This window comes from Podarcis cretensis, assembly GCF_951804945.1.
Source record: "Podarcis cretensis genome assembly, chromosome: 16".
Taxonomy (NCBI): domain Eukaryota; kingdom Metazoa; phylum Chordata; class Lepidosauria; order Squamata; family Lacertidae; genus Podarcis; species Podarcis cretensis.
The window spans coordinates 10,745,923-10,855,923 of record NC_137186.1 but is presented as its reverse complement, the minus strand read 5'-3'; the positions used below and the strand labels follow the sequence as shown (position 1 = coordinate 10,855,923).

Sequence of the window (110,001 nt, the reverse complement as noted above, 5' to 3'; positions counted from 1 at the left end):
ATATCTCTCTGCCACTTCCGGAAGCACTCCGTCTTGTCCACAATCTGCAATGTTTGAAACAAAAACAACATTTTTGGCAATACATTCATCTTGATAGCAGCAATTCGGCCTAACAAAGAAAGTTTCAATTTTGTCCAACTATCTAAGTCTCTCTTAATTTCTGACCAACATTTTTCATAATTATCCTTAAAAAGACTCAGATTTTTTGCAGTTATGTTTACCCCTAGGTACTTTACTTTTTTGACCACAGTTAGTTCTGTCTCTCTCTGAAACCGTTCTGACTCTGTATCTGTCAATTTTTTTCCCAACACCTTAGTTTTCTGTTTGTTTAATTTGAATCCCGCCACCCGACCAAATTCTTGAATCAGTTGTAACACTCTTTTCGTACTAGATTCTGGCTCCTGCAGGGTCAAAACTAGGTCATCTGCAAAAGCTTTAAGTTTGTATTGTTTCGCTCCGACCTGAATTCCTTCCACCAACCGGTCCCCTCTAATCATGTTCAAGAGCACCTCCAGAACCGAAATAAATAGCAGAGGGGAAATGGGGCAGCCTTGTCGTGTTCCTTTTTCAATTTTAAACTCTTCTGTGACCACATTGTTAACTATCAATTTAGCTTTTTGTTCTGAATATATAGCATCAATCCCATTCTCAAAACCCCGTCCCACTCCCATCTCTTTTAAATTTCCCTTCATAAATTTCCAAGAGATATTGTCAAAGGCCTTCTCCGCATCTATAAAAATTAACACTGCTTTTGTATTTATGTCTGTTTGCAAAAGTTCCAAAATATCAATAATATTCCTTGTATTAGCAAACAAATGTCTACCTGGGAGAAAGCCTGCCTGGTCTTTATGAATTACTTCATTTAATACTTTTTTGAGTCTACTTGCCAAAACGTCTGCAAATATTTTGTAATCCACATTTAAAAGGGAGATGGGACGATAGTTCTTAAGTTGTGTCTTTTCAGCTTCCAATTTTGGTATCAATGTGATAAAAGCTTCTTTCCACGATTCCGGCGCCTTCTTCCCCTCCATAATTTCATTGCTGACCTCCATCAGTGGTTGTATCAGATAGTCTTTTAGTGTCTTGTAGTACTTGGAGGTTAGCCCACCTGGCCCTGGAGATTTGCCCAATTTCATGTTTTGAATGGCTTGTTCTCTCTGAGACCTTTTGTCTCCTTCGTCATACACTGTGCAAGCAGAAAATGACGCTGTGGAAACAGGTGCCAAAATAACTTTGTACCACCCCACGATCTCGGGACCGGAAGATGTGTAAAGGTCACAGCCCCAAATGTATCTGCCTGGTGTGCATGTTTGTCTCAATAAAAGGAGACTCCACAGGGCTGGCCGGCAGCTTGCATGCAGCTCACCTGTGCGCAGCGCACCTGCATTATCGACTTCTGCCTCATGTCCATCACTTCACAGCTCTCTTAGTCTCAATTCCCCTCGTTTACTGACACACACACACACCAAACCCAAAAGTCAGTTGCCCTGTTGATATCTTTTCATTCAGCAGCCTAATAGCCCACGGATAGAAGCTGTGAGGCCACCGTGTGCGAGCGGCGGCCTGTACGGAGTGCGCATGTGTAGCATCCCGTATGGTCGCCAAGTGTGCGCACTCCGTATGGGATGCCACACATGTGCAGTCCGTATGGACGTCGCATGTGCGTCACTGGGCAGTTCGCCCTGCCCCTTGGCGTCCCGGCCCGGGTACTGGAGAGGGTTTCTCCGCCACTGACTAGGTGGCACTGGGAATTAGTTGTGTCTGGGCAGAGTGAAGAGTTTTGGGTGCTTCCAGAATAAGGAGTTTGATATTGCAAGCCCGTGTTTGGAGCTCTCTATTTCCCCCCCGTGTGCACAGGTGATGCATCAGCTTCTGCACCTCTTTTCTATGTTGTGGTCAGTGATGGGTTTATGTATAAGCTAAAGAAGCTATAGCTTAGGGCCCCACTCTCTTGGGGTCCCCAAAAAATTTAAAGGAAAAAAAAACCTGGATGCCCATTTCCAAAATATAAGATAAAAAGCAAATAAAATAAAACCTACATACAGCAACAGTGTTTTGTGTTGTGTAGGCTTCTGTGATGTAAGTAATGGCCCCTGCCTGCTAGCCTGCTCCCTAAAATATCACTGGTTTGCTCCTTTCTATATATAGGGTGCCTGCATTCTGCATGGACTTGTTGCAGGACAACATGTGCAAATGGCTTTAGATACCTATTAGTTCCATAAATTACCATACAGTGGTACCTCAGGTTAAGTACTTAATTCGTTCTGGAGGTCCATTCTTAACCTGAAACTGTTCTTAACCTGAAGCACCACTTTAGCTAATGGGGCCTCTTGCTGCCGCTGTGCCGCCAGAGCACGATTTCTGTTCTCATCCTGAAGCAAAGTTCTTAACCTGAGGTATTATTTCTGGGTTAGCGGAGTCTGTAACCTGAAGCGTATGTAACCCGAGGTACCACTGTATAGCATATTCAACACAAAAAAGCGACTATTTGTTGTTGACAAAGGACAGCTGGACATAGAAAGGGCCCCATTACCTTCAGTAGCCAAGGGCTTCATTAAATCTAAATCCAGCCCTGGTTGTGGTGGATATTGGTTCCCACCACTTGCCATCCGCATCAGCGGGGCTGAGTTTCCACCACTCATTTAAAGCCCCACAATCACCAGCTGCTTGCCTGGTTAGAGTGCAGTGCTGATAACGCCCAGGTTGCATGTTTGGCCCCTGTATGGGGCAGCTGCATATTCCTGCATTGCAGGGGACTGGAAAATGATCTACAGGATCCCTTCCAACAGATTCTATGATTCCCTCTTTAAGCAGTCATGGCTTCCCGCAAAGGATTCTGGAACCTGGGAAGAGCTATTAGGAGACCTAACATTCCCATAGTGCTTCAATAATCAATCCCTCTTCCCAGGGAACTCTGGGAGCAGTGGCGTAGCGTGGGTTGTCAGCACCCGGGGCAAGGCAAGTAATTTGCACCCCCTAACCCGTGGATTTGCGTCCCCTAACCCTAACCCCCAGATGTTGCGCCCGGTGCAGCCGGGCCCCCCCCCCCCACACCTCCCACGCTACGCCACTGTCTGGGAGCATGGAAATCTGCATTGCTTGTTGCAATTAGGGTTATAATTCGGGTTGCAATGCACCCCTAATTATTATTCCTGGATAATTATAAGATGATCACGAAGGTGTAATAATAATAATACATAATAATTTATTATTTATACCCCGCCTATCTGCCTGGGTTTCCCCAGCCACTCTGGGCGGCTCCCAACAGAATATTAAAAATACAGTGGTGCCTGTAGATGCGAATGAGATCTGTTCCGGAGCCCTGTTTGCATCCTGAAGTGAACGCACCCTGCGTCTGCGCGTCTGCACATGCGCAGGTCACGATTCGTCACTTCTGCGCATGCACATGACCACATTTTGAGCGTATTTATGACCTTGTAAAAGTAGCTTAGGCTGAGGGATACCAACTCTGTGTGTGTGTGTGAAACACAGGTCATCCCCTCTCCAATCAAAAATGGATTGCAGGGGGGTGGGAAGGAGCAGAATGGCAGCCTGTTATCTTTCAGTATACAGTGGTACCTCGGGTTAAGAACTTAATTTGGTCCGGAGGTCTGTTCTTAACCTGAAACTGTTCTTAACCTGAAGCACCACTTTAGCTAATGGGACCTCCTGCTGCCGCCGCATGATTTCTGTTCTCATCCTGAAGCAAAGTTCTTAACCCGAGGTACTATTTCTGGTTTAGCAGAGTTTGTAACCTGAAGCATATGTAACCTGAAGCGTATGTAACCCGAGGTACCAGTGTAAATACAAAAATGATAAGTTCTCATAATGAGCCCAAAAGACAATTGGTGAGCACTAGGGGTGTGTTTGTGTGTGGCCACATACACACCATATATTTAAAGCACTGTGATAATACTGCTTTAAACAGTCATGGCTTCCCCCAGAGAATTCTGGGAGCTGTAGTTTACTAAGGGTACGGACCCCGTTCCCCTCCCTGCAGGAGTGGTTTAACAACCCATCTCTGTTTACTAAGAACTCTGAGAAATGTAGCTCCATGGGGGAATGGCTAAAGGTAAAGGACCCCTGACAGCTCAGTCCAGTCACGAATGACTCTGGGGTTGCGGCGCTCATTTCGCTTTACTGGCTGAGGGAGCTGACATTTATCCGCAGACAGTTTTTCCGGGTCATGTGGCCAGCATGACTAAGCCACTTCTGGCAAAACCAGAGCAGCGCACGGAAACGCCATTTACCTTCCCGCCGGAGTGGTACCTATTTATCTACTTGCACTTTGACGTGCTTTCGAACTGCTATGTTGGCAGGAGCTGGGACCAAGCAACGGGAACTCGCCCCATCACGGGGATTCGAACTGCCGACCTTCCGATCGGCAAGCCCAAGAGGCTCAGTTTCTTAACAGGGGGTCTTGGCACCCATAACAAACTACAGCTCCCAGAATTCTTTGGGGGAAGCCATGACCTTTCGAAGTGGTATCAGATCATATGAATGGTGGGCGGGGCCACAAAGATGCTTTCTTCACCAGAAACACAATGACTATTACATCTCTTGACCGCGCACAATTATTTGCTTGCAGGCATCCTCTACAGGTCAGTGAAGTGTATATAGTGCAATGAAAGCCAAGGCTGTGTACAAGCCTCTTCTGCACACAAATGAAAATGGATCTAAAGCTCATAGCTGAAATACATGAGGAAAAGAAGGGAGGAATAAATAACTCCTCCCGGTTTCTCCTCTCAAGTCCCAAGAGCCTCCTCCCAGCTCCCTCACTGGCGATTTTTAACTGCCGGAGATGTCACAAACTTGGAGGTGCTTCTTGTTATTCCTGCCGGCCTGCCGGAACACCTCTCTTGATTTACATCTTCCCATTTATCTTATAAATCAGGTTATTCTTCATTAAGCAACATTTCCAGTGAGAGAGCATCCCAACCTCCCTTTAAATAGGGTGGGAATTCCCAGGATGCTAGATCATAAAGGATGCTAGATCATAAATAACTGCCTACCACTGAATTAGATCTGATTTTGACGATAAGTGAGATTAAGGAAAATATAATTTTTTAATTTTTTTTGGGAGAATTACTAGATTTTATTTAAACGAGCGGAGATAAGATTCTAAACAAGTGGGTAATTTGCTTGGAAAAAAGTTTTTTTTTTTTTTTTGTAACGATGTAAGTGGGAGCGGGAGATGCGAGGGAGTCCAAAGAAGCGACGAAATTATGTTATGATATAAGTAATGTTGTTTAATATCTACGCATTTGTATTCAAAAAACCTTAATAAATATGCATTAAAAATAAAAAAATAAAAATAAATAGGGTGGGAATTCCCACAGTGGTTTAACCATTCCTCTTCCCAGGGAATTATGGGAAGAAGAAAAAGCATATCTCAATAATTCTTGGCACCTTTAAGCTAGAGCTGCCAGCATTCTTTGAGAGAATGGTGAGGAGGAATGGAAGTTCCCCCAGAATGTCTGCTTTATATACATTATTTACACAATGGGCCCCACATGATTGGCTAATTCCGGGATTCTCCTGTAGCCCAATCAAGTCGTGGATTCACTTCCACCTGGAGCTGGACTGGGCGGCTCCTGTGGACCAATCAGACTGCTGCATTTTGGATCCTATTCAACTCAGTACATAACAGGAAGCTATGGTATCTTTAGTATTTTACATGGATGGTGTCAATGTAGCTCATGTTTGCTGGGGCTGATGGGAGTTGGAGCCCAACAACATCCAGAATTTAGCCGCCCCTTGATCCCCTCACAGAGCTACAATTCCCAGAGTGGTTTAACAATCAACCCATCTTCCCAGGGAACTCTGGGAATTGTAGCTCTGTGAGGGGATCATAGGGTCTTCTAACAACTCTCAGCGCCCTTTAACAAACTACAGATCCCAGAACTCTTTTGGCAGTTTAAAGTGGTACCGTAATGCTTTCAGTGTATGCTATTAATGTGCCCTCTGTAATTATATATTTCCCCATGCAATTTTCTGCCATCAACATGCTTGCTTTTATGCCACCTTACTTTATCATGTTATTTCAAACCTAATTTACTTTTTTAAAAAATTAAATATATAAACATTCAGCGGGATAACTCACTCTCTTTACCGAATCCAAACAGAAGATTGTCCGTCTGGAAACGATGAGAAGAATTAAGTATCCGCTGTAATTACTTAATCAATTGATTAATTTCAATGGTTAATTATTAGCTTTATTAGACTTTACCATTCAGCTTCTAAGCAGGTAGCAAGACGGACCCTGAGCGTCCAATTTAAAGGAATTTCATCAGAAACAACAATGTTTATTTACCCCAAGGGAGATCTGTCTCAGAGATATTAAGGCAGATGTGAGGAATCTGTGGCCTGCCAGATGTTGCTGGACTACAACTCCCATTATCCCTGCCCATTGGCCATGCTGGCTAGGTCTGATGGGAGCTGGAGTCTGAAGTATCTGGAGAGGGTGAACTTCAAGTGGTCTCTGTGTTTTCCAGTGCCTTTTGCCAGCTGCAACTGTACTTGGAGGGGTTCGAAGATCCATGTCCCGCTAACCTAGACTGCTGCAATGTGCTGCACATGGGGCTGCCCATGGAAACGGTCTGGGAACTTCTGCTGGTGCAGAGTAAAGCTGCAAGGTTGCTAAATGGAACCGGATGCTAGGAACATATTAAAAAGGTAAAGGGACCCCTGAACAATAGGTCCAGTCATGACCGACTCTGGGGTTGCGCTTTACTGGCTGAGGGAGCCGGCGTACAGCTTCCAGGTCGTGGCCAGCATGACTAAGCCACTTCTGGCAAACCAGAGCAGCGCACGGAAATGCCGTTTACCTTCCCGCCAGAGCGGTACCTATTTATCTACTTGCACTGATGTGCTTTCGAACTGCTAGGTGGGCAGGAGCTGGGACCAAACAACAGGAGCTCACCCCGTCGCGGGGATTTAAACCGCCGACCTTCCGATCACAAATACCTTCCCTGGCTGCTAATCTGTTTCCAGGGAACTGGTGGTTTTGACCTTGGAGCCCACACTCACACCTTGGGACCTTGCTATCATCCCTTCCAGAGTGTCCCGAGATCATATAGAGTCGAGTCCTTGCAAGGAGCACCCACAACGATGGGAGAGAAGGGAAGCAGGGCTCAGTTTGACTGTTTTCTTAAGGCTCGGCTCCATCAGGCACCTCCCGCCCCTGAACTAGGCTTGATGGTCATTATAAGAGTAATTGTTTCAGAGGCCTGAGTTTGATGACACAACCGTGATTGGGCTCATCTCTGAAAGGGAGGGTGAAACGGACTATAGAGATGAGGTGGAGCGGCTGACAGAGTGGTGCAGAGCTAACAACTTGCTCATAAATACAAGGAAGACAAAGGAGCTTGTGGTGGACTTCAGGAGACAAAAGAGCAATGTCCAGCCACTTTTGATTGGTGGGGTCTGTGTGGAGAGGGTAACAACGTTCAGATTTTTGGGTATTGAATTACAAGAGGATCTGTCCTGGAGTGTCAACACAAGGGGGCTTGTGAAGAAGGCGCAGCAGAGACTGTACTTTTTGAGAATCCTAAGGAAAAACCATCTTCCGCAGCAACTGCTGCTTGCCTTCTATCACTGTGCCATTGAGAGCGTGCTCACTTATGGCTTATGTGTGTGGTACGGAAGCTGTACTACCCAGGACAGGATGGGGTTGTGCAGAGTTGTTAAGGCAGCAGAGAGCATTGTTGGCTGCCCACTCTCCACCTTAGAGCAGATTTATGCCACAAGGTGCCATAGGAAGGCACTGGACATAGTAAAAGATCCATCGCATCCTGGTCACTGTCTCTTCGAGCTTCTGCCGTCGGGACGGAGATACAGGACGATGAAGACAAGAACGAGCCGTCTCAAGAACAGCTTCTTCTCCAGAGCGATCTCGGCCCTGAATGGGAAACCTGGACTTTGAAAGTCATCTAATCTTCCTTGCTGTATTATATTGTATTGTTTTAATTAGTGTTTTTATAGTTGTTCTGATTTTGTGTGGAGTGCCCTACCTGGGTGGATGGAGCAGCCAAGTAATTTTCGTTGTCCCTGAGAGGGGGCAATGACAATAAAGATATTATTATTATTATTATTATTATTATTATTATTATTATTATTATTGATCTTTTCCATCCTTGTGTGTTATGTGATCCCACCCTACCCTGAGCCAAGGAGATAAGTAACTCTAAACCTTTAGAAGACATCTGAAGGCTATCTACAGAGAAGTTTTTCATGTTTTACTATGTTTTTCCTTTATGTTGGAAGCCACCCAGAGTGGCTGAGCCAATGCAGTCAGATGGGTGGAGTATAAATAATAAAATTATTATTATTATTATGGAATAAAAGGACCGTCAGAGCGACAACTTCCGGGTTAGCGCGATCGGCTAATGGCGGATTCCCTCCGAGCTCCGGAGGGAATCGGCTCTGCTGAAGACGGGTCCTACCGCGCCAGCGACGCGGGGACCCTCAGAAACCGCAGGCGCGGAAGCCTGCGGACTTGGTGACTCGGTGGGCACCTTTAAGTGCCCTCCCTGACCCACAAAGAGCCTTTTTAAAGGCTACGGAGAGGGTATGGGGAGCGGCGTGGTGCTGAGAGTAGACCGCTACTTCAGTGGAGCGAAGCCGCGTGCCATGGCCGGACAGTGCTGACTTTTTTCCCAAAATTGGGACTGGAAACAAATAACCCGTGAGTAGAATGGAATTTGGACTTTAAAATCTATATCTTTGAATTCGGTACAACCGGGGGATGTGCTAAAGGGAAGTCCGCACCCCCCTATCTACAAACGATCTAAAGCAAGGATCGGTGGACTAAGGTGGAGAGTACTGTTTTTGGTGTTAGATAAAAAATATTTCCATGAGTTTGACAGAAGAAGTCTTTGTGCTGGAGAGAAAGTGAGGAGTTTTGGAAGCTTTTGTGTAACCCCCCCCCCGAACCCGGGAGCGTCCTGTGTGTGAGCCGGAAGAAAAAGAACAAGGAGTTTGACAGCTGTCAAAGGAGCTGTCAAACGGGCGGCTAAAATTTAAGAACTTTGTTATTTAATAACTTTCTGAACTAAAAGTGTTCCTTTTGAACTGAGGTGGCTGGAAACAACGTAGTCATAAACAACAAAGTAACGGGCTGTTGGAAAAGGACTATCAAGCAACTGTAATCCCCCTAGGGGGAACTAGAGACATTACAATGGCTGCAGAGGGAAAATTACTGGTAGAGATAGAAAGAATGTTTTTTCTCGTGGGAATCCTGCAAGAGCAGAGTACGGCTATGAACAAAGAACTTATGACCTTGAATTCCAAAACAAACGACTCTGCTGAATGCATAAAGGATTTGCCTGATAAGGAATCTGCAGCTGAACCAGAAAAAACTTTTTTGGAACCGGTGGAGAGAAAAGAAGGAATGGAAAAAGTGCAGGAAAATATCAATCAGAAGCCCATATTGTCAGGAAATAAAGAAGAAGATCTTTGGATTACAAATCTGCGAAAGATGAGAAAGATGAAGGAGGAAGTCCCGGGAGCACTTGGAATATTGGAATTCAAAAGAGTAAAGAAATATGATTGGGACTTCCTCCTTGAGTATGGGAGATCAACTGACTTTTTGCAGCAACTGCTATTAAGTATCTTGGATGGAAGAAAATATGATGTGACTGAGATAGAATTCCTTCAAGACCTGAGGACCAACAAAAAGGGCTACCAACAAAATCGGCAGAGAGAGACTGACAGAGACTTGAAGGCCTCTGATGTGAGGAATCCGGGCTAGGATAATTGCTTGGGAAGGGATGGAAACTGGGGTAGGGAGGGAGGGGAGAACAGAATTTCAAAATTTTATGATTTTTGTATTTGGCCATTATGACATATAATTAACAAAAATACAAAGGGAGAAATTCGTGGAAGGGTAATTAGGTCAACCTTAGGAAAAAAAAGATTTAATGTTTAAAAGAGAATTGGATAAATTAAATTTGGATAAGTAAAAAGGATTAAGTTTAAAAATAACAATAATATGTTAAAGATGGGAGATAAGAACTTGCTGAACTAATTTTTGGAATTGGGATGTATGAAGAGGGGGTGGGGGGAAGTCAGGGAAAGGGGGTAATGAAAATAAGAGTTTAAAAATATATATGTTTTGTTTTTGTTTTTGTTTTTGTTTTATAAAATGTGAAAACCTAATAAAAATTTTATAAAAAATAATAATAAAAGGACCGTCAGAGCTGTCTGACAGTGGAACAGTCTCCCTTGGGAGGTGGCGGACTCTCCTACCTTGGAGGTTTTTAAGCAGAGGTTAGATGGCCATCTGTCATATGTGCTTTAGCTGAGATTCCTGCATGGTTGGGGGTCAGACTAGATGCCTCTGGGGCTCCCTTCCAACTCTATGATTCTATTATTCTTTTTTCATTGGAGAAATGTTGGGATTACATGGATCTGAGCACAAGAGAGAGAACATGAAAGAAAGAAAGAAAGAAAGAAAGAAAGAAAGAAAGAAAGAAAGAAAGAAAGAAAGAAAGAAAGAAAGAAAAACTGGCTCAAGGTCACGGACTTCTTAACCAAAACAAATACCCAAATGTTCAGGACCACCCGTCACGTCAGCGGCTGAATGTATGGCTCAGAAGAACCTTCAAAAAGCAGAAACAATTCCTCACCACAAGGACTTTGGTTTCCAGAAATTCATGTTTGAGGCAGGGAGGAGGGAAAAGAAAAGGGGGTCCGGGAACAGCGCTGCCAAGATAAATGGGTCAACCGCAACGCCAAAGGCCGACGGACAAGAGACGTCCAGCCAGCATGGGGCAAAGAGGCTTCAGGCCCGTTTCCAGACCTCCTTGCGGATACAGAAGCAGGCGGCTGTGGAACTTGGCAGGCGATGGAGAGCAGACGTCACCCTGTCTGGATCAACAAGCCAGGCAGGAGCTTCTGTCTGGCAAAGGCTGCCAGGAAATCGATCCCCTGGCCAAAGCTGTGGGTGCCTAGGCCTCAAAGCCTCACCAAACAGAGCGGATCCAGCTGTGCGCACGAGGTTGTGGGATTACGCACGGAACTGGGGTTTATGTAAGGCGAAACAAGGGAGGCTGTCTATATAAGATCAGGGTGTGGTGTGGAGAAGGTGGAGGGTTTTTCCTTCCTCTCCTTTCTAAAGCTATAGCTCAGGGAGAAACCCAGTAAAACTGAGGGGTTCTGCAGACTGAGGGGAGAAGGAAGTTCCTTGCTTTATTGTAAGGAACTCATTGCCACAAGGAATAGCCACAAGTGTGAGCAATTTGAAGCAGGGCTATTCCAGCCATTTGGCTGAGTAAAAGGTAAAGGGATCCCTGACCATTAGGTCCAGTCGTGACCGACTCTGGGGTTGCGGCGCTCATCTCGCTTTACTGGCCGAGGGAGCCGGCGTACAGCTTCCGGGTCATGTGGCCAATATGACTAAGCCGCTTCTGGTGAACCAGAGCAGCGCACGGAAACAGCGTTTACCTTCCCGCCGGAGCGGTACCTATTTATCTACTTGCACTTTGTGCTTTCGAACTGCTAGGTTGGCAGGAGCAGGGACCGAGCAATGGGAGCTCACCCCGTCGCGGGGATTCGAACAGCCAACCTTCTGATCGGCAAGCCCTAGGCTCTGTGGTTTAACCCACAGCGCCACCCGCGTCCCTATTTGGCTGAGTAGCTGCCATCAATTGCTTATGTATGTTGCTCCCGGAGCTTTTTCTGCTGAAGATCATTTATGACCCACTTATGGAGTCCCAGTCAGAACCATTAACCGGGAGGTTAGGCTGTCATTTGGACAGCCCATGTTGCGAGTGCCAGTCAGCCGGTCATGCCCTTTTCCTGGGAATACCATTCCATTCCCCACCACCCTTGCTGTTCAGTGTTCCGTGCCCAGTGATTAGGATCAAGTCCCTAGGGGGCTGTTTTGATTCCCCACCCACATTTATTTCCCTCAGGATTGCTGAAAATAATTTGAGGCACTAGCCCTGTTGCATCACAGCCCTGCTCACAGGTTGCCCAGAGGCATCAAAACAACCACTAAGGGAAACAGGATTCTGGGCTTTTCTGTGATCCAGTGGATCTTTTGAGGAAGGCAGCTTCCGCTGTTTGTCCAGCCTTGTCCAAAGACAGATCACATCCCCAAAATGAGATTTCTGAAATCATGGCTTCAGAGTTTGAATAAATGGACAAGTTATAGGAATTGGATAGCACGGAGGGAAGCCAACCCAGGCATCCAAATTAGAATGAATAACCTGTGCACATGGTTAAAGATTTGAAGAGAGAACAATTTTTGGGGGGGTGGGGTTAAAGGGGAGGGAGGAAGGGGGGAAATTAGGATAAATGAGTAGGGACAAAAGTATATATTGTTATGCATAACTAATAGGAGGATGATTTTGATTCATGTTATTGTTAGATTTTCGACTGAATGATTTATTTTGTAAGTTACTGACGTCCCTGGATGAAAGTGTGATTATAAAGAATGGAAAAAATATAAAAATAAAAAATTAGATTAAGAGTCTCTATTCTGCCTTGGTCAGACCACACACCTGGAATACTGTGTCCAATTCTGGGCACCACAGTTTAGGAAGGACGTTGACAAGCTGGAAGGTGTGAGGGCAACCAAGATGGCTGAGGGTCTTACGAGGAGCAGTTGATGGAGTTGGGTATGTTCAGCCTGGGAAAGAGGAGGCGGAAAGGAGACAGGCTAGTCTCCTCTTCAAATATCTCAAGGGCTGCCACATGGAAAATGGAGCAAGCTTGTTTTCTTCAGCTTCAAGTTACAGCAAAGGAGATTTTGACCAAGCATCAGAAAAAACTTCCCGACAGTAAAAGCTGTTTGAGCTTCCAACTCTGTGATTTTATGCTTTACCGACTTGGTGGGCCTTTGGCCTGATCCAGCAGAACTCTTATGTTTTTATGCTGGTGGAATCACCCAGTGAAAATCGATGGTGTCCCCTGATTGAAGGCCAACCTAAGAAAGCTCTTGTCCTGCACTACGGATGCAGAATCCGTCCGTCCCATTCAATGTGGCCAACCACTAGGGATAATGACAGTAGCAACATATAGAGCAGTGGTCCCCAAATTTCTCCTCCCCTCACTTGAAAATCACAGGTGGTCTTAGCAGTTGGGCTTTTTTTTTTTTTTGCCTCCTGTAGATGTGCTAAAAGGGACATGGGTGGCACTGTGGGTTAAACCACAGAGCCTAGGACTTGCCGATCAGAAGGTCGGCGGTTTGAATCCCCGCGAAGGGGTGAGCTCCTGTTGCTCGGCCCCTGCTCCTGCCAACCGAGCAGTTTGAAAGCACATCAGTGCAAGTAAATAAATAGGTATCGCTCCGGCGGGAAGGTAAACGGTGTTTCCGTGAGCTGCTCTGGTTTGCCAGAAGTGCTGGCCACGACCCGGAAGCTGTACGCCGGCTCCCTCGGCCAGTAAAGCGCAACCCCAGAGTTGGTCACAACTGGACCTATTGTTCAGGGGTCCCTTTACCTTTACCTTTAAATGTGCTAAACGTTGCATTTCAAAATTGTATTTTATTGCTTTTCTATTTCTTACACTGATATTCTATTGCATTACCATTCACATTCCACGGAACTCAAACTGCAATGCAATATAAAAATGCAGTCTAAGAAAGAAAAGAAGCAACAATTCTTATTTTTATTGTTTTAAAAAACCCTCAGTAAGGATATTTAATGCCACGGACTACCTCAGCAAAGCTTTAAAGGCCGCTGAGGGTCGATGGACCACAGAACTTCCTGGATCTCAAATTTCCTGGGGAGGGAAGGCCGGTCTGGACCCTTTCGACAGCCGTCTCCCCCCTAAACAACAGGTTTTGATCCGGCTTAGCGGTTTGTGACGGAGAGCGAAAGCAAGTCGTCTGGCAGAGGTTGGTTCACAGAGGTTTATTGGGCCCGGCTGGGCGCCCACCCCCATGATTCTGGAATGAACAAGAGGGTAGAGTCTGAGGGGGCGACAGGGACGGTCTGGGTCCAGCGAGGTACAAAAACAACAGTCCGTTTGGAGAACGCAGAGCAGGTCCCCGGAGCTCATTCCTCTTCCTCCTCTTCTTCCTCCTCGAGGGCGATGGCGCGAGGGCCGCCAGGCCGGGGCTGCTGCTTCTGGACCGAGACAATGCCGGTGAGGAGAGCGTAGCCGACCATCGCCACCAGGCCGACCAGCACCGACAGGACCTGGTTGCGACGCTTGTATGGCTCCTCCTCAGCGTCGCTCCCGTCCCCGGCGGCTGCCTTGGGGACGCTGGGCGGCGGGTCGCCTGAGGGAGAGAACCGGCGCGGCCGTCAGGGGGAAGAATCGCAATGTGACATAGACAAGATGGCGGAGGCGTGGCGGCTGAGGCGACTCATCGGTCAGAGCAGGGCTGGGGAAGCTGGCGCTGTCCAGACGCGACTAGACTCCAGCTCCCTTCATTCCTGGCTGCTGGGAGGCAGAGAACGTTCTGGTACTACAACCCCCATCATCGCTGGCCAGGGCTGATGGGAGTTGGAGTCCAAAAGCGACTGGAGGTTCTCCCTAGCTATGGGAAGAAGGGGGTGAAATCCCATTTCCCAGGGGCTTCCCTTCCCAGCAAGTTACCAACATGCCATACTGGTTTCGGTGCTGGATTAAAACATTTTTGCTTAGGCAAGTTATCCAGACATGCAAAATCATTTTATTTCTTTTTAAGCTACCGTTGGTTTTAAAACCACCGTTTGGAATATTTTCAATACCTGCTTTTAGCTTGTCTTTTCTTGATAATAATTTAATTTAATTTATTATTATTATTATTATTATTCTTTATGTGACACCCTTCTGATTGGGGCGCTGCAAACCACTTTGAGGGAGGTTGTTGTTGTTGCTTTTCAAAAAAAGAAATATTGGTATATAAATGTTGTTAAATAAAAATAAGCCCCCCTGCTGGTCGCTCTCAAAATCAGACCTGCTGAAGGTAATGAGCATGACTAATTTAAGGGCCATTCATTTCAATGGGTCTCCTTCTGAGTGGAAACTAAGAAACAAGCCTAAATTGCTAAAATAATGCATTACATAAGAAATCAGTCAATGGAATTAAGATGCCTGATTTGCCAGCGTCATGGTTAGAGTGTCAGACTAGGAGTAGGGAGAAACCAGGGTTCAAATCCCCACCCTGTCTGTGAAAAGTCACTGGGAGCTTCCCAGCGTAACCTACCTCACCGGGTTGCTGTGGGGATTAAATAAGAAATGGGGCAGAGAACCATGTACGCCACCTTGAGCTCACTGGAGACGGTAAGATATAAATGCAATAGATATCCCTCGCTGCAAGAAATGAAGTTGACAGGGAACCAGGCAGAGGGCCTTCTCAGTAGTGGCGTCCACCCTGTAGAACGCCCTCCCATCAGATATCAAGTAAATAAACAACTATTGGACTTTTAGAAGACACTTGAAGGCAGCCCTGTATAGGGAAGTTTTTAATGTTCGAGGTTTTATTATGCTTTTATATTTTTTGGAAGCTGCCCAGAGTGTCTGGGCCAACCTAGCCAGATGAGCTGGGTACAAATAATAAAATTATTCTTAAAATTATCGTATTATTGGCTCTTATAAATAATGAATTTTCCAGTGCCATCTTGGTCTTGTGCCAATTTTTTTTCAGACGCTTGGGGTTTGTTGTGGTTCCTTCCTCCTCTCCTACCCTGGGTCCCTTTCTCGCTCCCCCCTCTCAGGCAACAGAACCGAGCACCCACCTTCATCCCAGGGGAAGTAGAGACTTAAGATGGACGTGCAATAATTGCAGAGGTTCGGGAGGGACTTGAGATGCTGCTGGAACTTCCCGTTGGGCAGTTTGGCTTTCAGGAGCGGGGCCAAGTGGCTGAAGACGATGGCGTCCAGGGAGGCAGGCCTGAAAAGAGAGGGAGGGAGGAAAGAAGGAAAGAACAGAAGAGGTGAGGGAATCCCCAGTAGGGCAAGAGGCAAAGCTAACCCTCTCCTGTCAGCAGTGTGGTGGACTTGGGAGTCTAGGGTTCAAATCCTGTGGCCGACACACTGGTCTGTCTGCAGGTTTACAAACCACTTCACAACCCAAATTTACCCAAATGCTACACAATGAAAAGATTAAATGGACATTAAATGAGGAGGGAAAGAGAACCATATGCCGTATTTTTCGCTCCACAAGATGCACCTGAGCATAAGACACACCTAGTTTTTAGAGGAGGAAAACAAGAAAAATATATATTCTGAACGTAACAGTGGATGTATGGTTTTTGTGGTTCATGCTGTGGCAACAGACATGATATGTGATTTGACAGTGAGTTTGGGGTAGCCCAGTGCAAAAATCCATGTGGATCTGTGCTTTGTAACAACGTTTCTGCGCCATTGCGGCCCCACGAAACAGTGGATGCGTGGTTTTTTTGGTGCAGGCTGTAGCAATGGACATGCTATGTGATCTGCTGGTGAATTTAGGTGACCCAATGCAACAATCCTGAGGATCCATGTGCTTTTACCTCCCCGCTCTCAGGCAGCCTCCTTTATCGCTAGCCTCCCTTATCTCTCTCCTGATCCCTTGCTGATCAGCGGCTTTGTTTCAACACCCCCTTCCCTCTTATTTGCCTTAGTGTCTTTTCCTTAGCTGGAGCAGTTTTTTGCTCCTCCTTTTCTTCTAATTTCTCTCCTCATTGCTTTAATCTTCCTGTCTCCTCTCTGTCTTTACCTCCCTCCTCCCAGGCCTCCTTTATTGCTAGTGTCCCTTATCTCGCTTGTGATCAGCGGCTTTGTTTCAACACTCACTTCCCTCTTTTTTTTAAAAAAAACAAAACATGATCTGCTTTATGCCCTTGGGCAATTCGGCTCCAGGGACCACGCATTCGCTTCATAAGACACACAGACATTTCCCCTTACTTTTTAGGAGGAAAAAAATGCGTCTTATGGAGCGAAAAATACGGAAAGTAATAAATTATTATTATTATTATTATTGGTCGTACCTTGGATCCCAAGCACCTTGCAAGTCAAACGTTTTGGCTCCCGAACGCCGCAAACCCAGAAGCGAGTGTTCCAGTTCTTTGGAACCTGAATGTCCGGCAGGGCTTCCGTGGTTTCCGATTGGCTGCCGGAGCTTCCTGCAGCCAATCAGAAGCCACGCTATGGTTTCCAAACATTTTGGAAGTCGAACGAACTTCCGGAACGGATTCCGTTCGACTTTTAAGATACAAACGTATAATTAATTATTATTATTATTATTATTATTATTATTATTATTATTATTATTATTACCACATGTGCCACCTTGAGCTCCTTGGAGGAAAAGGTTGTCTATAAACACATTAAATAAATGGCAAGCGTCGCCAGCGTTTGGCTAAATTAATGTGAAAGAAGACAGTGCCTCTGAGCATGGGCAGAGTGTGTTCCCACTCACAGCAGAGTAAGGAGACATTAAAGAACTGCAGGGATTCCAATTCCTAAGGGACTTCGCACGCCCTCACAGGAGCCTATACTTCCGCTCACAAACAGCGAACTTACGAATCTCCAAAAAAGAACTTCTGCCTGCCAAGGCGTTGGGACAGCAGCGTCAGGCACTCCCGGGCTTCCCGGTACAGCTGTGGGGCACAGGGAGAGAAAAACGCTGTCAGGCTGCGACCCTTGCCATTCTCAAGCACTGCCCCTTGACACAAAGTGGCTCCTTCACCTCCGAGACACCATACCCCCATAAGAACCGCCTGCTTCTTTGCATAGCTGTCAACTTACAGATTTGAAAATAAGGGACCAGCAGCCTCGAAAATAAGGGATCAGCAGCCAAAGTAAGGGATTTTCCGGGCACAGGTATGTTCAACTTCTGAGCCCCTCCGAGCCAAAGGCAGAAAGCCCAGCCAGCAGCCAAACGAAGCCTCAAGCCTCAAGGAAAACCACTGTCACCTCTCCGCTGGGAAGCGCTGAGCAAAGGCAAGTCCCCAGGCAATGCAGCCAATTTGATCAGCACAAGGCATGCAAGCTCCACCCCTCAATCGTTCTTAGACTCCTTATTTGGTGAGCAACGCGGCCAAGCAACAGAGTTGGAGCCTCCCTCCTCCCTGGCTGTCAGGGAGGGAGGGAGAGGAGCTGCTTGCTTTGAAACCCGGGAAATTTAAGGGACATCATCAATAAGGGACAGCAGCGAGACACAGCGCTGGGATAAGGGACTGTCCCACCAAATAAGGGACGCTTGACAGCTCTGCTTCTTTGGGCTGCGGAAAAGACCCTCTGTCCAGGCAAGCAAGAGGCAAAGATCAGAGTTCAAGGGAGGGCGAATCAGGGCCAGCAGAGGGCGTGGCCCTGAGGAAAGGAGGCGGGGCCTCGGAAGAGTTCCGAGGGCCAGGGGGAGAGGGCTGGAGGGCCGCCTCTGAAGTTCTCCACCACCCTGCCATCGCTGCCCCTGCTTGTTGCGGCCTCATCCTGCTCCCACTGACCTCCTTCTCCAGCTCCTCTTCGTTGTCCAGGCAGTTTTCCCCGCAGACCATCTGCAGCCGCTCCAGCTGCCGCTTCTGCATGCGGCCCGGGAGGAAGAAGTTCAGCGGGAAAGGGATGGCCTCCCCATACCACTTCCGGGTGTGCTCCACGTAGTTCTTGGCGTCCACCCAGAACGTGTGGATCTGTCAGAGAAAGAGAAGCCTGATGGGACAACAGATCCCTTTCTTTGTTGTTTTCTGCATTTACCGTATTTTTCGCTCCATTAGACGCACTTTTTTCCTCCTAAAAAGTAAGGGGAAATGTGAGCGCATCTTATGGAGCGAATGGCGCTGCGCAGAGAGGTAGAGCTGCGCAGCGCCCCTTCAGCGAAGCGGGAGGAGGAACGGAGCCCCTTCTGTTCCTCCTCCCGCTTCGCTGAAGGGGCGCTGCGCAGCTCTCCCTCTCTGCGCAGCGCCTGTCCTTTGAAGACGGAGGAGGAACAGAAGGGTCTCCTTCTGTTCCTTCTCCAGCTTCGCTGAAGGGGCGCTGCACCTTTTCCCTCTCTGCACAGCACCTCTCCCGTGAAGGAGAGGCGCTGCGCAGAGAGAGAGAACTGCGCAGCGCCCCTTCAGCGATGCGCCGTCCTGGCTTCTGCCTTAGCTGTGCGCAGACTCTTTGGGCCGGGGGAGCCTTCATCCCGCTGCCCTGAAGAGGCTTGGTGCGGTTAACCCAGAAGCCAGAACAGCCACACGGTATCCCAGAAGGCAGATCCCTCTTGCTGTTCTGGCATCTGGGATTCAGATTTTTTTTTTCGTATTTTCCTCTTCCCAAAACTAGGTGCGCCTTATGGTCTAGTGCATCTTTTGGAGTGAAAAATATGGTATATCCCTCCTTTCTCTCCCCACCCCTCAGTTCTCTCCCCACAACAACTCTGTGAGGTAGGTTAGGCTGAGGGGCAGAGGCTGGCCCAAGGTCACCCAGTGAGTTTCATGTCTGGATTTGAACCCAGGTCTCTCCCGGGTCCTAGTCTAACCCTCTAACCAGGGCCGTCTTTACCTGGGGGTGCGAGGGGTGTGAGGCATCTGGGTGCCGGATTCTGGGGGGCACCAGGCGCAGGGAGAGCTCTCTGGAAAGTCTCACTCACCAAAGCCGGGAGGAGGGGGAGTGACAGGAAAGCATTTGATGTTGGAGTGAGACTGAGTTGAGAAATAAGACTAAGAGCACATACTGATATAGTACATTCATATGTAAAAAAGGAATATACAACGGGAAAGACGGGAAGTCTAGTGTGTTGGTATGTATATTATTTTGTGGGGGGAATTGTTTTTTTCTTCTCTTTATTCTTTTTTTGTTTGTTTGTTTCATTTTCTTTCTAGGTATATAAAATTTGTATATAATTTTTGTATACATGTTGGAAATTATAGTAAGTCCTGTAATGTAATATGACAATGTTTACCGATGTAATATAAGAATGTTAACCAATAAATAAAAAGCAAATTCAAGAAAAAGAAAGAATGAAAGAGGGAGAGACAGACAGAAGGAGAACGCGCTTATCTAGTGACGGAGCGCGCACAGGCTCCGGAACCTTCCCAAGAAGAAGTCATATATGTGCGCTCGCAATGGCCCTTCCAGCTCCTCTAGAAATTGCTAGCCACACAAAGGATTTTGGGTACAATATTCAATTTGAAGATTGGGAAAAACTGTGGAAAGAGCATTTAAAATTTACGGCATGTACAACACTGAGGGAGAATGTGATGAAAATGTTTTACAGATGGTATATGGCACCTGTAAAATTAGCAAAGATGTATAAGGTTGATAACAAATGTTGGAAGTGCAAAGACAAGGAAGGGACATTCTTTCATCAGTGGTGGGAATGTAAGAAAGTGAAAAGTTATTGGGAAATGATATATAATGAGTTGAAAAAAATGTTAAGATATACTTTTGTGAAAAAACCCGAAGCTTTTCTTTTAGGTATTGTAGGAAAGGACATTAGAAGAAAGGACTGTAAGCTTTTCCAGTATGCGGTAACGGCAGCCAGAATCCTGTTGGCCCAGAAGTGGAAACAAGATGAAATACCGACAATAGAAGAATGGAGACTAAAAATGACAGACTATGCAGAACTGGATAAAGTAACTGGGAAAATCAGATATACTAAAGACCAAAAGTTCATCGAAGACTGGGGGAAATTTGTGGATTATCTGAAAAATATATGTGGTGTGAATACAACGCTAGTGGGATTTAAAGAGGCACTGTAAAAAAGAAAATAAGTATTGTTTATTAGAAATAATGGGAGTAAGGAGGAAAAATGGCAATACGAAAGAAGGGAATGTGTACTAAAGGTATAACTATGGATGATTGTCAGAGACGCTGAAGGAAGTCAAAAAATAATTACAATTTGTTGTATGCGGGATTAAATGAATAATCGGATGGAAATTTATAAAATGTATAACAATAAAAATTACTAAAAAAAAAATAAAAATAGAAATTACTAGCCACAATGTTCCCACAATGAAAGGCTACCTGAGATGGCTCTCCCTCTCCTGTCTCATCTTTCAGACACCTCCCTACAACCGTAAGCGCATGCGTGGAGTCTTTACACCGACTCCCAATGTGCTCTTTGTCTTCTTTAGAAAAGCTGGCTTTAAACAAAAAAACACAAAAAAAAAACCTCCTTTTGGAGCCGTGCAGGCATGAGCGCTGTTTATCAAATGATAATAGTCACATAAGCATAATAATAGTTAATTTGGGGGGGCTAAAGTAAATTTGGGGGCACTGGGCGGATCTTTGTACTCCGGCGGTGCATAGGCTAAAGCAGGGGTAGGCAAACCAAGGCCCGGGGGCCGGATCCAGCCCAATCGCCTTCTAAATCAGGCCCGCAGACGGTCCGGGAATCAGCGTGTTTTTACATGAGTAGAATGTGTCCTTTTATTTAAAATGCATCTCTGGGTTATTTGTGGGGCATAGGAATTTGTTCATTTTTTCCCCTCTTCAAAATATAGTCCGGCCCCCCACAAGGTCTGAGGGACGGTGGACCAGACCACAACTGAAAAAGGTTGCTGACCCCTGTGCTAAAGACAGCCCTGCCTCTAACCACTACACAACACTAGAATCATAGAATCATAGAATCATAGAGTTGGAAGAGACCACAAGGGCCATCGAGTCCAACCCCCTGCCAAGCAGGAAACACCATCAGAGCACTCCTGACATATGGTTGTCAAGCCTCTGCTTAAAGACCTCCAAAGAAGGAGACTCCACCACACTCCTTGGCAGCAAATTCCACTGTCAAACAGCTCTTACTGTCAGGAAGTTCTTCCTAATGTTTAGGTGGAATCTTCTTTCTTGTAGTTTGGATCCATTGCTCCGTGTCCGCTTCTCTGGAGCAGCAGAAAACAACCTTTCTCCCTCCTCTATGTGACATCCTTTTATATATTTGAACATGGCTATATATTTGAACACTAGCTGTATCTAACCTTGCTACCCTGACCCAGAGGCTGAACGCAACATCTAACCATGTCCCTGATGCCAAGTTTGGGCACAACAGCAGCTTTGATACTCTTTTAAGTTTCTAGTCCTCATGGTTAAGAACACAAGAAACTTTTCTTTGGGGAATTATAGGGACAGAACCACCTAAATTGTATAGAAATTTATTTATGTATGCTGCTACAGCAGCAGCAAGAATGCTACTTGCCCCAAGGTGGGGAAAAGCAGAAGTCCCAACAGAGGAAGACGAAATGGCAAAACTTACTGGAAGAATAACGAATCAAGATAACAAACTTTTTTTCATATAAAGGAATGGAAATGGTTTATTGAATATTTACAGATAAACTGCAAACAGAATAAAAACAATATCGGGATTATTGTAATAACCTGGAGCTCCATAAGAGTATATACTTAAAGCGGATAATTAAATGAGCCAATTAAATGAATTTGGATATGCAGAAGATAGTAAAAAATAAATTTAAGGAACTGCAGAAAGAGGGGGAAGGAAGTCAAACTTCACTCTCCCAGCTTGTGGCTTCCAGCAACTTGTATTCAGAACTATTACTGCCTCCAGCTATTCAGGCAATGCATAGCCATTACAGCTAGCAGCCACTGGCAGTCTTGTCCTCTGTGAATCTCTGCAATCCTCTTTCGGGCCATCACTGCTTCCTGTGGCAGTGAGTTCCACAGTTTAACTATGTGCTGCTGCGAGAAGAAGAAGCAGTTTTTGTGTGTGCGGCTTTATTTATTATTGTTTTTATTCATTCAAACTCGGCTTCCCTTTCCTGCATGAAAGGGAAAGTCAGACCCATTGGTCACAAACACAATGGGGTTAGCCTGTTTGGGCCCCGACCCTATAAATCTGGAATGTAGGGTGGGTGAGGGCCCCCCATCGACGCAGCAACTTCTCCCACCTGCCCCAACTCACCAGCACAGGGAGGAGCTTCTCCTGCAACAGGGACACGAAGGCGAGCGTGTCAGCCCCTTGCCGAGCCGAGAGGTCGTAGTCTGCGTTGAATTTCTGCAGGGGGGTGGGAAAGAGAGGATCAGGGCAAGGACGGAGGTCCCCCACAGCTCCCTCAGGATCTGGCATGGTGAGGGGGTCTGCTGGCACATTTGGGCCTATGTGGTGGGTTTTTATTATTATTTATTTTTAATTACCATCAAATTATTATCAGATTGTTGTTGTCGTTATACCACCCTTTATCCAAAGATCACAGGGCAGTGTTTGTTTGTTTAATTAAATTTGTATAAAGGGTAAAGGGACCCCTGACCATTAGGTCCAGTCGTGGCAGACTCTGGGGTTGTGGCGCTTCCGGTGGACCAGAGCAGCACACGGAAACGCCGTTTACCTTCCCGCCAGAGCGGTACCTATTTATCTACTTGCACTTTGAGGTGCTTTCGAACTGCTAGGTTGGCAGGAGCTGGGACCGAGCAACGGGAGCTCACCCCGTCGTGGGGATTCGAACTGCCAACCTTCTGATCGGCAAGTCCTGGGCTCTGTGGTTTAACCCACAGCGCCACCCGCGTCCCTCTATATAAATTTGTATACTGCCCTATATATCCACAGGTCTCAGTGCGATTACAAGAAAATTTCACAAAATAAAAACTCAAATAAAAACAAAAAGAACCCAATAACCGACCCCCCCCAAACACATTTTAAAAGGGCCTTGGGTGTCCATCAGTGCTAGAGAGGTTCCGCAACTGTGATTTCAGAATCAGGGGGGACTCCCTACCTTTGCCCCCACCCGACCGCGATTGCCCCAGAGGTGATCTCAACAGTGGCGTAGCGTGGGGGGTGCAGGGGGGGCCGGCCGCACCGGGTGCAACATCTGGGGATTAGGGTTAGGGGGCGCAAATCCATGGGCTAGGGGGCGCAAATTACTTGCCTTGCCCCGGGTGCTGACAACCCACGCTACGCCACTGGATCTCAAGGAGGCTGTAAGGGAGATACCTGTTTCCTGAGGTGGGTGATGATCTGCTGAGTGTCTGAGATGATGCCTTCATCTTTTGTCCTCAGTGCCGGGAGGGTCCCTGCAAACAGACGACAACAGAGACAGGTGACTGGGTTGTTTCCCAGGCACAGTTAGGAGAGCTGGGTTTCAGCCCTGAAGCCCTTCACAAGTGACCCACTGAATCAGGGAGTGTCCCAAAAAAGGAAAAGTTATGGGGAAATGATACCTTTGATCACAAGACACACAAAGTTCCCATGGCTAGTTCTCCTTAATATGCATATGTTGCAAATCATTTTTTTTTAATATAATATTTATTCAAATTTTGAAAGTTACAAAAAGGAACAATAAAAAAGAAAAATAACAAAAATATAAAAAATACACACAAACAATAAAAAAACAGATCAGACCTTTACATAGCTTTCTTTCCTTTACTTATTTCCTTGACCTCCTCACACCTCCCTTTTTTGTATTCTAGTTCAATTAGATGTTTCAGCAAATCCTTTCCATCTTTGTTTTTATCCTAATAATTTATCTTAATATACTGTAATTCTCGTCTTTCACCAATTAATAAATCAATTTTAACCTCTTGGAATAATTAGCTTGACGTTGCTAATTGCTTTACAAACCCAATTAGCCCCAGCTGCTTACTGTGATCTTGGTCCGGCACGTTTCCCTCTCAGCTGCGCCGATCTTTGCTTTTGCTACTAAGTGCAGAGTAAAACACAGCGGAAAGCTGTTGCTTCTCGGTGTATAAGATGCAAACACACCCAGTCGTTAGTGTGTTTATTCAGTCCTTTATTGCAGTAATAAAATAACAAATCAGCATTTCTCTAATTCTCCTGGGCTGCTAGCAGCCATGGCCACCGTCTCTCTCAAAGACAGAAAGACTGAGAGGAAAACTCCTCCCACCTTCCACATCACACGTCAGAATGGACAGACGTCACACAGAACTCCTTAACCCTCTGAGTTCTGAAAACCATAACACCCCCTCTTCTGTCCATTCCTGAGGTGACTTGGGTGTTTACCTTGACAGACCTTTTTGTGCCCCTTCCTGGCATTCTTGTCAGGCACCTGTGAAACCTCCTCACAACTCTCAGGTTCACACTTTGCGAAACCAACCCACACACCTGTGGCCTGATACCTCTCAGGTGGAATGCCCTTCGTTGTGCGACTGGACCGCCTGGGCACAAACTCAGGCACTTCCTCTGACTCACTGCGATCAGCAGGTGTGTCCTCTGCGTCACGGGATTCCCCCTCTGACTTAAAGCGTTTTCGAATTCTCTGCATTACGCTAACAGGAGACGTAGGCTCACTCTTGGGCTCTCTTTTAACAACCTGTGGAGACGCCCCATCCTGTTCTTGACCTTGGTCAGTGACCTGGTCTTCACCAACAGGTACAGCACCTAGCTCTCCTTCCTCATCAGAAACTTCCTGCTCTGAACCCCCCTCTGAATCAGACAGGCATTCTGAGAGAACGTCATGCCTTGCAGGAGTCTTTGACCAACCATCCTGCTCATAGAACTCAGCATGTTTGCTGATCACAAGCTTGCTCTGATCACCTACTGGATACGCAAACCTCCATGCTTTAGAAGACGGTTCATACCCACAGAAGATCACTTTCTGGAACTTGGGTCCACCTGGCCTTTGCAAAGCCTTTGGCACCGGCACAGATGCGGCTGACCCGAAAGAACGGAGAAAATGAATCTGAGGTTTCCTGCTGTGAAGCATGAAAAACGGCGTGTCTCCTACCACTGAATTGTAGGACCTATTCCAGGTGAAATTCACATTCTTAATTGCCTCCATCCAAAAACTTGGAGGTAACCCAGAATCTGACAGCATCACCTGTGTAGCCTTAACCAGAGCCTCACTCCTGAGCTCTGCCACCCCCCTCTGTTGAGGAGAAGTCACCTTGTGACGTATCCCTTTCTGGTGAAAGAACTTCTGCAGAGCAGACCCAGTAAACTCTGCACCTCGGTCACTAGTGACTGCTTGCACCTTGGTGGAAAACCTTAGTTCCACCTCCTCAACCCAATTTTTAATCAGTTGAGCTGCATCTCCCTTGGATTTCAGAGCATGGGTCCAGGAATTCTGGCTAAAATCATCCTGCATCGTTAGCAGAAACCTGGCCCCTCCCAGACTGGGCTCTTTCATGGGACCCAACAGATCTATGTGAACAAGTTCAAAAGGTTTTGTGGTTACCCTGTCAACCCTAGGGTAACTGCACCCTTTTACTTTTGCCTGTCTGCAAGCCTTACAATTTATGGCTCTTCCACATTCCTGAATTTTACAGCCTTTGGTACACTCCTGTACCACCTGGAGTTCTTCAAGAGAACTATGAGCTGTCTTCTTGTGCCAAACACATGCACATGAAACATGAGTGGGAACTGTAGCACGCATAGCTTGTGTCCCCTCACCCTTCAGAGGCGTTTTAAGAACAAAGAGATCATTCTGCCCCTTTTCAACTTTGACTAGCTGCTTCCCTGCTTTGGAAATTGTGCACACATCATGTTCAAAGCAAACTTTAAACCCCTTCTACAACAAATAAGGGACAGATAAAAGACAGTGACGCATCCCCGGTACAGTGCAAACCTCCACCTGCTCCTGCAAAACAGAAAGAAAGACATTTGCAACATTAGTTACATTTTTCCTTTCCCCACTTGCAAACTGAACAGTTTTTCCAGCTGGAATTGCCTTGCAATTCCACATTTCGACAGCAGGGGTCTCTGGAATCAGGTTGCGATTAGTTCCTGAATCGATGATAAAGCTGAGTTCATTGTCTCTCTTAGAGCTGTCCTCAAACATTGCCATACTGGCTGTCAGCTGATAAGCGTCCTCATCGTCCCTAGCACGTCCGCCTTGCGCATTCCCACGCCTGGCCCCCTTTCCGGGCTGGTTACCACGGAAACCTGGCTGGTTCCCATGAGAAGCGACCTTGACAACATCCTGCCTCGTCTCTCTGCTTCGGTGGGGGCAAAAGCGACGCAGATGTTCAGTAGAATTACAAATAAAACAACGACGATGATCACCAGTGGAAAAAGCCTGAACCGTGCATTCCGCTGGCTTAGCTCCCCCCTTACAGCCAGAGCTCCCGGTGCCAGCTCTGCCTCAGAACGCAGACCTCCGCTCTCGGTAGCGTCTTCCCAGCTGACTTCAAAGCACACCGGCACACTTCGCAACAGCTTTTATAGCGGTAATTAGTCCCATAACCTCTTGGAATAATTAGCTTGACGTGGCTAATTGCTTTACGAACCCAATTAGCCCCAGCTGCTTACTGTGATCTTGGTCCGGCACGTTTCCCTCTCAGCTGCGCAGATCTTTGCTTTCGCTACTAAGTGCAGAGTAAAACACAGCGGAAAGCTGTTGCTTCTCGGTGTATAAGATGCAAACACACCCAGTCGTTAGTGTGTTTATTCAGTCCTTTATTGCAGTAATAAAATAACAAATCAGCATTTCTCTAATTCTCCTGGGCTGCTAGCAGCCATGGCCACCGTCTCTCTCAAAGACAGAAAGACTGAGAGGAAAACTCCTCCCACCTTCCACATCACACGTCAGAATGGACAGATGTCACACAGAACTCCTTAACCCTCTGAGTTCTGAAAACCATAACAGTCCTTTATATCATTTCTGCTAAAACCACATTACTTCATTCCAACAACCTTCTAACATTCCTTAATTTTACAATGTTTCTGTAAATAAACTTTGAATTTTGTCCAATCTTCTTCCACCAACTCTTCATCATATGTTGCAAATCAGAAATAAAAGAACTCATAACACATCTGTTAACCGCTGCAAGAACAACCATTGCCAGAACATGGAAATCATTGCAATTATTCAATATGGACCAATGTCATAATGCAATTGAGCGAACAGCATTATTGGAAAAACCAACAGAGAAATTAAAAGGAGCAAGAGACCAAAAGAAACACAACAATTTTTATGCAGTCTGGGGTGACTTCAATTGCACAAATAGTGAGGCATGTGGGAGAGCAGTACCCATCGTCTACCGCACAGTTTGGTGTGCACTAAGCACATATTTTAATTATTATTTTCTGCTCCTTCCTCCCGCCTTCATATAAACTCCTGTAGATCATAATTGCTGTTGATACAAAATCTCTCTCTTTGTAGTCAACAATCCAAGCCAACATATGTTGTGATGCATCGTTTTGTGTCTGTTGAAACTGTGATGGTTTTGGTATATACACTCTGACATAACTTTGTTAGTGCATTTGAAGACGTTTCTCTGAGTGTTTGCAATTGTTTTATTTTTGATTTTAATTTTGTGTAATCGTTGTGTGTTGTATGCTCTAATAAAAAGTAAAACGAAGAATAAGGTTTGGCTAATGGCCCATTGAGTCCAGGTGCCTCTCAGAAAACACACAAGCAGAACCCCAGTACAAGACCCCTCTCCCCTGCTGTGATTTCCAAATACTGGTGTTCTGAAACACTGCTACCAGAGTATTGTTAGCCCAGAAATGGAAGCAAGAAGAAATTCCGACAGAAGAATGGCAGACAAAATTAATGGACTACACAGAATTAGATAAAATGACAGGAAGGATTCAAAACTTGCGGGATCAGAGAATCACAGAAGATTGGAAGAAATATACGAACTATTCGAAGAGCAACTGTAATCAACAAATTACGCTATACGTTTTGTAAGGAGAAATGTATGAAACATTGCAAAGTAGAGAAAGAACAGAGATATTAGTTATGAGATAAATGTAATAGTGAAGTAAGAAATGTTTATTAAGTGGATAGACTGGAAAATTTTCAGATGTGATTGATGGAAGTCAAAAAAATGGTATAAGATATGATTTAATTACTGTTGAGAATGATATGTTGGAAAACTAATTTAAAAATTATAAAAAAAGAAACAAACATTACTACCAACCACTTGTGCAGAAAGAAGGAGGCAGACGTCCCTCAATTTCCCTGCTTCCCACGAAAATCTTACCTGAGGGGCTTCGCCAAGGATTTGTGATTTTGTGAACCTTGAGGGGTGCACCTGTGAAACGGGCGTAAGTCTGGAAAGGAGGGGGGAAACAAACTGAGCTTCGTGTAGTGTATTTATTTTTTACATTCCCTTAAGGAGCTCAGAGTGGCTTATAAAAACCCCTCTCCCACCTACAACAATCTTGTGAGGTAGGCAAGGCTGTGAAACAGTAAGTGACCAAGTACGCACACAGTGAGCTCCTTGGCTGAATGCCAGTCTTCCCAACCCTAATTCACACAACACATTTAAAGTGCTATGATACCCCTTTACACAGTCATGGCTTCCCCCTGCACCAAAGAACTCTGAGAGCTGTAGTTTGTTAAGGGATTGTGTAGGGATGAAGAGAATTGTTTGGAGGAGACACCTATTCTGGAACTACAATTCCCAGAGTGGTTTAACAATCAATCCCTCTCTCTGGGGAACTCTGGAAATTATAGCTCCATGAAGGGGTCTCCTAACAACTCTGAGCACCCTTAACAAACTACAGCTCCCAGAATTCTTTGGGGGAACCCATGACCAATCAACCCAATGGCCCATCTAGCTCTCCTAAGGGCAACCGATTGCCCCAATGGAAAGCCCACAAGCTGGACCCGGGTGCAACAGCAGCTGTCTCTCCACTTGTGATTTCCAATAACTGTTATGTCTAATGCGGTAGGCCTAACAGGTTTGGCAGTAGCCCCTGATAAGTCTTAGCCTCCGTGAATCTGTCAAATCGGCAGATTAAAAAGAAACCTTTAAAAATATGATTGCAAGGGGGAGGCTATAAACAAGCCTAAGTGGCGTAGCGTGGGGGGTGCAGGGGGGGCCGGCCGCACCGGGCACAACATCTGGGGGTTAGGGAAATCCACGGGTTAGGGGGCGCAAATCCACGGGTTAGGGGGTGCAAATCCATGGGTTAGGGGGCGCAAATTACTTGCCTTGCCCCGGGTGCTGATAACCCACGCTACGCCACTGGCCTAAGAGCCACCCCAGGGGAAAAATAAACCCAGTGACCAAATCACAGCTATAAACACAGCACTGGCCCATAATTAGCTAAAAGACCTTTTGCCATATGGTAGAAGGTCATGGAGGAAAGGGAGAAAGTTTAAAGGTTACATATTCCTTTAAAATGTTAACAACCCCCTGGGAATCGCAGGTCTGCTTGCCAACCTTTTCGATTTTCTTAAACTGGCCCTGCTCCTTAGTTTTTAAAAGGCGGGGAGGGGGGAAACCGTCATCCTGGGCGCTTTGCTTCTTATAATAACCTGCTTTGCTTAAGGGCTTCGAAAGCTCCAACGCTGCCAGTTTTCTGCCTGCTAAAAAGCACCGGAGCAGCGCTGGGGACTGAAGTTGGCCCAGGGAAAGGGCGAAGAGCAGCCAGGAGGTAAAGACGTGGCCACTCGTCTTTCCCAAAGTCCTCCCCACCGTGCCAGGGAAGAGGCAGAGGCTGCGTCCCAAAGGGCAAAGCTTTTGGGGAGAGCCTGCGGCGCCCGCGTTTGGAGAGGGGGTCCCCCGCTCCACGCCACTCGCTCTCCAAGGCTCACCAAAACGGCCAGGCAATCGGGATCCACCGACGGTAACCCCCAGCCGCCAGCCCAGCAGTACAGCTCCATGGGCGCCGCCATGATGCAGCCCTTCCGACCCGGAACAACACGCTCCGAGGGAAAGAGGGGGGTAGAGAAGAGAAGTCACTCCGATTCCGTCCAGTCCCCGCGCGTAAAAGCGTGCGCTCTGCGCTTAGGGCGCAGCGGAAAAACGGCCCCGATCGCAGCGCGGGAATTCAACCCTGTTCTGCGTTCGATGGCGAAGGGGGAGCTTTCCCCTCGATTTTCTCTTGAACCCGAGCCCTGGGGGTGGGTTTGACTCGGGAGTATCCGCACGAAGGCTTCAAACAGCGCGCTCTTCCTAGCCACGGTCTACCCAGGTGTAAGCCCCACTGAGTTTGGAGAGGCTTGCTTTCTCGGGGAAGGGGAACTAGGATCGCAGACTTCTTCCACCAAAGTGGCGTGCTTGTAGGGAAAAAGGTAAAAGGCGGATCTAGACGGATCCTCGTGAATTCATATGATTTTTTCATTCAAATTAAATAAAACCACCATGATACTGTAGACTATGTCTTACTCTGTAGACAGCATCAAAAAAATCACGCATCCACTATTTCGTGGGGCCGTAGGGGCGCAAAAACATGTTTAAAAAACACGGATCCTCATGGATCCTCATGATTTTTGCACAAGACCAGCCCAAAGTCACCATCAGTTCAAACATCATGGCCAGGGGCACAGCATCCACCACAAAAATCACGGATCCACGCCTGCCTGGCCATGCCGTGGCCCAAAAACGTGGTTCTGAAGCATGGATCCTCATGATTTTTGCACAAGACCAGCCCAAAGTCACCATCAGATCAAACATCATGTCCAGGGGCACAGCCTGCACCACAAAAAAACTCGGATCCATGGCTTCCTGGCCACTCCATGGTCCAAAAACGTGGTTTTGAATCACGGATCCTCACGGATCCTCACGCTTTTTGCATTGGGCCAACACATACTCACCGTCAAATTACCGTACACATCATGTCCAGGGGCACAGCCTGCACCACAAAAATCACGGATCCACGGCTTCCTGGCCATACCGTGGCCCAAAAACGTGGTTTCGAAGCATGGATCCTCATGGATCCTCACGCATTTTCCATTGGGCCAACCCAAACTCACCGTCAAATCACACATCATGGCCAGGGGCACAGCATCCACCACAAAAATCACAGATCCATGGCTTCCTGGTCATACCGTGGCCCAAAAACGTGGTTTTGAAGCATGGATCCTCATGGATCCTTACGCTTTTCACATTGGGCCAGCCCAAACTCACCGTCAAATCACACACCATGTCCAGGGATACAACTTGCACCACAAAAACCTAGGATCCACAGCTTCCTGGTCATACCGTGGCCCCAAAACGTGGTTTTGAAGCACGGATCCTCATGGATCCTCACACTTTTCACATTGGGCCAACCCAAACGCCCCGTTAAATCGCACATCACGTGCAGGGGCACAGCCTGCACCACGAAAATCACGGATCCATGGCTTCCTGGCCACTCCGTGGTCCAAAAACGTGGTTTTGAATCACGGATCCTCATGGATCCTCACAATTTTCGCATTGGGCCAACCCAAATTCACCGTCAGATCACACGTCATAGCCAGGGGCACAGCCTGCACCACAAAAAACTCGGCTCCACGGCTTCCTGGCAACACCGTGGCCCAAAAACGTGGTTTTGAAGCACAGATCCTCCTGGATCCTCACACTTTTGCACTGGGCCACCCCTAAATCACTGTCAAATCACACTTAATGCCATGGGGCACAGCTTGCACCGCAAAAAAACTCGGATCCATGGGTTCCTGGCCATACCGTGGCCCAAAAACGTGGTTTCGAAGCATGGATCCTCATGGATCCTCACGCATTTTCCATTGGGCCAACCCAAACTCACCGTCATATCACACATCATGTCCAGGGGCACAGCCTGGTAAAAGAAAATTAAATATGCTCAGAGTCCTGTAGTGATTTCATGCTCTTTATTGCAGCTTGTAAAACAGTGACTGAATTTCCCCCAAAACCTGAGGCTTTTATATACATTATTTACACAATGAGTTCCGTCTGACTGGCTGATTCTGCTTCCCTCCTGGAGCCTGATTGGTCTTTTCCTGCAAGCCAATCAGTTCTTGCATTCTAGGATCCTACTTGCCTATTGTTCTATGATCCAAGCTTAGTACATAACAGGGAAGGAGCTAGACAAAGAATGATCCAAGAAGTCCTCAACGGCAGAACAGGCAGGTGATAACAAGCAGTGTGTTACAACGGCTCTGAAGGCGGATGAAGGCTGCAGCAGATAGGATCCACCAGTTCGTCGTGACTACTCATGCCATCAGAACAGAGCCCTAATGCGAAGGCTGTGCGTTGGTCAGCGTGCACTGATCTACACACATAAAACAAATTCACGCACAGGCATCTTCCAAAAACCCAACCCAACCCCCCCAAACCGTCCCCCCATGGCGATCACTAAATGGCCACGGGGGCAGGAATGTGAAGCCCCTAGTCATGAACTGACACATGGGTGGTGGATACAGATTCAGTCATTCTGACTCAAGGAATGAGGCAGTTGAGCAGCTCAGCAGCTGTATCCATGACTGAGCAGCCCCTTTTAGGATCCACTATGCTCACCCCGAAAAGGGGAAGGGGCTGGAAACGGTGCCCTAAACATAGTATGCCTCCCTTTTCCCTTGACTGGATTACCGCGCCCAGGTGGAATCTCTTTTCCCATAGTTTGAATCCATTATCCTGCATCCTAGTCTCTAGAACAGCAGAAAACAAGCTTGCTCCCTCTTCAACATGACATCCCTTCAAATATTTAAACATGGCTATCATGTCACTCCTTAATCTTCTCTTCTCTAGATTAAACAAATCCAGCTCCCTAAGTCTCTCCTCATAGGGCTTGGATTCCAGACCTTTTACATTTTGGTCACCCTCCTCTGGACATGCTCCAACTTGACAATATCCTTCTTCAACTGGACACAGTATTTCAGGTGTGGTCTGACCAACCAGAATAGTGTGGTGGCATTCCTTCACTTGATCTAGACACTATACTCCTATTGATGCAGCCCAGAATTGCATTGGTGTTCTTAGCTGCCACATCACACTGTTGACTCATATTCAGCTTGTGGTCGACCAAGACTCCCAGATCCCTTTCACTGGTACTGTTGTCAAGCCAAGTGTCCCCCACCTGTGCATTTCATTTTTTCTATCCAGGTGTAGTACCTTATATTTCTCCCTATGGAACTCCATATAGTTGGTTTTGGCCCAGCTCTCTAGGCTATTCAGGTCATTTTGAATTCTGACCCTGTCCGCTGGTGTATTAGCAACCCCTCCCAGTTTGCAGTCATTTGCAAATTTGATTAGCACGCCCTCTATTCCATCATCCAAATCATTTATAAAAATATTGAATAGCACCAGGCCCAGGACAGAACCTTGTGGATCCCCAATAGTCATTTTTTTCCAGGATGAAGGTGAGCCACTGATGAGCACTCTTTGGGTTCAGCCCGTCGACCAATTACAAATCCACCTAACAGTAGCTTTGTCTAGCCCACATATTACTAGTTTTTTTGCAATAATATCATGGGGGTCCTTTTCAAAGGCCTTACTGAAGTCAAGGTAAGCTGGTACAAGGGAAAGCAGGATTGTAATTACCGTAAAAATTACTGATCATAGAATAGAATCATAGAATCATAGAGTTGGGAGAGACCACAAGGGCCATCGAGTCCAACCCCCTGCCAAGCAGGAAACACCATCAGAGCACTCCTGACATATGGTTGTCAAGCCTCTGCTTAAAGACCTCCAAAGAAGGAGACTCCACCACACTCCTTGGCAGCAAATTCCACTGTCGAACAGCTCTTACTGTCAGGAAGTTCTTTCTAATGTTTAGGTGGAATCTTTTTTCTTGTAGTTTGGAACCATTGCTCCGTGTCCGCTTCTCTGGAGCAGCAGAAAACAACCTTTCTCCCTCCTCTATGTGACATCCTTTCATATATTTGAACATGGCTATCATATCACCCCTTAACCTCCTCTTCTCCAGGCTAAACATGCCCAGCTCCCTTAGCCGTTCCTCATAAGGCATCGTTTCCAGGCCTTTGACCATTTTGGTTGCCCTCCTCTGGACACGTTCCAGTTTGTCAGTGTCCTTCTTGAACTGTGGTGCCCAGAACTGGACACAGTACTCCAGGTGAGGTCTGACCAGAGCAGAATACAGTGGCACTATTACTTCCCTTGATCTAGATGCTATACTCCTATTGATGCAGCCCAGAATTGCATTGGCTTTTTTAGCTGCCGCGTCACACTGTTGGCTCATGTCAAGTTTGTGGTCAACCAAGACTCCTAGATCCTTTTCACATGTACTGCTCTCAAGCCAGGTGTCACCCATCTTGTATTTGTGCCTCTCATTTTTTTTGCCCAAGTGCAATACTTTACATTTCTCCCTGTTAAAATTCATCTTGTTTGTTTTGGCCCAGTTCTCTAATCTGTCCAGGTCATTTTGAAGTGTGATCCTGTCCTCTGGGGTGTTAGCCACCCCTCCCAGTTTGGTGTCATCTGCAAATTTGATCAGGATGCCCTTGAGTCCATCATCCAAGTCGTTGATAAAGATGTTGAATAAGACGGGGCCCAAAACAGGCACCCCACTAGTCACTCTTCTCCAGGATGAAGAGGAACCATTGATGAGCACCCTTTGGGTTCGGTCAGTCAGCCAGTTACAAATCCACTGAGTGGTAGCATAGTCAAGTCCACTTTTCTGTTTTTCCATCAAGCCCCCAGACAAGAATGCTACAGCATCAGCCCCAAACACTCAGTCTCATAACAAAAAATACTCAACAGGGTTAGGGCTGAGGGTAGGGGAAGTACAATCATGATCTTTCCAGTCCTCTAGAAGCTGACCCTTTTGGTCATTTTGGTCATGGAGCCAAATATCTGTTCCCAAGTTTAAAGAATCTAAACAAGTAAAGAACAAGCTTGCCCTTTACATGCAAAAGCCCTGAAATTCAGCCCATTGGGCAACTGATCATGGGGCTGGGAGGAGGGAGGTAAGGACTAGCACCTTCTCTGCCCTCCACCTCCAACAGCTACACCTGAAAGTTTCATGATGGGGTTCGATTTGAGAAGCTGAATGTTTATAAAGGCACTTAGCCAATTTCTGCCACAGAAATTCTGAACAGAAACACTCTGCAGGTTCAGCCCCCAAAAGAAACTGCTCTATGGTCTCTGTGTTGGGAAATGGGAACAGATCTTGCTCATCACCAACCTTCCCTCCACAAATCAGTATCACTATGAGGCTGAACTGAACAGCTTGCTCCAGAGTTTTAAGAGATACGTTTGTGTGGTGGAGTGGTTAAGAGCGGTGGACTCTAATCTGGTGAGCTGGGTTCGCTTCCCCGCTCCTCCACATGCAGCTGCTGGCTGACCTTGGGCCAGTCACACTTCTCTCTGAAGTCTCTCAGCCCCACTCACCTCACAAGGTGTCTGTTGTGGGGGTGGAAGGGAAAGGAGATTTTTAGCCACTTTGAGACTCCTTCAAGTAGAGAAAAGCAGGATATAAAAACTAACTCCATAAATAAGAATTCTATGGAAAAGGACCATCCCTGCCATGATGATGAAAACTATATGTTTGGATTTTGCTGTATTATACCAACCTGTGGAATATGACAGTTCGCAGTTTCAAAATCTATTTGGCCACAGTGGATTGACAGTCTGGACACACGAAAACCTCTGGAAGATCTTTTGAATCAATGTCTATGCGAAAGCAGTGGTACCAGTCCTTGCAGTTTCCTTCACAGTAAACCATAGTAAGGTCACCACTGGCCTCCTGCACCCTTCCTTCAAGAAACATAGTGACCAGCAGCCTTCAAACAAGGAAGGTAAAATATCTGAGCAATAGGTTAGTGTATCCTTCCATCCCTCTGGGCATGATCGAGACACAGTAATGTAACTCTCGTTCAAGATTTGTCTCTTCTTGGGAGGAACAGCATCAATTTCCACTTGAAAATATTTGTCTTGTGCTTCAAAATAGGTTTTCCCACAGTACTGTATTATTTCTTTTGCAATCCAGGGTCTAATGGCAGCCATATCCTTTTGTATGAACTTTAATTGGGCAGCAGAAGCAATCAGATGGGCAATGGTACATGTGAAAGGACCGTAGTCACTAGAATTACCTTGCCTGGGTATATCAGTTGGTGCAAAAAATGACCAGCTGCAAAACTATAGGGATATTTTGAATCCATCTCATACAGACATGCTAAGAAGCAGGTTATTGCATCAATCACAGAGTGGTTCAATCCATGTTTGGAATCTAGATAGAGCATGGTTTTCTTTTTAAAAATGATTACTATCAGTATCCAGTGGACTTTGTCATTTACTGGAATAATCAAAACATCTTTCCTTAGCACTCCAAATCTCAAACAGTTCTTCAGAACTTGCACTGGCAATCTTTGACATATCTGCATGAAGTGGCAAGTACGGTAAGTGGGAAAATGGTTCCATCGTGACCTAGCTCTTTGGCCATGATCACCCTGGAGGCAAGAAAGGCATCTATTATGCAATCATTTATCCAGTTTGATCCTTTCAGTGTGTTTATGTCATAGTCATACACACAGATGTTGCCAACTGAACCCACAAGTCCCATGGTTTGTAGACTGAGTGTGGGGAAGGTACAGTTGTGCCATGGGGGAACTGATGTACAAATCAGTGATTTGTCCAAACACTTCTCACTTTGTGTTGAGAATATGGGGCTGCTATCAAAAGAATCAATATTGGTCACTGTTAAATCCTCTTTCCCACTTTTTGGAGTGGAGGTCATCTGAGGCTGAGTGCTTTCCAGGTGTCTCATAGTCAGTTGGTGATCTTAAGGAGTCAAACCCCTCAGCAGCCTGCACTGAATCAGATGCTGGAGCTACTGTTATCTTTTCCTGCAGTCTAGGGAACTTTCTTCCCGATCTACTCTTCTGTCTTTTATTTCACTTCAACTGTGTGAGCTGCAACTGGCAAGGCTTCCCTGGTTCTGGTGGCATGCCGATAGATTTTGTGGCAGCTATAATATGGTAATATGGATGATGGGTGAGCACACAATGTCCTGTACGGACTGTGCATGCATGGCAGCCCGTATGGAGGCCGCGTGTGCGGCAGCCCGTATGGTCGCCAGGAAAGCGGCTGCCCATACAGCCTGTACGGCCGCTGTGAGAGGGGCTGCCTGTGCGGACGCTACGCGAGCAGCAGCCTGTACAGTCGCTACGTGAGCAGCAGCCTGTACAGTCGCCGCGAGAGCAGCTGCCTGTATGGCCCATACGGTCGCTGCGAGAGCGGCAGCCCACACGGATGCTGCACAAGCGGCAGCTAGTACAGTGACCGTACTGTCACTCTCCCCCCAGCATGGCACCCCGGGGCACCATCACCCCGCTGCCCCTTCGTATGCCCCTGCAGTCAATCAAATGTACTATGAACAATCTGAAGTCATGCTGGGCACAATTCATCACTAATCCTGTTCTTTTTCTAAAAACACATGGTGGACTCCAGGAAAGCTGTCAGCAGGCACCATGATGCCCATGGGCACCACGTTGGAAACCCCCTATTTCAAAGTTTGCACTGACAAAATCTGTTGGCAAGAAAACTTGCAGTTAAACCTCCATTTATAATTGTTGTTGTTGTTTAGTCGTTTAGTGGTGTCCGACTCTTCGTGACCCCATGGACCAGAGAACGCCAGGCACTCCTGTCCTCCACTGCCCCCCGCAGCTTGGTCAGACTCATGCTGGTAACCTCGAAAACACTATCCAACCATCTTGTCCTCTGTCGCCCCCTTCTCCTTGTGCCCTCCATCTTTCCCAACATCAGGGTCTTCTCCAGGGAGTCCTCTTCTCATGAGGTGGCCAAAGTACTGGAGCCTCAGCTTCAAGATCTGTCCTTCCAGTGAGCACTCAGGGCTGATTTCCTTCAGAATGGAGAGGTTTGATCTTCTTGCAGTCCATGGGACTCTCAAGAGTCTCCTCCAGCACCATAATTCAAAAGCATCAATTCTTCGGCGATCAGCCTTCTTTATGGTCCAGCTCTCACTTCCATACATCACTACTGGGAAAACCATAGCTTTAACTATACGGACCTTTGTTGGCAAGGTGATGTCTCTACATTTATAATTACCACCCCTGCAAAGCAACCAACTTTTGTCCCAAAACCATTTGTAGCTGAATTGACGCAAGACAGGTGATTGTTTTTCATGGTTACTTTGGTGGTCTCCATCTAGTTGGTTTGATAATTTACATTCACAGGTAAGATCATCACAATCTCTGCCTTGGATATTCTTGAGGTTTAGCAGCGTCAAAAATTTCCAGGTGCTGTTCTTCACTGTGAAGGGGCGCTGCGCAGAGAGGAAAAACTGTGCAGCGCCTCTCCAGCGAAGCAAAGCCTGGAGAGCAAGAGGGATCGGTGTACACCAACCCCTCTCGTTCTCCAGGCTTCAGGCAGCTATCCGCAAGCCTTCGGAGCGCAGCGGGAACTTGTGCTGCGCTCCAAAGGCTTCAGGCGGCTATCCCTGAAGCCTGGAGAGTGAGAGTGGTCGGTGCGCACCGACCCCTCTCGCTCTCCAGGCTTCAGCGAAAGCAACGCGTAGCCTCTGGAGTGCGGAGGGAGCGCTCTCTTTGCGCTTTGGAGGCTTTGTGTTGCTATCGCTGAGGCCAAGGAGCCTGCATTTGCTCCATAGGACGCACACACATTTCCCCTTAATTTTTTGAGGGTAAAAAGTGTGTCCGATAGAGCGAAAAATACGGTAATCATATATTCTTCTATCGGCTCTAATAATAATATTGCAGTGGTGAAATTAACAGTGCATTTTTGTGATTTTTGTAGTGCAACTCGTGATTTTTGTGGTGCAGGCTGTGCCCCTGGCTATGATGTGTGATTTGACAGTGAGTTTGTGGTGGCCCAATGCAAAAAGCGTGAGGATCCATGAAGATCCGTGCTTCAAAACCACGTTTTGGGGCCATGGTGTTGCCAGGAAGCCGTGGATCCTAGTTTTTTGTGGTGCACGCTGTGCCCCTGGCCATGATGTGTGATTTGATGGTGAGTTTGGGCTGATCTAGTGCAAACAGTGTCAGGATCCATGAGGATCCGTGCTTCAAAACCACGTTTTTTGGCCATGGAGTGGCCAGGAAGCCGTGGATCCAATTTTTTTGTTGTGCAGGCTGTGCCCCTGACCATGATGTTTGATCTGATGGTGACTTTGGGCTGATCTTGTGCAAAAATCATGAGGATCCATGAGGATCCATGCTTCAAAACCACGTTTTTGGGCCACTGTATGGCCAGGAAGCCACGGATCCATGATTTCTGTGGTGGATGCTGTGCCCCTGGCCATGATGTGTAATTTGACAGTGAGTTTGGGATGATCTAGTGCAAAAATCATTAGGATTCATGAGGATCCGTGTTTTTTAACCATGTTTTTGCGCCATTGCGGCACCACGAAACAGTGGGTGCGTGATTTTTTTGGTTCCTCCTACAGACTAAGATGTGGTCTACAGTAGCATGGTGTTTTTATTTTTTTTCAATATAAAAATCATATGAATTCATGAGGATCCATGCCTCGGATCCATGTTTTTGTGGTGCTGCAGCGCGGAAAAAGTGTTGGATCCACGTTTTTTTATAGTTCAGTTTGTAGGCGTGCCTTTTAGGTGTGATTTGACATTGCATTTGTTGGAATTATTCTTTAAAAAGTGGAGGATCCATGAGGATCCGTGTAGATCCGCCTTTTACGCAGACCCTGCTTGTAGCAACACGCATCATTAAAAGCTCATGGCTTCCCCCAAAGGTGTCAGTTCTCACCGTGAAATAGTTACAGTAAGTGCCACACTTTTAACATATGGGTTCTGCGTACCCTTGAGTACCCCCAGAAAAAGCACTTATTATTATTAGTGTTTAGTGTTTAAAATGTGTCGCAGAAGGGGAGATTATTGGGTTGTCTTTGTTTTTGTTTTTATTATGTATCTTGTGCTTTTTATATTGTGATTTTATGTTGTGAACCGCCCTGAGATCTACAGGTATAGGGTGGTATACAAATTCAATTAAAAAATAGATAGAGAAAAGCTATAATTACAACAAATCAGAAAGCATTGGCAATAAAAATGCAGTGTGATCTTGACAGTGGCCTTAATTTTCAAGGGCTGGTCTGTACAGGAAGGTTTTATCCTACCTACGCTGTGGGTTGTTAAACCACAAAGCCTAGGACTTGCTGATCAGAAGGTCGGCGGTTTGAATCCCCGCGACGGGGGGGGGGGGGAGGGGGGGAGCTCCCATTGCTCAGTCCCTGCTCCTGCCAACCTAGCAGTTCAAAAGCACGTCAAAGTGCAAGTAGATAAAGAGGTACTGCTCTGGCGGGAAGATAAACGGCGTTTCCGTGCGCTGCTCTGGTTTGCCAGAAGCGGCTTAGTCATGCTGGCCACATGACCCGGAAGCTGTATGCCGGCTCCCTCGGCCAATAAAGCGAGATGAGCGCCGCAACCCCAGAGTCGGTCATGACTGGACCTAATGGTCAGGGGGCTCTTTACCTTTACCTTTACAGAAGGGATAACAAGGAGGTGGGGCAGTCTGGCCTCTCTGGAGGGAATTCCATAACATGGGAGCAGCCACTAACCATTGATGGATAAGCACAGAAGGCTTTTGCCTTACTTCTGAATAACTGCTACTCAACCCCCACACAAATGGGGACCAGACGTCCAGTGCATGAGAAGATTTTCACTCTGGGTTACCATTAAAGGAGGGGACGCGGGTGGCGCTGTGGGTAAAAGCCTCAGTGCCTAGGACTTGCCGATCGAAAGGTCGGTGGTTTGAATCCCCGCAGCGGGGTGCACTCCCGTCGCTCGGTCCCAGCTCCTGCCCACCTAGCAGTTCGAAAGCACCCCTGGGTGCAAGTAGATAAATAGGGACCGCTTACTAGCGGGAAGGTAAACAGCGTTTCCGTGTGCTGTGCTGGTGCTGGCTTGCCAGATGCAGCTTGTCACGCTGGCCACGTGACCCCGAAGTGTCTGCGGACAGCGCTGGCTCCCGGCCTCTAGAGTGAGATGAGCGTACAACCCTAGAGTCTGTCAAGACTGGCCCGTACGGGGAGGGGTACCTTTACTTTTAACCATTAATGGAAATGTTTCTCTGAGCATGCCTTACCTTTACCATAATACAGGGGTGTGGAACTTAAAGCCCGGGGGGGGGGCAAATGCAGCCCTTCAGTCCTCTCTATCCGGCCCTTGAAACACTCCCCAGTCCACACCCCTCCTACCAAGGCCACACCCCTCCCCAGTCCTCTTTTGCACCCTGACTAAAATTTGCATTCATTTTGCCTCTGGGCCAACCCCTATTCCTTTCAAAGAGCTACAATTTCAGCGTCGCCTGGGAACAGGGATGGGTCATTAAACCATTTTGGGAAGTGTAGCTCTGGGAGAGGAGCAGGGCGCCTCCTAACAGCTCTCAGCACCCTTAACGAACTATAGTTCCCAGGATATGTGGGGAAGCCAGGAGTGTTTGAAGTGATATGTTGATGCTTTAAATGTACAGAGCAGAGAGGGCCTTGGTGTGTCACAGTCAACATTCTTAGCTTCTACCTGCTTTTTTGTGTATTCTCAAAAGAGGAAGTATCTCTCTTTGAACAACTCCTCCCCCCCCCCTTGCACAACACAACACACACATGCAGAGGCCATTGGATAGCTCAGTTGGTTAGAGCATGATGCTGATAATACCAAGGTTGTAGGTTCGATCCCCATAAGGAACTCACATTTTCCTGCATTGACGGGGTTTGGACTAGATCATGGGTAGGCAAACTAAGGCCCGGGGGCCGGATCCGGCCCAATTGCCTTCTAAATCCGGCCCGCGGATGGTCCAGGAATCAGCGTCTTTTTACGTGAGTAGAATGCGTGCTTTTATTTAAAATGCATCTCTGGGTTATTTGTGGGGCATAGGAATTCATTCATTATTATTTTTCAAAATATAGTCCGGCCCCCCACAAGGTCTGAGGGACAGTGGACCGGCCCCCTGCTGAAAAAGTTTGCTGACCCCTAGACTAGGGTCCCTTCCAACTCTACAATTCTATGATTCTACATTATGGACATTGGTTTGGATTTAACCTTTATTTTCATTCATTTATTGATTACATTTATATCACAACTTTCCTCCAAGGATCTCAGGGTGGCACAGATGGTTCCTCTTCCTCCCCATTTCATCCACACAACAACCCTGTGAGGTAGGCTAGGCTGAGAGTAAGTGACTTCTCCAAGGTCACCCAGGGAACATCATGGGTAGGGTGGCCATATTCCCCAAGGTGAAAATCTGGACAAAGTTGCTGAGGTTTTGGGGGGGCTTTTTTTGGGATTTTTAAAGCATTTTTTAAAAAAAGCCCAACTTTCCATATGTCTGGACATTTTGCCAATTCAGTGAAAACCCACCCGGATGCCGTTTTGAGAGCCCAATTCCTGGAAATGTTCAGAAAAACCCAGACATATGGCAGCCCTAATCATGCGTCTAGTAGGGAATTTGAACCCTGGACTCCCAGGTCTTAGTCCAACACTCTGACCACTCCACCACACTCTCTGACTGTCCAGCTACGGTCTACTCAAGACACAACCTATTGCTGTTAATGGACCCAAGTGAGTCATGTTCCTTCGTTTCTCCCTCCAAGTAGGGCTAACATTGGACACAACCCCTCCATTTTAACAATAACCATTCATTTTTGCCCCCTGTTCAGCCAAGCACAAGTCAAAAGACAGACACTGACGTCAAGGAGGCTCTCTTGTGTTTGCAGAGGAGTGAAGGATCCAAACCAGAGGAAACAAGAAGAGATTGATTTGGTTGGGGGGAGAGGGAGAGACACGCATCCTGTCCCTTTTTGCCAAGGGAGGTGAGATCCAGCTCTGAGGCTGCAGCAGATGGGCCTCTGTTCCTGTTTGAGGCAGAGAACTCAATCTCGGGGGCACCCTTGGCTCAGAAAAGAGGCGGATTTGCCCAGGCAGCCAGCCAGCACATTCCTCTGTGGCTATTGCCTCATTATATTTCCCTTGCAAAAAATAGTGCCTCCGCAATGATCTCATTCGAAGGGGACACCAGAACACGATTCCATCACATTCTGGGCAGGAGTCTGTGTGTGCACACACACACACACAGGAGGAAGGGAGGGAGAAAGCCTCTTTTACAACACTGTTGCTCTAATCTGCCGCTGCAGAGGGAGCCAGAGTGGGTGGACTACAGCTCTCCAGAAGCTCTCAAACCCTCCGAAAGGATATTGTAGAGTTGGGAAAGGTTCGTAAAAGGGCAACCCAAGTGATCCAGGGGACAGAGCAGCTCCACAATGAAGAAAGGAGGCAGCGTTTGGGGCTTTTTTTGCAGCTGGATAGCTCAGTTGGTTCGAAAGCACATCAAAGTGCAAGTAGATAAATAGGTACCACTCCAGCGGGAAGGTAAACAGCGTTTCCGTGCGCTGCTCTGGTTCGCCAGAAGCGGCTTAGTCATGCTGGCCACATGACCCGGAAGCTGTATGCTGGCTCCCTCAGCCAATAAAGCGAGATGAGTGCTGCAACCCCAGAGTCCGTCACAACTGGACCAAATGGTCAGGGGTCCCTTTACCTTTACCTTTAGCTCAGTTGGTTAGAGTAGGGTTGCCGTCTTTCAAACAGTGAAAAGTTTGAAATATGGCAACCCTATGAAATATGGCAACCCAGGCAGAAAAGTTGTTCAGCTTTTTTTTTTTAGTTCTGCCCAACGTTGTTGAACTTTCTTGGCAAAATCCCCCCAAAAAATGCTGTTTTCCAGCAATTTTTTGTGGAAGGTCAGGAAAAACGCCACTGCCGACATTGGACATTTTTACCTAGTTCCACCCGGACACTGCTGCCGACTGCAGTATTCCAGACTGCAGAAATCCCAGACATAACGGTAACCCTAGGTTAGAGCGTGGTGTTGCTAACACCAAGGCTTCAGGTTCGAGCCCCATAAGAGACAAGATGCATTGCAGTGGGGTGGACTAGAATTCAGTGTTTCCCAACCTTGTGCCTCCAGCTGTTTTTGGACTACAATTCCCATCATCCCTTGCCACTGGTCTTGATAGTCAGGGATGATGGGAGTTGTAGTTCAAAAACAGCTGGAGGCACAAGGTTGGGAAACACTGGACTAGATGATCCTCAAGCTGCCTTCCAGCTCAATGATTCTTTGATTCAGGGACTGAATCCGCAACAACCGCTGCTGGCAAACATCTTGCTGGAAGAGAAAAGGCAAGAAGCTTATAGGAAGATAGAGAAAGTAGAGAAAAGTTTGTCTCCCTCTCTCTTCCAATGAAGCTGAATGTTGGAAGATTTAGGACAGATAAAATCCTTTGCACAGCGCACACTCGTATCGTACTGTAAAACCTTTTATTGGCATCACATACAACATCCAAAACAAATCAATACAGAATTACCACTTCCCCAGTGGCACAAAACATTTGCTAAAAGAAAGGAGGCAGAGACCCTAGCATTCAAGGATACGAGTCAATGAGCACACTCGTGTCTCTTTTCCAAAGTTTGGTGAATTCTGACCGTGTGATCCGTTTGTTCTCAACAGAGAAAGGTGATCTTTCCCCTGTTGTTGGAGTCACTCGGTTTGACAAATTTATCAACATTTAATAACTGAACTGTCCCACTAGCACTCGCATAGGTCACCTAAGAAGAGGGGGATTGGCGATTGGACTGACAAAGAAACCATAGCAATTAAAACCGAGGTTAGGAGAATCTATAGAGAGTTCAGAGAGATGGACAGCCTAATATCTACTTCTCCAGATCCCGACAACTCAGGGAAACTATCCAGCTCAGTCGGACAAGATATAATCAGCGCATACTCGAACCATAGCTGTCAACCTTCCCTTTTTTTGCGGGAAATTCAATAATTCCAGCACCGTTTCCTGCTGCTATCCCTGATTTTTAGATATCCCGTAGACTGTCCCCGGGATAGGTGAGGCTGCTGATCCCTTATTTTCAAATCTGAAAGTTGACAGCTATGACTCAAACTACGGAACTCCCTGCCACAGGAGGCAGTGCTGGCCACCAACTTGGAAGGCTTTCAAAGAGGATTGGGCAAATTCATGGCTACTAGCCATGATGGCTACGCTCTGCTTCCACAGCGGAGGCAGCGATGCTTCTGAAAGACAGGGCTTTTCATGCGAATGTGCAAAGACCCTCTGTCTTCTCAGCAGCCTTGCTCATCCCATCTCAACCTGCAGTCCTTGCCAGAAGCCGACTGGTTTTTTGGGGGAGGTGGCGTGAGGCTTGGGTCCAAAACCCAGCCCGCGCCATACTCTCCGAAATGGGTTGCCATGGAAAGACAACAAGGCTTCTGGAGGCAGGGGAGGGGGGGAACCCTCGCTCTGTAATTTAGAGGGAATCCAGAAAGGAATATTCCTCCAATTCCCGTTTCATGAGGAAATATTTGGATCGGGGCCCTGTCTGGCCACAAAAGCCTGGCTCGAGTTTGTCTCTGCGGCCTGATGAGGCTCCCCTAGGCAAGAGAAGAAGCGGAGGGAAGGCCCACCTGGACGCAACTAGGCCCCGTTGTTATGGCGGCAGGGGAAACAAAGCGTAAACACAGCTTGGCCTGTCGCGGCCCCGGCTGAGGGATTGGCCTCCGCTCAGGGGACAACCGTCTTGGCCAACTTTCTGGAGAGGGGAGGCTTCTTGCAGGTCCTGCCCCAGCCACCGACAGCTGCGTCTCCCTATTTCACAAAGGGCTGAAACACATTTGTGTGTGTGTGTCAAGGGCGAAATCAACGGGCACGACTAACTTTATTCATTTCCATGGGTCTGCTCTGAGTAGGCTGGCCATCGCACACGGAGAACACCGAAACCGGAGTTCACATTAAATTGAATTAATCAGCAGCAGAACCGGAAATTTGAAAGGCAAAAGCTGCCCTGAGTAGCTGGGGCAACCTAGCTGGATGGGCAGGGTACAAATAAATATATGATTATGATTTGGACAGAATGCAAACAGAGAGGAAGATAGCCTAATTTCTTGGGGCAGGGAGTTCCACAGGTGGCTTGTGCTTTTTGCCAACCCACAAGCCACTGGGAAGTCTTCCCATTCAGTAATAGAGCATCTCAAGACCCCTGATTTTCATGGGATGGGTGCTGGAGAACCCTCTGTTCCTATTTCAACCAACCCTTTATTTGGGACCATGAGGACTGGAATCTTGATTTATTTTTAGCGGAAGGGCTTGTAGCTCAACGGTAGAGCTACAATCCCCTACATCTCCAGGTAGGGCTCGGAGAAACCCACCGCCTGAAAGCCTGGACAGCTGCTGTCAGTCAGTGTTGCGAACACTGAGCTAGATGGACCAAATGGACTGACTTCCTGTGTTCCTATGTTCCTAAGATAACTGTGCCCCATACTGATGGCTGTGTATGTGGGCAGGAATAACATCTGGGCTTCCCGCTTCCATTGGATCCTGCAAGGGATGCACTCGTTTTCAGCCACAGAAAAACGCGCCTTGCAGGGAGACTTCTCAGAATATGTATTCCCTGCCCACCCCCTGCTACCTCTGAAAAATGGGAAGGGGATTCCCTTCATCCCTAGGGCATGCCACGTGCCCGCAATCCTGCTGCTTGCTGGGTGGAGAGAGGGATCTGGGCCAAACCTCAACAGCAGTAAAAAACAAAAAAGCACCCCTCTCCAGCTCCTGGGAGCCGCCCCAAGTCTTGGAAGAAAAACAATGAGGTCATCTTGGAAGCTCTGTGCAAGACAAGATGACACCTTCAAGGATCCATCGGAGGAGAGAGAGGGTGGTGGGGCAAAGGGGGAGCAGAGATGGGCCAGTCCTGTCTACACAAGCTAAGGAGGAGGAGAAAGATTTATTTCATTTAGGAACTGCTTCCCACGAGGCATCCCATTACAAAGAATATGCTGGGAGCATCAGGCCGGAAACAATATGAGCAGCTGGAATGGTGTGTGTGTGTGTGTGTATGTTTGTGAAGTAGACACTGAATTGGTGCCAAAGTGTCCTTTCTGTATTGACTCATCTGCCATAAAACCCAAGAGCATCAACACTGGCAATTCGGAATATATTCTAGGCGAATCTGTTCATTCGGGTTTTCCCCAGTCTCTCATTTTTCTGATCTATTCAGTTTTCCACATCAGTTTGCAGTTTGTTTATTTATTTATAATGCATTTTAGCTGGATAGCTCAGTTGGTTACAGCGTATTGCTGACAACACTGAGGTTGCAGGTTCGATCCCAGACAGCTGCAAATTCCTGCATTGCAAGGACTTGGACTAGAATGGTCCCCAGGGTCCCTTCCAGCTCTAGGTTTCTATGAGATAACAGCACGTAAGTGTGAATTTCTCCCAACGGACACATTCTTGTATGCAATTTTGCCTGATAGACACGTTGTTATTATTATTTTGCAAAGCCATTTCCCCTAATATGATGCAATGCCTTATTGTGTGTTATTTTCACTCACATAGGGTTTCAACACACGCTTTACCAAAACATGCATTTTTGTAACCATGACTTGGCTGGGGACCCACGTTGCAGAAATTTGGAGAAGTGAGAATTCGGAAAGATGGCTTCGTTTTGGTTTGTGCATTCTTTCTGAAAGGGCTAATTAGGTAGGTTTGCTTTTAAATGCAAACTGGATCCAATTTTTCTTCCATCTCCAGCTGTGCATCCCCAGTTCAGGCCGGCCTTCACAGATCTTGCCATTGCCCTCGTAAGCCAAGCACAACTATGTACTCTCCTGCAAGTCATGCATTGCTGGGCTGTTTCTGAGGGAAGGTTGCCAGCTGGTAGTGATGTCCTCCCCAAGCTTTCAAGGGATCTTGCCCCATATTTCTTCCTGTTAATGGGAAGGAGAGCACATCCTAGGCACAGGCCAGTTTCTCATTCGATCCCTGATATCCACTGGACATCCATTCAGGACAGATAAGAGAAAGGACTTATTTATTCAAGTTATAATTAAATGATGGAATTCACTGCCACAGTGAGGCACAGCTTTGAAAGAGGGCTAGAGCATGGGTAGGGAAACTAAGGCCCAGGGGCCGGATGCGGCCCAGTCGCCTTCTAAATCCGGCCCGCGGACATTCTGGGAATCACGTGTTTTTACACAAGTAGAATGTGTCCTTTTATTTAAAATGCATCTCTGGGTTATTTGTGGGGCCTGTCTGGTGTTTCTACATGAGTAGAATGCGTGCTTCTATTTAAAATGCATTTCTAGGTTGTTTGTGGGGCATAGGAATTCGTTTATTTCCCCCCCAAAATATAGTCCGGCCCCCCACCAAGGTCTAAGGGACAGTGGACCGGCCCCCTGCTGAAAAAGTTTGCTCACCCCTGGGCTAGAGGAATTCATGGAGAATATAACCTCAATGGCTGTGTTCCAGCTCTACTCTTGGTGGGGTACTAAGGTGCCTCTGAATATCAGTGGCTGGGAACCACAAGTACAGAGGGGATTATTGCACCCAGGTCTTCCTAGCTGTGGTGTTCCCATAGACACCAAGCTGGCCCCTGAGAGAACAGGATGCTGGGCAAGTCAGGCCTTTGATCTGGTCCAGGAGGACTCTTTACGTTCATGGGTGGCGCTGTGGGTTAAACCACAGAGCCTAGGACTTGCTGATCAGAAGGTCGGCGGTTCGAATCCCTGTGACGGGGTGAGCTCCCGTTGCTCGGTCCCTGCTCCTGCCAACCTAGCAGTTCGAAAGCACAAAGTGCAAGTAGATAAATAGGTACCGCTCTGGCGGGAAGGTAAATGGCGTTTCCGTGCGCTGCTCTGGTTCGCCAGAAGCGGCTTAGTCATGCTGGCCACATGACCCGGAAGCTGTACGCTGGTTCCCTCGGCCAATAAAGTGAGATGAGCGCCGCAAGCCCAGAGTCAACCATGACTGGACCTAATGGTCAGGGGCCCCTTTACCTTTATTCTTAATAAATTCAAGAGTCAACACGCCATCTTCAGAGGCAGCCTATCTGTGAACATCAAACCCTGCAGAACCAATAGCTTGAGTGGGGGGGGGCACCCATCTACCCCCCCCCTTCAGTGGGTGCATCTGTCTGGACACCTTTTGAAACCAGAAGCCCAGGACTTTCCTGTTTGGTGCTTCTTCTGCAGTCTGCCAGTGTCCTTCTGATAAAGAATCACCAGGGACTCGCTCACACTTTGCTCGTCTTGTGTCTCTAAAGCACAGGTCCGAGTGCTTTCCCATTTCCCCCGGGGACAAGCGGAAGTGTAGATGAGTCCCAAGACATGTTCCGTTGTTTGGCTAGCAGCCGCTATTTGCCCTGAGGACCCTGGCAGACAGCAGTCCTGAACACCCTTCAGAAACTGGGTTTTGCCCCTCAAGCCCTTCCAAGTCTGGGGTTGGGCCAGGCAAATGCTACGGTCAAGAATCATAGACACCGAGAGACAACAGGACTGCTCAGAGTGCCCCGACTATAAAATTGGAGAAATCAAGAGATATATAGCCACACTGGCAGCATATCTCTTCTTTCTCGTATCGAAAAATGCAAGAAGGGCTTTTACACTCGCCAGAAGCTTGGCTCTGCCCTCGCAGGTCCTGGAAGGATCCTTTAAAAAAGTCCCATATGCTCAGAGACTTTGCGCCTGTTCATTGGGGGAGATAGGAAGCCCAGAGCACTTGTTCTTTAGATGTCCCTTTTATGAAGAAGCACGTAGTGAGACCATTGATCCCCTGCTGGTGAGGCTCGCTGACCTCCCAGAAAAGCAAAAATTCGACCTTTTCCTGTTAGGCAAAGATCATAAGACGACCCGGATGGTCGCCAGATTCTGCGTACACATCTGTGGGGGCAGACCATCCCCCGACTCAAATTAAGAAAATTCCCAAACTCGGTTCCATGGGTGACTCTGGGCCATCTCTCTGCAGTAAAAGGTAAAGGTAAAGGTACCCCTGCCCGTACGGGCCAGTCTTGACAGACTCTGGGGTTGTGCGCCCATCTCACTTAAGAGGCCGGGGGCCAGCGCTGTCCGGAGACACTTCCGGGTCACGTGGCCAGCGTGACATCGCTGCTCTGGCCAGAGCCAAAGCCAGAGCCAGAGCCGCACACGGAAACGCCGTTTACCTTCCCGCTTGTAAGCGGTCCCTATTTATCTACTTGCACCCGGGGGTGCTTTCGAACTGCTAGGTTGGCAGGCGCTGGGACCGAACGACGGGAGCGCACCCCGCCGCAGGGATTCGAACCGCCGACCTTTCGATCGGCAAGCCCTAGGCACTGAGGCTTTTACCCACAGCGCCACCTGCGTCCCCTCTCTCTGCAGTAGCTTATCTTAAAGTTTTAAGTGTCTATATGCTTATCGCATTTATAAATTTTAAATTTATTGTTGTACATTGTTTTAATTGTTTGTTTTCTTTCTGTGACTGTACCCCCAAGTGCGTTTTATAAGCTGGTCTCCGACCATAATAAATTATCTATCTGTCCATCTATCTATCTATCTGCCCTGAGGACCAAGAACAGAGCCTCCAGGATCAGGGGCAGTCTACCTCATTACCAGTTACCCGGCACAACACAGCCGAGGGGCATATTCTGCTGCCCCTGTCGCAGGATTATGCTGTTTATTTGGCTTGGCCACCGGATGGAAAGCCCACGCTGGACTGGAGGGAGCCCCCTCTTTCGATCCGGTCCAGCAGAGCATCCTGCAGCTTTAAGAGCGATCCCGGGACGGAAAATTCCACCCCGTGCAGCTTTCTCCCCTCCTTGCATCTTTTTGATGTGTCTTAGTGGGCGGGGGGAGCGCGCGCGAGAGAAGCCACATCAGATGGAAACCCGCGACGGCAAGCGACTCCTTAAAGGGACAGGAGCCCGGACGCCGCGCCTTGGTCCGCGTGGAGGACAGGCGAGGTCCTGTAGTCGAGCTCCCTTTTCCTTTTTTTCGGGGAGGGCGAGCAGAGCATCCCCACCCCGCCCTGCTCCCCCCGATCCGTGCCCCCCACCCCGCCCGGAAACCTGCTCCGATCCGCGGGCGCAGAGGCAGGGAGGGCTCGGCTCGGATCGCGGAAGGGGAGCGAGGGACGCCGGAGGAGGCAGCGCTTCTTCGGCCGCGCCGTTGCAAGCGAGCCTCGGCTGCCGCCGCTGCCCTTTGTCCCTGCGGCTGCGGCGCCGCCCCTTCCTCGGAGCGCCCCCATCCGCCGCCCCCGCCCGCCCGCCCGCCCGTCCACGCCCCGCTCCTCCTCCTGCGCCTGGAAGCTGCGAGGATGGAGCGGCTCCTGCGAAGACCCCCGGCCGCCCTCCGCCGCCTCCCGCTCCTCCTTCTCCTCCTCCTGGGCGCAGCGGGCGCAGCCAGGCAGGGGCTGCAAGGTAAGCGGGCGGCGGGGACGGCGCGCTGGGTCCAAGCCCAGCCAAAGTCCCGGGTTCGGTCCCCGAAGGGCTCGCTCGTCCGGAAGCGCTGCCCGAGTTCTGGTTTAGGGGCAGAAGGTGCCGGGTTCGACCACGGGGAGGGATTGCTGGAGAGATGCTGTCGGTCAGTGTCGAGCAGGCGGACCCAGTGGTCGGATTGCTGCCGGTCAGTGTCGACCAGGTGTACCCAGTGGTCAGATTGCTGCCGGTCAGTGTCGACCAGGTGGACCCAGTGCTCTGATTGCTGCCGGTCAGTGTCGACCAGGTGGACCCAGTGGTCAGATTGCTGCCGGTCAGTGTCGACCAGGTGTACCCAGTGGTCAGATTGCTGCCGGTCAGTGTCGACCAGGTGGACCCAGTGCTCTGATTGCTGCCGGTCAGTGTTGGCAGCGCGGAGCTAGATGGATGGAGTGAGTGTTGGTGACGCCAAGCTAGGGGGACCCGATGGTCCGATTGCTGCCCAGTGCTATGATTGCTGCCGGTGAGTGTCAGCAATCCTGAGCTAGACAGACTCAGTGGTCTTTTTTGCTGCTGGTCAGTGTTGGCAGCATGAGGCTAGTCAGTGTTGGTCATGCCAAGCTAGGTGGACCCAATGGTCCAATTGCTGCCAGTCAGTGTCGACAGTCCTGAGTTTGATGGACCAAGTGGTCTGACTTGTATATGAGACAATCTGTTTAAATCAGCCGAATGCAAAAAAGGTCCTTTTCTAAACGTAGAGTCAGCTTCTTAGTCCTCATGGCTGCTTTAAATCACAAGAGAGGGCACTGATCAATAGCCAGACCACTGGTCCAACTGGCTCAATACTGTCGACCTTCTATCCAAAACCAGGAGGTCTGGATTCTTGCTTCACATTTCTGCGAAGAACACCACCGAACAGCAGAGCATGTGGTTTGAATTCAGAATGTCCCAGGTTCCGTCTCATGTTGGGAAGCCGATTTAAACAGCAGGATCAGACCCTGCTCCACCTAGCAGATCTCTTTTCCTGCCTCACTTGGAAATGCCATCAGGGACTGAACCCTCTGCATGCAAAGAAGATGCTCTGTTTCTGAGCTATAGTCCTTCCCTTAAATCTAAACTAAGATTCCAGTCCTCATGACTCTGGATTAAGGGCTGATTTCAGCAAGACGTTTCCTTGCAGCCACACTCTTAGTCCAGCTAGCTTGGACAGGGAGTCCCCAGGGTTTGGGAGGCGGGACGACGGCATTCTCAGCCCTGCCAGGGATTGAACGCGAGACCTTTCGCCTGCAAAGCAGATGGTGCAACTCTGAGTAAGAGAAGGAAGGGGAAATGGCAAGGAGGACAGCAATTTAACCCTCCCTCTCCCCAAGTCACTATGGCCATCTCTAATCTCATGACACACACGTTCGGATCTGCTTTTTAAATCATCTTTCTATCCCCTCTCTTGCCAACCTAGCAGTCTGAAAGCACGTCAAAGTGCAAGTAGATAAATAGGTACCACTCCGGCAGGAAGGTAAACAGCATTTCTGTGCACTGCTCTGGTTCGCCAGAAGCGGCTTAGTCATGCTGGCCACATGACCCGGAAGCTGTACGCCGGCTCCCTCGGCCAATAAAGAGAGATGAGCGCCGCAACCCCAGAGTCGGTCACGACTGGACCTAATGGTCAGGGGTCCCTTTACCTTTACCTTTTATCCCCCCTCTCTCTCCTCTGAGAAGCTCAAGGTAGTTTACATCTTCCTCCTTCACCCTTTATGCTCACAACAACCGTCTAAAGTAGGCTGGGCCAAGAGACGCTGAGCTTCTGAACCCAACTCTCTCGAGTTAGACATTCTAAACATTTAAGGTTCCCTGGCTGTCAATGTAAAGAAATAGTTTAGTATCAATAAATAAAGCAATATATTGGTGCTGGTGTTCTTAGTTCTGCAAATCTAACAAGTGATCAAAATATGAAGAGTGGTGGTGGTGAAGTAGAGGGGGACTGAGATAAAATTGTAAGTTTAAGAGTTCAGCGCTTCAAATGTTGTGGGGGGGATGCCACATTTTTGAATGCTGCCCTGCATTAACACCATCTTTCCCCTGCATGGGGAAAGCCAGCTCCAAAGGCAAAGCATTGGTCTCCTAGGACACATCTACCTGATGAGCTATGTTTCTGCTTGCGGGGATTTGTTGTCATCTTAATGTGGAGGAGCATTCGGAAGTGGTGCTTCCCACCTATAGCCTAAAGCGGTACAGACCATTCGATCAGGGTCTACAGATAACCAAAATAAAGCAATAGAATGGACTGTATCACTCCAGGAAGCTTCTCTTCACATACAAAAAACAATTGAGCTCTCTGCAAGGAGAAATGTAGCACTTCAGGGAGAGCAGTGGGCAGGGAGCTTTTTACAGAGAGGAGCATTTGCGTGTGTTGCGGAGGGGTGGAATAAAACCTCCCCTTCACTTGGAGTCCAAGTGGCACAGTCCATTCCGATGCTTTGTCCCCCACCATCTCCAGGTAGGACTGGGAGAAAGACACCGTCTGAACTCCTGGAAAGCTGCTGCCAGTTAGTGTAGGCAACACTAGCCAATAATAATAATATAAATAATAATAATAATATAAATAATAATAATAATAATAATAATAATAATAATAATAATAATATATTATTTATACCCTGTCCATCTGGCTGGGCTTCCCCAGCCACTCTGGGCGGCTTCCAAAAAAATATTAAAATACCGTAATACATCAAACATTAAAATCTTCCCTAAACGGGGCTGCCTTCAGATGTCTTCTAAAAGTCTGGTAGTTGTTGTTCTCTTTAACATCTGGTGGGAAGGTGTTCCACAGGGCGGGTGCCACTACCGAGAAGGCCCTCTGCCTGGTTCCCTGTAACTTGGCTTCTCACAATGAGGGAACCGCCTGAAGGCCCTCGGCACTGGACCTCAGTGTCCGGGCAGAAGGATGGGGGTGGAGACGTTCCTTCAGGTATACTGGACCAAGGCCGTTTAGGGCTTTAAAGGTCAGCACCAACACTCTGAATTGTGCTCAGAAACGTACTAGGAGCCAATGTAGGTCTTTCAAGACCGGTGTTATATGGTCTCGGCGGCCACTCCCAGTCACCAGTCTGGCTGTCGCGTTCTGGATTAGTTGTAGATGGACCAGTAGTCTGATTCAGTGTAAGGCATCTTCCTGTGGTCTTTTCCTCTTATGCTTAACTCTGTGACAAGGTTCTTTGCTGCTCAGACTGGCAGCCAACCCCCCCCCCCCAAAAAAAAACCAGGCAAGCTGTTAATCCATCCAGGGGCCAAATCGTCGCCAACGGCTGTAACATTCCTTTCCATAGCAGCTGTCCAAATTAAGTGCTAACGGTATTCCTGGTTTTAGATATATATAGTTAATCTGTTTGTACTCAAAGTTCTGCGCAGTATCTGCCCCGACTTCTGTGCCAGGGAGTGGAATCCAAAGATGTTCCAGGTGGACTCTTTATCAGACACCGCACACACCTTTGGGAGGTCTGGTCTGGGGCGGGTGGCGAGGCTGTGAATATGGACCCTCTCCTGCTGCCCAGAAGGAGACCACAGAACCCCCAGTAGATGCAAAGGCTTCTGTGTGCTTGAACGGAGACAGTGTGCTCAATCCATTCTTGTAAATAAATATCGGGCTGGAAGGCTGCAAGCTGGAGGCCCCCTTTCCCCAGGATTTGCAGTGCCTTCCATAAGCACACAAGGACAGCCTGCTGGACCAGGCCAAGGGCCCATCTACTCCATCTAGGACCAGGCCGACCACGACCAGAGCACTCTGCCCACTTGCGACTCCCTGCAACGGGCACCTGGAGGCAGAATGCATCTGACAGTAGAGGTAGAATGTAGCCGTCATGGCTAGTAGCCTTTTCCTCCAAGAATTTGTCCTCTTAAAGCCATCCAAGGGATGCGGGTGGCGCTGTGGGTTAAACCACAGAGCCTAGGACTTGCCGATCAGAAGGTCGGCGGTTCGAATCCCCGCGACGGGGTGAGCTCCCGTTGCTCGGTCCCTGCTCCTGCCAACCTAGCAGTTCGAAAGCACGTCAAAGTGCAAGTAGAGAAATAGGTACTGCTCCGGCGGGAAGGTAAACGGCGTTTCCATGCGCTGCTCTGGTTCGCCAGAAGCGGCTTAGTCATGCTGGCCACATGACCCGGAAGCTGTACGCTGGCTCCCTCGGACAATAAAGCGAGATGAGCACCGCAACCCCAGAGTTGGTCACGACTGGACCTAATGGTCAGGGGTCCCTTTACCTTTTTTAAAGCCATCCAAGCTGGTGGCCATTGATGCCTCTTGTGGGAGTGAGTTCCACAGTTTAACAAAGAAAAAGTTCCTTTTATCTGTTCCAACATTAAGCTTCATTGGATGCTGTGGTGTAGCATGGGTTTCTAGTGCCCGGGGCAGCGTGTGTGGGAGGGAGGGAAACGGAGGCATTCAATGGCCCCGAAGCTGCAGAGATAAGAAAAGAAGAGTTGTTCCATTGTCTGGAGAGGTCAGTTCCTGGTTTGCACAGAGAAGCCGTTTTGAACGGAGCTCAGCGATGCAAGCATGCAGCTATGTTGAAGCAGCACCGGGTGTCAAAATTTTGCGCCCCTAAGAATTTTTCACCTGGGGAAGCTGTCCCTCTAGCCCCCAAGCTACGCCCCACCACTGATCCATGAGTTCTACCGTTATAAGAGAGGGAGAAAAACTTTTCCCTATCCAATTTCTCCATGCATAATTTTTATAAACTTCTGTCATGTCACCTCTGACACACCTTTTCTCTAAACTAAGAAGTCCCAAACACTGCAACCTTTCAGTCCATCGCCTTGGTAATTTTAATTTCGCTTCCCTGAACCTTTCCCAGCTAAACAATATCCTTTCTGGAGTGAGGCAGCAGGCAGCATACTGAGTTGGAGAGAGGCAGGGCTCAGCAGCAGCAAAGTTGACCCAGTGCAAACTCACCAGCAGAACTAGACTCCCTGCCAATACATTCCCACTGCGCTGACCTCCCTGCTACACCCATCTCCATCCTGGTATTATTCTGCAGTGACTCAGTTACATGGAGGTTGGGTGAGTGGGCCAGTCCTGCCACATTGTCTGCTGCGGCTGCAAATGAAAGAGACATTCAGCTAGACACTCTCAAGGCAACATACCCTGCCTTTAAATTATAATAATTCCAATCATAAAAACAACACACACACACACACACACACACACACACACGAGATTGCATTGCAGTGGATAATGTTTTGACGCAGGAACAAGCTGGATGGTTGCATTTTGTTCTGGAAATGCAGTAAATTATCCTGATGTGAAAGGAGGGTAGAGAAATCAAGGTAGATGGGAAGAACAGACCCTCCAAATGTCCCTATTTTCCAGGGACATCCCTGATTTAGAGAAGCCTTCCCGTTTTTTTTATTTGATCCTGGAATGTCCCTCTTTTCCTTAGGACATCCCTATTTTAAGTGGAGAAATGTTGGAGGGTATGGAGGCAATCCTGTACAGTGGTACCTCAGGTTACATACACTTCAGGTTACATACGCTTCAGGTTACAGACTCCGCTAACCCAGAAATAGTACCTCGGGATAAGAACTTTGCTTCAGAATGAGAACAGAAATCGTGCTCTGCGGGACAGCGGCAGCAGGAGGCCCCATTAGCTAAAGTGGTGCTTCAGGTTAAGAGCAGTTTCAGGTTAAGAACAGACCTCCGGAAAGAATTAAGTACTTAACCCGAGGTACCACTGTACAGGGAAGGATTTTTTAAATGTTTAATGTTTTATTATGTTTTTATATATGTTGGAAGCTGCCTAGAGTGGCTGGGGCAACTCAGGAAGATATGTGGGGTATAAATAGTAAAATCATCATTATCGAATGGGACGTCCCTATTTTTATAGGAGAAATGTTGGAGGGTGTGGAATAAAATCCTAAAGTCAAGAAGACCTTACGTTTAGGTGGAGGGTTGGGAAAGGTTGAAACTCATCTAGCCTGCCACCTTGTGTGGAGATCAGGAGTTGCGCTTGGCCCTAAAAGCCTAGCATCTTTTCCTGAGCCAAACTTGCCCGCTGCCCTGCAGAACATTTGGAAATTGTCTGTGGCCTTCTTGGCTCGCATAGACAGCTGCCTCTTACCATTGGTTGGTACTGACTGCACTGACTGGCAGCAGCTCTCCAGGGTATTAGAAAGGGAGTCTCTTCCAGCCCTACCTAGAGATACCGGGACTCAAACCCAGGATCTTGTTCACACAGAGCAGAGATCTCACCACCGAGCTATGGCTCTTACCTTAAAACAGGCATAGGCAAATTCGGCCCTCCAGATGTTTTGAGACTACAATTCCCATCACCCCTGACCACTGGTCCTGTTAGCTAGGGATGATGGGAGATGCAGTCCCAAAACATCTGGGTTTGCCTATGCCTGCCTTAAATAGACCAGTAAGGTTCCAGTCCTCATGGTTCTCAGTTGGTTGGAGCATGGTGCTGATAACGTCAAGGTTGCAGGTTCAAGTCCAAATGGGACAGCTGCATATTCCTGCATTTCGGGGGTGTTGAACGAGATGATCCCAACTCTACAAAGCCACTTCCGCCCTGCCAAAGGTGGTGGTGTTGCAAGCTTCACGCCCACACCACACACGTGGTGCCTGGCACTCAGACTCTGCATGATTGAGGGAATCCCCGGCCGCGTCACCCGCTGGACAGCCAATCGGCTGGCTCGGGGGGCATGGCCTGCCCTATTTATCGCTGGCGCAGCCGGGGATCTCCCTCTTTTGCCGCCTGCCAGCTGTTCCTGCTTTTCCCACCCTCCCGCCTTTTAAGGTTTTTGTTCCTTGACCTTGCTCTGGACCTTGGTTGGTCGCCGTTGAGGAGCCTGGTAGGAATTTTTCCACGTGGCAAATTGGCACCAGCCACTTGGTTTTTCGCCTGCCTCGTAGCAAATCATCACAACTTTCTTGGTATTGGCGGTTAGGCATTGGTATGGTATTGTTATGTAGATGGGAAGAGGGGAGGAAGAGCCATCACCTGCCCCACATATTGAAGGGTAGTCCAATAAAGGATTCCAGGGGGCATGGCCCTGTCCTAAGCCTAGGGAGCTGAGGACCTAAGGCACGCCCCCTGTCACTGACCCCAGGGGAGTTCCTAGTTGATGTGCATCAGCAGGGCTCCCCCTACTGGTGGTTAACTCTTCTCGGTCTTCAAGCGGACGGGCTGAAGTCGGATATACAGTGGTACCTCGGGTTAAGTACAGTGGTGCCTCGCAAGACGAAAAGAATCCGTTCCGCGAGTCTCTTCGTCTTGTGGTTTTTTCGTCTTGCGAAGCAAGCCCATTAGCGGCTTAGCGGATTAGCACTATTAGCGGTTTAGGGGCTTAGCGGATCAGCTGATAAGCGGCTTAGCGGATCAGCTGTTAAGCGGCTTAGCGGATCAGCTGTTAAGCGGCTTAGCGGATCAGCTGATAAGCGGCTTAGTGGATCAGCTGTTAAGCGGCTTAGCGGATCAGCTGTTAAGCGGCTTAGCGGCTTAGCGGATCAGCTTATAAGCGGCTTAGCGGCTTAGAAAAAGGGGGGGGGAGGGAAAAAAACCAGCAGGAACTTGCAAGACATTTTCGTCTTGCGAAGCAAGCCCATAGGAAATTCGTTTTGCGAAGCACCTCCAAAACGGAAAACCCTTTCGTCTAGCGGGTTTTCTGTCTTGCGAGGCATTCGTCTTGCGGGGCACCACTGTACTTAATTCATTCTGGAGGTCCGTTCTTAACCTGAAACTGTTCTTTACCTGAAGCACCACTTTAGCAAATGGGGCCTCCTGCTGCTTCCGTGCCCCCGGAGCACGATTTCTGTTCTCATCCTGAAGCAAAGTTCTTAACCTGAAGTACTATTTCTGGGTGAGTGGAGTCTGTAACCTGAAGCGTATGTAACCCAAGCTACCACTGTAGTCAGTTAGGACCAGTGCCTAAGCCAATACCATTCATCACCTGTAACCAACAAAGTTGTGGCCTTATTTAGCCCATTAACCTTAATAATTGTGTCATGTGTCTTTATTTCCACTGGGGGGGGGGGACGAGAACTCGCCACGCAATTCTATGATTCTATGAATCAGGCCTTTGGTCCATCTAGGTCAGTATTGTCTACACTGACTGGCAGCAGCTCTCTCCAGGGTTTCAAGCAGCCCTGTGTGAAACTGCCACCGGGGACTGAACCTCGGACGTTCTGGATACAAAGCAGATGTTCCCCCCACTGAGCTACAAACGCGCATCAGACAGGCAGAGGGAGAAAGTGCCACAACTCTTTTTCTTCTGTGACGGACAGCCAGTTCTGCCAATGCTTGACCTTTGCTCTCCCGCTGCTCCTCCCCTAGTACTTGACCTCCTGTCGGTGACAGAGCCCAGGCATATGGCCAATGTGGCCGAGAAGATCCGCACGGAGCTGCTGACCGTCCGTGACCTCTACCTGCTCTCCACCTTCCGCCTGCCCCCCAAGCAAGGCGGCGTGTTGTTTGGGCTCTACTACAAGAAAGACAACAGCCGCTGGCTTGAAGCCACGGTGGTGGGCAAAACCAACAAAGGTGAGTGAGAGCGAGGAGACCTAGGATCTGAACCCGCCACCCTGTCCAGGTGCCAGGGGGAAAGAAAAGGGCCCGGAATGTCTCAGGCCCCACCTGCACCGAGCATTTAAAGCAGCATTTGCCACTTTAAACAGCCACGGCTCCCCTCCTGCAAAGACCTCTGGGAACTGTAGTTTGTTAAAGGCGCTGGGAATCCCCCTGTTCCCCTCTGATTCCTGGAGTTGCCTGGGAAGAGAGATTGAGCGATAAGCCGCTCTGAGAATTGTAGGAGGGGGGTCTCCTAAAAACTCTTAGCACCTATAACAAACTACAATTCCCAGGTTGGTTGGGTTTTTTAAAGAAAATTGCAAGCTGATTCCTAACTGTTGCTCCAGCTGGGGGGGGGGGGGAAGTCCTGAGTTTAAGTACAGTGGTACCTCGTTTTACGAACAGTCCTGTTAACGAACTACAGTGGTACCTCGGGTTAAGAACTTAATTCATTCCGGATGTCCGTTCTTAACCTGAAACTGTTCTTAACCTGAAGCACCACTTTAGCTAATGGGGCCTCCTGCTGCTGCCGTGCCGCCAGAGCACGATTTCTGTTCTCATCCTGAAGCAAAATTCTTAACCCGAGGTAATATTTCTGGGTTAGCGGAGTCTGTAACCTGAAGCGTCTGTAACCCGAGGTACCACTGTATTTGCTTTACGAACTCTGAAAAAACAGAAGTAGTGTTCCAGTTTAAGAACTTTACCTCGGTCTAAGAACGGAAGCCGAAAAGTGGAAGGGCACCGGCAGCAGGAGGCCTCATTAGGGAAAATGCGCCTCAGTTTCAGAACGGATTTGGTTTAAGAACGGACTTCAGGAACGGATTAAGTTCGTAAACCGAGGTACCACTGTAATAAGTTAACTTCGACCTGAAAGAAATGCATCTCCTGACCCAACTTTGTTTTACCAACCTTTTTTCTCAGTAAATAAAACTTTTATTGTTCGATCAACCCCTGCCTGAGACTCCCGGGAATGAAGTCCCACCCCCCACGAGACCCCCTAAAAGATAGCCTGCGGTAAATTGTAGAAATTTGTTTAATCGGTGTGCCACGAGTCCACTATATTTAATTGGGGACAGTTATCGGGGTGAGTCCATTTACATGTCTAAGGAGCTGGCCATCACAACTATAGCATTTGCAGTTGTACCTTGGAAGTGGAACGGAATCCGTGTGTGGAAGTCCGTTTGACTTCCAAAATGTTCGGAACCGAAGCGCGGCTTCTGATTGGCTGCAGGAAACTCCTGCAGCCAATCGGAAGCCCCGTCGGACGTTCGGCTTCCAAAAATAGTTTGCAAACTGGAACAGTCACTTCTGGGTTTGCGGCGTTCGGGAGCCAAAACATTCGAGAACTAAGCTGTTTGAAAACCAAGGTGTGACCATACACAGCTTTGAACATCATGCCCATCCCTTCTCTCTCTCTTTCTCTCCCCCCAGTCCACCTCCGATACCTGCGGGCCGACGGGAAGGTGCATTCGGTGAACCTGCAGAACACCAACTTGGTCGATGGGCGCAGCCACACCGCCCTCTTGCGGATGAGTGGCCTGCAAGGTGGCCGCCTCTCGATGGAGCTTTACGTGGACTGCAAGCTAGTGGACTCCAGCGCCGGGCAGCCCGAGATGGCGCCCCTCGACCCGGAGCAGGTGGAGGCAGTGGAGGTTCGGACGGGACAGAAAGGCTACCTCCGCTCGCAGGTAAGGGAGGAAAAGAAAAGCCCAGCTGCCGCTGACATTCTGTCACCCTTTAGTGTCACCAAGGGAGTGATTGAGTGATTTGATTGATTGGGTGGTTCACAGAAAAGATCACAATATACAAAATTAATATTAAAAACAATAACCCAATAACACACACCCATTATTATTAATTTTTACATAAATGGTGTTCGTTGTTGTACTGCTATAATATGCTGTTTGGGTAAGGTGACTAAAGCTCCAATTAAGGCTTAGAATAAAACCAAACACTTTTTACTTTAGATGTCATCAATACAGTGGCACCTCAGGTTACATATGCTTCAAGTTACATACGCTTAGGTTACAGACTCTGCTAACCCAGAAATAGTGCTTCAGGTTAAGAACTTTGCTTCAGGATGAGAACAGAAATCGTGCTCTAGCGGCGCGGCAGCAGCAGGAGGCCCCATTAGCTAAAATAGTGCTTCAGGTTAAGAACAGTTTCAGGTTAAGTACGGACCTCCAGAACGAATTAAGTACTTAACCTGAGGTATTATGATAGTTTGCCTTTTATATAATACACTGATTTCTCTGATACTTTTCAATGTACAAATGGGATGGGAAGTGAAGGGTGGGGCTATGCAAATGAAAGGGAGGGGCAATACAGAAAGGGGCCATCTTGGTTTGCAAGATCTCTAGGGAGAGTGTGATGATCAGGGCTGACAACTTGGATTATAAAGAACCACTTGGGGAAATCTCTGTGTCGTCTGCTTTGTCAACCCACTACTTAATTGGGGGGGCAGCTAAGCCCCTCACACATAATCACATGACATGATGCACCATTAGAATGGTAATGTCCAACGGCTTGGGGGGCCCCAGCCCCCTCAAATATTTTATTAGGCGTTGGCTCCTGTGGTGCCGATTTAATTCTCACCATGCCCATAGGATCTTTAAGAGCTGACCTTTCTGTTTCCTCCATAAGACAATGGCTGAAGCTTCTTATTACGTCATGAAGCTGATTTATGTTAACAAAGAAAATTTCAGCCTTCCTCTCTTACAGCACTCCCTCATTTTATTATTAGATTATTATTTTTTATTAAATTAGTATACCACCCTATACCTGTATATCTCAGGTCGGTTCACAGCATAAAATTACAATATAAAAACCACAAAGCACATAATAAAAACTAGAACAAAGCACATAATAAAAACTAGAACAAAGCACATAATAAAAACTAGAACAAAAACCAAGCCAATAATCCACCCCTCCCTTTCCACAACACATTTAAAAATGCATCTGATATCTATCAGCCAAAGGCCTTGTTGTAGAGGAACATTTTCTCCTAATGATGTATAATGAAGGCTCTAGGTGAGCCTCCCTGGAGAGATAATTCCACAAACGAGGAGCCACCACAGAAAAGACCCAATCTTGTGTTGCAACGTTCCGTATCTCACATGGAGGAAACACACAAAGAAGGACCTCAGAGGAAGATCTCAGGGTCCAGGTTGGTTCATTTGGAGACAGTCCTTGAGGTATTGAGGTCCTGAGCCATTTATCTGTACAGCAACCTTGTGAGGTAGGGTTGGGTGAGATAAGTTGACTGGGAAAAGCCAGGCTTCCTCAACCTCGGCCCTCCAGATGTTTTGGGCCTACAAATCCCATGATCCCTAGCTAGTAGGACCAGTGGTCAGGGAGGATGGGAATTGTAGTCTCAAAACATCTGGAGGGCCGAGGTTGAGGAAGCCTGGGGCAAATCAGTATCTGGCCCTCATAAGTCTTTCCCAAGCCACACCCCTGCACCCTCCTCTAATGTTTTTGCCAGGCTGGAATGTGTCCTTGAATTCCTCATGATGCCTCTAGCCTGCCCGGAAGAAGAATTTGAGAGGGGTGTTTGCAATAACCAGCCTACTATACAAAGGGAGGGGCATTGCATTCATTGCTCCTCCCACTTTTGCTTCTGGCTCCACCCACCACCTGCATGTGGCCCCTGGAAGGCGAATGTGGCCCTTGAACTTTACTAGTCTCACTTGCCCCCATTTAGGGGATTGCAACCTAGGCGTACTGACACTGCTCCTCACCCCCATTTCCATCTTAGGGTTTCTTGGAATCCCTGAAGCTGATCCTGGGAGGCTCAATGAGCCGCGTGGGAGCCTTAAGCGAATGCCCCTTCCAGGGGGATGAATCCATGCAGAACACAGGTAAGGATTTCTTCGGCTTTTTATTTGCTCGGCCAGAGCGGGATATTCCATTCACGTTCAGGATCTGGGCTCAGGGTCCTGTGGAGCAGGACTATGGCCGCATTCTCACAACACGTTTAAAGCCATGTCAGACCGCTTTAACCCCAAAGGATTCTGGGAGCTGCCGTTTGTTCAGGGTGCTAAGAGTTGTAAAGAAACCCACCCCGAGCTACAATTCCCAGAGTGGTTTAACAGTCAATCAAATCTCACAGAGAACTCTGGGAGTTGTAGTTCGGGGCTGGGAGGGATAGGAGGGGTTTCCTAACAACTTTTGGGATCTTTGACACACTACAGGTCCCATAATATTTTTGGGGAAGCCAGGACTGCTTAAATTGGGATGAGAGCTTTTTAAATAGATGCTGTGAATGTGGCCTCTGAGTTACAGTGGAACCTCGGTTGTCAAACGCTTCGGAAGCCAAACACTTCAGAAGCCAAATGCCGACGACCCAGAAGTGAATGCTTCCATTTTCGAACATGCCTCAAAAGTCGAACGGCTTCTGAGGCGCGTTTCTCCATTTTTTGGAAAGGAATTTGCTGACTGGCAATTGCGCCTCGGTTGTTGAACATTTCGGAAGTTGAACAGTCTTCCAAAATGGATTACATTCGACAGCGGAGAATCCACTGTATTCTGATAGCAGAGGTCCACATCCCCGTTTTGAGTCCACCGGCAACTGACAGTGCCTTATTGAACTTCTTCAAGTCCTTACATAGCATCTTATTTCTGTTTTCTTTTCCTTTTCAGTATCCAACGTGATCAATTCCCTCTTTGGTGAGTCTGATGACTGCTCCTTTCTTACATCCCCCTCATTCATGTGTGTCTCAGAACAAATCTTGTCATCTTAAGCGCAGGCTTTTTCCTCAGTTGCAGAGCTTGTTGGGTGGTGAGGGCAATGATGTTCTTGGTTCAAGCATCTTAAGTCTTAAGGCATGGGTAGGCAAACTAAGGCCCAGGGGCCGGATCCAGCCCAATCGCCTTCTCAATCCGGCCCGTGGACAGTCCGAGAATCAGCGTGTTTTTACATGAGTAGAATGTGTCCTTTTATTTAAAATGCATCTCTGGGTTATTTGTGGGGCATAGGAAATCGTTCTCCCCCCCTCCCACAAAAAAATATAGTCCGGCCCCCCACAAGGTCTGAGGGACAGTGGACCGGCCCCCTGCTGAAAAAGCTTGCTGACCCCTGTGAGTTGTTACTAGCAGTACATAAAGCCCTTAACAGCTTGGGACCAGTTTACCTGCGAGAGATAGCTTTCCACCAAATGTTCCCATTTGACAACTTTGATCTGTGGAACTGGTTCTGTTACACGTGCCACATAATACTCATTCTGCATTTGTAAGAGGTCAATCTTTTAGCTTGGCAACACCTGAACTTTGGCAGCACCTGAACTGTTGACATCAGGCAGACACCTTTCCAATACACTTTTCGGTGCCTGCTAAAAATACCATTTTTTAGGCAAGCCAACCTAGACCTGTAGAACATCGGCATATGTTTTGACCTGGCTTTTTAGCTTATCGACGATCTTAATTATTTTTCAAATGTTTTAAACGGTTGCTTTCTCACTGATAATTTCAGCGTTTCTTTCAGCATTTGTAAAACACCTTCTGAGGTGGTTTTTCTTGTACATAAATAAATTTTCCATAAAAATAAATAAGTCGAGGCACTTGACTTTCCCCCATTGTTGTGACAGGGGAGCAAACCAGGGCCCTCGTGAAACAACTCACCCTTTTCAACCAGATCTTGATGGAACTTCAGGAGGATATGAGAGACCAGGTGAGAGGGGGACAATAAGTCCAGGTAAGGTCAACCTGGGGAGGGGTATACAACTTTGCAAAAAAATAATAATATCTCAACCACTTTCATGTCTGTATTTTCACCTTTTGAAATATGGCAACCCTACACTGAAAACTTTTTATATTCGGTCAGAGTCAAAGAATACATCTTTTCAAAATAGCTACTGTTATGTACTGAAGTTCTCACCCTGGGCCAGCAGGGGGATACTGTAGATAGTTTTCACTCAGGTCCGTATATGCAAATAAGGAATTGAAAGTGACGTTCAGTGATTGGATAGTTACAGAAAGTTGTTACTGTTGCTTTGTAGTTGAGCTCTATATAAGCAGGTTGGCTGAACCCTTCAGTTCAGTTCTGTTCTGGCCTGTGAATAAACAAGAACTGTCTGAAGAATCTCTGTGTTGTCTGATATGTTCACCTACAACTTAACAGCTACCCAATTTCTTATTTTTAACTTTTTAAATATATTTTTTTGTATTGTTTGGTTTGCTGCGCAATTGTTGCAAACTACTCTGCTGCCCCATTTCCTTGTCCATCGCTCCAGCGCCCCATCTGCGGTGCACTCCATTGCACACACAGTGATGTGTCTCTGTTCTTCCCAGGTGAAGGAGATGTCTTTGATCCGCAACACCATCATGGAATGTCAGGTGTGCGGTGAGTGCCGAGGGAGGGGACTGGGTGGGAAAGACGGAATAACGTGAAATTGGGTGCTTTCCTGGACTGTGAGGCAAGCACCGTTCATGATTATATGTTGGGCTTTAAGTTATGTGAAATTCCCAGCACTAAATACTTAAAGAGACCCCTTGAGTCGATTGCCACATTTAGCAACATCGATAAAATCTATTACCTGCTGTCTGGCTTGGACAAACTGGTTATATTTAACACAGTGAAGTTTGTGCTAAAAGCTCTCAGCTCAGGAAAGCCCTAAAATCCTGTCTTGCACACAGAGTTGTCTGTCATTTGTGTATATCTATGAAGTGTTTTATAATGTTTTAAACATATGTGCTATAATCAGTGCTTCTTTTCCTAACAAAAATGTTTAGAGGTGCAGTGGTGCCTGGCAAGACGAAATTAATCCGTTCCGCGAGTCTCTTCGTCTTGCGGTTTTTTCGTCTTGCGAAGCACGGCTATTAGCGGCTTAGCGGATTAGAAAAAGGGGGGGGGGGAAAGGAAAAGAACTCGCAAGAACTCGCAAGACCATAGGGAAATTCGTCTTGCGAAGCACCTCAAAAGACGGAAAACTCTTTCGTCTAGCGAGTTTTTCGTCTTGCAAGGCATTCGTCTTGCGGGGCACCACAGTACTCTCATTTTGACTCAAGGAAATCACCATTTTATAGTTCAAATCCCTAAATGTTAATTATTGGGGACACGCTAACAATTAATTTTAATTTTTATATTTAGAGCCTTGTTATATTCATATTGTCCTTTGTATTTCTGATATTTTTATGATCTGTGATATTGTGTGTGTGATGCTGGTCTGTGACCGTATTAATAAATTAACAATTAACAATAACAATAGTTCAAATCGGGGGAAATGAATACAGTAAATGGACAAAAGTACAAAGATTCACAAAATGGTTAGAGGTATGCGTCCCCCCAGGAAAAAAAGAAGCACTGGCTATAATATGTTTTTGAGATGTGTCTGTTTTTGTTTGGTCTTGGCTATAACCTGTAATTTGGTTGACCAATAAAATCTGATGATGATGATACGCACTCAAGCTTGATTTCGTCAGTCATCCTAGCACAGCCTTCTGGGGTGGGTGGGTCACTTGCCCTATTATTATTATTATTATTATTATTATTATTACCACCATGCCCATCTGCCTGGGTTGCCCCAGCCACTGTGGGCAGCTTCCAACATATATAAAAACATAATGAAACATCAAACATAAAAAAAATCCCTATACAGGGCTGCCTTCAGATATTTTCTAAAGGTTGTTTATTTACTTATTTCCTTGGCTCGGGGGGTTGAATAACACCATACCCTCCAACAATTCTCTGATGAAAATAGGGACGTCCTAGGGGAAAGTGGGACATTCTGGGATCAAATCAGAAACCGGGACGGCTTCTGTAAATCCCGGACTGTCCCTGGAAAATAGGGGCACTTGGAGGGTCTCCAATAGGACTGGAATTCAGGCCCTGAGCAAATGCCCAACCCTTGATGCAGGTTCTGGTTGTCAGCATCCTTCCCCTTATTATTCCTTTGCTCCAGTATTCAGTGACTTGACCCCTCGCTGCCATCATTTCCCTTCCTCCCCACGGCAGGCTTTCACGAACACCGCTCCCGCTGCAACCCAAATCCTTGCTTCAGCGGCGTCGACTGCATGGAGACCTACGAGTACCCGGGCTACCGTTGCGGACCTTGTCCGCCAGGCTTTGAAGGCAACGGCACCCACTGCGCCGACATCAACGAGGTAAGCACAGTGGTTTTAGCGTCATTCAGCTAGGAATTTGGCCGTCCTGAGGCTGAGGTTTAGCTGCCAGCCAGATTCATCATCCTCTGAGCTGGAGTCAACACAGTCGTGTTCAGATCTCTGTGACCTCGCAGTTTCCAGCTCGATGCCAAATCAGATTTGTCATTCTTTGGCAAAGAGTTTTATTCCACCACAAACTCTTAGGCTGATTTACAGATGATCTTGGCTAATGGTCCCACCCCGCTTTCATAAGGTCAAGTGTTTCTTTTGTTCGGTTTCTTTCCTTGGGCAATAACTCTGAATGATTTTTGCCTGCTGTTAACTCTTCTATTATTATTTTTTGTTGTTGAATAATTCCCCCCCCCATTTTTTTATTGGTTTTCCAAATTTATAATAAACACAAAAAGAAAACATACAACAAACAAACAAACATATATCTTAACTGTTAGAATCCCACTTTAAATAACATTGTTAGGTGACTTCCTCAGATCCCCCCTAACTGTGTTTCCATAATACTCATTTTAGTGGTTTTCCAATATCCACTTTCAAATTAAATTAACTTGTTCCATTAACATCTTTCTTTCTTTTCATAATGCTCTCAATCCATAATGTTAAACAATCAATCTATTTTACTCCTAGGCCAATTTGGTACTTACAAGTAGTTCTACTTAATTTATGTTTGAGTATCTAGCCAAATAGTCCTTAAATTTCTTCCTTTCTTCTTGATGTTCCTCTTCCTTCCAATCACAGATTCTTTCGCTCAGGTCAGCCAGCTCCAAAAAATCCATCATCTTCATCTGCCATTCCTTAATTTTTATTGGATTCCAAGAAAACAAAACAGAGGAACTTCTAGTAAACACACCTAATGGAATCTTGCTACCGACACAGCAATGTAAATCTTTATTACGGTCATAGACCAGCATTAACGCTACCAACACAGAGTCACAGCAAATGATGACATTATCTTGGAATAATTGCCAGTTTTGTGTGATTATTATGCATCAGTATAACCCGTCGAAAGCAAGTTGTGGGTATTGGAAGGGCCTGAGAATTTTGTAAAACCTAATAAACAAAGTGATTATTTTTAAAAAATGAGATAGGCAGGTAGCATGGTGTTGAGGGTTGGCGCCAATTTGAAGATGAAGGACTCACAACCGAGGTCTCCTGTTGTCCACAGTGTGCCCATGCCAACCCCTGTTTCCCTGGATCCAAATGTCTCAACACGGCACCCGGTTTCCGCTGCGAACCCTGCCCGCCCGGCTACAAGGGGAACCTCATATCTGGAGTAGGGGCAGACTATGCCAAAGCCAGCAAACAGGTGAGGAATTATTTTTTTTGGGGGGGGGTGTTTCTTTTATATAAAACCAAGATTGCCCATGCGGTTATATTCCTTTGCCCCAGGCACATGGTGGAACTGGCACCATTACTGGTGCTGCATAATGCTCGTTCCCCATTTGTAAGAAACCAACCTTTTCAGGTAGCAGCATCTACATTTGGGAACTTCCTGTCCATTGACACCAAAGAGGGGCATTTGCCGCATTCTTTTCTGCTAAAAAAGTTTTGGCTTAGGGACTTGCCAATCAGAAGGTCAGCAGTTCGAATCCTCGCAACGGGGTGAGCTCCCGTTGCCCGGTCCCTGCTCCTGCCAACCTAGCAGTTCGAAAGCACGTCAAAGTGCAAGGAGATAAATAGGTACCGCTCCGGCGGGAAGGTAAATGGCGTTTCCGTGTGCTGCTCTGGTTCGCCAGAAGCGGCTTAGTCATGCTGGCCACATGACCCGGAAGTTGTACGCTGGCTCCATCGGCCAATAAAGCAAGATGAGCGCCGCAACTCCAAAGTCGGTCACGACTGGACTTAATGATCAGGGGTACCTTTACCTTTACCTTTTATCCAGACACGTACAATGTTGTCACGTTTATATCTTCTTGTTCATTTTAATTATCTTTCAAGTGCATTTTTAGCTGTGTTTCAACGATCATTTCATTGTTTTATTCTTTTTGTAAACCAACATGTGCTGTTAGCTATTACAACCACAATCGATTTATCGATCACCTTCTAAGCCACCATCTCAAGGTGATTTCCACATAAGGCAATTTAAAACAGTTAAAAAGGCAAAAACAACAGACGCGTTTAAAATTGGACTAAAACCGTTGCAAGTGGACGCTTGTGGGCGATCGAGCAATATATAAATTTTGTGCAATAAATCAATAACGAATAGATGAATAAGCAAACGTTCCAATAAATAACAACTCGAGAGGGGTCTTTATTTCTTTATGTATTGCATTTATATATCAAAACGATCTCTCTCCTCTCTCCAGACTTGCACAGACATTGACGAATGCAACGATGGGAACAATGGCGGATGTGACCCCAACGCCATCTGCACCAATACAGTGGTGAGTCTGTCTAGGGTGAAGAAGTGGGGTCCTCCATGTGGAAACAGGGACTGAAGAGGCTACGGTTACTTGCCCCGGCTGCCCTTATGCTACTGGGACCGGTTCAGGTTCTTGTATTGATTTGTAAGGCCCCGAACAATTAGGATCCACGATACCTCAAGGACCACCTGATCCTTTATTTCCCTGCCCAATCAGGGAGCTGTTTGGGGGAGCCACTGCTAGGGGTCCACCATGTTAGGGGTCTCCCATGCCTCGTATAAACGTCCACACGCTCCAACACTTTGAGGCCAAAACCTGGACGCTGTCTTCCCAGTTGCCACCTCCTCATGTTTTAATCACAAGAGCACGGCAGCCATTTTGGTTCTTGCGCTCTCGCACGATTTCATGCTGTGGTTTCCCCTCCTGAAAAAAAGCACTTTTGGGAGCACGGTGCCCCAAAATGCATGTTTTTGGGTGCCGCACGAAGGTTGTGGCCACACAAAAAGCATTTTTCTGGGGTTGGGGGAGGAATCATGCCACAAAGTCACACGAGATCAAGGCAACCAAAATGGCCGCCATTCTCTCACGGTAAAAAAATGGGATGCCCCGGTTTTTCCGTGACACTTGGAGGCATGCACATCTTGTATCCACCAGATCTGTGCATTCAGGAGTGTGGGTCCGATTTTGCGCAGTTCCCTTCCAGCTGAAGTCAAACAGTCCCCTTCCCTGTTGAACTTCCGGCTGAGCAGGTCTTGTGAGGCGTGAGGCCAAGGGAGAGCCCTGAGAGCATTGGAGCCAACTCCTAGGGGCCGAGGTCCCTTCGCTCCCTCCCCATAAAATATTTGAGGGGGCTGGGCTACCCCCAAAGTTGATGGGCATTGTTATTCAAATAGTGTGTGTGTGCCAAATTGATTATGCAAATGGAGGGTTGCCGGAGGGGGGAGAGGCCACATTTGGCCCCTGGGCTCAGAGTTCCTCACCCCTGCTGTAAGGTAAACTATTGATTATCCCTCATATTGGAGGGTGAGAAAGAGTGGCTTGCCTAAGGCTGCTTAAGTGAGTTTGTGGGACTGGCTCTGAAGAACCTTTTGTTCCTGTTTGAACTACAGTGGTACCTTGGGTTAAGAACTTAATTCGTTCTGGAGGTCCGTTCTTAACCTGAAACTGTTCTTAACCTGAAGCACCACTTTAGCTAATGGGGCCTCCTGCTGCCGCCGCGCCTCCGGAGCACAATTTCTGTTCTCATCCTGAAGCAAAGTTCTTAACCCGAGGTACTATTTCTGGGTTAGCGGAGTCTGTAATGTGAATCGTATGTAACCTGAAGCATCTGTAACCCGAGGTACCACTGTAGTCCTTTAAAACCATGAGGACTGGAATCTTGGTTTCTTTTTGGGTGCAGGACCAGTCAGTGGGAGAGCACCCTCCTTGCATGCAGGTCCCAGGTTCAATCCCCAACATATCCAGGTAGGGCTGGGGATATCTGCCCCTCTTGCTTGGAATCCTGGACAGCTGCTGCCAGTCAGTGTTGACACTACTGAGTTAGATGGACCAACAGCGTCCCACATTTCTGCAAAAAATATAACACACAAAAAACCCATTTCCTTTTTGTTTTGTTTCCCTTGGTAGGGATCCTACAAATGTGGGCCTTGCAAGTCTGGTTTTGTGGGGAACCAGAATGGCAGCTGCACCCCACAGAAGACCTGCCAGAGCCCCAGCCACAACCCCTGCGACATCAACGGATACTGCCTCTTCGAACGCAACGGAGACGTTTCCTGCGCGGTGAGTCCTTTTGAGGCAAAATTGGGTCGAATGCATTTAGGGTTGCCATATTGTTGAGCTTTTTTTGCCAAATTTGAAAATGATGTTTGTGAGCTATCTCCAAAAACACATTTCTTGCGATTTCCCTGGACACTGCTTCCTAATGCAGTATTCTGCATATGGCAACTCTACATAAATTTAAAGAAAGATTACCAGATGTCCCCGTTTCCCAGGGACAGTCCCTGGATTTACAAATCAGTCCCCATACAAAATCCATTGGAGTTGAAAAGTGTCCCCGGATTCATTGAAAAAAAATCTGGTAACCTTAATTTTAATTTAAAGTGCTATGATGCTAGTTTAAATAGCCAAAGAATTCTGGGAAATATAGTTCGTTACATGAGCTGAGAGTTGTTAGGAGGTCCCTATTCCCCTTGTTGTTGTTGTTTAGTCGTTTAGTCGTGTCCGACTCTTCGTGACCCCATGGACCAGAGAACGCCAGGCACTCCTGTCCTCCACTGCCCCCCGCAGCTTGGTCAGACTCATGCTGGTAACCTCGAAAACACTATCCAACCAGCTCGTCCTCTGTCGCCCCCTTCTCCTTGTGCCCTCCATCTTTCCCAACATCAGGGTCTTCTCCAGGGAGTCTTCTCTTCTCATGAGGTGGCCAAAGTACTGGAGCCTCAGCTTCACAATCTGTCCTTCCAGTGAGCACTCAGGGCTGATTTCCTTCAGAATGGAGAGGTTTGATCTTCTTGCAGTCCATGGGACTCTCAAGAGTCTCCTCCAGCACCATAATTCAAAAGCATCAATTCTTCGGCCATCAGCCTTCTTTATGGTCCAGCTCTCACTTCCATACATCACTACTGGGAAAACCATAGCTTTAACTATACGGACCTTTGTTGGCAAGGTGATGTCTCTACTTCTCAAGATGCTGTCTAGGCCTGTCATTGCCCTTCTCCCATGAAGCAGGCGTCTTTTAATTTCGTGGCTGCTGTCACCATCTGCAGTGATCATGGAGCCCAAGAAAGTAAAATCTCTCACTGCCTCCATTTCTTCCCCTTCTATTTGCCAGGAGGTGATGGGACCAGTAGCCATGATCTTCGTTTTTTTGATGTTGAGCTTCAGACCATATTTTGCACTCTCCTCTTTCACCCTCAATAAAAGGTTCTTTAATTCCTCCTCACTTTCTGCCATCAAGGTTGTGTCATCTGCATATCTGAGGTTGTTGATATTTCTTCCGGCAATCTTAATTCCGGCTAGGGATTCATCCAGCCCAGCCTTTCGCATGATGAATTCTGCATATAAGTTAAATAAGCAGGGAGACAAAATGCAGCCTTATCGTACTCCTTTCCCCTTACAGAACTACAAATACCAGTGTTCCCTGAGAAGAAGAATTGTGTGTTAAACCACTATGGGAATTGTAGCTCAGTGGAGGGAATAGGGGTCTCCCTACAACTCATAGCAACCTTAACAAACTGCACCTCCCAGAATCCTCTGCGGGAAGCCATGGCAGTTCAAAGGGTCATCCTAGTACTTTAAATGTATGGTGTGGACTTGCAAGTTGCTCCTTCTTTCCACTGGCTCTGGCGCCACCTACTGTTGGCCTTCCATCTTGCCCACCATTGCAAAGTGGCCGAGAGACTTCTCTCGCACAACACAAATCAATCTGCCTCCTTTTCCCCAGCTCTGCAGTGTCTTTTTTTTTTGAGTCGGAACTGATCCTGCGTTCGTACAAATTTCATTCTACACCTTGCAGTCATGGGCATCTACAGGGTTTCCCCCGGGGGGGGGGGGGCAGGGTGTGTGGCAAAGTAAAAAACAGAAAAGGGGGAGCAGGCTAATTGTTTCTACCCCACCTCCAAATTAGAAGAGTCCGTATATTTTATTTATCTACTTATTTACTGCAGTTATATCCCACCATTTCTCCATGGGGTTCAAGGGGGCAGGTATACTTCTCCTCCCCCTATTTATCTTCACAACAACCCTGTGAGGTAGGTTAGGCTGGGAGTGAGTAATAATGATGATAATGATAATGATAATGATAATGATAATGATAATGATAATGATGATGATAATAATAATAATAATAATAATAATAATTTATTTATACCCCACCCATCTGGCTGGGCTTCCCCAGCCACTCTGGGTGGCTTCCAACAAAATATTAGAATACAGTAATGCATCAAACATTAAAAGCTTCCTTAAACAGGGCTGCCTTCAGATGTCTTCTAAAAGTCTGGTAGTTGTTCTCTTTAACATCTGCTGGGAGGGCGTTCCACAGGGCGGGTGCCACTACCGAGAAGGCCCTCTGCCTGGTTCCCTGTTACTTGGCTTCTCGCAGTGAGGGAACCACCAGAAGGCCCTTGGCGCTGGACCTCAGTGTCCGGGTAGAACGATGGGGGTGGAGACGCTCCTTCAGGTATGCTGGACCGAGGCCGTTTAGGGCTTTAAAGGTCAGCACCAATACTTGGAATTGTGCTCGGAAACGTATTGGGAGCCAACGTAGGTCTTTCAAGACCGGTGTTATGTGGTCTTGGCGGCTGCTCCCAGTCACCAGTCTAGCTGCTGCATTCTGGATTAGTTGTAGTTTCTGGGTCACCCAATGAGGTCACCCACATCCAATGAGCTTCATGGCCTGGTAGGGGTTTCCCAGGTCCTAATCTTGCACTCTAACCACTGCACCACACTGCCTTTCTGGCTTGTTCCTCAGGTTCTACGATTGCTAGAAGCTAGCTCTTCTTTTTAACGAAGGTTGAAATCGACAGGGGGGGGGGGAAATGTCCCCATGCCCCCAACTTGCAGATTGTCGGGGACATGGGGGCTGATACCTGCTGTTGCAAAAATATTGTTTCCTCTTTGCCTTCCCAGTGCAGCGTGGGTTGGGCCGGGAACGGCAATGTGTGCGGACGAGACACAGACATCGATGGCTACCCAGACGAGCCTTTGCCCTGCATTGATAACAACAAGCATTGCTCCAAGGTAAGATGTGGCGGCAGCAGGAACAAAAGGGCCTATCAATGGCTACTAGCCACGTTGGCTATACTCTGCCTCCACAGTCTGAGAGAGTAATGCTTCTGAATACCAGTTCCTGGAAACCACAGGAGGGGCGAATGCTGTTATATGTGTCTTAAAGGTAAAGGACCCCTGACCATTAGGTCCACTTGCGGACGACTCTGGGGTTGCGGCGCTCATCTCACTTTATTGGCCGAGGGAGCCAGCGTACAGCTTCCGGGCCAGGGGGCCAGCATGACTATGCCGCTTCTGGCAAACCAGAGCAGCGCACGGAAACGCCGTTTACCTTCCTGCCGGAGTGGTACCTATTTCTCTACTTGCACTTTGACGTGCTTTCGAACTGCTAGGTTGGGAGGAGCTGGGACCGAGCAACGGGAGCTCACCCTGTCGCGAGGATTCAAACCGGCGACCTTCTGATTGGCAAGTCCTAGGCTCTGTGGTTTAACCCACAGCGCCACCCACGCCCCATATATATGTGTGTCTTATATATATATATTTAATCAAAGTATTTCTCTCCTGACATATCTTCCTATATACATAAAAATGTAAGCCTGTCGTCATGTAGCTGCTGTTGGAGAATTAAATGTGAGATAAGATGGCGCCCGGCACGCTTCCCCTGTGCCGATGGACGCCTGTGCCGATAGAAAAAACTTGAGCTCTCTTAGCAGAGTCCTTAGCAGAGTCCTTAGCAGCGGTAGGAAGTGTTGCCTTGTGTGTGGATGATAAATCAGACTGAATGCAGGCTTCTTGCTAATCTCCAACAGCCTTTAATGAGAAGAAAAACATCATAAATCAGCCCGGCGAGAGAGCGGACATCCTTTCGTCTCTCAGCCAAAAACGAAAGGAAACTCACACACAAAGAAAGATTCCCGTATGTGAATATAACCACGCCTCAGAATGTGAGACGTCACACAGAACTGTTTAACCCTGTAAGTTCTGATTCTCCTCACATTAAAACCCCATTTAAATCATCCCTTTGTTCAGAAACATAAGGACTGAAATCATAGAATTATATTTTAAGGGAAAAGCTGCAGCTCAGGGGTAGAGTTTGTGCTCTGTATGCAGAATGTGGCAGGTTTGTTCCCCGGCATCTCCACCAAGGACTGGGGAAAAGGTATGTTGGAAACCCTGAACAGTTGCAGCCGGTTAGGGATTTCTTCTGACTTGTCCCACCCTCCACCTTGCCCCTTTTCACGCAGGACAACTGCCGGCTTACGCCGAACTCGGGTCAAGAGGATGCTGACAACGATGGCATCGGGGACCAGTGTGACGATGATGCGGATGGCGACGGGATCAAGAACGTGGAGGTAGGCCCAAGCGCAACTTCCCACTCAGGCTGGATGTATCGGACAAGAGCGAGGGTAGGGGACCTTTTTTAGGCCAAGGGCCACATTATACTTGTGGGCAATCTCCCAGGGGCCGCTTACCAAGCTGGGTGCAGCCAGAGACACACTCCATCCTTCCATCTAGGCAAGCACAAGGTATTATCCCAGTCCAAGTACTTGTTCCAACTAGGTAGAACCATAGGGGATGGTCGGGGTATAAATAATAAATTATTATTATATTATAATAATTATTATAGTGCAGAGGAAGGCTGGTGAAGGGTGTGGCCTGGGAAAAGGGGTGTGGCTGGGTCAGAGGACCATGGGTCAGATAGAGAGGGCATTTGGGCCCTTGGCCTGAGGCGTCCCATCCCTAGAAGCATTAAGGATATAGGCTCTAAGACCTTCTTATCCCATATACAACGCTCAACCTATTTCTAGCCCCTTTGCAAAGAACAGACCACACACTGCAAAGTATGTGTAAAACGCTTTACTTACAGATTCAAGGTCTCAGTCATGCTTTGTTCCATGCAGCAGCAAGATAACGCTGGCAAAATGCTCTTGGGTAGAAAATGCAGAATATAGTTTCAAAGATATGTTGCAAACTTGGGAGCGAGCTCACACATGTCTGTCTTGGTAGATTGCACAATGAGAGGTAGAGAGAGAGAGAGGAAGTAGAAAGTCTCCGTCTCCAGAGGAGTCTATCTAGCAATGCAACTCTGTGGTTGTTTACCCACTTCATGCACTAACTAACAGCTGCGCACAGTTATGTTTGACTGCAACCTCCCACAAAAGGAACATCATGAAACGGGGCAGAAGAACCAGCATTGCAATCAGAAAGGCTAAGGCAATATTCCCCATGTCTGAATTCACCTTTTTCTCTCTCTTGTGCCCTGGTCATAGGACAACTGCCGTCTCTTCCCCAATAAAGACCAGCAGAATTCAGACACGGATTCCTTTGGGGATGCTTGTGATAACTGCCCCAATGTACCCAACAATGACCAAAAGGACACAGACGGCAACGGGGAGGGGGACGCTTGCGACAATGACATTGACGGCGACGGTGAGTGGAAGGGTCAAATCGTGGTAGAATTTGTATAGCTGGCTTTGTCATACAGGTTGAGCCGGCACCCAGCAAAGCTAAGGACAAACGGATGAGTCTTCTTTCCATACCATGCCCATTTTTTGCATGAATTCAGTCATAGTTCTGTCCTGTCCTGTTTTCTGAGGTTTAAGAAATATGGAAGCCCTCCCCAAAAGGGGAAATAACACTTATTTATTTCCTTCAGGTCTTTGTACACCACCCTTTAGCCCAGAAAGGATCTCCTAAAGTGGTTTCCAAAGATCAATATTAAGATTGCAATCTAAGAAAACGCACAGCATGTGAGGAAAAGGGAATGGGAGGGAGGAGGAAAGGCCAAGCCCAGGCACAGGTTTTTTCAGGTTATGGTTTTTATAACACATTTAATATGTCTGATCTGAGAAAACAAATTTAACAACCAGTACAGAAGCATGACGACACATGCTCTAAGGATGTTTGGTTTTTTTAATTAAAAAAAAAAAGCTATTGGGAAGCAATTCAACTTAATTAATTGTACCCTGGAGAGCTGCTGCCTATCAGTGTAGACAATACTAAGCTAGATGGACTCAGTTTAAGGCACGTTCCTGTGCTCCTATGAAACAGCCCCCTTTCCCCTCTCCCCTTCTGTAGGAATTCCCAATGGGCTTGACAATTGCCCCAAAGTGCCCAACCCGCTGCAGACGGATCGCGACGAAGACGGCGTGGGAGATGCCTGTGACAGTTGTCCTGAGATCAGTAACCCTACTCAGGTATGAGCGTTGTAACATCCTACAGTTCCCAGGATCCTCAGGCAGTGATGTCCAAACTATTTTCAAAGATGGCCAGATTTGACGGTGAAGGAACGTGAGGGCCAACCAAACGGCCGACCAAAGTTGTTAACCTTTTTTTAGGATTGAAGTTGTTGAGGGTTTTTTTAAAGGATTTTTACCGTAGGAAATAAACTGCCACAGGGGCCGGATTAAACTGACCGGCAGGCCGGATTGGGCACCCTAAACGGACTTTGGACATGCCTGCAGTTTAGGGGAAGCCATGGCGATTAAAATGACACCATCATGCTTTAAATGTGCGGTGAAGATGAGAAGGGCGTTTGCGTGTGACTCCAGCGATGCTCGTTTGCTTACTCACCTGAGGCCATGCTCTCTTTCAGACAGATGCGGACAGCGACCTGGTGGGTGACGTCTGCGACACGAACGTGGACAGGTGAGGAAAAAGCAAAACGAAAACCCAAACCTAAAACCCGCGAAAATGCATGATCTCAGAATCTATAGGGATATTGTCTGTTTGTCCTTCTGTGTATTCAGATACCTGTTAAGATATCATTACCAAATTTGGCATGATGGCCCCTGATACCAAGGAGCAGGTTTGGGTCAATGTTTGGACCCCATTTTGAATCAATTTGGTATTTTGAATTCACTGCTATTTTCCCAGTGCTATTTTTCCAGAAAAAGAGATGCCTCGGCCCAGTATACCTGAAGGAACATCTCCACCCCTGTTGTTCAATCCATCTCCAATGGCCTTCTGGCGGTTCCCTCCCTGCGAGAAGTGAGGTTGCAGGGAACCAGGCACAGGGGCTTATTGGTAGTGGCACCTGCCCTCAGATGTCAAGGAAATAAATAACTGTACAACTGAAGGCAGCACCGAAGATTTTAATGTTCTATGATTCTCTATATACTGGAAGGCCGCTCAGAGTGGCTGGCGCAACTTAGTCAGATGGACAGGGTACAAATAATAAAATTGTTGTTGTTGTTCAGTGATGGCGACGGTCACCAGGACACGAAAGACAACTGTGCAGAGATCCCCAACAGCTCCCAGCTCGATTCAGACAATGACGGGCTGGGAGACGAGTGTGACAATGACGACGACAACGATGGGATCCCCGATTATGTGCCCCCGGGCCCTGACAACTGCCGTCTCGTCCCTAATCCCAACCAGAAGGATTCTGATGGTGAGCACGGGATAGATTAAAGTGGAATCCGCCCAGAATTATTTACGTCAATGGCACCAGCCACAAAATGGCTGACGCGACATGGGGGGGGGGGGTATGGCACGACACAAAATGGATGCCCTGCTATGTGGCGTAGCGCAAAATGGCTGCCGCACCTCGGAGAGCAAAAAAAGAGACAGGACCACAAAATTGTGAGGGGATGTTGCCTCCATTCAGTACATGAAAAGGCACCTACATCCACCACCTCTGGTCTCGCTCGCAGAAAGAAGCTCTCCTCTGTACACAACAGAGACAACATCTGTTTTGAGACAATGTTTACAGAGACCTTTTTGAGGCACCATAGGAGGGGGAGTGTGTCACACTGGGGTCCCCAGACTGCCCCCTTCTCAAAGAGTAGTGCCTTGAAGGGAGCACACAGAATTGCAGATGAAATTGGACTTATTGGACCTGTGGATGTTGCTGGACTCCAGCTCCCATCAGCCCCGGCCAGCAGGGCGAACAGTCAGGGATGACGGGAGTTGTAGTGACGTCTACAGAGACACAGGTTCACCACCCATCTCAGATCCTACCTCACAGGGTTGTTGTGAGGATTGAAACAGAATATCAGGGAGGGGGAGAACATTATACGCTACCCCAGACTAAGATCATTGCTCACTTCCCCACTCAGATCATGAACACCACAACCAAAGCAGGCCAGAGGTTGCAGGTCTCCAGCTCCTTCAGCCATCGGGGTTAATGGGAACTGGAGTCCAGCAACATCTGGGGCGATCCAGGCTCCCCACTCCTCTCCTAGACCAGTCATGCCCCAACCAATCAGGAATCCCATATCCAATGCACTTAAAAGTAAAGGGACCCCTGACCATTAGGTCCAGTTGTGGCCGACTCTGGGGTTGTGGTGCTCATCTCGCTTTATTGGCCAAGGAAGCCGGCGTACAGCTTCCAGGTCATGTGGCCAGCATGACTAAGCCGCTTCTGGCGAACCAGAGCAGCGCACGGAAACGCCGTTTACCTTCCCACCGGAGCGGTACCTATTTATCTACTTGCACTTTGATGTGCTTTCGAACTGCTAGGTGGGCAGGAGCAGGGACCGAGCAATGGGAGCGCTCACCCCGTCGCTCGGATTCAAACCGCCGACCTTCTGATCGGCAAGTCCTAGGCTTTGTGGTTTAACCCACAGCGCCACCCGCGTCTCTTATCCAATGCACTTACAGGGGTATAAAGCAGGGATGGGGAACCCCTGGCCCTCCAGATGTTGTTGGACGCCAACTCCCATCAGCCCCAGCCAGCATGACCAGTGTTCAGGAATGATGGGAGATGTAGTCCATCTGGAGGACCACACTTCCCCCACGCCTGATAGGTATGAATATGGCAAAACATCTTCCAACGTGCTTTAGTGGCTGGGCCTTCACCATCTTTTGCCCTTTGCACAGGCAATGGAGTAGGGGATGTGTGCGAGGAGGACTTTGACAACGACACGGTGGCTGACCCGCTGGATGTCTGCCCGGAGAGCTCCGAGGTGACGCTGACCGACTTCCGCGCGTACCAGACGGTCATCTTGGATCCTGAGGGCGACGCCCAGATAGATCCCAATTGGGTGGTTCTCAATCAGGTACGGCAAGGGAGCCGGGAAGATGCTGCAGGCTTTGGAGGTGAAATAAACCCGATTGGTTCCATGGGCAAAAGGGGGAAAGGTCAATAAATCTTGGTGCGTATTGGTAAGCCACTGGGTAGAGAAGACCTTAGTCTTTGCACAGTGCAGGATAAGCCCCCGTTGAAAAACTTCAAAGGCCTCTGGGGTTCATTGGGGACGAGTAGACATGTGGCCATGTTGCCTATCAGGTTTGGTTCCTGGGGGGTCAGTCGCCACAGGGACACAGGAAAATGCCCTCTACTGAATCTGGTCTTTAAAGGGCTCTAACCACTGAGCTATGGCCCTTCTCTCGGTGCTTGGGTGCTAGATGCAAAACCCCAGGGGTCAGTCTGGGCAGCTGCCTTGCCCTTTGCTTATACTCAACTGTCTCGCCACCACCCTTTCCTTCTCTCTTTTTTCTTCCCAACCTCCAGGGCATGGAGATTGTACAGACGATGAACAGTGACCCAGGCTTGGCTGTCGGTAAGAGGAATATACATTATTTTTCGCTCCATAAGGCACACCGGACCATAAGGCACACCTAGAGGGGGAAATCAAGAAAAAAAATATTATTTCCCCCTGGGAGAAGTGCGCAGCCTGTCTGCTTCTCCCAGAGCTTCTCGGGGCTGCCGGGGAAAGCCCGGGTTCCCCTCCCCAGGCCCAAAGAGCAAAGAAGCCAAGACAGCGAGCGGGATCCACCTTCCTCCCTCCTGGGGAAAAGCCCGCAAGAGCCGCGCAGAGCTTGTGTGCGGCTCCTGGGGGCTTTTCCTGCCTGCCTCCCCCCTGCATTCGCTCCATAAGACGCACACACATTTCCCCTTACTCTTTAGGAGGAAAAAAATACGGTAAACATACTCGGCCGCCAATGATTCTTTGCTGCACTCAAACCATACAGTTAAAGCACTACGAAACTGCTGGAAACGGCCATGGCTTCCGCCCAGGAATTTTGGGGCCTGTGATTTGTTAAGGGTGCTGAGGGAGAGGAGACCCTGCTATTCCCCTCACAGAGCTACAATTCCCAGAGCAGTTTAACAACCAATCCCTCTGCCCAGAGAACTCTGGGAATTGTAGCTCTTTGAGGGAAATGGGGGGTCTCCTAACAGTTCTCAGCACTCTTCACAAATGATAGTTCCCAGAATCCTTTGGGGAAAGCCATGACTGTTCGAAGTGATATCATGGCGCTTGAAGCCTATGGTCTGAGTGTGGCCTAGCAACTGTTCTTCAGGGTTTCAAGCAAGCAGAGAAAAATATTTCCCATCGCCTGTGCCCACCGGTCCGTTCCTCTATCTTGGCAAGACGGCCGCTAACTCTTTCCTTCTCTCTCTAACCACGGGGCAGGGTACACAGCCTTCAACGGGGTGGACTTTGAAGGCACCTTCCACGTCAACACCATCACCGACGATGACTACGCCGGCTTCATCTTCGCCTACCAGGACAGCGCCAGTTTCTACGTGGTCATGTGGAAGCAGACGGAGCAGACCTACTGGCAGGCTACGCCCTTCCGTGCCACAGCTGAGCCGAGCCTGCAGCTCAAAGTGAGTGCCATACTCTCCAAGTGTTCCTGTTTTCCAGGGACAGTCCCAGAATTACGAAAGCCACCACGGCTTCTGATTTGATCCTGGAATGCCCAGGATTATGCTACCTTCTGAGATTATAAGTGATCTTAATCATTACTTTATACAGTGGTACCTCGGGTTACATACGCTTCAGGTTACAGACTCCGCTAACCCAGAAATAATACCTCGGGTTAAGAACTTTGCTTCAGGATGAGAACAGAAATCGTGCAGCGGCAGTGGGAGGCCCCATTAGCTAAAGTGGTACCTCAGGTTAAGAACAGTTTCAGGTTAAGAACGGACCTCCAGAACGAATTAAGTTCTTAACCCGAGGTACCACTGTATAATTATACAATAATGATAACTAAGGAGACATAATAATAATCAAGGTGGATGTTGCCTATTAACATTAAGCATTTATTTATACGCTAGTTTGTTTCTTTATATAACATCGGCTTATTTTTATTTATTCCTATTCCTTCTTGATTTATCATTGTCAACACATTGCTGTTCATTAAATTAAGTAACCTTTAATATTTAATATCCGTCAAGAGCTGACCTCCTCAAGTTTAGGTTTTGAAGCAAAGGCTGATAGATAAAAAAAATATTAATGTATGATTGATTATTGATTACTACATCCTAAGCGCACACCCTTCTTTCCAAAGCTCAGCTGCTCAAGCTGAGGTTTCAAAATGAATGCCGATCCATCTAAATTTAGTCAATGAATAACTCACATGTTTGATGAAGAAACCAGCCCTTCTGCCAGGGAGCCTGGGATGCTATACATGCCTCCGCTTGCAGTAAAATTATGCTCACGATGACTCTGTGAGGGAGGTCATGTGGTGATGCATAGCCCATCCAGCAAGCAAGCGACTTGTAGAGGGGCAGGAAGAGGGCAGGGCTCCCCTGGGCAGGAAGAAAGGTGGATGTCAAGGAATCAACTCTGAGTGGGACACACAGAATTGCAAATTTGGAAGGGACCTGATGGATCACCTCATCTAATCTCCCAGCGTTCAGCGAGGCCTCATCTGCATTATACAGTCTATAGCAGTATATCACTTTATTTTATTTTTTTTTAAAGTATATTTATTAAGTTTTTAGAGGAATAAATGGGTTACAAAATAAATGTCAAAAAGAATAAAGAAAGAATAAGAGAAAATACAAAAACACAGAGGTACAAGGAAAAAAGTTACACAATACCAAAAAAAAGAAAAAACAAACAATTAAAAACAAATCCATCTTTTCATAACTTATACTTCATTTACTTATTTCCCTGACCCCCTCACGCCTCCCTTTTCTGTATTCTAATTCACATATTTAGTTCAGCAAATCCTTTCCCTCTTTGTTTTAATCTTAATCCAATGTCTTGACACATTGTAACTTTATATTTTCATCTGTTATCAATCTATTTTTGCAAATTCATTCTAACCTTATTGCTAAAACCACTTCGTTTCAATCCAACATCATTTTAACTTTCATTAATTTTACAATATTTCTGCGCAGTATATCACTTTAATATAATAGTTTAATATACTTTAATATAATTTTGTTTGTTAAGGTTGCTGAGAGTTGTTAGGGAGACCCCTCCCCCTCCCACAAAGAACCCTTTAATTTGGTTTTTCAGATTGAAATTTTACAGTCACATGTGCAACATACAACACAAAAACAAGATTCCAAGGAATCTCTTGGACTTCCCTCCTCCCCTTTGTGGGTCCTGTTGTTAATCATTCCCGGCTGCATTTTTTATGATAATTATCCAAATCTTTTACCTCTCCATTGTGTCCAAAATGATATATCAGTGGTATCTAACACCAAGTAAACAGGCAAAAATGTATAAATCTAAATCAAACAAATGCTGGAAATGTAATGTAGAGAAAGAAGGTTCTTTTTATCACATGTGGTGGTCTTGTAGTAAGGTTAAAACTTACTGGGAAATTATATATAATGAATTGAAAAGGATGTTCAAAATAACTTTTATAAAAAACAATAACCCAGAAGATTTCTTTTGGGAATTATAGGGAGAGAACTACCTAAATTGTATAAAATTCACCATTAAACCAATCTTACTAATGGTTTTTACAGTTTAAGATAAGTTATAAATTAAAATTTTGGTCTTCCTTATTTCTGATTTTCCAGTCATTTTAGCCATTTCGGCATAATTCATCATCTGGGGGCTGCAGTGTTGAGACTTGCTGAAAGACCTCCATTTCCCTTCCAGAGCTACGGACTGGTTTAACAACCGATCCTTCTTCCCGGGGAACTCTTGGGAATTGTAACTCTGTAAGGGCCACAGGGATGTCTCCCAGCCACTCTCAGCACCCTTAAAGAACTACAGCTCCCAGAATTCTCTGCAGAGAGGGCTGGCGCAGCTGTATCATAGCGCTTCAAAGGTATGGTGCGAACGGGACTTGCTGAAGCAGAAACCAGCTTGGCTTCTGCAAGGCCTAATCCTGTCACTCCTGGCTGAAACGATGCGTGCTGTTTCTCCTGCTCCCCACAACCCTTCTCCTCGCTGGCAGGCGGTGAAGTCTAGCACCGGTCCCGGAGAATACCTGCGGAACGCCTTGTGGCACACGGGCCACACCCCCGACCACGTCCGCCTGCTCTGGAAGGACCCCCGCAACGTGGGCTGGAAGGACAAGACCTCTTACCGCTTGCGGCTCCTCCATCGGCCCCAAGTGGGCTACATCAGGTGAGGTGTGGGGCTGCAGCGGTCGCTTCAGCGGTGAGGGGGCAGGTTGACGAGGGCAGTTTCATGACGGGAACAGCCACACACCCTTCTGACATTATGCTACCTTCTGAAACTATAAAAAGATAAAGGGAGCTCTGACCATTAGGTCCAGTTGTGACCGACTCTGGGGTTGCGGCGCTCATCTCGCTTTATTGGCTGGGGGAGCCAGCGTACAGCTTCCGGGTCATGTGGCCAGCATGACTAAGCCGCTTCTGGCGAACCAGAGCAGCGCACGGAAACGCCGTTTACCTTCCTGCTGGAGTGGTACCTATTTATCTACTTGTACTTTGACATGCTTTTGAACTGCTAGGTTGGCAGGAGCAGGGACCGAGCAATGGGAGCTCAACCCGTCACGGGGATTTGAACCACCGACCTTCTGATCAGCAAGTCCTAGGCTCTGTGGTTTAACCCACAGTGCCACCCGCGTCCCTCTGAGACCATAAGTCATCTTAATTATTATCTTATATAATTATGAAAACTAAGGAGGCATAATAATAGTTAAGGTGAACATTGTCTCCTAACCTCCAGCATTTATTTATTTATTTATTTACTTACTTACTTACTTACTTACTATTCCTTCTTGACTTATCATTGTCAACACATTACTGTTCAATAAATTAAGTAACCTTTAATATTTATTACTAGCTAGCTAATAAATTCTGATCACACACTTCCACCAAGAGCTGACCTCCTCAAGTTTAGGTTTTCAAGCAAAGGCTAGGCTGATTGAACAACGTTTGTCATTAATGTACCATATTGGCCCAAATATAAGCCGCACCCAGATATAAGCCACACTTTTAAAATTCACGGGGAGAAAAGAAAAAAAAAGGCAATACCTGAATATAAGCCACTCCCTTAAAATCCCACAGGCACTCACACCTGTTCCATTTTACCGTGAGTCTGTTTCAGCAGTGATATCGTGAAAAAGCCAATTTTTGTAAGGCCACGAATTTAAGCCACACTTTAACTTTTCATGGTTGGAATTTGGAAAAAACGTGTGACTTATATTCAGGCCAGTAAGATATTATTGATTATTGATTATTACATCCTAAGCACACCCTCCCTTCAAAAGCTCACCTCCTCCAGTTGCGGTTTCAAAGTGAATGCTGGCCCATATAAATTTATTCAATGATTAACTCACATATTTCATGTGGAGCCCAGCCCTTCTGCCAGGGAGCCTGGGATGCCTCCCCTTGCGATAAAATTATCCTCACAACAACCCTGTGAGGGAGGTCACGTGAGCAAGGGACTTGTAGATGCCCCTCAGTCCGTGTCTGTTGTGCTGTTCACTATCCTGCACTATTTTCAGGGGTGACTAATATGTTGTTGTTTTTTACTAATATTTTATGGAAATAATTTCAGTTATAGAAAATAAAGCGATGAAAGAAAAAAGAAAAGACAGAAAAAAGTACAGAAAATACAGAAAGAAAGAAATGTTACACTAAATATAATCAGTTACGCTTAGATATATAAATAAAATGATCCTCTCCCAAAGTGTATATGATTATTAATAGCCTACTATGTTCAGCATAAACTCGTTCCAAATGTCATTATATTTGTCCAAACAAAGTCTGCATCTACAGTGGTACCTTGGGTTACAGACGCTTCAGGTTACATGCACTTCAGGTTACAGACTCCACTAACCCAGAAATAGTACCTCAGGTTAGGAACTTTGCTTCAGGATGAGAACAGAAATCGTGCAGTGGCAGCAGGAGGCCCCATTAGCTAAAGTGGTGCTTCAGGTTAAGAACAGTTTCAGGTTAAGAACAGACCTCCAGAACGAATTAAGTTCTTAACCCGATTTATCACTGTATAAACAATCCATTCATATGTTGCAAGTGTTGTTTAATAGGTTAAAAGGACATCTCGGCCTTCCTTGAGCTTTTGCGGTTTGGCTCGCTTGCTCGACCTCTCTAGATTGGCAAAGGATAATTTGTAGATTGAAGGGGGACGACGACTATGAGTTTGTTGGATTGAGTGTAAGTGGGAGACAGTAAAAAGGCCTTGGGGGGGGTTTGAATACTTCTCTTTCCCCCTTTCCCCGCCACCGCCAGCCTCCCCTCTCCCAGCTAGCGTACAGGCTGAGCCGTTCCTTGTTTAACAATGTGGCCGGTCCTCTCTCTCTCTCTCTGTGTGTGTGTGTGTAAAGGGGGGTTGGCTCATTCCACTGGGAACGAGTTCACCCCCACCCCCTCCACTCCCTTCCCCAAGAACCATTCACTGGATGGGCCCCAAGGCCCATTGTCTGGTTCACCATGGCAACCCGAGTCTGGGTGGAATGCTTTTGGCCCTCAGCAGACCTTTTTAAAATGCAAAAAAAGGGAGAAAAGAAGTCTGGACAATGGGGAAAGGTGGCGGGGGGCAATCCTGTGGAGAATAGGGCAGAGCGGGAGGAGGAGGAATGAAGCCTGGGAACTTTCTCCCCCCTCCTTTGCGGAAAGAGCAGGAGAAGGGGGGGGGGACATCTCCCCATCTCTCCACTGCAACTCCACCACCCGGCCTGTGCCCCCCCCCCGCACCTTAAACCGGACTAGATCCCTAGATCTCTGTAGACCCTCAAAACACGCCAACTTTTGACAAGAGGCAAAGAGGCCTTACGATGGCTTGCGCAGTTATGGTGGCTTGGAAGGAACATGTCCCCTAACGTCCTTCAGACGTTCTGGGCACTTCAGAGTAGCGTTGTCTTTACTCAGAGTAAAGGGTTCCACCTTTAGTTATGTTTCTGAATGCTGGCCATTGAGATCCACAAGAGACGAAGGCGCTCTTGTGCTCGGGTGTTGCTGAGTTCAGTGTGCTGAGTTCACCGTTTCCAAAACAATGTGTGAAACGAAACCCAGCCACCCCATGAAATTCGCACCCATCTGAATTTTGCAATGCTGTTCCCCAGCCAAATACCAGGAATGAGAACGAATATACAGTGGTACCTCGGTTTTTGAAAACCCAAAACCAAAAATGGAAGCCTCAATACGCAAAACTCAGAAAGGAAGCCACGTTTCCTGTTCGACTTCCGAGGCGTGTTTGAAAACCGAGGTGCTTACTTCCAGGTTTTTGGTGTTTTCAGTTCCGAAACGTTTGACTACAGAGGCGTTCGAAAAACGAGGTATCACTGCACTGTGGTAAATAGGGACCTGCCTTGTTTCTGTGACAGCAAGTTGTTTTAAACTGTTTTTAATATTGTGGTAATGAAGGGCCGGTCACCCTGAAATGGGGACAACCTGAAGTGGAGGCCTCACCATTCTCTATACGGGACACATTGCTTCTGTTATAAGCAGTTTTTACCCCTCTCTCCACTTGGAAAGGGCCCCAGAGCAGCCTGCGTGAGATTGATAAAAGTAAGGCCCTCAGGCTTGCAATGTGAAAGGTACAACACAAAAGGAGAAGGGGCTGAGGAGGGAAGAGGAAAACTCCAGGTGCCAGTCCTTACAATAGCCGAGCCCAAAGGTGGAGTGGGTCTTCCATCCAGTCTTTCTCAATATTCAGCAGCTGGGAGGGATGGGCTGTTGCAAGATAAGAGCTGAGGAAGGCTCAGGGTTGTCTTAAGACACGGCCGACGATCCCAGTCCACTCATGTGTGTGCCGGCCCTGGGCTTTGCGAACTTCCCTGCTTCAAAACCATCCTTGCAGGTCGGCTGCCATTCATCTACCTTCTTTTTTTCTCCTGATCATCATGACACACACCGCCAACAAGGATTTTCCAAGCACCTGACCCCCTCCTGTCTCCCCCTCACAGGGTGCTGCTATACGAGGGACCCCAGCTGGTGGCCGACTCGGGCGTCATCATCGACACGACGATGCGAGGGGGCCGCTTGGGGGTGTTTTGCTTCTCCCAGGAGAACATCATTTGGTCCAACCTGCAGTATCGCTGCAACGGTCAGCTGTGGGACAATTCGGGGTGGTTCAAAGCAGGGCTTCGCTCACCTGAGCTAGGCCTCATTCTCCTAGACCCGGGTGGGGGGGTGGGATTTCCATGGAGGTCTTTCCCACCAAATCAGAGTGGGGGGGTAGTATCCCCTCTGCCCTCCCCAAATAGTTGAGCCTATTCTGGGGGAAATGACAGGATGTTTATATCACCGAGGTTGAAATTCTATATACCAGGTGGAGACAAAGGCAGAATTTGATTCAGTTTGCATTTAAAGCCATGCTGGAAAAGTTGCGCTTTTCTGAATTTTGCAATGCAATTATCCAACCGGTGCTTACCAAGAAATGCATGTTAGGTAAAAATATACACCAAAAATGAATATGTTGGTCCAAATAACATAGAAAAGGGGTTTGTATTAGGGGAAATGGCATGCATTATTGTGTGCATTGATCAAAATGTGTTCCTCATGAGAAATTCATACTAAAATGCAGAAGACTTCCATGGGGATTAACCCCCCCAACAAAAAAATCTGAATTTAACAATGAGAAGATTAAGAGCAACAGAATCAACAGATCCTTCCATCATCAGGGATTGGGGCCCTCCAGATGCTGATGAACTCCCAACGCCCATCAGCCCCATGATGGGAGTTGTAGTTCAGGGATATTTGGAGGACCACAGGGTTCTTCACCCCTTTCCTAGACCTGTGTCCCAACCTATCAGGGATCACATATTCAATACATTTACAGATGTGTAAAGCAGGGATGAGGAGTACGTGCCCCTCTAGATGGACTCCCGTCTCCCATCTCCCCTCAGTGTTGGCCATGCTAGCTGGAGGCTGATGGGAGCTGGAAAGCAACAACATCTGGAAAGCCACAGATGTTCTCCAGAGCTCTGCTTTCCATAGGTCCAATGCAAAACCTTGACTATGATGTTTCCACTCTACCTAATACGCTCTCTCTCTTTCTCCCTTCTCTCTGTAGATACCATCCCTGTGGACTTTGAGCCGTTCCGCCGGATCTTACTGGAAGGGGCTTGAACTAAGGTCATCAAAAGGGCTCAGCGCCCATCCTAGAAGTGGGCATCATTTCAGACCCCCATACACAACACACACACACACACACACACACACAATGGACTGGAAAACTAGCAGACCTCACCCCATAAGCTTCTGGAAACCCCCAGGAGTTTGCTGGCAGCAGTCTCTTCTGTGGGGTTCTCAAGATTCCTTGGCCAAAGGACCAGCAAAGGATTCTGGGCCAGCAAGGGCCCAGCCAATCAGAGAGGGTGGCGACAGAGCAAACTCCCACTATGTCCCGTCTTTTGCTGTCTTCATTTTGGGAAACGATTTATCCATAAAAGTTCTGGCTGTTTTTCTAACTTCTTGCTCCTGTTGTTGTTTGGTGAGGGTACCAGTGGGTGGGTGGGGTCCTGAATAGTAGAAGACCTAGTTTTCTCAGCGTTTCACCTTCAAAGTAATCATCTTTCAGCGAGGGAATGAGGGAGCCAGATATTTAAACAGCTGCTTTATACCACTATGACATCCTTTTTTTTCCCTGCACCCACAAAGAATTCTGGGTTGAGAAGTCTTTGTTAAAAGAAGCCTCACTTCCCCATTCGACCTCAGAGAGGACTAGAATCCCCAGAGTTTACTGGGAATCATAGACCTGTCGAGTTGGAAGGGACCCCGAGGGTCATCTAGTCCAACCCCCTACAATGCAGGAATCCTTTGCCCAACGTGGGGCTTGAACCCACTGAGATTAAGAGCTTACCGACTGAGCTATGCTTCATGGACCAATAGCTATTAAAACAGCTCACCTTTATGTGGATCTTAATTTCACATATATGCCCATAGGTTGCTGACCTTGGGATTGTAGTGGATGGAAACGATCACTCCATTGTGAGACAGATACGAAAAGGCAAAATTCAGTGCTGGGGATTATTAGGAAAGGAGTGAAACTACCGATATTGCAGTGCTGTTATACAAATCTATGGTGCGGCTGCATTTGGAATATCGTGTAGGGTTCTGGTCAGCTCTCCTCAAAAAGGATATTGTAGAACGAGAAAAAGATTCAGAAAAGGGCAACCGAAATGCTCAAGGGACTGGAGTTATGAGGAAAGAGGCCAGCGTTTTTAGTTTAGAGAAAAGTAAGAGGGGGACATGACGACTGAAATTTATAAGATTAGGCACAAATAGAAAAGGGGATGGAGAACAGTTTTTCTCCCTCTGCTGTAGCCTTAAAGCTTGTGGGCATTTGGTGGAGATGATCATTGAAAGATTCAGGACCGAGGAAAGGAAGTTCTTCACAGAGCAGATAGTTAAATGTGGATTAGACAAATTTATGGAGGATCAAGCTATCGACCACCAGACTCAATGGCTGTGCTCTGCCTCCACTTTCAGATACAGCATTTCTTTGGATAACAGTTCCTGGGAATCTCAGGAGGGCAGAAAATGCTGTTGTCCTAAGGTTCGGTTTGTCCACAGTCAGAACAGGAAGCTGGACCAGAGGGGCCATTGACTCTTCTTACGTTCTTATGAATTCTGCATCAGGGGCACTTTTGAGCACTAAGAAAAGCATTCCATATAAAAGTTGAAATTATTAGGAACAGAGGATGCATCAGGTCCATTTGGTCCAGTATTGTCTGCACTGACGGACAGCAGCTGCCCGCCATTTCAGGCAGGGGAGTCTTGCCCCTGCTCTACCTGGAGATACTCCATCACTGAGCCATGTCCCTTCCCCAGGTATAATTAATACTCTCACCACCCAGAGCCGTCCCAAGACATTTGGGCACCTGAGGCAGACCCCAAAACGGCTCCCGCTTCCCTGCCAGAGAAGAAGTGATGAGGGAAGATCTACCTCAGCAACAAGGGAGAAAAAAGATTGACATTGGGATCTGCTGCCTCGGTGGAATCTGCCGCCTGAGGCGGTCGTCTCGCCAAACAGATTTCCTTCCTGTCACTAGAGAAGGAAGCCATGAGAAAGTTTGCACTTGAGGTCCGACAGAAGCGCTTCGATTGAAAATGTGTGTCTCCATCCTTCAGCTGTTGTTTTGGTGGCTCCCAAATCTCACAATCACCTCTGTCTTGTCTCCAGGTCTCTGGCCTTCGGAAGGAGAGCCTAACTCGGTATCCCGAGAGGTCCTGGGTTAGGTGTGTCCCCTAGGGCACCCGTAGGCGAACCCAGGACAGCAGGAGGCCGGGACAAGTGCAATATTAGCAGGAGAACGAACAACACTGCACTGTGCCCCATTCCTCCCGCCAACCTGGAAAGACGAACACTTGCAGGCCTCTGGTTGAGCGAGTCACTGCTGCGTCACGGCCTGGGCTTCTCCCATGGGAGAGAGAGAGAGGACCAGGCTGCCAGTCCTGCGAAAAGAGTGGATAAATTATTATCATGGGGTTCTCGAGCGATACCCACCTGCACCCTCTCAGAGAAAGCCTCTCCAAGCCCCGTCCAGGTCCCCCCCCACAAGCTGGAGTCGCAACTGGCGCTCTGGAGCTGGGCATTTGGTTAAATAATCACCCGCCCTGGCCAAGACACTCGGACGTTGCTGTGGCGACCAGTGTCCCAGCAACGGCCAAGTGAATGCTGCGCTCTTGCCGGCAGCGAGGAGCCTTGTTCGGTTGGGGGCGCCCCGCTCCACCCACGCCGCAGAGAGGAGCCTGCAAGGCTCCCACGCACAGAATGGAGAGAGCCGGCAAACGGGACTCCTGGGGAGGCATTCTACCTGCTTCCGCAAACTAAAATAAATTCTCCAAAAAACCAAAACCAAAACAAAACAAAACGCCATCGATCTCCTCTGGATCCCAGACTTGAGAAAGTTTTCAAATTTTGGAGGGTCACCACCTCCTTGGCCTTGAGAGGAAAAATGGAAATAAGGGAATGTTTCCCATCTTGCTGACGCCGAAAGACCCACCTGCTGCCTCTGTGGGCTAAGGGCAGAGGAGCGGCGCAGGTCGTAAAGATGTGGCAACCCTGAGAAGCCCCCTGTTGGCCAGGATGGGCATTGTGCCCACAGAAGGAGTTTTTTTGCTCCTTCAGGTAGATCTACTTGCCTTGAAATGTGTGGCCGGAGAGCTTGTTTTTGGCAACCTCCCCAGCCTGGAAGGTGCCCGGTGCAGGATGAGAGGGGTCCTGATACAGCTCTGTCCTTCCAGTGTGTTTGGCTGGGGCCCTGACCGCGTCGACTCTCTCGCAAAAAAGTTCTGTTCGGGAGAGGGCTCTCCACCCCCCCACACTCCGCCTCCAACCTCGGCTCTTTAGCTACACAATGGAGCGGGCAGGGATGGGAGCGCCCAGCAACAATGGGCATGCATAGACTCCAGCCGCCCATTCAAGCAGCAAAAAGTGTCCTCTTAAAAGGGCAATGCGCAAGGCAGACCAGGGGGATGGGGACACAGCAAAGAGAGAGACCAGGAAACGGGTGGAAGCCCAACTTCAGAATGGAAACACAGTCACTGCCAAGTTAAGGGTGCCTCTGGACATGTGCAAAGTGGCGTTCTTTTTGCCCTTTGGAGCGGCTTCAGGCAACCCCTAAGGTAGGGATGGGGGAACTTTCTCTTTTTTCTTTTTAGACTTTGGGAACTTTGGAACTCCCTGCCTAATGAAACCAGGCAGGCCCCTTCTCTGTACAGTGGTACCTCGGGTTACATACGCTTCAGGTTACAGACTCCGCTAACCCAGAAATAGTGCTTCAGGTAAAGAACTTTGCTTCAGGATAAGAACAGAAATCAGGCTCTGGCGGCACGGCAACAGCAGGAGGCCCCATTAGCTAAAGTGGTGCTTCAGGTTAAGAACAGTTTCAGGTTAAGAACCGACCTCCGGAACGAATTAAGTACTTAACCTGAGGTACCACTGTACTGTGCTTGACACCTGCTAAAAACGTTTTTGTTTCTACAAGACTACCCAAACGATTCGAGTTTTGATCTCTCTTTTGTCTGTGAGGTTTTTAAAAAAACCTTTCAAAAGTTTTAAATTATGGTCGTTCACTTTCCTTACTGATAATTTTATTGTTTTATCTTTTTTCATAAATTGCTCTGAGGTTTTTTGTTTTGTTTTTACAGTCAAGCGTTGTATATAGATTCTATGAAATAAATAACAGGGATATACGTTCCATCCCAGGTGACCTTCCACACATGCGGTGGGTGGGATCAAAGGCAAGAGCGGGCGCAGCGATGGATCTGTCTCTCGCCTTTTGCAACAGCAGCCTTTATTCCAGGCACACACAACAGTCCGAGGCTGCTCCACCCACCGCCCTGTTCTCCACGCAAGCTGGCAAGAGGGACAACCACAGTTCAGGGACCCACCTCAGCTGGGTAAATGCACTCAAGGGGGCGGAGCTGGGCCAACAAGGGGTGTGGCCTCGCAGAGGGAGCGTGGCCTGGTGAGAGTCTCGAGGGCCAAATAGAGCGGCTTTGAGGGCCGCATTCAGCCACCAGACCTGAGATTTCCCAGCCCTACTCCCAATTTCAAGGGTACATTTTGCCTTTCACTCTCAGTTACACCCCCTTTTACAGTCAAACGGCTTAGTTGTCAAACAAATTGGCTCCTGAATGCTGAAAACCCAGAAGTGTTCCAGTTTTCAAACGTTTTTCAGAAGCTGAACAGACTTCCGGAACAGATTAACTTCGAGAACCAAGGTATGACTGTATTTGTATTTATCACTGGTTAAATTTATAGGCCGCCTTTTCCACGCTTAAGGCATTCTATTATTCATTCCCAGTCTTTCCTCCAATTAGCTCAGTACAGGGCCACACTTCTCCCCCCCCCCTTTCCTATTTTATTGTTATTAACGCTTTATACCGTATTTTATACTGGTTTTTTTTTGTAGCATCAGTTAAGTGTTTTAAATTTGTTGTTAGCCACCCTGAGCCCAGTTTCCTGAACCGAGAAGGGCGGGGTATAAATACAATTTTGTTATTATTATTATTTTACCCTCACAACAACCCTGCGAGGTTGTGGAGGCTGCCGGAAAGCATTCGGTTCTATTCATTTCCCGCCTTCCCTTCAAGGCAGCAAACTCATTTTTTCTCTCTTCCCCATTTCCCATTCCATCTGCACAACAGCCCTGCAAGGTTGTTCACCCAGTAATTGACTACTGTGGTCATATAATGAGCTTCACGGGCAGGCATGGATTTGAACTCTGGTGTATCCCAGAGCCTAGCCTGACACTATGCTGGCACCCTTGGAGGGGATTGGATTCTGAAAAGTTCACGAAGCGGATGAAATTTTCACGCAGGGTGAAATTCCTTAACACAAACTGGCTTGCCAAAATATATATATATATATATATATCCCAGGAAATCCTAGTGATGTGCTGGCCCTGCACTCTGGCAGAACGTACAGTGGCGACCAGTCCATTTGGGCAAATGGGGTGCTTTTGGCCCACTAACCCCAGTCTGGCTTCAGCCAGCCCCCGCCAGCCTCTCCACTTTGCGGGGGGCGGCACTGACAGCCACCTTCCTCCTCCTTCCCCTTCACGTTTCCCTTGTAGAAATCGGCAGTGGCAAGAGCACGGGGACAAACTTGTAATGAATGGGTCCTGCCATTATTGGCTCTGGCTGCCATCTCTCTGAGAGTATCCCCCGTGTTGCAAAAGAGAAAACTCTGAACAACCCCAAGTAACACGGCTAATATTGTATTAATGATAAATTTATAACATTACAGTGGTACCTCGGGTTAAGTACTTAATTCGTTCCGGAGGTCCGTTCTTAACCTGAAACTGTTCTTAACCTGAAGCACCACTTTAGCTAATGGGGCCTCCTGCTGTTGCCGTGCCGCCGGGGCACGATTTCTGTTCTTATCCTGAAGCAAAATTCTTAACCTGAAGCACTATTTCTGGGTTAGCAGAGTCTGTAACCTGAAGCGTATGTAACCCGAGGTACCACTGTACCTTGTTTCACAATTCATAACCAGCAAACATGTAAAATGTGCATGAAGTCACAATTAATAGGAGTCAAATACAGTGGTACCTCAAGTTACATACGCTTTAGGTTACATTCACTGCAGGTTACAGACTCCGCTAACCCAGAAATAGTACCTTGGGTTAAGAACTTTGCTTCAGGATGAGAACAGAAATCGGGCTCCAGCAGCGCAGTGGCAGCGGGAGGCCCCATTAGCTAAAGTGGTGATTCAGGTTAAGAACGGACCTCCAGAACGAATTAAGTACTTACCATGAGGTACCACTGTAAATGTTCCATGAACAGAAATATTAGGCGTAGTCAGTAACTATCAAAGAGCCCTTCCTGCCCGCAGACTGTCTTGCCAGAGTGGTGCATGCTCTGGTTATCTCTCGCTTGGACCACTGCAATGCGCTTTACGTGGGGCTACCTTTGAAGGTGACCCAGAAACTACAACTAATCCAGAATGCGGCAGCTAGACCGGTGACTGGGAGCGGCCGCTGAGATCACATAACACCAGTCCTGAAAGACCTACATTGGCTCCCAGTACGTTTCTGAGTACAATTCAAAGTGTTGGTGCTGACCTTTCAAGCCCTAAATGGCCTCGGTCCAGCATACCTGAAGGAGCGTCTCCACCCCCATCGTTCTGCCCGGACACTAAGGTCCAGAGCTGAGGGCCTTCTGGCGGTTCCCTCATTGTGAGAAGCCAAGTTACAGGGAACCAGGCAGAGGGCCCTCTCAGTAGTGGCACCCGCCCTGTGGAATGCCCTCCCACCAGATGTCAAAGAGAACAACAACTACCAGACTTTTAGAAGACATCTGAAGGCAGCCCTGTTTAGGGAAGCTTTTAATGTTTAATAGACTATTGTATTTTAATATTCTGTTGGAAGCCGCCCAGAGTGGCTGGGGAAGCCCAGCCAGATGGGCGGGGTACAAATAAATTATTATTATTATTATTATTATTATTATTATTATTATTATTGCAAAAAGCCTATCATTCCATATTTGCAGGATATTGACTGTTGAAAGGCTTTTCGCCTCCATCTCAGTGTTCTTTGATAGTTACTGACTACTTTTCAACATAACCAGCTCTGCCATTAGAGAGACTGACGGAAACCGCTCCGGATCTTGCGGAGCAAAATGGGTGCCGATGCAGCAGGGGTGGCAGAGGACTCTGTTGGTTGTGGAGTCCTTCCTTGGAGGTTTTTAAACAGAGATTGCATGGCCGTCTGTCATGGATCCTTCAGTTGAGATTCCTGCATTGCAAGGGGTTGGACTAAATGACCGTCGGGGTCCCTTCTGACTCTGCAGTGATTCTATGAAGCAGTGGCAGTGGCAACAGGCAGAGCAGCAGCACATCTGCTTTTTAAGATGTTTCCCTTTGGTGTCTGTCACGAGTGCATGCAGGAGCCAGGCCCTGTGACCAGTAGGGCTTTGCAGGACTGGGGCCTTCCTAGGTTTGTTCTGGAGAGGCAAGGCGCGGCCGCACAGGTGAGGCCGATTGGTAACTCACAGCACCAGGTGGCAAGAGCCAGGAAGGGATATAAGGTCAGCATTTCCCTTCAGCTCTTTGCCACAGCAACATGTTCCCTGCCTTGTTAAACAATTTAAAAAACCAAAACCCAGACTGTGTTTTAGCAGACATGAAAAACTTAAAACCAAACCTTATTTCCTGATGAATAGCCTTTGGACTATAATGTAAATTAAAAACTATATTTAGAAAGATTTTTCCTTCAAAAAAAAGCATTTTATTTTAAAAATCCAATTTAAAATTTAAAAATTCTGATTTAAATTTTTTAAAAATCCGATTTAAATTTTTTAAAAATTGATTTTCATTTATTTTTATTTTTATTTTTTTTAAACTGATTTTTATCCACCCTGGTCAAGGTGCTGGAGAGTATGGCACAATGGGCAGCCTCCACAGTGAGTTGGTGGGTGCTGCAGTTTGACATGTTAACACACTTATTTCTCTCCCAAAACACACACACCCAAAGGTGGAAAGGGGATAAATGCGACCCTCTCTGTCTGGCACTGAGAATTCTCCCCTAAGCCGCACCCATCCCTGGCCCTGGCTTCACACCCTCCTTGAAGGCTTTTGCCCAGCTGGAATGTGCCCTCGAACCCCGATCATTCCTCTTTCTTGTCTGGATGGAGAGCAAAGAAGGACGTATGCAGGAGTGCATGTGCAGGAACTAGCCTGCTGTTCAGATGTAAACATTCACACGCATTGCTCTGGTCACTGCTGCCTCTGGCCCCTGGGAGGTTGTGCAGAAGGAAATGTGGCCCTCAGGCTGGAAAATGCATTTTCAGGATGCTCAGGTGCCGTTTAGAAATTTCGTGCCCAGCCGTTGCCTGGCAAAGTTGCTGGCAAGGAATAACCAGGAGGTGGCGCTGCAACCCCGGCCATGTGGAAAGTGCCACCGGGTTTGTGTGCTTATTCCAGGAAGGTCTGTGTATATTTGGAAATATGGGTGGATGTACTAAAAAGCAGAGACATCACCTTGCCAACAAAGGTGTGTATAGTTAAAGCTATGGTTTTCCCAGTAGTGATGTATGGAAGTGAGAGCTGGACCATAAAGAAGGCTGATCGCCAAAGAATGGATGCTTTTGAATTATGGTGCTGGAGGAGACTCTTGAGAGTCCCATGGACTGCAATAAGATCAAACGTATGCATTCTTAAGGAAATCAGCCCTGAGTGCTCACTGGAAGGACAGATCCTGAAGCTGAGGCTCCAATACTTTGGCCACCTCATGAGAAGAGAAGACTCCCTGGAAAAGACCCTGATGTTGGGAAAGATGGAGGGCGCAAGGAGAAGGGGACGACAGAGGATGAGATGGTTGGACAGTGTTCTCGAAGCTACCAGCATGAGGGAGGCAGTGGAAGACAGGAGTGCCTGGTGTGCTCTGGTCCAGGGGGTCACGAAGAGGCAGACAGGACTAAACAACTAAACAACAACAACTAGGCCAGGCTTCCTCAACCTCGGCCCTCCAGCTGTTTTGAGACTACAATTCCCATCATCCCTGACCACTGGTCCTGCTAGCTAGGGATCATGGGAGTTGTAGGCCAAAAACATCTGGAGGGCCAAAGTTGAGGAAGCCTGTACTAGGCTCGGGGGTCTGGGGCCTTGGAGTGGGGGGGGTGTACAGCAGTGCTGGGTTTCTAAAGTGGCAGGTTTGGGGGCTCAAACCAGTCTGGAACTGGGCTGGCAGGAGTTCTTAGTGCAAAACACTCTGTGCATGCTCAGGATCACTCTCTTTCCCCCCCTTCCCTTCTGCAAAGGCTGAGCTCTCTCTGCATTTGCGATTCCCAGTAACTGGTATTCAGAGGTCACCCCAAAATTGGTATTTGGGGAAAAGGTTCAGTGGTTGCAGCATGCAGAAGGTCCCAGGTTCAAATTCCCGGCATCTCCAGGCTCCATATCTGAAAGCCTGGAGAGCTGCTGCCAGTCAGTGTCGACAATACTGAGCTAGCTAGAGCACAGCTCTGACTCTGTGCAAGGCAGTTTCCTGTGTTCCTATATGTCCACCTCTTGTGTAGAATCCTAAAACTGTAGCATTGGCAGGGATCCCAAAGGGTCAAATAGTCAACTCACTGCAATGCAGGAACAGAACCATGAGGTCTAGCACCATGAGGACTTTAATCTTACCAAGGTTCAAAGCATCTCTTTCTACATACTCCTCCAAATTTGTAATGCAGCTCTCCATTCAAAAAGGGTCTGCAAAAAAATGGGTACATCAGCCTGGCAAACTTGGAACTATGCATGGCAGTCAAACAACTCCAATATGTTCTCTATATATGGAGACAACTTTAATTCTCACCTCCCCACCCACCCCTCCACCACTGATGATTTGGACTTTGTATGCAATTGTTCTAATTTGCATGGTTTTTCACTTCTGCTTTTCATATTTTATTTTTCGTTTCTTGTTATAATTGTCCCCTCTGTTCTGTGCGAACTGAAATTAAAAAATGGTGCGTATTAGGGGAAAGCGTGCATTTCAAAACGCATGTATTAGTGGAAATAACATGCCACACTTAGGGAAAACTGCTTGTGAAAATTGTGTACAATTGGGCAGAATAGTGCATAGAAATGCATATAATTTTGGAGAAACCGGGGCTAAAATGCTGGCAAGTTTCCATGAGGACGCTTGGAAATGAAACTGACAAATCAATGCAGATACGTGGTGGAATTAAATTAAACCTGGAACAAAGAGAAGTTAGGAGAAACCGAAACGGACCGATTGGCCCATCCCTGTGCTGTGGATCTCTCGAGTTTTGCAAAACAGAAAGGTTGTTTTGGGGAAAAGGCAGCTCAGGCCTGTAGCCAGAAAATTTTGTGGATGCCAAAGAACAAAGGGAGCATCAAGGAATGGAACAGAGGAGCCAAAATATTATAACCGGAGCCTTCACTTAAAAGAAACAGGGAATGCAATGCAAGAATTCTCTTGCACTGTTTTGACCCTTTGGAGATTTCCCCTGCGAAGCTCCTCCAGCAGTGAAGAACCTCAGGCCTGGAGGGCCGAATGCGGCCCTTCCAAGCCTCTCTATCTGGGGGGTTTGTGTGTGTTTGTGTTGAAATCAGCCTCCTCTAGAAAATTCACATGGTTTGCTCCGCCCCTTTTTTCTATGGCCCTGCCCACCATGGCCATGTGATCACGGGGCGTCTGCCCATAAGGAAACGCATCCCTCGGGTGGGGGGTGCCATACCCTTGAGTGAAAGTTGCAAGAACTGAGCCGATAGCAAAGGTCCCCCCAAAACCTGGTTAAATTGGTTATGTGTGCCACTGAAGCAGCCAGAATTCTATACGCACATAAATGGAAAGAAGTTCCAATAATGAAAGAGGAGCGGACCTTGAAATCATTGGACTATGTGGAGATGGAGAAACTGACATCGAAAATAAGAAACCAAAAAGGAGAAACACGTGCGGAAGAACGGAGACCCTTTTCTGATTAGCTGAGAAAATATTATAGTCAAATGAAATCATACAGGACTTGAAATATAGGCAAAGGAATGAGAATGATAAAGGAATGCAATGTAAGATTCATGTGCTCAGTAGTGGCGCCCACCCATCAGATGTCAAGGAAATAAACAATTACCTGACTTTTAGAAGACATCTGAAGGCAGCCCTGTTTAGGGAAGTTTTTAATGTCTGAAGTTTTATTCTGTTTTTAGTTCTCTGTTGGGAGCCGCCCAGAGTGGCTGGGGAAACCAAGCCAGGTGGGTGGGGTATAAATAATAAAAATATGATTATTATTATTATGCTTTAAATATTACATATATGGCAGTACTGTAGATGAAAGATTTGAATAGAAACATCATGGAAGGAAGGATGGGAAGTCAAAATCTTAAGGGAATATTGCATTGAAATTGAATTTGTTGAATTGTTTGAAAACTAATAAAAAATTATGGGGGGGGGGGCAGGGAACCAAAGGTGTCCTTGCAAGCTACTTTGCTCCCTCCCTTCAGTTCAGGCGCTTGGGTTGTTAAATTTCAATGACCCGTCTTGCCCAACCATAACAGCCGAACAATGTTTCCCCCTCAAATTTGGCTGCGCTGTGACGTCAAAAGACTCTGGAGCTCACACTTTTGTCGCTTTATTCATCTCATATTTGCAATGGGTGTGGAAAGGGCCTCTGGGTGATACAGAGACTGGTCTTGAAATGTTTTAACAAGGTTCTTTTATTTATTCTGACTCCTGTTCCCTCCGCCGTCCCCAGACAGGTATGATTAAGTGTTCTGTGCACTTTCTGGACTCCTTGCCCTTTGTACGAGCCCATGATCTTCCAGGCACGAGGCTCAGACCCGAGCCAGGATTCGCATGCACCCGTTCCCAGCAGGGGCTGGACACAGCCCTGGTGGCTGGTCTCTCTCAATAGCCTTGCTATTAATTTGCTGTATTTCCATCCCACTAAAAAGGAGCTCAAGGTGTCCTGAACCTTCCATCATTGGATGTCTGCCATTTCCTGTGTTTACGAGAGAGGGAGAAAGACTTTCCCCTATTCTTCTCCACCGTAGAAGATAGACAGATAATTTATTATGGTCAGAGACCAGCTTATAAAACACACTTGGGGTACAATCCCAGAAGGAAAACAAACATTTAAAACAATGTACAACAATAAATTTATAATTTATAAATGCGATAAGCATATAGACACTTAAAACTTTAAGATAAGCTACTGCAGAGACGCGGGTGGCGCTGTGGGTAAAAGCCTCAGCGCCTAGGGCTTGCCGATCGAAAGGTCGGCGGTTCGAATCCCCGCGGCGGGGTGCGCTCCCGCTGCTCGGTCCCAGCGCCTGCCAACCTAGCAGTTCGAAAGCACCCCCGGGTGCAAGTAGATAAATAGGGACCGCTTACTAGCGGGAAGGTAAACGGCGTTTCCGTGTGCGGCTCTGGCTCGCCAGAGCAGCGATGTCACGCTGGCCACGTGACCCGGAAGTGTCTCCGGACAGCGCTGGCCCTCGGCCTCTTAAGTGAGATGGGCGCACAACCCCAGAGTCTGTCAAGACTGGCCCGTACGGGCAGGGGTACCTTTACCTTTACCTTTTTACTGCAGAGAGATGGCCCAGAGTCACCCATGGAACCGAGTTTGGGAATTTTCTTAACGAACTAGTTTGGATCGGGGGATGGTCTGCGCCCACAGATGTGTACACAGAATCTGGCGACCATCCGGGTCGTCTTCTGATCTTTGCCTAACAGGAAAAGGTCGAATTTTTGCTTTTCCGGGAGGTCAGCGAGCCTCACCAGCAGGGGATCAATGGTCTCACTATGTGCTTCTTCATAAAAGGGACATCTAAAGAACAAGTGCTCTGGGCTTCCTATCTCCCCCAATGAAGAGGTGCAAAGTCTCTGAGCATATGGGACTTTTTTAAAGGATCCTTCCAGGACCTGCGAGGGCAGAGCCAAGCTTCTTGCGAGTGTAAAAGCCCTTCTTGCATTTTTCGATACGAGAAAGAAGAGATATGCTGCCAGTGTGGCTATCTATCTCTTGATTTCTCCAATTTTATATTTGGGGCACCTTGAGCAGTCCTGTTGTCTCTTGGTGTCTATGATTCTTTGCCTGACCATAGCTTTTGCCTGGCCCAACCCCAGACTTGGAAGGGCTTGAGGGTCAAAACCCAGTTTCTGAAGGGTGTTCAGGACTGCTGTCTGCCAGCCTGACTGGAACTGGTCGCAGAGGATCAGTGGGGGTATTCCTCGGGGGAGCAAATTCAATGTCAGCCATTTGTAGACTGATGTTAGGTGGATATAAGCCTCCACTCTCATCATCCCCGTTTCTAGTGTAACCCATGCGTTTGAAACACATCTGGGGACTTGTAGGAGAGCTCTAAGGAGTTTGGATTGAACTCTCTCAAGGGAGGAGAAAGCAGAGGAAGGCGGGCCCAGAAAGGATCCATAAAGGAGCTGCACCGTAGAATTGTAGAGTTAGAAGAGACCCAAAGGGGCATCTAGTCCATTGATGCCTTTCTGCGAATACTGAGTACAATATGGGTATGTCTTTAAGTTAACATCTTACATTAAAAATCTGACAGTACCAAACTATCGAAGGCTTTTCACCAAAGCCAGACTAAACGTCTTTCCTTCTGCATTGTTAGATGGCAGGTTGAGAGGAGTTCCCTACCAGAACAGACTTTGCTCGTGTGCTCAAGACATCGATTCCATAAAACGTATTTTGTTGCATTGTGCAAAATATGAGCAAGCCAGGGCTGAACTGATACTACCCTTGCTGGTACCTTTCCCTGGAAAATCAGAGGCTCACTATGTCAGGTTCCTATTGCAAGACCGGACAAATACTAGAACATTAGCAGTGGCAAAGTTTTTATCAGTGGTTGCAAGAACAAATAATCCCTATAATCTGAACAAAATGCTTGTTTAACATGGAGTTAGGCTGTATGAATTGTGTATTGCTTTGTAATGATTTGTTGGGTCTCTGGACCGTAATAAAGATTGATGATGATGATGTTAGCTCAGTCGGCGAGAGTGTGGTGCTGATAACATCGAGGTTGCAGGTTTGATCCCTGCATGTGAGATAGCTGCATGTTCCTGCATCGCAGGGGGTTGGACTAGATGACCCCCTGTCCTTTCCAACAATTCTACCATTCTCCTCCAGGGATCCTCTTTTCCAGTCCTCCAAGTTAGCGGCTTTCACTACATCTCATGGGAGGGGACATCATAGTTTAACTATGCGCTGGCCGGGTGAAGCAGCAGCAAAATATGTGGCCGCAATCCAGCTGCTATCCGAACGTAACTCTGACACACCGTGACACTCTCACAAGGAAAGGCACTGTGTGAAAAAGATTTATTACTGAAATGAGATCATCCACCTAGCTGCCTAAAAATAGCATCCATAGGATTTAAGTTCCCTTTATTGGTTTTTTAAATTTGTTTATTTTCAACGCCCTTGATCTTACTTCCTCTTCCTAGAAGGGATGAAATTTAACTTGGCTTGCCACGCTGCTGGAAGGAGTTGAAAGGCGACGGGTTTCTCGCCATTATAGAATCATAGAATTGTAGTAGGGACCCTGAAGGACTCATAATTAATCTGTTAATGTTTTGCAGCCCTGGGAGGGCGGTGGCAGATTTAGTCACGACAAAGGAAAAGAAAGTGTACGTCAAGGAGCCACCGCAATATCCTTCTTTCTCTTGGTAGCTGCTGTTCATTTTCCCCATGCATCATGTGTTTGCAGAGGGGTGTGGCCGAAAATAAGGCCATTTTTCCCACCACTACCCCGCTCCTCTGCCTCTGTTTCCTGGCATGCTGGCAGCTCCCTTCCCAAACTAGAGGTCAAACAATTTATTTATTTATTTGGGGAGAGAGCTGTCTCAGCCTTCTGCCTGGCTCACGAGCTTTCCAGAAGCAGGCACCTGTCCCCTGTCAGAGACAGGGTGCTTGGGCAAACGAAACTTTGGTCCGACTGAGCGAGAGTGAGGCGTTTTCCGTGGCATGCCAGTCTATCAGTATCTGTTAGTCATCATAATAGTTGAAGACAGAGCCTCCCTACCCAGAAGCATTCTACCTCCAGAAAACTGTTTGGGCTGGGGGGGGGGTCAGAGAAGAACAGCTGTGGGTGATTCAGGAAATCATCTGTCAGTGTGAATCTGGATGCTGGACTGGACAGAACTTGGTCTGACTGAGTAAATAAAGTCTTCCATGCCTCAACACTGCTGTTATTTTACTGGCCATTTTGCCATAATATAAACAGTGGGCCTGGAGAGAACATAAAACCATAAACAGGCCATAAAAATGAAATAAACATGAAATAAAAGCAGCAGCATCTGCGCTCGAAATAAGGGGAAACTGCCTGGCAATACTTCCTCCTTCTGTAAAGGTTCTTCTCCGCTCCTGTGTTCTTGCAGCAAACAGAATGACTTTGGGGTGTGCCGTGCGCAGGCTCAGCAGTTAAGAGCGCCCACTGGGTTTGTGGAAAGGGTATAGGAAAGGGTAGGCAACTTGGAGTCCTGGGGGCACACATGGCCCTCGGCCTACCGTATTTTTCGTTCTATATGACGCACCCGACCATAGGACGCACCTTGCTTTATAGGGAGAGAACAAGAAAAAAAAATTCTCCCCCTCTCTGCTCAGCACCCCTTCAGCGAAGTAGCAGGAGAAACGGAGCCCCTTCCATTTCTCCTCCCGCTTGGCTGAAGGGGCGCTGCGCAGCTCTCCCTCTCTGCTGAAGCCAGGAGAGTCTTGCTCCCCCGGCTTCAGCAAAAGGAACCCGAAGCCTTTGGAGCGCAGCGCAAGTTCTCGCTGCACTCCAAAGGCTTCAGGCAGCTATCCCTGAAGCCTGGAGAGCGAGAGGGGTCGGTGCACACCAACCCCTCTCGCTCTCCAGGCTTCAGCGAAAGCAACGCAAAGCCTCCGGAGTGCGGAGGGAGCGCTCCCTCTGCGCTTTGGAGGTTTTGCCTTGCTATCGCTGAAGCCAAGGAGCCTGCATTCGCTCCATAGGACGCACACACAGTTCCCCTTAATTTTTGGAGGGGAAAAGTGCGTCCTATAGAGCGAAAAATACGATAATTTCAAAAGTGATTGGTTCAGGCTTCTGGAGAAAAAGCATCTTTTTCTCTCCTGTCAGCCTGCTGGGCAGAGAGGAAGGAAGAGAAGCGGTGATGGAAGGAGAAAAGAGGGTGTTCGAAAGAGAAAGGGGGAAATGGGACACTAGGGGAGAGGGGAACTTGTTGGAGGCTGAGACCCCTCTGGCTTCTTCACCAGCTGGACTCAGCTCTGCCTCTTGGCCTCCCCCCTCTCCTGCTTCCGCTTCTCCCTCTGATTCTGAACTGCTCTCTGCCAGAGACTCTCCCTGCTCACTAAACCCTGTTGCCTCTTCAGCTTCCGATGCATCCTGCTCCCAGTCTTCTTCTCATTGTCCCACCACCAGTCTCCAGGCTCTGAGCTGCCTTCCCCGGGCTGCTTCCTTCTACCTCCCCTCTGCATCCAGCCCGTCCAGTGCCGGATTTACCTATAAGCTAAGCAAGCTATAGCTTAGGGCCCCACTCTCTTGGGGGTCCCCAAAAGGTTTAAAGGGAAAAAAATCTGGATGTACATTTCCAAAATATAAGATAAAGAACAAATAAAATAAAACCTACACACAGCAACACTGTTTTGTGTTGTGTAGGCTCCTGTGTTGTAAGAAATGGGCCCTGCCTGCTAGCCTGCTCCCTAAAATATCACTGGTTTGCTCATTTCTATATATAGGGTGCCTTAAAAAAAGGTAAAGGACCCCTGACAGTTAAGTCCGGTCATGAACGACTCTGGGGTTGTGGCGCTCATCTCGCTTTACTGGCCGAGGGAGCTGACATTTATCTACAGACTGTTTTTCTGGGTCATGTGGCCATCATGACTAAGCTGCTTCTGGCGAAACCAGAGCAGCACATGGAAACGCCGTTTACCTTCCCACTGGAGCGGTACCTATTTATCTACTTGCACTTTGACGTGCTTTCGAACTGCTAGGTTGGCAGCAATAGGGTGCCTATATTCTGCTATTTATAATTATTAGTAGTTTGCATTATTTCATGTTATAGCAAGTTTCTAAAGACTAGGTTATGAGTCTTTGTAAATTGTCCTTCTAAAGGAACGTTTTTATTGCCAAATGCCAATGTGTTTGCATTATTAAGTTTGTTAGGAATAAAAAATCATTTTAAGTTAGAGCTTAATAATTGTATTTCACTATTTATATACTTCTTAATTGTGTTTCAGTTCAACAATTACTTTGATAAAATAGATATTTTGTTATGTGTAAATGGCTTTAGATTCCTATTAGATCCATAAATAACCATATAGCATATAATATAAAAGGTAAAGGTAAAGGGACCCCTGACCATTAGGTCCAGTCGTGGGGTTGCAGCGCTTATCTCGCTTTATTGGCCGAGGGAACCGGCGTACAGCTTCTGGGTCGTGACCAGCCTGACTAAGCTGCTTCTGGAGAACCAGAGCAGCGCACGGAAACGCCGTTTACCTTCCCGCCGGAGCGGTACCTATTTCTCTACTTGCACTTTGACGTGCTTTCGAACTGCTAGGTTGGCAGGAGCAGGGACAAAGCAACGGGAGCTCACCCCGTCGTGGGGATCTGAACCGCCGACCTTCTGATCGGCAAGTCCTAGGCTCTGTGGTTTAACCCACAGCACCACCCGCGTCCCTAGCATATAATATATTCAACACAAAAAACAGGACAGCTGGACATATAAAGGGTCCCACTACCTTCAGTAGCTTAGGCCTCATCAAACCTAATTCCAGCCCTGAGCCTGTCCACGGCATTGCAGCTGTTTGAGCCTGTTCTTTGCCTCATTGAATGAAGATGTTATGCATGCAGGGAAGAACAATGAAGGGCAGGTAGAGGACAAAGAGACTGACAGCATCATGCCATGCCCCATCGATAGTGAAAGGCCACAGGGAATGCAGGGCCCTGGAAGCAACGGAGGGATGTTTTCTCGGTAAATAACATCAATTTACAAAGGCACCCAACCGCTCGGCCTCAAAGATTCCTGATTGCACAGTCTCTGAACAGGTTGTGCAAATTCTGAATCTATTTCTGGAATTCAGAGATAGACGCTATGGGAGAGGTTGCCGCCTCTGCTTCTTTTTGGTTTTGCGGTTTGTGGGGCATAGGGAGGAGCAGGGAAGCAGGTGATTCCAGCAACTGGCATTCAGCGGCAGACTCCCTGGACTCCGATGAGGCTCAAGAAGGTGCCATTAATCACCTAAAACAGCGGGAAATTGTTTCTGCAGGTGCCTGTCCACTGGCCTGTCCTTTACCAAAGCAAGACTGAATTTCAGTGAGAAAAGGAGGCAGGAAATTTGGGGTGTCAAGGGGTGGGGATGGAAAAAGGCTGCAGCTCCATGTCCCGACAGTGGAGGCAGAGAGTGTTTCTGAGCACATTAAGAGTGGCTGTCCTTCACCCCACCGAAATCCTTTCACCCGTCATCAAGGAAGGACTCACTCCAAGGCTAAGAAAAGGCACACAAGAAACTCAAGGATCACGCCAACTTTTGGTTTTGCTTGAAAGGAACACAAAAGAAATTCAGTTCTGCTAACCAAACCTTTCTTTCCCCCTTTTCTCTGCGTGAGCAGAGTTCATTTAGAGAGCAGGAGGTTACTCAGCAGGCCCACAAAAGCTCCTGCTTTTACATATATATTTATATAAATGAAATTCCTGATGCAATTACTTGATCAGATTACATACCAGTCCATTACTGGTAAACCAGGCTTTGTTTTTTCATTGTTCAATTTCAGCTTGGAGAACTTCCCTAACTAGCCAAGAAAACTCTTTGAAGGCGGTCCTGGCGTGAAGGTCGGCAGCTTTCCTCCAGCCCCTCTGCCAAGGCCCACATCCCCCGAATCTGTCCGGGGCCACATGCCAACTGTGGATAGAGTATATCGGACCTGGGAGGGAGAACCGGGTTCAAATCTCTGCTTGGCAATGACGTTCACTGGGGCCAGTCACTGCCTCTCAGACTACCTAACCTACCTCAGGGGGTGGTTGTGAGGATAAAATGGGGATGAAGAGAAGCATGTACGCCATCTTTAAGCTCCTCAGAGAAAAAGGTGGGATAGTGTAGCACCCTGCTTGTGGTTAACGCTTAGCTGGAATGAAATATTCAACGCAGCAATAGAGAAATTAAAATAGTAATTTATTTGTCAGACAAATAAATATGAGGCATGGTGGTATATGGTTACCAAGCTCTGGCCTGGCCTCTTGCCATTCTGGCCAGCACTTATATTTCCTTAATCCAGCCCCCTTGCTCCTCCTGTGGCTGCCTCTGTCCAATCAGCCTGGTTGAAATTCCTATTGGCTGTTTGCTAGAACCAATCACAAAAGATACACCCATTTCCTTCTGCCCTTTTATGGAAATCAAAAAGCTATATATTCTTCTATCTATAAATGACAAATAAGTAGTAATATATCTTACATGTGTCTCAACAAGGAATCTTAATTACCAGCTCACTTCTTGCCCTCCTTGCCCTATTGCCTTCCAAAACAGATGGTTAATCTTGAATTTTTATCTTAAACATATGTCAAGGATTTTGAGTTCACATCAACATTGAGAGATCTCCTTCATCTGAAGGTTTCTAAACAAAA

The 110,001-nt window shown here is 47.5% G+C and overlaps 2 protein-coding genes across 3 annotated transcripts; one reads left to right on the top strand and one right to left on the bottom strand.

Annotated features, from left to right (window-relative positions):
- Positions 1–13,595: 13,595 nt before the first annotated feature.
- Positions 13,596–30,737, bottom strand: MTX1 (metaxin 1). Its single transcript, XM_079958373.1, has 8 exons — positions 30,294–30,737; positions 28,732–28,801; positions 23,780–23,859; positions 22,754–22,846; positions 18,366–18,548; positions 17,443–17,519; positions 15,675–15,829; positions 13,596–14,230 (listed from the first exon to the last, which is right to left on the bottom strand). The coding sequence occupies exons 1-8, from the start codon at positions 30,372–30,374 to the stop codon at positions 14,004–14,006; spliced, it is 966 nt and encodes a 321-aa protein (XP_079814499.1). The 5' UTR covers positions 30,375–30,737; the 3' UTR covers positions 13,596–14,003.
- A 9,397-nt stretch (positions 30,738–40,134) lies between these two features.
- THBS3 (thrombospondin 3) lies at positions 40,135–90,906 on the top strand. 2 transcript variants are annotated; one of them, XM_079957971.1, is made up of 23 exons: positions 40,135–40,152; positions 59,930–60,136; positions 61,595–61,851; positions 63,921–64,023; positions 64,805–64,831; positions 65,749–65,831; positions 66,452–66,503; positions 68,115–68,263; positions 69,441–69,581; positions 70,582–70,659; positions 72,265–72,417; positions 75,265–75,375; positions 76,608–76,715; positions 77,634–77,793; positions 78,442–78,560; positions 78,959–79,011; positions 79,563–79,756; positions 81,187–81,365; positions 81,821–81,869; positions 82,725–82,921; positions 85,459–85,631; positions 89,401–89,540; positions 90,510–90,906. In XM_079957971.1, the coding sequence occupies exons 2-23, from the start codon at positions 59,965–59,967 to the stop codon at positions 90,563–90,565; spliced, it is 2,754 nt and encodes a 917-aa protein (XP_079814097.1). In that variant the 5' UTR covers positions 40,135–40,152; positions 59,930–59,964; the 3' UTR covers positions 90,566–90,906. The 2 variants fall into 2 exon arrangements, with proteins under 2 accessions (XP_079814097.1, XP_079814096.1); XM_079957970.1 differs by lacking the exon at positions 40,135–40,152 and adding an exon at positions 51,453–51,608.
- The last annotated feature ends 19,095 nt before the right edge of the window (positions 90,907–110,001 follow it).

What these genes read in the sequence shown, in the direction of transcription:
- MTX1 (XM_079958373.1), bottom strand. Translation starts at nt 30,374, where the DNA reads ATGGCGGCGCCCATGGAGCTGTACTGCTGGGCTGGCGGCTGGGGGTTA. An exon ending in CCGATTGCCTGGCCGTTTTG is followed by an intron (nt 28,802 to 30,293) that starts GTGAGCCTTGGA and finishes CCTCCTTTCCAG; the next exon opens with ACTTACGCCCGTTTCACAGG. An exon ending in CTACTTCCCCTGGGATGAAG is followed by an intron (nt 14,231 to 15,674) that starts GTGGGTGCTCGG and finishes TCTCTCCCTCAG; the next exon opens with GCGACCCGCCGCCCAGCGTC.
- THBS3 (XM_079957970.1), top strand. Translation starts at nt 51,506, where the DNA reads ATGGAGCGGCTCCTGCGAAGACCCCCGGCCGCCCTCCGCCGCCTCCCG. An exon ending in TGCGACACGAACGTGGACAG is followed by an intron (nt 79,012 to 79,562) that starts GTGAGGAAAAAG and finishes GTTGTTGTTCAG; the next exon opens with TGATGGCGACGGTCACCAGG. An exon ending in ATTGGGTGGTTCTCAATCAG is followed by an intron (nt 81,366 to 81,820) that starts GTACGGCAAGGG and finishes CCCAACCTCCAG; the next exon opens with GGCATGGAGATTGTACAGAC.